Genomic DNA, 144,179 nt, shown 5'->3' on the forward strand with positions numbered 1-144,179 from the left:
ACGTTTTATTGTGAGCCTGTAAAATTGGCTTAATACCTCTGACCACGTTGTTGACAGCAGTGACCTGGGGGTCAGAAATGCTTCCAGGGGTGATCCCCATGCTGTCCCCATGTCATTTGAGCACTGTCACTATCGTTTTGGGCACTTTTTAGGCTTTCTACAGACTGCCGGGGGAGCCACCGCAAAAATGTGCGGGTCTCCCATAGACTAACATTGGGCTCGTTGCTCGGCTCGAGCACCCGAGTATCACAGTGAGCTCGGCCCGAGCTTCGAGCACCCGAGCATTTTAGTGCTCGCTCAACACTATTAAGGACTCTACTGTGTGTATCGCGTCATCATTCACAGTATACAACCTGGTAACAGTGGCGTATCTTGGTAATTTAACTTCCTCCTCCCCACAATTTAGGAGATGTACAGGTACCCTCCCATTGCGTACATCAACTACCCCTCTAGCAGTTAAGAGTGTAGGTCTGTGCTCTGAGCTAATGGGCTCCACTAGCGCCTGGTAGTTCTGTCCTCTTAGACCTATTGATGCCCTACACCAAATTAGCATCTCACTCATTGGGAGAATCATAATGGTATCAGGGCTGTCACCCGTACATTACCAATCTCACCACCTGTTAGCTTTACCTGTTGCTGGTACAGGAGGGCTCGTATCTCCCTCTGAAGCACCTTCCTCTGCCCTGGTTTGGCAGTGTCAGCCATCTGTTGGAGCAAAAACAACACTTCTCCCAAACAGTTACCAACAATATTCGTACCAAGTATCATATACAAGTCTGTATCGCCAGGGATAGATTCCACTACAATCAGTCCTTGGTCCTTTAGTTCCGCTCTCCCCACCTTCACTGTCACGTCCTTAACCCCGACTAGGTTAAGAGGAAGGCCGTTAGAGGCATACACAGAGAGGTTCGGGGCTGGCGGGCGGAGTTCATCTACGGACCAGTACCTTTTGTGGAGGACATCAGGTATGATGGTTACCTGTGAGCCGGTGTCCAGTAACGCAGGTGTTGCTCTGCCGTCCAGCACGATGGACAGGAAAGGCCTTCCTCCTACGAACCGGTGGTACCAGCTTGATGGGCCTGGTTGATTTACTCCTGGGTGTCGGCCCTCGGCCCCAGGGTTTGCTCATATAAAGTACAGTTCCGCGCTGTGTGGCCTGCCTTTTGGCAACGGTAGCAGATGAAGTCTCCTGGAGGGCGACGTTGGTCGTTGGTCCTCCCATGGGGTGGCGTTGTCCTCCTCCGAGGTGGCGTTGTCCTCCTATGGGGTGGTGTTGTCCTCCTTCTTCTCCTCATCCAGGGGACATCCTCAGGGCTGTCAGCGAGTAGAATCCTTCCTTCCGGCTCGGGCTCCTCCTGTAGCTGCAGGGTGCTCAGGACAGTGGCCAGGGTTTTACTTACCTGACGTACTTCAGAGGGCAGGCTGTCCAGCTCGCTAGGGGGCACTGTTTGCATCTTTGTTTCAGCCGTCAATGAAGGAGCGGTGGGTGCTGCGGGCACTAGGGTGGCCCCACCCTGATAGCGCTGGATAGCAGTCCCTGATGTTTCCAGGGGCTGTAGTCCCTTAATAGCCATGTCCTTGAGGGTGTCAAAGGTGGCATCTGGATGATCTAAAGCCCACCACCGTACAGTTCTGCTCTCCTCCTGGGACCTCAACCCCCGGATGAACTGTTCCATCAGCATTTTATTCTCATCCTGTATGCTGGCTGGACTAACCTGTTTTAGGGCCCTCAAGGCTTCCTGTAAGCATCAGGCGTAGTCCCGGATACTGTCCTCAGGTTTCTGGACACAGTGGTAGAACCTCATCCGGAGATCTGTCTCAGTGCGGTTTTCAAACACAGTTTGCAGTCTCTTAAAGATAATGGATACCGATTCCTGGTCTGCAGCTGGCCAGGTTTCAACTTCCCGCTCTGCGGCACCAGTCAATTGTCCCTGCACAACAGCGGCTCTCTGCTTACCAGTCATAGAATACATGTCCAGTACACCGCATATTTTTCTCTTGAACCCTGTCAGGGTGTCCAGTTTGCCATCCAGGGATATACGGCAGGGCCATCGGTATCAACGGAGTCACGACCTTCTTCACTTCTTATCAGGTAGGACGCAGCTCCGCGGGCGACGGTCTTCTTCCAGGACCTTGCGTCGCTCGCGTCTGACGTCAGAGCGTCCTCTGGACTCCTTCCAGGACCTGACGCTTCCTGGTTCGATGTCAGGGGCGGGGCGTGTCCTGGGCTTCGCGCGCTTTTCACAGTCACGCCTCTCGGGTTCCCGCGGTTACGCCCCTCTTCTTCCCGCGCGGCGACAGGAAAATGGCGGACAATGGCGGGAAGCAGCGGCAATTGGCGGGAAAACTTCACCACTGTGAGTATTACAGTCTTTTAAGGCGCACAGTACCCGGTGGCAACGGGCATGGAATCCTGTTCGTGACGCCAGAAGATGACGCGCCCCCTTGGGGCAATGGGTAACTTGGCAGCCGGGCCTCTGGATGCTGGTGGGGGATATCACGGTGGCTGACCCGGTCTGTGGCCCAGGGCGGTCACCCAAAAGGGGAATTATTTATAGGGGATTTGTAAAGTGTTCGTGACTCCACCTGTGGAATGCGGCTAAAGGGAGCCGCCGCTGCGGAGCAGTCCTCTGAGGCAAATGGTAGGGCAGCTTGTGATGGAACGGCTCCCCACAGGTGGAGCGAGCCTCAGGGCAGCGTGTGGTAATGGATGGTGGTACAGGGGAGAGACGGCCAGGGCGGTTCAGAAAGAAATGACGGACACTCACACGGGGGTTCGCTTCTTTACCTTTACTGGTAGGTTTACCCGCTCTGCTGTGCGCTCATAAATGGTCATGAAGGCTTCCACGTTGTCCTCCGGTCCCATCTTCCTCAACGCGGAGTGAACCTTGTCCCAGGGCTGGTGCCGTCGGCGTCTCCCGCGGGGCTGTAAGCTGCTGCATGATCAGCTCATTGGTTTGCTGTTGCTGCCGCTGCGTGTGGACCAATTGCCTTAACAGCTCCTCCATTTTGTCCACAGGTTTGGGCTGAATGGTGGCAGGCCGGATTGTAGTCATGCAGCTGCCGGTGAGGTATGCCTCAGTCACATTGCCCGCATTCTCCACCAAGCTGTAAGGCAGCGGTGTTCACACAGTGCAGTAACTGAGGCAGTGACGCAAGCAAGTCCAACATAAACAGCTTTTATTCAGCAACTCACGGGTAAACAGAAAGTCCTCCGGTTCGCAGCCGGGTTAACATAAGTCCATAACAACAGTTGCTGTGGGCAACGGCCGCGCCGGGCCGCTCAGAGCCTGATGGGTGCAGAGCCTTCCCAGGCGTAGGTTCAGCTACTCACAGGCCCACCAAGCTTTCCTGCTACGTTCCTAGCAGGTCCCAACACTGAACAACACTAATCCTTAGTGCAGGGTTTTTAAAGGACTTGGGGCAAGAGCCGCTGGAAAACCCGGGTTGGAGGGAGGAGGCCGCCCTACTGCCTCCTGTGACCTCTGCCAAGAAATGAAGGCCCTGCCGGGTTTTACTTAATCTGCCTAAGCCAGATAGCCTGACCAGGTCAATGCTCACCTTCATTCCTGCATTGCAGCCGCTGGTGTGTCTGTGACTGCAATGCACTATAATGGATTTAATAGGTCTCTCTACAAATTCTGGGGGATATATACCGTCCCACGTATACGATCCCAGTCACTGCCTCACACCCGGTATAACCGGGTACTGTGTGCAATAGACTTTGTTGAACTGTATAACCGCGTCATTTGACGTCAGCCGGGGGGGGGAGGAAGCAGGAGGCCCCGATCCGGAACCACCAGGTAAGCGATCCCTCCCGCCTGCAGAGCAGTAGACTGGTACGCCAGTAAAAACCCAGGACCTGGCTGAGGTTTACTGGGGGGGAGGAAGATGCCCAACCTAGAAGAGGGTCTAGCTGAGGGTCTAGCTGCGGGCGTGGCCGCAGCAACTGTAACGCCTTTATCCATGCCGTATATCCCAGGGGCGGTGTGGTTGCCTCAGTACTCAGGGGAGTCGCACACCCTGAGCGAATTTGAGGAGAGACTGCATAGTTTGTTCGAAGTGTACCCCCTGTCTGAGAAGCAAAAAGTCAGCATCCTTATAGGCCAGCTAATCGGTGCAGCCCAGAGGGAGGTGAAGTCCTGGCCGGGCAGGGACAAAAGCACTGTTAAGCAAATTCTGCCCAGGTTGAAGGATACCTTTGACACCCGCACAGCAGCGGAGATTAAAATGAAGTTCTACGCGTGCAAACAAAGGGTGCAGGACAGTGTACGGGACTATGCTCTAAACCTGCAGGAGGCGCTGCGGGCCATTAAACAGGTAGGCGCCGACAGTTTGTGAGACAAGGACAGATTGTTAACCGAACAGTTTATTGAGGGGCTCCTTTCTAACGCTCACCGGACACAGCTGCGCTTTATGGCTCTGCAAAACCCTGATCTAGACTTAGCGCAATTTAAAGACCGGGCCATCCAGGTGCTGCGAGAACCAACCCCAAGTGGCACTGCATCCCTCCGGCGCCCAGCTATCACATACCACCAGGAGGCGGTGTCCTTTTCCCCGGCACCTGTGGAGGCTGACACACAGACCCTAGATAATGACCCCTCTGCAGACCTATGCCTTCAGGTCCAGGAGCTGACCAAAGGTGTGGCTACACTAACCAAAACCGTGCAGGCCATGCAAGTGTCTCCAAAGGAAAGGATCCAGCTGGCTTCCAGTCCAGATAACGTCCCGTGGTGACGGCAGAGAAGAATTCCACTGACTAGAGGGAGAGACAGCGATCGCTACGACCATAACGGACAACCCATCTGCCGCCACTGTTAAAAGGCGGGGCACATCGCAAGATTCTGTGATTTAAGCGATGAACCCCTGGGGCAGAGGGTCAACCCCCAGGAGTAAGAAGACCAGGCCCACAAAGCTGGCGAGATAAGTACTTGGAAGGACGACCAGTCCTGCCTGTCGTGCTTGATGGCATACCGGTGAACGCGTTACTGGACACCGGTTCCAAGGTGACAACAATGCCATATATCCTTTTTAAACGGTACTGGGCTGATTCAGACATTACCCACAGTCCAGATGAACTCTGTAACATCTTTGCCAGCAATTGTCAGCCCTTGCCTCAGGTGGGGTATAAAGAAGTGACCATAAAGGTTGGCCAAGTAGAATTGACATCACAAGGGTTGATTATTGTAGATATTGATCGCCGAGAAAGTCATCCTATGATAACTATAGGCACCAATGTGATAGAGAATTGTCTTGGGAAAATTATTGTTTTGTTGCAACAGGTCGCAGGGACTGCCAGTTCCAGTCAGCAGCGAGTTCTGCAGAAGGAGATCAGAGCCCTGATGAGAAGACAACAGGTAGAGCTGTCTGGAGGAGAAGTCGACAGTGTCAGAGTGAGTGATCCATTCCCCATTGCAATGCCCCCTAGGAGTGAAATGTAAATATGGTGTCGGGCAGCAATAGGTCTCCGGGGTCAAGACTATCAGGCCCTGGTAGAACCTGTGTACTCTGATAGTAGGACCACCATCTTGGCGGCCAGGGGGTAGTCGATGTCTGCAAGGGGAGAGTACCGATACGCATCCTGAATTGTGGGGAGAGAGCGGTCCATTTACCCCAGTATGCCACCCTTGCTAAGCTGTTCACTGTCAGTAACAACACAATAAAGGCAGTGGAACCCCTGCCTCCGTCCGAACAGGCGGAGGACAATGGCTCCAAGGGGCAGATGAAGGATTGGTGTCAGAAGCTACAAGTAGGCACTGACTCCACCCCTTCGCACCAAAAGAATTGGGTGTACCGGGTGGTCCAAGAATATGAACGAGTCTTTAGCAAACACCCACTAGACTTTGGGCAGGTAAAAGGGGTCCAACATCATATCCCCACAGGAGATCATCCGCCCATTAAAGAGAGGTACCGGCCTGTACCCCCAGCACACTATCAATGTGCCAAGGGAATGTTACGGGAGATGAAGGAGGCTGGGGTTATCAGAGATAGTTGTAGCCCCTGGGCAGCTCCATTAGTCCTCGTTAGAAAGAAAGATGGTACAATGAGGATGTGTGTTGATTATAGGCAGATTAACCGCATTACACATAAGGACAACTACCCATTACCCAGAATTGAGGAATTATTAACTGCACTGAGATCCGCTATTTCTCCACTTTAGATCTCACCAGTGGGTATTGGCAGGTTCCCGTGGCAGAGGCAGACAGAGAGAAGACCGCGTTTACAACACCAATGGGCCTCTGCGAGTTTAACTGCATGCCATTCGGGCTCTGCAACGCCCCAGGAACCTTCCAGCGGTTAAAGGAGTGTTGCCTAGGACACAAAAACTTCTAAACCATTCTGCTGTACCTGGACGATGTAATCGTCTACTCAAAGACGTACGAAGACCACCTGGAGCACCTGGCCGAGGTGTTCGAGGCCTTATCCGGTTTTGGCCTGAAACTAAAGCCGTCCAAGTGCCACCTGTTGAAGCCCAAGGTGCAGTACCTAGGCCATGTGGTAAGCACCGAAGGTGTAGTACCAGACCCTGAAAAAGTCAACGTGATCAAGGACTGGCCAAGAACTTCCACTATCAAGGAAGTGCGTCAGTTCCTCGGGCTGGTAGGCTACTGCAGGAGATTCATCAAGGGTTTCACCAAGATAACGGCACCCATGCAGGACCTCTTAGTGGGCCAGTCCAAGAAGGCCAAGAACCTGAATCCTCTGTTCGAGTGGGGTAAAAAAGAAGAAGAATCCTTCATTCAGCTGAAGGTGGCTCTTACGGGAGAAAAAGTCCTGGCCTACCCCGACCATGGCCAACCCTTTACACGGTATACGAATGCCAGCAACATGGGATTGGGAGCGGTGCTGTCCCAGGTACAGCAAGGCAGAGAGAGATTGATTGTCTTCACTAGCAGGAAGCGCCGTCCCACGGAAAGGAACTCTGACAACTATAGTTCCTATAAATTGGAGTTTCTAGCCATAGTCTGGGCTGTAACGGAGCGCTTCAAACACTACCTGGCTTCAGTGAAGTTTACTATTTTCAAAGACAATAATCCGCTGACCCACCTTGAAACGGCGAAGCTAGGTGCGCTGGAGCAGCGATGGATGGCCCAGCTGTCCAACTACGAGTTTACCATCAAGTATCGGACGGGGCATAAAAACGCTAATGCTGATGCGCTGTCCAGGATGCCCGACTTGCCAGATGGGGGAGAAGACCTGGAAGAGTTGGAGGAGATAGAACTACCGGCTTTCCATCGTCACGGGTTGACCCAGTGCTCCCACTGTGTGAGGGACAAGCGCTCCGCCAACAGAGAGGCCACGGTTAACCCATTGCCCCACCATGGATGGGCAGAGACGCAGGATAGTGACCCGGCTGTCCGCCTAGCAAAGGAGTTGCTGACACAAGCTGACTCGCACCCTGATCCAGATGCTCCACAGGAAACCCAACAGTTGTGGAAGGAGAAGGGCAAGCTGTTCATCTACGAGGGAAAGCTGTGTCGGAGAAGCATCAACTCCCGGACACACAAACTGGCCTGGCAGGTGGTAGTCCCGAGGCAGGATGCGCCAATGGTCTTAGAGGCATACCACGATGGAGCAGGACACTTCGGGTGGAAGAAGTTGGAAGTCCTGCTATGTGAGCGATTCTACTGGGTTGGCATGAGGAAAGCAATCGAGAGATGGTGTCAAGAATGTGGTCCATGCAACCATGATACGGAAAGATCGTAATAGCCAGAGCGCTCCCCTGCAGCCCATAGTCACCAAACAACCACTTGAACTAGTAGCCTTGGACCACGTGAAGCTAGCCTCAAGCCGGTCAGGTTATGTCTACGCTCTCACCATAGTAGACCACTACTCCCGGTTCCTGGTAGTGCCAGTGAAGGATCAGATGGCTAAGATGGCAGCCAAAGCGTTTCAACAACACTTTTGTCACCCGCACCGTTACCCTGAACAAGTGCTTACCGACCAAGGCACAGCCTTTGAAGCAGAAGTGTTTCAGGGGTTGTGTAACTTGTACGGCTGCAAGAAAATAAGGACAACGCCGTATCATCCCCAGACCAACGGGGTATGCGAGAACATGAACCAGGTAGTACTAGACCTGTTGAAGATGCTGCCCCTTGAAGAGCGTAGCCTGTGGCCAGAGAAGTTACCGGATTTGGTAGACCTATATAACCGCATCCCGGTGAACTCCATCAACTGTACATCCGCCTACCTGATGAGGGCAAGACCTGGCAAGGTACCCATTGACTTAGACATGGGAGTCTTAACACCAGAGACGACATCACCAGATGCAGACTGGGATACGGAGCGGCAGCAACAATACCGCAAGGTGCAAGAATGTGTAGAGAGAAGTTTGTCCCAGGCGAGACAGAGGCAGGAAAGAACTTATAATCAGCACGCACCTGCAGTTCCCTTGTCACCTGGAGAAAAGGTACTCAAAAGGAAGAGACAAGTTCACAAATTAGACGATCAGTGTGAGGTTGAGCCATACACTGTCTTACCTTCAAATTTCGACAACACCAAGGTATGCCTCATCAGTAAAGATGGAGGAGAGACCTCGGCGGCAGTCTCAAAAGACCACCTGAAGATATGCCCTGATCAATTGAGACACCAAGAGGAAGACTAAAACAGCCCCCAGCACACAGAAAAGGTGGAAGAGACCGTCCAAACCATCCTTGGAGAATTTCCCCGGTCTTGGACGCAGGTGAACCAAGCAATCATGGTACCTGTCCTGACTTTCCCCAAGTAGCCTTACCAGAAGCCACAGAGACTCTACAACAGCTGGGAGACCAGACGGCCCCAGCAACAGATGCCACAACCTCAGTGAAACGAGTGATCTACCCCCTGCTAGCGGTGAATCTGTCAGTCCCATGGTGAGTTTAGGAGTTCGCAGAAGGCAATCTGGTATACCAGTACTACGTAGGTCCACAAGTAGCGTAGTGAATGGTGCACCCACCACACCAATGGTAGACACTAGAGACCCGGGTAGGTCATTAGCAATAACTGTACTGCGTAGATCAACCCGTAGTACCAGCGGTCAGCTCCCTGCCCGTTATAGGGACTAAAGTGTAATAAGATAATAGTGTATAGCAGGGGTCCTCAAACTTTTTAAACAGGGGGCCAGTTCACGGTCCCTCAGACCATTGGAGGGCCGGAATATAGTTTTTTAAAAAAACTATGAACAAATTCCTATGCACACTGCACATATCTTATTTTGAAGTAAAAAAAACAATACAGGAACAAATACAATATTTAAAATGAAGAACAAGTAAAGTTAAATCAACCGGTATTTCAATAGGTAGGTAACTGTACCCAATAGGCAGCATAGGTCCCCAATAGGCAGGTAAATGTCCCCAATAGGCAGCATAGGTCCCCAATAGGCAGGTAAATATCCCCAATAGGCAGGTAAATGTCCCCAATAGGCAGGTAAATATCCCCAATAGGCAGCATAGGTCCCCAATAGGCAGCATAGGTCCTCAATGGGCAGGTAAATGTTCCCAATAGGCAGGCTGTTTCCCCCTTATAATGCCATATGCAGGCTGTTCCCCCCCTTATAATGCCCCATGCAGGCTGTTCCCCCCCTTATAATGCCCCATGCTGGATGCCACCCCCCATATAATGCCCCATGCTGGATGCCACCCCCCATATAATGCCCCATGCAGGATGTCCCTTTCTCACACCATATAATGCCCCATGCAAGATATCACTCCCCTGTCTTTATAATGCCCCATGCAGGATGTCCCTTTCCTCCCCATATAATGCCCCATGCTGGATGCCACCCCCCATATAATGCCCCATGCAGGATGTCCCTTTCTCACACCATATAATGCCCCATGCAAGATATCACTCCCCTGTCTTTATAATGCCCCATGCAGGATGTCCCTTTCCTCCCCATATAATGCCCCATGCAGGATGTCCCTTCCCCCCATATAATGCCCCATGCAGGATGTCACCCCCCATATAATGCCCCATGCAGGATGTCACCCCCCCATATAATGCCCCATGCAGGATGTCACCCCCCATATAATGCCCCATGCAGGATATCACTCCCCCATATAATGCCCCATGCAGGATATCACTCCCCTGTCTTTATAATGCCTCATGCAGCATGTCAACCCCCCATATAATGCCCCATGCAGCATGTCACCCCCCCATATAATGCCCCATGCAGCATGTCACCCCCCCATATAATACCCCATGCAGCATGTCACCCTCCCCCCTATATAATGCCCCATGCAGCATGTCACCCCCCCATATTATGCCCCATGCAGGATGTCAGCCCCCCATATGATACCCCTTGCAGGATGTCACCCCCCCATATAATGACCTATGCCTCCATACATTTAAAAAAAAAAAATCCAATACTCACCTCACTTCTCACTTGCTGCCGCTGCTCTTGTCTGCACTCCAGCGTCACGGCGTCGTCGTCCCGCTCTGCGCTGCCTGTGACGGCACTCGGGAGGGCGCGGTGTAAAGACGTCACCGCGCCCTCTGACCTGAGACGTCACAGGAAGCGCAGAGCAGGAAGACAGCGGATCTGCGGAGGCACGGGGAGAGGTAAGTATCCGCCTGCCGGGGCCCTGAGCAAGTGGGGGGAAGGGCGGGCAATGGCACCGCTCTCCTCTCCTCCATCCATAGCCCGGCGGGCCGGATAAAAGTCCTCCGCGGGCCGCATGTGGCCCGCGGGCCGTAGTTTGAGGACCCCTGGTGTATAGTATATAATTGCAACCGTTAAGCATGAGAGCCTGCAGAGACTTCCTGTAAGAACTTTTAAGCAATCGTGAGTGTATATAGTTATTATATATATGTACAAATGAACCACAGGACTAGATGTGGTCAGAACAACATTGAGTAAAGTTAATTGTTAGCCTTGAAAATAAACCGCAGGCAAAAGACAATTCCCGGATAGCGTCTCAATTTTTGTTCTGTAATTTTTGCCTTTTTGAGACTTTGTAAATTATTGATATTATAAATCGTTATTGTTGTTAATTGTTTAACTCTAAAGGTGTCCTCAGTCCGGGAGTACTGAATTTAACTAGGGGGGAATTTGGCACACCAGGAGTCCGGTTGCCACATTGGCATTGCCTCCCTCACAGGGGGTGATGCCATGCCTGGAAGCAAGGAGGGGTCCCCTTATCAGGTAACACCAGCATCCAACAATTTTCCTGGCTCCAGACCAGAAGGGGGAGCAATAATCCGGTTTCAGGGGAGCTTCCCCTTTAAATTGGGGCCCGGAGGCGGGGGTTAGGAGAGTCAGTTGGAGACGAAAGAAAGTGAGTTGGGGACGGAGGAGAATGAGAAAGAGACGAGGGAGAACCTGGGAGGGGAGCTGTGACCAAGCTCGCCCCAGAGAAAAGTGCCTGAAACCGGACACCGGAGTCCGTGGTTGCTCGGGTACTGAAGTCCCGGCAGCTTAATCCGGATGGCAGGACACTGCAGGTCTCCTGGCCCCACCAAACACCCGGCAGCTCAGCAGCATACTAGAGCCCCGAGCCGCCACGAAGGAGCGACACCTGTAAAAGGCTCGAGCTGCCTGCCATATGGGCTAGGATTTAACGAGCACTCAGGAAATAGGGCCGCAGCATAGCTTTAGGAAGCAGGGCCAAAGAGGACAGTGCAGAAGGAAGGCCTACAACCCCACCTGGAGAGGTGGATCCCAAATTTCTTCTAGGCTGCCCGGATCTCCATTACCTTCTGTTACCAGTGCCCCGGTCTGCACCATCAAACATCAAGTAAAGGTAGAGGAAACCACCATTCCTGTGTCGTCTGGTCATTACCTGCCCCTCCAGTCCTGCACCCCAACATCCACAATCCCCTACATAAACTGTACCGGTAGCCCTTGGGCCCCGCTCTACCCGTGGGGAGCAAATCCATCCCAGCTGTGTCACCAACGGCCCCAGTGGTCTCTTTCACCAGCGGCGGCCATCTATAGCCGCATATCACTGGTGGCTTCACAAAACTTTTCCCCTAAATAAACTGTCCTTTTTATTGACCGCCCAGGGCCCCGGACCGGGTCACGCCCCTGTGCCTATTCCAAGGAACAGACCGACCCGGTAGCGAGTATCCCACCGTCCTAGGGGGCAAGTCACAAGGTCAGTTGACTCTTCATTTCTAGCATACTACGGAGGTTCAGTCCTGGGCTGATCGCTTTCACAACCCTGTCAACAATCTCATCTGGCTGGTAGTCTTCCTGTAAGCCTGCATCAATCTGGTTCAGCAAGTTCCTATAAGACAGTCTCTCTTTCTGTTCACACTCTCCAATCTGTCCCAGGATCTTGAATTATTTTCTTATGGTGATTTGTGGGGTTAGAGAGGACTGTCTTCCTGATTTATCTAACCTGAGCAGGATAAAGGTCCTGTCTGAGTCTGTCATCCGTTTTGAGGTTTTGATAGATTCCAGCAGGGCTGTTGTTAGGGCTTTGAGTTGTTCTTTCAATTCCTGTAGTTCTGTATGCGGACGGAGATTCCCACTTTTGGTAATTGGTGCCGCCCCTCCATCCTCCTACTTCAACCTGGTTATAAACTGTATTAGTTCCTGGAGGAACTAATGACGTCCCTATGACTAATGATGTCTTGAAGCTCATCAAGAGAATGCCAAGAGTGTGCAAAGCAGTCATCAAAGCAAAAGGTGGCTACTTTGAAAAACCTAGAATATAAGACATATTTTCTGTTGTTTCACACTTTTTTGTTAAGTATATAATTCCACATGTGGTAATTCATAGTTTTGATGTACAATTTTCATAGTCATGAAAATACAGAAAAATCTTTAAATGAGAAGGTGTGTCCAAACTTTTGGTCTGTACTGTATGTATGTGCTCTGTGTGTGCAGCATGTCTCTATGTATGTATGTGCTCTGTGTATGCATGTATCTATATGTACATAAGTGCTATATGTATGCAGCATTTCTCTGTATGTATGTTCTCTGTGCATGAATGTGTCTGTATGTAGGTATGTGCTCTGTGTATGCATGTAGCTGTGTGTATGTTTATGCTCTGTGTATACATGTGTGTAACATACAGTGTGTGTGTGTCACTTATGTGTGTATGTAGCATCCATATATATACTGGCAGCACAGACGTGAGTTCATAGATGTAAACATGTCGTCAATGGCCCAACAAATGAGCAAAATGCTGCTTACTCATCGGGTGACTGTATTGTTAATGGCGAAAAAAATATAATTGTTCTCAGCAGCACATCGCCCGCTGATAACATGATCCTATATGGGGACAAATTGATCGACCTGTGATCGTTCTGTGCCCATCATTCTTCCTCAGCCGATGTAAAGAGGCCGGTAAACAAGCGCCGAACTAATTGAATATTGTCGATTGCGCTTGTTTAACGGCCTGAGCTCAGCGCATGTAAATTAAACCTAATGGTAGTGCAATATGTTAGCATTTGGGGCCCCACTTTAAACTTTTTCCCAGGGCCCCACGTTTTCTAAAGACGGCCCTGTAGCTATCCCCTATATTTCTTTTAACCACTATATCTTCCATCTATACCATGTACGGTATTTATTCATGTATATAGTTTTTCTGTCTATCGTTCTTCAACTTTCTGTCTCATCTTTTTCCTAGGTCACCTTTAGCGTGGAGGAATAGGGCAGTACGTCTGAAATCCATCTAACTACATAGTGGAGGCAGCAGCAGTCCCGTCCCTTGTTCTACTGTTCCAATATGTAGTTATTATAGCCAAAATTTCAATTTTCTTTCACTTATTGCAATCGGAATCACTGCTGGTAAGTATAGCTTATAGGAGCGCAGGACAACCCACAACCCAGCCGGGGAGACTCTGCTGTATGTGGTGCTGAACCATGGAGTGCATCCGCATACACAGCCCTGCACAGTCTGCACAGTACAAAGACACTTTACAGGTTAGAAATATAGAAACTCAGCGATATCAAATAATGAGCAAAAGGGAAGTGGAGGGTTAATCTTTGAAATCTTTCCAGCTCAATATTTCCATCTATAGAAGGCAAAATAGGCAGCGCTCCAAATGGGCAAAAAAAAAGGCCGGTTACTTTATTGATCCATATCTAATGCAACATGTCCGCTCCCAAAATTACTAAAAGCCTTTCTCAAACATGTGCAAAGCTTCATAGGAGAAATACATGATCTATTATTAATTAACATTATCTAAACATTTATTATCTAACTATATTAAAAAAAACTGACCAGCACCTCTATCCATCCATCCATCCATCCATCCATCCATCCATCCATCCATCTATGCATCAATCCATCCATCCATCCCTTCATTCATCTATCTATCTATCTATCTATATATTTATTATCTATCTATCTATCTATCTATCTATCTATCTATTTATTATCTATCTATCTATCTATGTCTATATCTATCTATCTATCTATCTATCTATCTATCTATCTATCTATCTATCTATCTATTATTTTATTTAATATTAATCTATCTACCTGTCTGTCTATCCATCTATCTACCTGTCTGTCTATCCATCATCCATCCATCTATTTATCATCTATCAATCCATCTACAGTATTTCTCCCAGAAAATTATTACAATTACACTTGCTTTGTTATGCAAATGCTTATTTCCTTTGTGTGTGTAATGCACACGCCCGGGCTGAGCGGCGTGTGCGTGTGATTCCACTGGACCGTGCCGGAGAGTGAATGCCTGGAGGGGCATAACTAGGTATTCACCCGATCCGACCAGGGTCGCACGACGGCATACGACGCCAGTGCACCAAGGAGGAACCGAGCAGAGGGACCAGGTGCTACTCCAGGACAGACACTGGACACGGCTGTTGACCCACACAGGGGAATAAAGGAACAGACAGGTTAGGCTGGCACACAGACTGCTGGGTATAGGCAGGCACGACTGGTATGCAGGCAGGCGGGTATGCAGGCAGGGGGGTACAGGCAAGTACGGCTAGAGTGCAGACAGGGAGGCACTAGCAGGTTGGAACACAGGCGGGATAGGACCCAGTACACACTGGGACTCAGGAACAGAACCACAGATGTGGCGGACAAACACAGCAGAGTAAGGCCGCCCAGAGTGGTGAGCGAGAGCAGAGCAGGACGAGACCGCCTAGAGCGGTGAGCGAGAGTAGAGCAGGACGAGGCCACCTGGAGCGGTGAGCGAGAGTAGAGCAGGACGAGGCCGCCTGGAGCGGTGAGCAAGAGTAGAGCAGGACGAGGCCGCCTGGAGCGGTGAGCAAGAGTAGAGCAGGACGAGGCCGCCTGGAGCGGTGAGCAAGAGTAGAGCAGGACGAGGCCGCCTGGAGCGGTGAGCAAGAGTAGAGCAGGACGAGGCCGCCTGGAGCGGTGAGCAAGAGTAGAGCAGGACGAGGCCGCCTGGAGCGGTGAGCAAAGGGTCAGAGCGGAGCGAGACTGCCAGAGCAGCGAGCAAAGGGTCAGAGCGGAGCGAGACTGCCGGAGCAGTGAGCAAAGGGTCAGAGCGGAGCGAGACTGCCAGAGCAGTGAGCAAAGGGTCAGAGCGGAGTGAGACTGCCGGAGCAGTGAGAAAAGGGTCAGAGCGGAGCGAGACTGCTGGAGCAGTGAGCAAAGGGTCAGAGCGGAGCGAGACTGCCGGAGCAGTGAGCAAAGGGTCAGAGCGGAGCGAGACTGCCGGAGCAGTGAGCAAAGGGTCAGAGCGGAGTGAGACTGCCGGAGCAGTGAGCAAAGGGTCAGAGCGGAGCGAGACTGCTGGAGCAGTGAGCAAAGGGTCAGAGCGGAGCGAGACTGCCGGAGCAGTGAGCAAAGGGTCAGAGCGGAGCGAGACTGCCGGAGCAGTGAGCAAAGGGTCAGAGCGGAGCGAGACTGCCAGAGCAGTCAGCAAAGGGTCAGAGCGGAGCGAGACTGCCGGAGCAGTGAGCAAAGGGTCAGAGCGGAGTGAGACTGCCGGAGCAGTGAGCAAAGGGTCAGAGCAGAGCGAGACTGCCGGAGCAGTGAGCAAAGGGTCAGAGCGGAGCGAGACTGCCGGAGCAGTGAGCAAAGGGTCAGAGCAGAGCAAGACTGCCGGAGCAGTGAGCAAAGGCAGAGCAGGCTAGAACCGCCGGAGCGGTGAGCAAGGCAGAGCAGGCTAGAACCGCCGGAGCGGTGAGCAAGGCAGAGCAGGGGGGACAGGGCTCTGTACAAACAGAACAGGCAGGAAGGGAAAGGCAGAACCAGATACCCACAGGGTACTTGCAGTGAAGTAGCGAGTGGACCACAAGCTCACAAACGGAAGTACAGAGACAACGAGCAGGAGTTAGGTATGAGTTCAGACTCTGCAGAAAAAGGAAAGGTACGGACATAGAGAAACTCAGGAAACAGGCTAGAAGAGTATACAGACAAGAACAGACACAGTAGCAAGATACAGGAGCGGGTCTAGGTATGCAGCCCCTAGAAGGCGGGAGGAACAGGCTAGGAGCGTGTTCAGACAGGACTGGAAATACAGCCTACAAGAAAGGCAAGCAAGAAAACACAGAAAGGGACCTGGCACATTCAGAGTGAAAGAGCACACTGAATGAAACACAAAGCTCAGGCATGGGTTAATTGGAGCAGCTGGGTTAAATACCAGGTGACAGACAGCAATAGGCTGAGGACGCACAAGGGGTGTGCCTGCAGCAGGTACAAAAAGCAGGAAGTGATCGGGCGCCGCCCTTAAGCAGAAACAGAAACAGAAGCAAACAGACAGCATGGAGGGAAGCCAGAGAGACATTCTGGATTGGAGATCAAGTGCGCGCTCTTGCACAGTGGGAGCTTGACCACTATGCAAGGACGCCGCCAGGTATGTTACAGTACCCCCCCCCTTACGCCCCCTCTTCTTCAGGCCTGCCAGAATGTTCCGCAGGGAATTCGAGGGCCAATCCTTCACTTCAAGGAGATCACTACCACTGTCCACCGGAAAAACTGGTCTTCTCTGGGTAGCTAGGATGCTACCTCCTATCCAGCCATCCTCAGCAACAGACGAAACGGGTGGAGTACCAGGAACAGCACACAAGGAAGTCTCTCTCCACTTATTATCAGGTAGCACCCCAGAGGGTTCAGGAGACAACTGGAAGCCCTCCGCCGGGTTGGAGGGGTGCAGAGACTCGGGGGTAACCTCTGCTTCTGGGTACATCTTGTCAAGCTCACAGGATGAAATGGGCGAGGTATCAGGTACAAGGTGTAGAAAAGTCACTGTCTCTTTGTTATCAGGTGGTACCCTGGAGGATTCATGAAACAACTGGGGGTCCTCCGCCGGGTCGGAAGAGTGCAGAGACTCGGGGGTAACCTCTGCTTTGGAGTACACTAGGTCGGACTCACTGGAAGAAGCGGGTGAGGTATCAGGTACCGAGTATAGGAGAGTCTCTGTCCATTCGCTATCAGGTAGCACCCCAAAGGGTTCAGGAGACAACTGGAGGTCCTCCGCCTGGTCGGAGGGGTGTAGAGATTCGGGGTTAACTACCACTTTGAGGTACCCATTGTCAGGCTCACAGGACGGAGCGAACGAAGTATCGGGTACCGGTTGTAGGGAAGTCTCTCTCCATTTGTCATCAGGTGGTATCCCGGAGGATTCTAGGTGGGCAGAAGTCTCTTCGGGCAGGAGAACAGGTGCGCTACCCATGCATATTACCCGTAGGGGCTGCTCCGGGATACCGGGAAATGAAGCTTCAGCAGGGACTTCAAGGTTGGGATCAGGAGGTCTTTGGGAGGACAGACCCAGGCGTGACGGCTTGCCTCTACGCCTAGCACGTCTGGACTGCCTCTTGAGGTTGGGAGAAGTATTCCGAAGAGCGTAGTCATCCTGTGTGGATTCTGGATGGGCAGTAGTCTCTTCGGGCAGGAGGACTAGTGCGCTACCCACACACATTACCCATCGGGGCTGCTCCGGGATTTTGGGAAGTGAAGCTTCAGCAGGGGTCTCCGGGTTAGGGTCATTAGAAAGACCATTAGAAAGGCCACCAGGAAGGCCTGAAGGTCCAGGAGGATAGGATCCTGTGTTTCCCATAGGGGGTTGATCAATTCCAAGGCATCACCCGCTAGGTTAGACATAATGAATCCCACCTTAACTCGATCGGTGGGAAAACAAAGAGGGTAGAACTTGAAGTGTAGCAAGCATTGCTCCACAAATGCACGACTCTGTCTTGGATCCCCATAGTACCGTGGCGGATCCGGAGGAACGAGTGCAGAAAGATCCATCTGGACGGGTGCGTAATTCTCCTGGAACTCAGCTAAAGAAAAAAAAATATATATATATTATTTTTAATTTATTTTTAATGCACGTATTCGCTGGAAAATGTCTCAGAGAGCGAAGGCCGTGGGGCTTAATGGGAACCATGGCCTGAGCATGCTGTAATGCACATGCCCGGGCTGAGCGGCGCGTGCGTGTGATTCCACTGGACCGTGCCAGAGAGTGAATGCCTGGAGGGGCGTAACTAGTAGTGTTGAGCCACCCCCGTAGTGTTCGAGTTCGGTTCGGTTCGTCGAACACCCGTGTGTTCGCCGAACTGTTCGTCGAACTGTTCGTCGAACACCTTCGAACACCGTTAAAACCAATGGCAGGCAAACAAAAACACATAGAAACACATAGAAAACACCTTCAAAGGTGTCCAAAAGCTGACAAACTGCTCAGAAGACATAACTAACACATGGAAAAGTGACAAGTACATATAGTCATGCGAAAATAAAAGAGGTGGAGGAGTAAAAGGAGGGGGAGACACAGATATAGGCATGTCATGCCCTTCTAAAATCCAAAAAGTGAGAAGCCGACACGGCCAGTCCGCTCCTGCCCGTGCCACCTCCGTGTCGCCGGGTTTGTGCCAGAGCCGCGTTGAACCCTGACGGCCAGCCCCCCTCTCCCAATACTGGTGCCTGTCCGCTGGTGGGTCGAGCGAGCCCCCCTGTGGTGGAGGCAGCTCTAAGCTTTTTAATTTAAATTGTCTCTCTAATTTGAATGAATACACTTTAAATCCATTTACAAGGATCTATTGGAGGGCAAGTCTCATGCCAGCAGCCGCGGTAATTCCAGCTCCAGTAGCGTCCACTAAAGCTGCTGCAGTTAAAAAGCTTTTATAAGGATCGAGCTCGGCTGTCCACCGCAAGGCATCCTACTGCCAGTCCCAGCCCCTATGCCTTGGGGTGCCTCCTGATGCTCTTCACTAAGTATCCCATGGTCCCGAAGCATTTCCTTTGAAAAAATTAAGTGTCTAAACTACAGGTGGTGTAGCTTGCTTAACAGCCGGGATAATCCGCTGACTAGCAGACACTGCTACTAGGCACAAAGTATTTCCTGGGCTAGATGCAGTTAAAAATTTGTAATTAGATACTCTCGTTGGATGCTGAGAAAGCATTCCATAGAGTCTCCTGGCACGCCATATATGATTCTCTTAAAAAGCTTGGGGTAGGGGTCTAGGGGACCCTTTTATAGCCAAAATCACGGCCCTGTATCGCAATACGTCACCTAGGCTGAAGATAAATGGAACTGTAGCCCCCTGAGGGCTCGGTTGCTACAGAGGTATTGCACCTCACCCAGAGGTGTGATATCTCACTCTCAGGTAAGGATGGAGTGTGGATCAGGACCCGACACCTGCATGTATTACACCACATTGCCGTGGGGCAGGGCGACCAATATGCCCCTGAGATGGGCACGACAGTCCCTGTCCCTGGCTGGAGTGGGGGGAGGGAACACTGAGGAAGGGGAACCCTGTAGTGCAGGAGCAGGGAGGAAGCAGTTCCTGGGTGCATTGAGAAGGGAGTATAAAAGGTGGGCACCATCTTAGTTCAGTGCAGAGAAGTCTGAGCAGAAGTGGCAGGGAGCAGGGGCTCTGCATGAGCTCTGCTCCGGAGGCGGGCCTAGTAACAGAGGCCCAGGCCTGGAAGAGGGAGAAGGAAGGAAGAGGAGCGGAGAAGGCTCCAGGAACGAGGAATGAAGGGATCCCAGGGGTGCGGACGGGCGAGTCGCCACCGCACGCCCGAATCCACCTGCGTGGAGGGGTCAGGCCAAAGGGGGAGACCGGTCCCCGAACGAGTGGAGGCAGGAAACGACCCTCAGCTAGAAACCGGAGGCTCTGACATTTTATGTGGCGCAGCCCCTAGCTACACCTGCTAGGAAGGCATCACATAGGGTCAGGGAAACTGGCGCCAAGTTTACCAAGAGGAGGCCCGAGGCAGCCGGACAGAAGTGTTGGTAAGAAAGGCCAGACAAAGGACACACAAAGGGGGTCCTGTGAAGTGCTCCAAAGTTATCTGGGAGTTGTCTGAGCCCCTCACCTGGTGAGCACAGTACGACGTGGGCAGCCGTTACCTGCAGACGTGGTCTGGATAATAAGAACTGTGAGTAAAGGCCCTGGACTGCATCACTGACTCCGTGTCGTTACTGCTGCTGCCCTGCACCATCACCCCCATCCTCCGCATACACTGCCCTGAGGCTATACTCCTCCCGTGGGGAGTTATGCTACGCTCTGCTGCACCCACAACACCAGCCTCAGTGGTCTGCCCTGCAGCGGCGGTTCACTCTGACCGCAATCCACGGGTGGCGTAGTCGGACATTTAAACATCAAAACCACATAAATAGTTCCGCCACTGGTTTGACCGCCCTGAGCCACGGAACCGGGTCGCCGCCACGAAGACTACAACCACCAGCATCCACCAAAAAGGGTCCGGCTCCGGGTGTCCAAGGCCCAGGGGGTGCGTCAGAACATTTTCATCACCTTTCACAATCACCAATGGGACAAGGCAGGGATGTCCTCTGTCCCCTCTCTTATACATCCTAGTGACGGAGCACCTGCTCTCATCAATTCGCCATAACCCCAATATTAGGTGGATTGAGGTGGGAGGCACCGAGTACAAGTGCTATCTATTTGCTGATGATGTCCTAGTATATATCACTCAATCACATATATCCATCCCTGCTGTTATGGCTGAAATAGATCACTTTGTTACATGGTCAAATTTTAAAATCAATGCAGCGAAGTCTGAGGCCCTCGATGTCTCCCTCCCCAAATCCATATAGGATTCCATCCAGTCCAACTTTCCCTTTGCCTGGCCCTCACAGGGTATCAAATACTTAGGAATTCCTATTCATAGAGACCTCTCCCATCTATGTTATCTTAATTTTGGGCCCTTTATTGAACAATTCCATACAGACCACGGTTGGCAAGTTAGAACTGTAAGATTCACTACGTGAACCACTGGTGTTTTGTGGAAAAGCACATGTACACTGCGTTCCAAATTATTATGCAAAAAGTGTTTAGGAGTGATAAGGGAAGAATTTGTTTGTTTGTCAGTTAAACTCATTGATGGTGATGTGTGTCAGGGCTCTTTATATCACTGTAAGCAATTGCAGACACCTGTGCTAATTAGTTTGGCAGGTGTGTCCAATGAAAGGCAAGACTACTTAAGAAGGCTGTCTCACATTATTAAGCAGCCTACATTTTCTGCCAAAATGGGAAAGAAAAAGGATGTGTCGGCTGCTGAGAAGCAACAAATTGTGGAGTGTTTAGGTCAAGGCATGACTACAATCAACATTGTGCGATGATCAGGATGAAGTGTCTTGGCAATCAAGAAGTATGTAGCTGATTCACAGTACACACGTGTGCGTGCTGATAAGGGCAAATTGAGGACTCTTTCCTACAAGCAATTACGTCAGGTTAAAAGAGCAGCGGCAAGAAAGCCTTGTCATAGCAGCAGACAAGTTTTTGAAGCTGCTGGTGCCTCCAACGTCCCCCGAACAACAAGATGCAGGGTCCTTCAGAGGTTTTCAGCTGTGCATACGCCATCCTGTCGACCTCCTCTATCCACTTCACACAAGCAGAAACGGCTCCAGTGGGCCAAACATTACATGAAGACTGATTTCAAAACTGTTTTGTTCACGGATGAGTGCCGTGCAGCGCTCGATGGTCCAGATGGATGGAGTGGAGGATGGCTGGTTGATGGACACCCCACGCAAACACGGCTACAGCGCCAACAAGGAGGAGGTGGAGTAATGTTTTGGGCTGGAATCATGGGGAGAGAGATTGTCGGCCCCTTTAGGATCCCTGAAGGCGCTAAAGATGAACTCCATAATGTATGTGGATTTTCTCAAACAGCACTTCCTGCCATGGTTCAAGAAGAAGAACCGTGTATTTCACAGCAAGATCATTTTTCTGCATGATAATGCACCATCTCACGCTGCACATAAAACATCTGCATCTCTGGCTGATATGGGCATAAAAGGGGACAAACTTATGGTGTGACCCCCATGCTCCCCTGACCTCTACCCCATTCAGAACCTTTGGAGCATCATTAAAAGGAGTGTCTATGATGGCGGGAGGCAGTTCACATCTAAGCAACAGCTCTGGGAGGGTATTCTGTCCTCATGCAAAACAATTGAAGCAGAAACCATCCAAAACCTGACAAATTCAATGGACGAGAGAGTTCAGAAGCTCCTTTCGAACAAGGGGTCCTATGTGAAAATGTAACATCACCTACAATAAAGTTTTGAGTTGAAAACTGTTTGATTTCAGTTTCTAACAACCTGCTAATGCTTATAATTTCAAAAATGACCATTTTTTTGGTCTTTATTAAAATGAAAAGGTTGATCGAAAAGTTTGGGGGATCTAAGAGTGTGGCAACCCAGTAGTCATGATTACTTCGAATTCTGACAATATGAGGGTCATGCTGCAGGTAGTGCAGCAAGAAGGCACTTATGTGTCTTGCGCATCTCGGAGCCCCAAAATTATTTTCCGGGCTAGATGCAGCTAAAAATTATTTTTAATTTTAAATCTGGTGGAGCTTATTATAGATGGCCTAATAGGATCAGTGCTGCACACTGCTACAAAGCCCAAATTATTTTCCAGTCAAGATACAGATAAACATGATTAGTAATTTGAAAGCTTAAAACGGTTGGTAGGGTGATTTTAACCAATCATCAAGCTTTTACTCTCCCCAGGATGACACAGGGGTAGAAAAGTCGTTTCGGATCCATGATTTGTTCATCTTTATGAACGTGAGTCTGTCTACATTATCAGTGGAGAGCCGCGTGCGCTTATCTGTCAGCACACCACCAGCAGCGCTGAACACACGTTCAGACAGAACGCTGGCTGCGGGGCATGACAAGATCTCCAAGGCGTAAGTGGCTAGCTCCGGCCATTTATCCAGATTGGAAGCCCAAAAAGAGCAAGGGTCCAGTGACACAGTCGTGGCTTCAATGTTTACTTGGAGATACTCCTGTACCATCGTCTCTAGGCTTTGACTATGTGTCAGACTTCTTGTCTCCTGTGGCCTTGCAAAGGATGGGCTAAAAAAGTGGTGAAATGATTCCGCAAAATTGATGTTACCAGCAGATACTGTGGTTCTGTTACGGTTTGAGTGCTGAACACTTGACGGTCCCACGGTTGGCAAGTTGGAACTGTGAGATTCACTACGTGCACCACTGGTATTTTGTGGAAAAGCACATGTAAGATTCTGCAACAGTCTCTGCTGATACTCCTGCATGCGTGCATCCCTTTCTATGGCAGGAATAATTTCTGCAAATTTACTTTTGTACCGGGGATCTAACAGTGTGGCAACCCAGTAGTCAGGATTATTTCTAATTCTCACAATTCGAGGGTCATGTTGCAGGTAGTGCAGCAAGAAGGCACTCATGTGTGTTGCGCATCCAGGAGCACCAAGTCCCTGTTGTGTTGGTGGCGAGGTAACAATCATGCTTCCTTCCTCTGTCCTCTCCCCCCAACCTCGCACAACAGAAATGTGATCAAGGTCTCCCTCATCTGATGAGTCTTCCATCAGTTCGTCCTCCACTTCTTCCTGGGCTCCTGCACCTTCCTCACTAGTTTGGCTGCTACCATGCGCCCTGGTAAAACCATCTCCCCCACCCTCACATGCCTGCCGCCTTGGTGCTGCCGACCGTCTGGACCTTGCAGATGTTAGCCCTTCCGCATACAACTCCTCCTCCTCTACTTCCTCCACCTCCTCTTGTGCCACCACCTGACTCCGAATTCTGTTTAACATGTGCTCCAGCATGTAAATCACCGGAATAGTCATGCTGATAATGGCATCGTCAGCACTAAACATCTTCGTCGCCATTTCAAAACTGTGCAGAAGGGTGCATAGGTCCCTGATCTGAGACCACTCCTCCAGCGTGATTTGCCCCACCTCTGAATCTCGTTGGCCCATGCTATACGTCAGAACGTATTGCACCAGGGCTTGTCGGTGCTGCCACAGTCGCTGCAACATGTGCAGAGTTGAATTCCACCGGGTAGGCACATCGCATTTTAGCCGGTGAAGTGGCAGGCCCAACGACTTCTGTAGAGATGTAAGTCGCTGAGCTGCGGGATGCGAACGGCGGAAGTGAGCACACAGCGACTGTGCCCTCTGCAGAAGGCCATCTAGTCTGGGATAGTGGGCTAAAAATTGCTGGACAACCAGGTTCAACACGTGAGCCATACAAGGCACGTGTGTGACATTGCCCCGGCGAAGGGCCGCACCCAGGTTTGCAGCATTGTCGCACACGGCCTTCCCTGGTTTCAGGTCCAGTGGAGACAACCATTCATGAAATTGGTTCTCCAGAGCTGACCACAACTCCTCAGCTGTGTGACTCACATTTCCCAGACATTTCAAAGTAAAAACCGCCTGATGACGTTGAGCCCTACTGCCAGCATAGTAAGGAGGTGTGCAGGATCCCTTCTGCGCAGTTAGAAAGCTTGTGGCATGACCAGACAGGCTTTGGGTGCAGGTGGAAGACCGAGAGGAGGTTGAGGAGGCAGAAGCAGTGGAGGAACTTTGACATAAAGAGGATTGACGCACAACTCGTGGGGACGGCAAGACTTGGACAGCAGCCCCTTGTCCTGCTGTCACCATAGTTACCCAGTGCCCAGTCAGCGACATGTAACGCCCCTGTCCATGCCTACTCGTCCAAGTGTCTGTGGTGAAATGCACCCTGTCACACACAGAGTTTCTCAAAGAAGCGGTGATGTTGTGTGCGACATGCTGGTGGAGCGCAGGCACACCTTTCTTTGAGAAGTAGTGCCGACTGGGCATCTGGTACTGGGGCACTGCGACGGACATAAGGTCTCGAAAATCCTCTGTGTCCACCAGGCGGAAAGGCAGCATTTCTGTAGCCAAGAGCTTGCAGATGGTGAAATTCAACCTCTTAGCTTTCTCATGGCTAGGAGGAAATGGTCTTTTACTTGTCCACATCTGAGGGACCGAGGGCTGGCTATTGTGCTTAGACGGGGTTGATAAGGGTGTCCCCGGCAAACTGCCGGTCTGTGAGGAAGATGCAGGCGGACATGTTAGGTTGCCTTGATCCAAAGGTGGTGCTATCGATGTCGGACAGCGCTCAACACCAGCTGGTGTTACCACCTCCAAAGAAAATGATGACCTGCCAATCACGCTGGCTGTTGCGGGTAAAGAGGTGGCAGGTCTGCGCCCCAAAACAGGTGTGACTGCTGTCCCCCCAGTCACAGAGGATGAAGAGGCCGCGGATGCACAAGATATGGCAGACGGTGGTTGGCCCGGCCGGCTAGGCCGCATTGTAGCACACTGAGCTTCCCACTGCAACTTATGCTTCATGTCCATGTGCCGGTTCATGCATGAAGTACTCAAACTATGTATTTTTTGGCCTCTACTTAGCTTTTGCTGACAAATGTTACAGATAACACGAGTTGGGTCATCTTTATCGATCTGAAAAAATGCCCAGGCTATGCAAGGCTTAGCACCCATGCGACCTGAAGAGCCACCACGACTTGTGGTGAGAGGCAGAGTTGTGTTTGAGGATGCAGTTGTTGACGTGCTTCCAGTACTACGTCTCTGTCCAGGAAGGCGCAACCTGACCTCGTCGTCACTAGCATCTTCCTCCACCTCCTCTGCTGACCTCATCTCTTGGCTGACTGTGGGTTGACAGTAAGTGGGATCTCCGACCTCATCATCATCACCCTGTGCGTTATCACACCCGTCGTCCTCAGAGCCAACCTGTTCCTGCCCTGACAAAAAACTAAAGTTGTCGCTCCAATCAGGTATTTGAGTCTTATCATCGTCTTCCTCATTGTCTCCACCAACAGGAGTTACAGTTTGGGAATGAGGGTCTACATTATGGTCAGAACCTTCTGCGTCTGGTCCTGGATCCGACTCATAAAGATTCTGGGTATCAGTGCAGATCATTTTCTCGTCTGGATTCACAGAAGCGCTGGAGTCGACCTCTGATTCCCAGGCTATAGTATGAGTAAACAGCTCTGCAGACTCAACCATCTGTTCTACCTCATACTCAGACGGGCAGCTGGAGATTTGGGAGCTGTGAGGAAGCAAGTGCGATTGGGGTGACACCTTTGAGGACTGGAGTATTTGTGATGTTGAAGTTGATGTGGAGGAGAGCCCACTTAAAGGAGCACTTGATATCCGTTGAAGCACCTGCTGTTTTTGTGCCTCATCTGGAATTTGTAGCGATTGGCGTGGCCGTAAGAAAGGGATCTTATCACATTGTCCGCTAAAAGAAGTAGACATTTTAGTTTGGCTGGAAGATGGTCTTTCTTCTGCAGATGTTACTGTTGCTTTAACACCTACCCCACGGACACAACCTTTTTTCCCCTTCCCAACACGCCTATTCCCCTTTCCACCAGCAGCAGGCCTTTTTCCACTCATTTTGGTGGTTAACTAATTCACAACTCTGGAGTTGTTTGCACAAAAAAACAATGGATGGTAACCGAGCAGAGCTGAGTGGCCAAACTGTGGTATTAGGCCAAAACTATTGGCTGGGTTAGATGCAGAAAAAAATTATATTCAATTTGCAACCTGATGGAGGTCAGTATAGATGGACTAATAGAGAAAGTCCGACACACTGCTAGAAGGCCAAATATTTTTTCAGAGCTAGATGCAGAAAAAAAATATATTCAGTTTGCAACCTGATGGAGGTCAGTATAGATGGATTAATAGAACAAGACCCACACACAGCTAGAAGCCCAATATTTTTTCAGAGGTAGATGCAGAAAAAAATATATTCAGTTTGCAACCTGATGGAGGTCAGTATAGATGGACTAATACAACAAGTCCCACACACAGCTAGAAGCCCAATATTTTTTCAGAGCTAGATGCAGAAAAAAAATATATTCAGTTTGCAACCTGATGGAGGTCAGTATAGATGGACTAATAGAATGATGCTATGCCCAAAAGATTTTACTTCACTAGGTGCAGTAAAAAAATTGGTATTCTATACACAGGTGGTATATCTTGCAACACAGATAGGCTACTCCACTGACTAACACACTCTGCAATAGGCCAAAAAGGATTAGCTTTGCTAGATTCAGCCAAATGCTGTGAAAAAAACTTGCACAGCACTGGCACAGACCTGCCTGGCAAAAACTGATAGGAACTGATGTAACCTAGTCCTGAAAAGGACTGCAATTACAATTAGTCTTTACTCCCACAACCTATCTATTTAAGAGCACAGACCTGCCTGATAAAAGTCGTAGGAAATGCTGTAACCTAGTCCTTAAAAGGACTGCAATCACAACTATTCCCTACTCCCAAGCTATCTGTATATTTGTGCGAAAATTGGCTTGAAATTAACAAGGTATAGCGCACACAGCAACAGCGGTGCCGTCTAACACGCAGCTGCAGCAGTGAGAAAATGGTGGCGACGGGGAAAATGGCTTGGTCTTATAGGGCAAGGACATGTGACATACACTGCCAATGACACATGCCCTTGCTTGTGTGAAAAAAAGCACTTCGCTCCGTGTGTGCGCTGCTGATAGGCTGACAGATTGCACCTCCCCACTGTAAATGCGGGAAAGAGAAAAAAAAATGGAGATCTTCATTGTTCCTGCAGAGATCCATCCCCTGCCCCTCCCCCCCGCCCCGCTGTACACTCAAACTGCGTATTAACATTAATTTTCATCATTACTGAGAAAAAAATCCAGTTATGATTTTGGTGCACGAACAGTTATCGAACATAACCTCGAACAGCCGAATTTTTCTCAAATTGTTCGTGTTCGCCGAACGGCTCGAACACCGCCCAAAACAGCTCGAATTTGAGATTGGCGAACAGTTCGAGTAGAACAACGCTCATCTCTAGTAACTAGTAGAGATGAGCGTTGTTCTACTCGAACTGTTCGCCAATCTCAAATTCGAGCTGTTTTGGGCGGTGTTAGAGCCGTTCGGCGAACACGAACAATTTGAGAAAAATTCGGCTGTTCGAGGTTATGTTCGATAACTGTTCGTGCACCAAAATCATAACTGGATTTTTTTCTCAGTAATGATGAAAATTAATGTTAATACGCAGTTTGAGTGTACAGCGGGGTGGGGGGAGGGGCAGGGGATGGATCTCTGCAGGAACAATGAAGATCTCCATTTTTTTTTCTCTTTCCCGCATTTACAGTGGGGAGGTGCAATCTGTCAGCCTATCAGCAGCGCACACACGGAGCGAAGTGCTTTTTTTCACACAAGCAAGGGCATGTGTCATTGGCAGTGTATGTCACATGTCCTTGCCCTATAAGACCAAGCCATTTTCCCCGTCGCCACCATTTTCTCACTGCTGCAGCTGCGTGTTAGACGGCACCGCTGTTGCTGTGTGCGCTATACCTTGTTAATTTCAAGCCAATTTTCGCACAAATATACAGATAGCTTGGGAGTAGGGAATAGTTGTGATTGCAGTCCTTTTAAGGACTAGGTTACAGCATTTCCTACGACTTTTATCAGGCAGGTCTGTGCTCTTAAATAGATAGGTTGTGGGAGTAAAGACTAATTGTAATTGGAGTCCTTTTCAGGACTAGGTTACATCAGTTCCTATCAGTTTTTGCCAGGCAGGTCTGTGCCAGTGCTGTGCAAGTTTTTTTCACAGCATTTGGCTGAATCTAGCAAAGCTAATCCTTTTTGGCCTATTGCAGAGTGTGTTAGTCAGTGGAGTAGCCTATCTGTGTTGCAAGATATACCACCTGTGTATAGAATACCAATTTTTTTACTGCACCTAGTGAAGTAAAATCTTTTGGGCATAGCATCATTCTATTAGTCCATCTATACTGACATCCATCAGGTTGCAAACTGAATCTAATTTTTGTCTGCATCTACCTCTGAAAAAATATTTGGGCTTCTAGCTGTGTGTGGGACTTGTTGTATTAGTCCATCTATACTGACCTCCATCAGGTTGCAAACTGAATATATTTTTTTCTGCATCTAACCCAGCCAATAGTTTTGGCCTAATACCACAGTTTGGCCACTCAGCTCTGCTCGGTTACCATCCATTGTTTTTTTGTGCAAACAACTCCAGAGTTGTGAATTAGTTAACCACCAAAATGAGTGGAAAAAGGCCTGCTGCTGGTGGAAAGGGGAATAGGCGTGTTGGGAAGGGGAAAAAAGGTTGTGTCCGTGGGGTAGGTGTTAAAGCAACAGTAACATCTGCAGAAGAAAGACCATCTTCCAGCCAAACTAAAATGTCTACTTCTTTTAGCGGACAATGTGATAAGATCCCTTTCTTACGGCCACGCCAATCGCTACAAATTCCAGATGAGGCACAAAAACAGCAGGTGCTTCAACGGATATCAAGTGCTCCTTTAAGTGGGCTCTCCTCCACATCAACTTCAACATCACAAATACTCCAGTCCTCAAAGGTGTCACCCAAATCGCACTTGCTTCCTCACAGCTCCCAAATCTCCAGCTGCCCGTCTGAGTATGAGGTAGAACAGATGGTTGAGTCTGCAGAGCTGTTTACTCATACTATAGCCTGGGAATCAGAGGTCGACTCCAGCGCTTCTGTGAATCCAGACGAGGAAATGATCTGCACTGATGCCCAGAATCTTTATGAGTCGCATCCAGGACCAGACGCAGAAGGTTCTGACCATAATGTAGACCCTCATTCCCAAACTGTAACTCCTGTTGGTGGAGACAATGAGGAAGACGATGATAAGACTCAAATACCTGATTGGAGCGACAACTTTAGTTTTTTGTCAGGGCAGGAACAGGTTGGCTCTGAGGACGACGGGTGTGATAACACACAGGGTGATGATGATGAGGTTGGAGATCCCACTTACTGTCAACCCACAGTCAGCCAAGAGATGAGGTCAGCAGAGGAGGTGGAGGAAGATGCTAGTGACGACGAGGTCAGGTTGCGCCTTCCTGGACAGAGACATAGTACTGGAAGCACGTCAACAACTGCATCCTCAAACACAACTCTGCCTCTCACCACAAGTCGTGGTGGCTCTTCAGGTCGCATGGGTGCTAAGCCTTGCATAGCCTGGGCATTTTTTCAGATCGATAAAGATGACCCAACTCGTGTTATCTGTAACATTTGTCAGCAAAAGCTAAGTAGAGGCCAAAAAATACATAGTTTGAGTACTTCATGCATGAACCGGCACATGGACATGAAGCATAAGTTACAGTGGGAAGCTCAGTGTGCTACAATGCGGCCTAGCCGGCCGGGCCAACCACCGTCTGCCATATCTTGTGCATCCGCGGCCTCTTCATCCTCTGTGACTGGGGGGACAGCAGTCACACCTGTTTTGGGGCGCAGACCTGCCACCTCTTTACCCGCAACAGCCAGCGTGATTGGCAGGTCATCATTTTCTTTGGAGGTGGTAACACCAGCTGGTGTTGAGCGCTGTCCGACATCGATAGCACCACCTTTGGATCAAGGCAACCTAACATGTCCGCCTGCATCTTCCTCACAGACCGGCAGTTTGCCGGGGACACCCTTATCAACCCCGTCTAAGCACAATAGCCAGCCCTCGGTCCCTCAGATGTGGACAAGTAAAAGACCATTTCCTCCTAGCCATGAGAAAGCTAAGAGGTTGAATTTCACCATCTGCAAGCTCTTGGCTACAGAAATGCTGCCTTTCCGCCTGGTGGACACAGAGGATTTTCGAGACCTTATGTCCGTCGCAGTGCCCCAGTACCAGATGCCCAGTCGGCACTACTTCTCAAAGAAAGGTGTGCCTGCGCTCCACCAGCATGTCGCACACAACATCACCGCTTCTTTGAGAAACTCTGTGTGTGACAGGGTGCATTTCACCACAGACACTTGGACGAGTAGGCATGGACAGGGGCGTTACATGTCGCTGACTGGGCACTGGGTAACTATGGTGACAGCAGGACAAGGGGCTGCTGTCCAAGTCTTGCCGTCCCCACGAGTTGTGCGTCAATCCTCTTTATGTCAAAGTTCCTCCACTGCTTCTGCCTCCTCAACCTCCTCTCGGTCTTCCACCTGCACCCAAAGCCTGTCTGGTCATGCCACAAGCTTTCTAACTGCGCAGAAGGGATCCTGCACACCTCCTTACTATGCTGGCAGTAGGGCTCAACGTCATCAGGCGGTTTTTACTTTGAAATGTCTGGGAAATGTGAGTCACACAGCTGAGGAGTTGTGGTCAGCTCTGGAGAACCAATTTCATGAATGGTTGTCTCCACTGGACCTGAAACCAGGGAAGGCCGTGTGCGACAATGCTGCAAACCTGGGTGCGGCCCTTCGCCGGGGCAATGTCACACACGTGCCTTGTATGGCTCACGTGTTGAACCTGGTTGTCCAGCAATTTTTAGCCCACTATCCCAGACTAGATGGCCTTCTGCAGAGGGCACGGTCGCTGTGTGCTCACTTCCGCCGTTCGCATCCCGCAGCTCAGCGACTTACATCTCTACAGAAGTCGTTGGGCCTGCCACTTCACCGGCTAAAATGCGATGTGCCTACCCGGTGGAATTCAACTCTGCACATGTTGCAGCGACTGTGGCAGCACCGACAAGCCCTGGTGCAATACGTTCTGACGTATAGCCTGGGCCAACGAGATTCAGAGGTGGGGCAAATCACGCTGGAGGAGTGGTCTCAGATCAGGGACCTATGCACCCTTCTGCACAGTTTTGAAATGGCGACGAAGATGTTTAGTGCTGACGATGCCATTATCAGCATGACTATTCCGGTGATTTACATGCTGGAGCACATGTTAAACAGAATTCGGAGTCAGGTGGTGGCACAAGAGGAGGTGGAGGAAGTAGAGGAGGAGGAGTTGTATGCGGAAGGGCTAACATCTGCAAGGTCCAGACGGTCGGCAGCACCAAGGCGGCAGGCATGTGAGGGTGGGGGAGATGGTTTTACCAGGGCGCATGGTAGCAGCCAAACTAGTGAGGAAGGTGCAGGAGCCCAGGAAGAAGTGGAGGACGAACTGATGGAAGACTCATCAGATGAGGGAGACCTTGATCACATTTCTGTTGTGCGAGGTTGGGGGGAGAGGACAGAGGAAGGAAGCATGATTGTTACCTCGCCACCAACACAACAGGGACTTGGTGCTCCTGGATGCGCAACACACATGAGTGCCTTCTTGCTGCACTACCTGCAACATGACCCTCGAATTGTGAGAATTAGAAATAATCCTGACTACTGGGTTGCCACACTGTTAGATCCCCGGTACAAAAGTAAATTTGCAGAAATTATTCCTGCCATAGAAAGGGATGCACGCATGCAGGAGTATCAGCAGAGACTGTTGCAGAATCTTACATGTGCTTTTCCACAAAATACCAGTGGTGCACGTAGTGAATCTCACAGTTCCAACTTGCCAACCGTGGGACCGTCAAGTGTTCAGCACTCAAACCGTAACAGAACCACAGTATCTGCTGGTAACATCAATTTTGCGGAATCATTTCACCACTTTTTTAGCCCATCCTTTGCAAGGCCACAGGAGACAAGAAGTCTGACACATAGTCAAAGCCTAGAGACGATGGTACATGAGTATCTCCAAGTAAACATTGAAGCCACGACTGTGTCACTGGACCCTTGCTCTTTTTGGGCTTCCAATCTGGATAAATGGCCGGAGCTAGCCACTTACGCCTTGGAGATCTTGTCATGCCCCGCAGCCAGCGTTCTGTCTGAACGTGTGTTCAGCGCTGCTGGTGGTGTGCTGACAGATAAGCGCACGCGGCTCTCCACTGATAATGTAGACAGACTCACGTTCATAAAGATGAACAAATCATGGATCCGAAACGACTTTTCTACCCCTGTGTCATCCTGGGGAGAGTAAAAGCTTGATGATTGGTTAAAATCACCCTACCAACCGTTTTAAGCTTTCAAATTACTAATCATGTTTATCTGTATCTTGACTGGAAAATAATTTGGGCTTTGTAGCAGTGTGCAGCACTGATCCTATTAGGCCATCTATAATAAGCTCCACCAGATTTAAAATTAAAAATAATTTTTAGCTGCATCTAGCCCGGAAAATAATTTTGGGGCTCCGAGATGCGCAAGACACATAAGTGCCTTCTTGCTGCACTACCTGCAGCATGACCCTCATATTGTCAGAATTCGAAGTAATCATGACTACTGGGTTGCCACACTCTTAGATCCCCCAAACTTTTCGATCAACCTTTTCATTTTAATAAAGACCAAAAAAATGGTCATTTTTGAAATTATAAGCATTAGCAGGTTGTTAGAAACTGAAATCAAACAGTTTTCAACTCAAAACTTTATTGTAGGTGATGTTACATTTTCACATAGGACCCCTTGTTCGAAAGGAGCTTCTGAACTCTCTCGTCCATTGAATTTGTCAGGTTTTGGATGGTTTCTGCTTCAATTGTTTTGCATGAGGACAGAATACCCTCCCAGAGCTGTTGCTTAGATGTGAACTGCCTCCCGCCATCATAGACACTCCTTTTAATGATGCTCCAAAGGTTCTGAATGGGGTAGAGGTCAGGGGAGCATGGGGGTCACACCATAAGTTTGTCCCCTTTTATGCCCATATCAGCCAGAGATGCAGATGTTTTATGTGCAGCATGAGATGGTGCATTATCATGCAGAAAAATGATCTTGCTGTGAAATACACGGTTCTTCTTCTTGAACCATGGCAGGAAGTGCTGTTTGAGAAAATCCACATACATTATGGAGTTCATCTTTAGCGCCTTCAGGGATCCTAAAGGGGCCGACAATCTCTCTCCCCATGATTCCAGCCCAAAACATTACTCCACCTCCTCCTTGTTGGCGCTGTAGCCGTGTTTGCGTGGGGTGTCCATCAACCAGCCATCCTCCACTCCATCCATCTGGATCATCGAGCGCTGCACGGCACTCATCCGTGAACAAAACAGTTTTGAAATCAGTCTTCATGTAATGTTTGGCCCACTGGAGCCGTTTCTGCTTGTGTGAAGTGGATAGAGGAGGTCGACAGGATGGCGTATGCACAGCTGCAAACCTCTGAAGGACCCTGCATCTTGTTGTTCGGGGGACGTTGGAGGCACCAGCAGCTTCAAAAACTTGTCTGCTGCTATGACAAGGCTTTCTTGCCGCTGCTCTTTTAACCTGACGTAATTGCCTGTAGGAAAGAGTCCTCAATTTGCCCTTATCAGCACGCACACGTGTGTACTGTGAATCAGCTACATACTTCTTGATTGCCAAGACACTTCATCCTGATCATCGCACAATGTTGATTGTAGTCATGCCTTGACCTAAACACTCCACAATTTGTTGCTTCTCAGCAGCCGACACATCCTTTTTCTTTCCCATTTTGGCAGAAAATGTAGGCTGCTTAATAATGTGAGAGAGCTTTCTTAAGTAGTCTTGCCTTTCATTGGACACACCTGCCAAACTAATTAGCACAGGTGTCTGCAATTGCTTACAGTGATATAAAGAGCCCTGACACACATCACCATCAATGAGTTTAACTGACAAACAAACAAATTCTTCCCTTATCACTCCTAAACACTTTTTGCATAATAATTTGGAACGCGGTGTACATGTGCTTTTCCACAAAACACCAGTGGTTCACGTAGTGAATCTTACAGTTCTAACTTGCCAACCGTGGTCTGTATGGAATTGTTCAATAAAGGGCCCAAAATTAAGATAACATAGATGGGAGAGGTCTCTATGAATAGGAATTCCTAAGTATTTGATACCCTGTGAGGGCCAGGCAAAGGGAAAGTTGGACTGGATGGAATCCTATATGGATTTGGGGAGGGAGACATCGAGGGCCTCAGACTTCGCTGCATTGATTTTAAAATTTTACCATGTAACAAAGTGATCTATTTCAGCCATAACAGCAGGGATGGATATATGTGATTGAGTGATATATACTAGGACATCATCAGCAAATAGAGAGCACTTGTACTCGGTGCCTCCCACCTCAATCCACCTAATATTGGGGTTATGGCGAATTGATGAGAGCAGGTGCTCCGTCACTAGGATGTATAAGAGAGGGGACAGAGGACATCCCTGCCTTGTCCCATTGGTGATTGTGAAAGGTGATGAAAATGTTCTGACGCACCCCCTGGGCCTTGGGACACCCGGAGCCGGACCCTTTTTGGTGGATGCTGGTGGTTGTAGTCTTCGTGGCGGCGACCCGGTTCCGTGGCTCAGGGCGGTCAAACCAGTGGCGGAACTATTTATGTGGTTTTGATGTTTAAATGTCCGACTACGCCACCCGTGGATTGCGGTCAGAGTGAACCGCCGCTACAGGGCAGACCGCTGAGGCTGGTGTTGTGGGTGCAGCAGAGCGTAGCATAACTCCCCACGGGAGGAGTATAGCCTCAGGGCAGTGTATGCGGAGGATTGGGGTGATGGTGCAGGGCAGCAGCAGTAACGACACGGAGTCAGTGATGCAGTCCAGGGCCTTTACTCACAGTTCTTATTATCCAGACCACGTCTGCAGGTAACGGCTGCCCACGTCGTACTGTGCTCACCAGGTGAGGGGCTCAGACAACTCCCAGATAACTTTGGAGCACTTCACAGGACCCCCTTTGTGTGTCCTTTGTCTGGCCTTTCTTACCAACTCTTCTGTCCGGCTGCCTCGGGCCTCCTCTTGGTAAACTTGGCGCCAGTTTCCCTGACCCTATGTGGTGCCTTCCTAGCGGGTGTAGCGAGGGGCTGCGCCACATAAAATGTCAGAGCCTCCGGTTTCTAGCTGAGGGTCGTTTCCTGCCTCCACTAGTTCGGGGACCGGTCTCCCCCTTTGGCCTGACCCCTCCACGCAGGTGGATTCGGGCGTGCGGTGGCGACTCGCCCGTCCGCACCCCTGGGATCCCTTCATTCCTCGTTCCTGGAGCCTTCTCCGCTCCTCTTCCTTCCTTCTCCCTCTTCCAGGCCTGGGCCTCTGTTACTAGGCCCGCCTCCGGAGCAGAGCTCATGCAGAGCCCCTGCTCCCTGCCACTTCTGCTCAGACTTCTCTGCACTGAACTAAGATGGTGCCCACCTTTTATACTCCCTTCTCAATGCACCCAGGAACTGCTTCCTCCCTGCTCCTGCACTACAGGGTTCCCCTTCCTCAGTGTTCCCTCCCCCCACTCCAGCCAGGGACAGGGACTGTCGTGCCCATCTCAGGGGCATATTGGTCGCCCTGCCCCACGGCAATGTGGTGTAATGCATGCAGGTGTCGGGTCCTGATCCACACTCCATCCTTACCTGAGAGTGAGATATCACACCTCTGGGTGAGGTGCAATACGTCTGTAGCAACCGAGCCCTCAGGGTGCTACAGTTCCATTTATCTTCAGCCTAGGTGACGTATTGCGATACAGGGCCGTGATTTTGGCTATAAAAGGGTCCCCTAGACCCCTACCCCAAGCTTTTTAAGAGAATCATATATGGCGTGCCAGGAGACTCTATGGAATGCTTTCTCAGCATCCAGCGAGAGTATCTAATTACAAATTTTTAACTGCATCTAGCCCAGGAAATACTTTGTGCCTAGTAGCAGTGTCTGCTAGTCAGCGGATTATCCCGGCTGTTAAGCAAGCTACACCACCTGTAGTTTAAACACTTAATTTTTTCAAAGGAAATGCTTCGGGACCATGGGATACTTAGTGAAGAGCATCAGGAGGCACCCCAAGGCATAGGGGCTGGGACTGGCAGTAGGATGCCTTGCGGTGGACAGCCGAGCTCGATCCTTATAAAAGCTTTTTAACTGCAGCAGCTTTAGTGGACGCTACTGGAGCTGGAATTACCGCGGCTGCTGGCATGAGACTTGCCCTCCAATAGATCCTTGTAAATGGATTTAAAGTGTATTCATTCAAATTAGAGAGACAATTTAAATTAAAAAGCTTAGAGCTGCCTCCACCACAGGGGGGCTCGCTCGACCCACCAGCGGACAGGCACCAGTATTGGGAGAGGGGGGCTGGCCGTCAGGGTTCACCGCGGCTCTGGCACAAACCCGGCGACACGGAGGTGGCACGGGCAGGAGCGGACTGGCCGTGTCGGCTTCTCACTTTTTGGATTTTAGAAGGGCATGACATGCCTATATCTGTGTCTCCCCCTCCTTTTACTCCTCCACCTCTTTTATTTTCGCATGACTATATGTACTTGTCACTTTTCCATGTGTTAGTTATGTCTTCTGAGCAGTTTGTCAGCTTTTGGACACCTTTGAAGGTGTTTTCTATGTGTTTCTATGTGTTTTTGTTTGCCTGCCATTGGTTTTAACGGTGTTCGAAGGTGTTCGACGAACAGTTCGACGAACAGTTCGGCGAACACAACCGAACTCGAACACTATGGGGGTGGCTCAACACTAGTAACTAGGTATTCACCCGATCCGACCAGGGTCGCACGACGGCATACGACACCAGTGCACCAAGGAGGAACCGAGCAGAGGGACCAGGTGCTACTCCAGGACAGACCCCGGACACGGCTGTTGACCCACACAGGGGAATACAGGAACAGACAGGTTAGGCTGGCACACAGACTGGTGGGTATAGGCAGGCACGACTGGTATGCAGGCAGGCGGGTATGCAGGCAGGGGGGTACAGGCAAGCACGGCTAGAGTGCTGACAAGAAGGCACTACCAGGTAGGAACACAGGCGGGATAGGACCCAGTACACACTGGGACTCAGGAACAGAACCACAGATGTGGCGGACAAACACAGCAGAGTAAGGCCGCCCAGAGTGGTGAGCGAGAGCAGGGCAAGACGAGACCGCCTAGAGCGGTGAGCGAGAGTAGAGCAGGACGAGGCCGCCTGGAGCGGTGAGCAAGAGTAGAGCAGGACGAGGCCGCCTGGAGCAGTGAGCAAGAGTAGAGCAGGACGAGGCCGCCTGAAGCGGTGAGCAAGAGTAGAGCAGGACGAGGCCGCCTGAAGCGGTGCGCAAGAGTAGAGCAGGACGAGGCCGCCTGGAGCGGTGAGCAAGAGTAGAGCAGGACGAGGCCGCCTGGAGCGGTGAGCAAGAGTAGAGCAGGACGAGGCCGTCTGGAGCGATGAGCAAGAGTAGAGCAGGACGAGGCCGCCTGCAGCGGTGAGCAAGAGTAGAGCAGGACGAGGCCGCCTGGAGCGGTGAGCAAGAGTAGAGCAGGACGAGGCCGCCTGGAGCGGTGAGCAAGAGTAGAGCAGGACGAGGCCGCCTGGAGCGGTGAGCAAGAGTAGAGCAGGACGAGGCCGCCTGGAGCGGTGAGCAAGAGTAGAGCAGGACGAGGCCGCCTGCAGCGGTGAGCAAGAGTAGAGCAGGACGAGGCCGCCTGGAGTGGTGAGCAAGAGTAGAGCAGGACGAGGTCGCCTGGAGCGGTGAGCAAGAGTAGAGAAGGACGAGGTCGCCTGGAGCGGCGAGCAAGAGTAGAGCAGTACGAGGTCGCCTGGAGCGGTGAGCAAGAGTAGAGAAGGACGAGGCCGCCTGGAGCGGCGAGCAAGAGTAGAGCAGGACGAGGCCGCCTGGAGCGACGAGCAAAGGGTCAGAGCGTAGCGAGACTGCCGGAGCAGCGAGCAAAGGGTCAGAGCGGAGCGAGACTGCCGGAGCAGTGAGCAAAGGGTCAGAGCGGAGCGAAACTGCCAGAGCAGTGAGCAAAGGTTCAGAGCGGAGCGAGACTGCCGGAGCAGTGAGCAAAGGGTCAGAGCGGAGCGAGACTGCCGGAGCAGTGAGCAAAGGGTCAGAGCGGAGCGAGACTGCCGGAGCTATGAGCAAAGGGTCAGAGCGGAGCGAGACTGCCGGAGCAGTGAGCAAAGGGTCAGAGCGGAGCGAGACTGCCGGAGCAGTGAGCAAAGGGTCAGAGCGGTGCGAGACTGCCGGAGCAGTGAGCAAAGGGTCAGAGCAGAGCGAGACTGCCGGAGCAGTGAGCAAAGGGTCAGAGCGGAGCGATACTGCCGGAGCAGTGAGCAAAGGCAGAGCAGGCTAGAACCGCCAGAGCGGTGAGCAAGGCAGAGCAGGCTAGGACCGCCGGAGCGGTGAGCAAGGCAGAGCAGGGGGGACAGGGCTCTGTACACACGGAACAGGCAGGAAGGGAAAGGCAGAACCAGATACCCACAGGGTACTTGCAGTGAAGTAGCGAGTGGACCACAAACTCACAAACGGAAGTACAGAGACAACGAGCAGGAGTTAGGTACGAGTTCAGACTCTGCAGAAAAAGGAAAGGTACGGACATAGAGAAACTCAGGAAACAGGCTAGAAGAGTATACAGACAAGAACAGACACAGTAGCAAGATACAGGAGCGGGTCTAGGTATGCAGCCCCTAGAAGGCGGGAGGAACAGGCTAGGAGCGTGTTCAGACAGGACAGACAAGATACGGGAGCGGGTCTAGGTATGCGGACCCTAGAAGGCGGAACGAACAGGCAAGGAGCGTGTTCAGACAGGACTGGAAATACAGCCTACAAGAAAGGCAAGCAAGCAAACACAGAAAGGGACCTGGCACATTCAGAGTGAAAGAGCACACTGAATGAAACACAATGCTCAGGCATGGGTTAATTGGAGCAGCTGGTTTAAATACCAGGTGACACACAGCAATAGGCTGAGGACGCAGAAGGGGTGTGCCTACAGCAGGTACAAAAAGCAGGAAGTGATTGGGCACCGCCCTTAAGCAGAAACAGAAACAGAAGCAAACAGACAGCATGGAGGGAAGCCAGAGAGACATTCTGGATTGGAGATCAAGTGCGCGCTCTTGCACAGTGGGAGATGGACCACTATGCAAGGACGTCACCAGGTATGTTACAGTGTGTATTGGAACAACACAAAAAAAAAACAAAACAAATTAGACATAATTTCACACAAAACCCCAAAAATGGGCCGGCCAAAATTGTTGAAACCTTTCTAAAGTTGTGGGTAAACAACTTTGTTTCAAGCATGTGATGCTCTTTCAAACTCACCTGTAGCAAGTAACAGGCATGGGCAATATGAAAATCACACCTGAAACCAGATAAAAAGGGGTGAAGTTGACTCGATCTTTTCATTGTGTGTCTGTGTGTGCCACACTAAGCATGGAGAACAGAAAAAGGAGAAGAACTGTCTGAGGACTTGAGAACCAAAATTTTTGAAAAATATCAATAAACCCAAGGTTGCAAGTCCATCTCCAGAGATCTTTATGTTCCTTTGTCTATGGTGCGCAACATAATCAAGAAGTTTACAACCCATGTCACTGTGGCTAATCTCCCTGGACATGGACGGCAGAGAAAAATTGATGAGAGGTTGCAACTCAGGATAGTCCGTGTGACGACACAGCTTCTAATCTTAATTAGCCAGATGTCTAGATTTGTTAAGCCAAGAGAAATACACTATTGTGTTTGTGTTGACTTTTGAATGCATGCGTTTCTTTGGCTGGTCAAGAAGAGCAGTGACTCGGTAGAACAATAGTGTCTGTTAATATGCTTATTACATATTGTACTAAGCCAGCTAGTTGTTGATTTACAGAGCACAGGATACCAACTATGTAAATTGATTAAATGCTCAAACAATGAGACCCGAGCCCTGCACCTTTCCCCCTGACCTGTGAATGATGACCTTAGCCACATATGTAAATATAAAAAGGGGTTTCTATCCTGCTGCAAAAAGAATCAGAGAATCATAGAGACTAGTGTTGAGCGAGCATGCTCGACACTGCTCGGTACTCACCCGAGCATCTCACAATTCGGGATGTTCGGCGAGCACCGAGCATTTCCGGGTTACTCGGGCTGGAGCTCGGGTCTCCGCCCTGCATGTTTGGCGCTCTTTACAGAGCCAATGAACATGCAGGGATTGCCAGCCAGTCACTGTAATGCCGCAGCCATGTGGGTTGTGGGCATTACAGTGATTGGCTGGCCGCACAGCGTCACCTCGAGTATTTAAAACCGGGTGCCGCCATCTTGGACACAGTCGCTCCGGATCAGACAGTGTAGGGAGAGTGCTGCTGAGTTAGGGAGAGATATATAGTGCAAAATAGGTAGTGTAGGGTCTCGAAAGCCTGCCAAATCAAACAAACAGTCCTTCTCAGGACTAATATCCATCCCAGATATCAGGCAGGCAGGCAGGCAGGCTGTATAGGAGACGCAGTGGTTATACCAACGAACACTGCATTACAGTCCTGTGTGCTGCTTCTCAAATTGCTAGACTTATCCCCCGGTCTCAGGGGCCAGGAAAAATTCCTTTTTTTTTTTCATCTAAATACTCTTTTTTTTTTCCCCCTCAGTTAGACTGTACAAAAATGCGTCTTATTAACCTTTTGGTATTCCCCCCCCCCCCAAAAAAAAAAAAAATTGAGTGTGTCTGTGAGTGTTCAGACATCAATATATCTGTTTAAAAAGAGTTTAAAAGAGTCTGGTTTCGGCCAGATAACTAGAACTGTGGTTTTGCAGTTCCACGGTTCAAATCTCTGTATTATCCACTTTTTTGCCTTTTTTCCATAAAAAAAACAGTTTGAGTGTCTCGCTGACTGATCAGACACAAACATATCTGTTTAAAAGATTCTGGTGTAGGCCAGAGAAATAGAACTGTGGTTTTCCTCTTCCACGGTTCTAATCTCCTTTCTATTACCCTTTTGCCATTGATAGTGCGAGTGTAAGCTATTTTACTTAATTTACAATGGGCAAGGTGCGTGGCAAGGGACGTGGAACTGGACGTTCTGGTGATGGTGCGTGCAGAGGACGGGGCCGTGGCCAAGGTGAAAATGTGCCACAACCAACAGCCACATCTTCTTGCTCCCAGTTCTTGACCGAATTACTAGGGAAGCACAAAACACCACTATTGCCAACTGATCAGTGTGAACAGGTTATTAATTGGTTAGCAGATAATACTTCCAGTCACCTGGGAACCACCACCTCCGGTCTGTCTTCCACACGGTCAAGTCTTAGTAGCCGTGAGTCTCGACCGCATACTCCTCCTCACCCTGATGCTCCTTCCTCCCACCATGCCGAGTGTCGTCAGACAGCAACTGATCCCACAGTTGGACACTCTGAAGAGCTGTTCACTGTCCATTTCCAGATTTGGGCCCCTCGCCTGCTCCGCTTGAAGTGATGGAAGAGGAGATCCCATGTAGCTATGCACAAATATTTGAACAGCCACGGCCACAGGAAGGCGACGCTGGCAATTTGTCACAAGAGGTGGACGATGACGAGACTTAATTGCCACGAAGTGAGGAGGAGGATCGTGGTGCGCAAGAGGAAGAGGAGGAGGTGGTGGATGATCTAGTAACTGACCCAACGTGGCAGGAGGACACGCAGAGCGAGGCCAGCAGCACACAGGGGGAGGGAGACAGAGTACCCCAACAGGCAGGAAGAAGCAGTGTGGTGGCCGCAGACAGATGGCGGGCAATCGTTCCCCGTAACACCACCACGAGGGACGTTGCCAGTACAACAGGTAGGTCTTCCAGAGTCTGGAATTTTTTTGAAAACTCTGCTGATAACCCCAAGAAGGCCATTTGTACCACCTTCCAGGCCAGCATCAGCAGGGGTGACAAAACTACCAGCCTGACCACCACCAGCATGATCAGGCACATGTCAGCAAAGCACCTGAGGCGCGGGGTACTCTCACAAGGAGTGGAAAGTTTCAAAAGATGGTGAGGGAGTACCTTGCCGACCGTACCAGCATCCTCCGTGATTCCTCTGTGCTTTTAATTATTGGGTATCCAAGCTGGACACTTGGAATGAACTCGCTCTGTACGCCTTGGAGGCGCGGGGTACTCTCACAAGGAGTGGAAAGTTTCAAAAGATGGTGAGGGAGTACCTTGCCGACCGTACCAGCGTCCTCCGTGATTCCTCTGTGCCTTTTAATTATTGGGTATCCAAGCTGGACACTTGGAATGAACTCGCTCTGTACGCCTTAGAGGTCCTGGTCTGCCTTGCCGCTAGCGTGTTATCGGAGCGTGTATTTAGTGCCGCTGGGGGAATTATAACTGATAAGCGCACAAGCCTGTCAACTGACAATGCTGACAAGCTGACCCTTATCAAAATGAACAAGGGCTGCATTATGCCAGACTTCTCATCACCACCAAATGACAGCAGAGTAACATAAAGTCAAATCCTTTGTGTTATTTCAGGAGGTGTATTCCCATGCAACGCTTCACACCCACACATGGGTATACTCTTCCTCATTTCGGCTGTTTTTTGCTCTTCTCCTTATCCTCAGCCTCCACCACCACTATACCACCAGGGTGACCGTGGTCCGTGTTGCCAGCATTGCAAGTTCCTCCGTCCTAATTTTTGGCAGCTTTTGCTTGGAAGGCATAGGCAAAGACTATGGGAGACCCACTCCCCAATAATGGGAATAATGTTTTTAATATGCTGTACTGCATGGCTCTTGTAAGGGGCATTAAAATCATCTTGTTAAGCTACAGTGACCTCCACGTCTCTTCCAAGGGTCATTGATATTGTCTTTTTATTCCACTGTAACCTCCACCACTCTTCCAAGGGGCATTGATATTGTCTTTTTATTCCACTGGGACCTCCACCAATCTTCCAAGGGGCATTGATATTGTCTTTTTATTCCACTGCGACCACCACGTCTCTTCCAAGGGGCATTAAAACCATCTTGTTAAGCTACTGTGACCTCCATGTCTCTTCCAAGGGGCATTAAAACCGTCTTGTTAAACCACTCTGAACTCCACGTCTCTTCCAAGGGGCATTAAAATCGTCTTGTTAAGCTACTGTGACCTCCACGTCTCTTCCAAGGGTCATTGATATTGTCTTTTTATTTCACTGTAACCTCCACCACTCTTCCAAGGGTCATTGATATTGTCTTTTTATTCCACTGGGACCTCCACCACTCTTCCAAGGAGCATTGATATTGTCTTTTTATTCCACTGCGACCTCCACCACTCTTCCAAGGGGCATTGATATTGTCTTTTTATTCCACTGCGACATCCACCACTTTTCCAAGGGGCACTGATATTGTCTTTTTATTCCACTGGGACCTCCACGTCTCTTCCAAGGGGCATTAAAACCGTCTTGTTAAACCACTCTGAACTCCACGTCTCTTCCAAGGGGCATTAAAACCGTCTTGTTAAGCTACTGTGACCTCCACGTCTCTTTCAAGGGGCATTAAAACCGTCTTGTTAAACCACTCTGAACTCCACAGCTCTTCCAAGGGGCATTGAAATGTTGTTTTTAATTACCTCTAACCTCCACGACTCTTCCAACGGGCATTGCATTTCCTCCTAATTTTAGTCAGCTTTTGCTTTTCAATGCATAGGCGAACACTAAGGGAGACCTACTCCCCAATAATGGGTAGAAGGTTTTTAGTACGCTGTAATCCACGTCTGTTTCAAGGGGCATTGCAGTTCCTCATAATTTTTGGAACGCCTTCCATTCACTGCTTAGGCCAACAGTGTACAGGAGACCCAGTTGCTATAAATGGAAAAAACGGTTTAGTTAAGGCCCTCCGACCTCCATGCTAACTTCCAAGGGGCATTGGAGTGCCTCGAAATTTCTGGTAGGCATTGCACTCACTCTATGCCCTATAACTGTGTAGCCGAACTGCTCCTTTTGGTACAGAAACATATCCTACAAGACATGTGTGGTTGACTGGCCTGATATTGATGTGAATGGTCCCTATTCCTCCTGCTCTTTCTCCTTTGCCACCACCTCATCCATCATTCATCACCTGAAGCTTTGTTTTAACGGGAGTCATAGAACTGGGATAGTAGCAGGAAAACATCCAGCAATCCTCGGAGGAGGTAGGATATGCACCAAAACGCTGACCTCCTCAGGCCTAGCCGCTAGTACATACATGCGCTTGAATTCCAAGGAACAGAAAACTAAGGAGATGGATGGCCTCATGATCATGAATAATTTACTCGTTGTGTAGGAGACCGACCACTGCTGCTGTCTACCTTCTGAACTTTGTGTTGAAGCCTGATTGACCCAGGACCCGCAATCCTCTATGTCTGGAGGATGTGTTGCATCCCAGTGTCCAACTGTGTCCCGGCTTTCACAATATTAACCCAGTGTGAAGGCGTCAGTGAGATGGACCATCCCTGGCCACATTCACTTGTCCACGTGTTTGTGGTTAGGCTGTCCTTCCCACTAAATGCACTGGGGAGGGCACAGGTAATGTTTTGGTATACACGCTTGTGTATAAGGCGCACCGGGACAAATAGGGGTGGCAGGGGACCGTTTATGGACACCCGACCGCCCCCAGGCGGCTGGGGACCGTGTGTGGGCACCCGGCCACGGGGCGGCTGGGGACCGAGTATAGACGCCCGGCCGCCCCCTGGTGGCTGGGGACCAAGCGTGGACTCCCGGCTGCCGGGCGGCTGGGGACTGAGTATGGATACCAGGCAGCCGACGCAGCCATGACGTGGTGGCCAGATTCCGCCTCCACATGCCAAAAAGGCCCAATTTCAAGTGCAATCAAGCAAGTGTGTCACCCTGGCCTGGATGCCACAAAATGTATTAAAGCTGTGTCTGAGAGCAAGGGGGAGGTTCTCTGGTCAGGGGAACATTAGCATGCAATGCCTCCTGTCTCAGGCCAGTAGGGGGAGATGGCTGCCCCTATAAAAGCTGGTGCTGGGGGCAGGGTTAGGGAGAACTTGAAGGCCTGTCTCAGGACTGAGACTTGTCCCAGAGCAGAGCAGGGACAGAAAGTTGTATTGCACCTAAGAGGAAGTGTGGCAGGAGGAGAGCCACAAGCCAGAGACAAGAGGCGAAGAGAGCCTGTCTTGGCAGATAAAAGACTTACTTTACCAGACTTTGGTGTCTGAGGCTGGGAGGATTCTACATCCCCCAGCAGAGAACCAGTCCGCAAGGGACTGTATATTCCTTGGCCTAAGAAGCCTGGAGGCCCTGCCACAACCGAAGGGACCAGTAAAGCCGTACAAGGCTGGGAGCAGAAAGGAACCCACGTCGCAGGCCATACAGGCGAGAATACACGGAAAGCTCGGAAACGTGGGCTGTTACCCTATAACGAGGAGATAGCCAGAAGGAGCGCAGAAAGCACGGTAGACCTACACCCTCACCCTGACCAGGGCCAATTTCCCCGTTGCTCTCAAACATCCAGGTCCCCTCCTAGTTGGGACTGTTTGTGGGTCAATTTACCTGTTCTAGTAAAGACCCTGGACTGCAACCTGTTGTCTGCGTGCTCCTTGCTCCTCCAGCACTATCAGCACTGGGACTCTCACTACCATCACTCCCACCATCCATTATACTGCCCTGGGGCCGCACTCTTCCCGTGGGGAGTCACGCTACCCCAGCTGCACACATCATCAGCCCCAGCGGTCTGCATGCAGCGGCGGTTCCTAATAACCGCAATCCACGGGTGGCGTAGTCGGACATTATCAACCAGTACATAGCAGACTACCATTGGCCTGACCACCATGAGCCGCGGGACCGGGCCGCCACTACTACCCCCATCGTTTCCCTATTGCCCGGATTCGCGTGCCCCACGGCCCAGGGGGCGAGTCAGCTTTGGCGTAGTCGGCAGGATTTCGTGCCCGCAACCACGGGGTACTGCGTGCCTGAAAAAGACTTTTGTAACTTACCTGTGGCGAAGTTTCCCGCCGTCTTCTGCCGTCTTCCCGCCATCCGCAGCTGCTTCCCGCCATCGGACGCCATCTTCAGGACGCCGAGCAGGAAGAAGAGGGGCGTGGACGCCGAAAGCGCGCGAGACCCGAAGCTCTGCCCCACGCACCGACGCTGCGCAAGGTCCTGGAAGGGAGAGAGAGCGACGCTGACATCATCAGGACGCGACGCGAGGTCCTCGTCCAGAGCAGCAGCAGCGGAGCCGCGGCCTACAGAAGAGGATCGTCGGAAGGTAGGCCACACTTAACTAGGGGGGAGGAGGATGCCGGACACAGAGGCGCCCACTACCACCAACGCGGCTGCAGCAGCGGTGATGCCCTTTTCCTTGCCCTACATCCCTGGAGCGCCCTGGCTGCCCAAGTACTCAGGGGAGCCCCATGCCCTAACTGACTTTAAGGAAAGGCTATACAGTTTGTTCCAGGTTTACCCCCTGACAGAGGAACAGAAGGTCAGCATATTAACAGGGCAGTTAACTGGCGCAGCCCAGATGGAGGTAAAATCATGGCCCACTGAGAAGAAAAGGACTGTGAAGGGCATTTTGGCCCGGCTGCGGGGTACCTTTGACACACGTACCTCCGCTGAAATTAAAATGAGGTTCTATGGATGTAAGCAGCGGGCACAGGACAGCATCAGAGACTATGCCCTAAATCTGCAGGAAGCCATGAGGGCTATTCAACAAACTGACCCTGGCAGTGTGCAGGAAACGGATAAACTGCTAACAGAACAATTCATAGAAGGTCTGCTGTCCAGCGCCCACAGGGCCCAGCTGCGCCTCATGTTCTTTCAGAACCCCTACCTGACCTTTGCCCAATTTAAGGACAGGGCCATAAGGGTGCTCCGTGAATCCGCAACCAGTGGCGCTATAAACCCCCGGCGCCCTGCTATCACCTACCACCAGGAGGCGGCGCCCTCCTCTATGGACCCCGTGGGGGCTGATGCACAGGCCCTGAACCAAGCCCCGCCGAAAGACCTGCACCACTAAGTCCAGGAGCTGACTAGGAGCGTCGCGGCGTTGACCTGGACCGTCCAGGCGTTGCGAGTGGACCTGTCAAGACCCATCGAGTTGGCTTCAAGTCCGGAGGATGTCCCGGGGCGTCGAAAGAGGAGGATCCCGTCGTTCCGAGGGAGGCCCACAGACCGCTACGCAGAGGATGGACAGCCCATTTGCCGTCGATGCAACCAGCCCGGACACATTTCCAGGTACTGTAATTTAAACGGGTCCAACCTGGGGCAGAGGGCCAACCCCCAGGCATAAGATCACCAGGCCTTTATAATTGGCGTGATAAGTACGTTGGGGGGCGTCCGGTTTTACCCGTGGTGCTGGACGGTATCCCCATGAGCGCCTTGCTGGATACTGGGTCGCAAGTAACCACTATCCCTTATGTACTTTTTAAGCAGTATTGGACTGATGCTGATATCACATGGTATCCAGACAGTAACTTGAGCATCATCGCCAGTAATGGCTTACCCGTGCCGCAGATGGGGTTCAAGGAGATGACCATTAAAATTGGTAAAGTTGAACTGCCGGCACAGGGAGTGATTATCGTGGACATTGACCGTCGTGAAAGTCACCCTAAAATAACTGTGGGTACTAACAGGATTGAAAATTGTCTTTCAGAGGTAATTGTAATTCTACAACAGGTGGCAGTGAATGCTAGTTCCAGCCAACAGAGAGTCCTCAACAAGGAGATAAAAGCCCTGATGAGACGGCAGCAGGTAGAACTGTCTGGTGGTGAGATCGGTAGCGTAAGACTGAGTGACCCATTTCCCATTTCCATGCCTCCCAAAAGTGAAATGATGATCTGGTGTCGGACTGCAATCGGGTTGAGAGGTAGAGACTACCAAGCCATGGTAGAACCTGTGTACTCAGACAGCAGGCCCACCATTTTGACAGCCCGGGGGGTGGTTGATGTCCGTCATGGGAGGGTGCCCATCCGCATCCTCAACATTGGGGAGAGGGAGGTACACTTACCCATGTACGCTACACTCGCCAAGCTGTTTGTGGTCGAACACAAAGCTATCAGGGCCGTGGAACCCTTGCCTCCATCTCCACAGGCGGAGGGTAATGGCTCCCAGAAACAAAAGGAGGACTGGTGCCAGAAACTCCACGTGGGTGCTGACTCCACTCCCCTGCACCCAAAACAAGGAGTCTACCGGGTGGTACAGGAGTACGAGAGAGTCTTTAGTAAGCACCCGCTAGACTTCGGCAGAGTAAAGGGGATAGAACACCACATCCCCACAGGGAGCCACCCACCAATAAAAGGAGGACACAGGCCTGTACCCCCTGCACATTATCAGAACGCCAAGGGCATGCTAAGAGAAATGAAAGAAGCTGGGGTCATTAGAGACAGCTGTAGCCCCTGGGCAGCCCCCTTGGTTCTGGTAAAAAAGAAAGACGGCACCATGAGAATGTGCGTGGACTATAGACAAATCAACCGTATCACCCACAAAGACGCATACCCGCTGCCTAGAATAGAGGAGTCTTTAGCCGCACTAAAATCAGCTAACTTCTTTTCTACTTTGGACTTTACTAGCGGGTACTGGCAGGTTCCTGTGGCAGAGGCTGACAAGGAGAAGACCGCCTTCACCACCCCGATGGGACTGAGCGAATTCAGCTGCATGCCTTTCGGGCTCTGCAACGCACCAGGGACCTTCCAGCGGCTGATGGAATACTGTCTAGGGCACCGAAACTTCGAGATGGTCCTCCTTTACCTGGACGACGTGATTGTCTATTCGAAGACCTACGAGGACCATCTAAAGCACCTGGCCGAGGTGTTCGAAGCCCTGGCAGGCTACGGCCTGAAGGTGAAACCATCGAAGTGTCACCTGCTGAAACCGAAGGTCCAGTACCTAGGGCACGTGGTAAGTGCGGAAGGAGTGGCCCCCGACCCTGACAAGGTCACGGCAATCAAGAGCTGGCCAAGCCCCTCGAACATCAAAGAGGTGAGACAGTTCCTCGGGTTGGTAGGCTACTACCGAAGGTTCATCCCCGGGTTCACTAAGATGGCAGCTCCTATGCAGGACCTCCTGATTGGACAGTCAAAGTCCCGAAGTCAAAAGCCACCCTTCAAGTGGGATAAACCGGAAGAGGAGTCCTTCCGCCAGTTGAAGATGGCCCTCACGGGGGATGAGATCCTGGCCTACCCTGACTATGGCCAGCCTTTTATTCTCCACACAGATGCCAGTAATGTGGGACTGGGAGCCGTACTGTCCCAAAACCAACAGGGCAGAGAAAGGGTGATCGCGTACGTCAGCCGGAAGCTGAGGCCCACCGAGAGGAACCCGGAGAATTACAGCTCCTTCAAGCTAGAATTCTTGGCGGTGGTGTGGGCCGTGACGGAACGCTTCAAGCATTACCTGGCCTCCGCAAAGTTCACCGTGTACTCGGACAACAGCCCGTTGACACACCTGGACAATGCAAGACTGGGTGCCCTAGAACAGCGGTGGATGGCCCTTCTCTCCAACTATGACTTCGTGATCAAGTACCGGGCCGGCAAAACCAATGCCAACGCTGACGCCCTATCGAGGATGCCTCACTTACCTGAAGGTGACGAAGACCCAGAAGAGCTGGAGGAGGTAGAACTCCCCGCGTTTCACCGGTATGGAGCCGCTCAATACTCCCACCGCGTGAAGGAGGAGGATCTAACAACCGTGATGATCAATCCCCTACCTCACCACAGCTGGGCCGAGACCCAAGATAGTGACCCTGCCATCCGCCTGGTGAAAGATCTGCTGACCCAGGAAGACGCCCGCATGGATCCGGATGCCCCAGAGGAAGCCAAGCAGCTATGGAAAGAGAAGAGCAAGCTGTTCCTCTACGAAGGCAAGTTGTGCAGAAGGATTGTCAACCACCGGACGCACGAGCTGACCTGGCAAGTCGTGGTCCCAAGGCGGGATGCAGCTATGGTCCTGGGGGCTTACCATGACAGAGCGGGGCACTTCGGTTGGAAGAAAGTGGAGTTCCTGCTAAGAGGAAGGTTCTTTTGGGTCGGCATGAGAGGAGCTGTAGAAAAGTGGTGCAGAGACTGTGGCCCTTGTCACCTGAGGAGGAAGGACCGCACCAGCCAGAAGACACCCTTGAGGCCCATCGTCACCGCGCAGCCTCTTGAGCTGGTAGCTCTGGACCACATCAAATTGGCTCCAAGCCGGTCTGGATACATCTATGCCCTGACAATCGTGGACCACTATTCCCGTTTTCTAGTGGTGGTCCCGGTAAAGGACTTGACAGCCCAGACAGCGGCCAGAGCCTTCCAGCAATATTTCTGCCGTCCACACGGGTATCCGGAACAGGTCCTGACAGACCAGGGTCCAGCGTTCGAGGCTGAAATCTTCCAAGAGTTCTGCAACCTCTATGGCTGTAAGAAGATTCGGACAACGCCTTACCATCCACAAACCAACGGGATGTGTGAGAAGATGAACAATATAGTCATTGATCTCCTGAAGACGTTGCCCCTGGAGGAACGCAGCCTGTGGCCAGAAAAACTGCCGGACCTGATAGACCTATACAACAATATCCCGGTGAATGCTACAAACTGCACCCCGGCTTACCTGATGCGAGCCAGACCAGGTAAGCTGCCCGTAGACCTGGAGATGGGAGTCCTAATACCTGAGGACACCTCCCCGGATGCGGACTGGGATACGGAAAGGCAACTGCAGTACAAGAAGGTACAGGAGAGTGTGGAGAAGAGCCTGGCCCAGGTGAGAGAGAGGCAAGAAAAACTCTTCAATCAACACGCCCCTGCTGGTCCCCTAGAACCTGGTGAGCAAGTCCTAAAGCGAAAAAGAAGGCTACATAAGTTGGACAACCAGTGGGAAAGGGAACCCTACACCGTACTGCAGTCTGACCACGACAACCCAAAGGTGTGCGTAATCACCAAGGACGGAGGAGAAACCACTAGTGTCGTCTCCAGAGACCACCTCAAAAGGTGCCCCGAGCAACTCCGTAGTGCAGAAGAGGATCAGAGTGACCTTGAACCCGCAGAGGACAAGGAAGAAATGATCAGCACCGTTCTCGGAGAGTTCCCTCAGTCCTGGACTCGCATAAATGATGCCATAGTGGTACCCGTCCTGCATTTCCTGCAACCGGCACAGCAACAACCAACACCAGAGCTGGAAGGTGAAGAGGAGCAAGAGGATCAAGAGGCAGAAGAGCCTGTACCAGCAGCCCAGGAGAGTCAACCCTCTGCTGACAGTGAGCCTGCCATGCCTGCGGTAAGCCAAAGGACCCGCAGACAGCTACCTGCCCTACCTGTACACCCAGCTGGTAGCTGTACCCCCTAACGCTAGTGGGGAAAGCCAGGTTGGTCCACCACCAGACAGTGGGCTACGTAGGTCATCCAGGAGCACAAAGGGGCAGATACATGCTCGCTGGAGAATATAGAGTGTACTAAAATTGTAAATAACCCTGTTGCCAAATGTTGAATTGTTTGCCAAGTTACATGCATGTTTGGTAATTCTGTGTTTCAGTTTCTTGCAGTTACCGTAAGGACTTACAGGTTATGGACTTTTTTATAACCAGGAACTTGTATGGACTGCGTTCGGAGCCTAACCAAGGAATGAACTAAGACTGTAAAGGACTTGGGGTAGGACAGACCCCCACCTGGTTAAGGCTCCCGTTGTTCTGGTGATATGGACACCCGGTCACAGACCACACTGTGACCTTAAGAACTCAATCTGTGCGTCACTTGTATACTAATGTTTTATGGTATGCATATTGTCTTTGTTTCTTGTTTAGTCCCGGAGTACTAAATTTTACTAGGGGGGAATGTGTCACCCTGGCCTGGATGCCACAAAATGTATTAAAGCTGTGTCTGAGAGCAAGGGGGAGGTTCTCTGGTCAGGGGAACATTAGCATGCAATGCCTCCTGTCTCAGGCCAGTAGGGGGAGCTGGCTGCCCCTATAAAAGCTGGTGCTGGGGGCAGGGTTAGGGAGAGCTTGAAGGCCTGTCTCAGGACTGAGACTTGTCCCAGAGCAGAGCAGGGACAGAAAGTTGTATTGCACCTAAGAGGAAGTGTGGCAGGAGGAGAGCCACAAGCCAGAGACAAGTGGCGAAGAGAGCCTGTCTTGGCAGATAAAAGACTTACTTTACCAGACTTTGGTGTCTGAGGCTGGGAGGATTCTACATCCCCCAGCAGAGAACCAGTCCGCAAGGGACTGTATATTCCTTGGCCTAAGAAGCCTGGAGGCCCTGCCACAACCGAAGGGACCAGTAAAGCCGTACAAGGCTGGGAGCAGAAAGGAACCCACGTCGCAGGCCATACAGGCGAGAATACACGGAAAGCTCGGAAACGTGGGCTGTTACCCTATAACGAGGAGATAGCCAGAAGGAGCGCATAAAGCACGGTAGGCCTACACCCTCACCCTGACCAGGGCCAATTTCCCCGTTGCTCTCAGACATCCAGGTCCCCTCCTAGTTGGGACTGTTTGTGGGTCAATTTACCTGTTCTAGTAAAGACCCTGGACTGCAACCTGTTGTCTGCGTGCTCCTTGCTCCTCCAGCACTATCAGCACTGGGACTCTCACCATCACTCCCACCATCCATTATACTGCCCTGGGGCCGCACTCTTCCCGTGGGGAGTCACACTACCCCAGCTGCACACATCATCAGCCCCAGCGGTCTGCATGCAGCGGCGGTTCCTAATAACCGCAATCCACGGGTGGCGTAGTCGGACATTATCAACCAGTACATAGCAGACTACCATTGGCCTGACCACCCTGAGCCGCGGGACCGGGCCGCCACTACTACCCCCATCGTTTCCCTATTGCCCGGATTCGCGTGCCCCACGGCCCAGGGGGTGAGTCACAAGCAGTATGGTATTGCAGCCTGGGGTGGGTGGGGTGGCAGGCTGCATACTTGCGTTTGCATTGCAAGGAATGGGGGAGGTACAATTGAACACTGTCCTGGGACAAGGACTTGCACGGGGATAGTTGCAAGTCTGCATCTTCTGATGCAGCAAGGATCACTTCTGATGGGCACACTTTTAGGCAGTGACCTGGGTGTCAGAGATGCCTCCAGGGGTCTTCCCCATGCTGTTCCCATGTCTTTTCAGCACTGTATGCATGTGTCACACAGCACATTGCCAGATAAGGTTGTAAAATGTTAAAATGACATTTCCCGGTGAATGCATTTGTCACGGTTGAAAGCAATTCAAAAGTGCAAAAACGCATAAAAAATGCTACTTGTGAACATAGACCAAGGTGTGGAGGAGTATTTTTGTTTTTGGTTATTTATTTTACCTTATACACAAGTCTTTACCCTGGAAAGGATGTTCCTTAACATATTTCACAGGAAAACAGTTTCAGTTTCGTTTTTGAACGTTTTATTGTGAGCCCGTAAAAGTGGCTTAATACCTCTGACCATGTTGTTGACAGCAGTGACCTGGGGGTTAGAAATGCTTCCTGGGGCGATCTCCATGCTGTCCCCACGTCATTTTAGCACTGTCACTATCGTTTTGGGCACTTTTTAGGCTTTCTACAGACTGCCGGGGGTGCCGCCGCAAAAATGCTCGGGTCTCCCATAGACTAACATTGGGCTCGTTGCTCAGGTCAAGCACCCGAGTATCACGGTGAGCTCGGCACGAGCTTCGAGCACCCGAGCATTTTAGTGCTCGATCAACACTAATAGAGACTCTTCAGGACAGTAGTTTGGTAGCATGGCTCTATCCAGAGAAACACAGATTTGAATTCTACAGGATCCCAGCCTAAGGGTACACGGTCCTGGCAGGAAGGATACAGATCTGCTCCATTGACCATCAGAGAACCCATGGATGCATTTGGGGAAACCAGGTAAGGACAATGAGGTCACCTGGCCCCATGGATATGTTGTTTGGGGTTGCCAGGTTGGGACCATCTGTTCACCTGGAACCTATGGAGACATTCAAAGAAAGCCAGGTTGGGACAATGAGATCACCTGGAACCCATGGAGTTGTTCAGAGAGGCCAGGGAGGGACCCTCGGGTCTCCTGGCCTTGTACCTCGATAGACTGTCAGCTTCCTAAGCTTACCGCTACCTCCTCTCTGGGGGGCCTGCCAAAAGCGGGGGGCCACTGGTTTAGGTAGTTAGCCCTGGAAGTCCCAAAGTTGCAGTTGTTCTATCCCCGGTGGGCCATGAAGGGTGAGACTGTGCAATTTTGCCCCAGCTTGGGTACTTGCTGGGACTGTTCGATATGTTTATTGTCTGTTTGGTGGTTCAATAAAATATTTCCACACTGTTTTACCCTCACTCTGTGTTGTCTGAGTAGTATTACACCCATGGAAGACCCCGGGTCTTCACAGTCCGGATGGTGGATAAGCAGCCCCAATCAAGTTCCAAAGAAATTCAAGCTGTCCTGCAGGCTAAGGGTGCATCAGTGTCAGCGCAAACTATCCGTTCACATTTGGATGAAATGAAACCATATAGCAGGTGACTCAGAAGGACCCCACTGCTGACACAGAGACATAAAGAAGCTAGACTGCAGTTTGCCAAAATGTACTTGTCATAGAATATATTATGATTCCTAAAGCCACAGTGAGGGGGGCATTCACCCTCCTCCCTCCTCCTATGTCACACAGAATTGCAGCAGAAAAGAGAGCTTACAATCTACCGACCTCTTTTGAAATAGGACCACACTGTTAACATATGGTGTAGTGAGGAATCATAAATTAAAATGCAGGAAGTCCTTTTGAAGAGCAGGTGACTGAAAGAGGATGTCTTTTGTATAAAAACTGATATTTATAGAATGGACAGGAAATTAGACAAAAGGTCTTTTCAGAGGGTCGGACTACAATAGGGACATGTGTTTACACATAGACAAATAAGTGGAAGAAGCCTTTGGTCCCCAGAAAATACATTGGCCCTTCAGGGGAAATGTTATAAATTTACACTAGACACAGAGGCACTGGTGAAAAGTTAGGAATAGTGATGAGCGAGCACTAAAATGCTCGGATGCTCGAAGCTCGGGTCGAGCACATTGGAATACTCGGGTGCTCAACCCGAGCAACGAGCGCAATGTAAGTCTATGGGAAACTCGAGCATTTTTCTGGCGGTCCCCCCCGGCGGTCTGAAGGTCAAAAATTGCCCAAATCGATGGGAAAAGTGCTCAATTAAACATCAGGCAGGCAGAATATATAGGCAGACAGGCTGGCAGGGTATATAGGAGGGTGCATGAAGAACATAACAGGGCACTTGGAACACACTAGTGCCCTCCGATTTTCATGCACCCGTGTCTTTAAAAAAGCCGGCCGGCAATTCATCAGCGGCATTCACCGGTACCCGACAATTTAGAACAGAAAGAATAGAGCATCACACATAGATTACATAGATAGAAACATGTCAGTCTCATATATAACAAGTACAGTGACAGTGTTGGTTACTGTACTTGTCATTAAGTGTTGAAGGATTTATTAAGAAAAAATAATAGTGTTTTCATGCACATGTCTCTTTAAAAAAGCCGGCCGGCAATTCAGCATCTGTACCCGACAATTTAGAACAGAAAGAATAGAGCATCACACATAGATTAGATAGATAGAAACATGTCAGTCACATATATAGAAGAAGTACAGTGATAGTGTTGATTACTGTACTTGTCATTTAGTGTTAAAATAAAGGATTTATTAAAAAAATAATTGGCGTGGGGCTCCCCGTAATTTTAGTCTCTAGCGGAGGTTAAGCAGATGGCTGGGGCAGATGTTTGAAGCCTGGGAAGGGGGTAATACCCACGGAGCTTCCTAGGCTACTAATATCAGCCCCCAGCTGAATACCTAGCCTTTACTAGCTATTAAAATGGGGGACCCAAAAAAAAATGACGTGGGGTCCCCCCTATTTTAATAGCTAGCAAAGGCTAGGCAGACAGCTGGGGGCTGATATTAATAGCCCAGGAAGGGTGCCATGAATATTGGCCCCCTCCCAGGCTAGAAACACCAGCCGTCAGCAGCCCCAGAAATGGCGCATCCATAGGATGAGCCAATTCTGGCACTTAGCCTCTTCCCACTGCCCTGTAGCGGCAGCAGTGGGGTAATAGGGTTGGGGTTGATGTCAGCTTATAATGCCAGCTGACATCAAGCCCAAGTTAGTAATGGAGAGGCGTCTATACGACACCTCCATTACTAACCCCATAGTGAAAGTTAAAAAAAAACACAACACCCAAAATAAAGTCCTTTAATTGAAATAAACACACAATTCTTTAATGTTCTAAATTAAACCATACTTACCATCACGCCCATTCCAGCTGAAGCCAACGATCTCCTGCAATAAAAATAAAATAATAAACCAACCTCATCCTTACCTTTCCTTGGTTCCTAGGACAGCTTCAGCTCTGCTACATTGACATGACAGGCTGGATCACAGCAGAACGCTGCCATCCACCTTGCCATGCCGCAGACACTGAGAAGCTTCTCAGTGAAGCTTCTCAGTGTTTCGCTGTGACGGCATTCAGATGAGCCGAGTTCATGTCCAATGAACTCAGCTCACCTCATGCACGTCACTGACAGCGTGGGAGAAATCTCCTGCGCATGCGGTGAGCGCAGGAGAATTCTCCCACGCTGGGATGGCTTTGAGATGACAGGCTGGATCGCAGATGAGCGCTGCCATCCAGCTTGTCATCCTTCAGAGACACTGCAGAGAACAAGCATGCCTGCGCTCTGCAGCATCTATGAAGGATGGCATAGTGACCGTATCAAAGGTATGTACATATATTCCATGCTTTGGAATCAGAGGTGTATATACCATACGCTCACTGTTAGTTTCCCGATAACTGGTCTATTAGTGGAAACAGCCTGCGGCCTCCTTCGTTAATTGTCTGTCATTCATGTAATTATCCAAACGATAGGGTGCAGCATAGAGTTGTTTGTGACAAAAAGATCACAGCGGGTGGATCTATGTGACCTCCAAGGCTGGGTGATTCCTTGACAGTACGTAAACCAAAATCCTTCTCGCAAAGCAATTTGTGGACAGATGAGATCGAGATAGAGCTTTTTGGTAAAGCACAACATTCTACCGTTTAACGAAAACAAAATGAGGCCTACAAAGAAAAGAACAAAGTATCTACAGTCAAATATGGTGGAGGTTCAAAGATGTTATGGGGTTGTTTTGCTATCTCTGGCACTGGATGCCTTGACTGTGTGCAAGGCATCATGAAATCTGAAGATTACCAAAGGATTTTGGGTGTCAATGTAGTGCCCAGTGTCAGAAAGCTGGGTTTGCACACAAGATCATGGGTCTTCCAGCAGGACAATGACTCTAAACATACTTCAAGAAACCCCCAGAAATGGATGGAAACAAAGCGCTGGAGAGTTCTGAAGTGGCAGCAATGAGTCCGGATCTAAATCCCATTGATCATCTGGGGAGAGATCTTACAATTACTGTTGGGAGAAGAAGCCTTCACATATGAGAGACCTGAGCAGTTTGTAAGAAGAGTCCAAGATTCCAGTTGAAAGGAGTAAGAAGCTAATGGTTATAGGAAACAATTTTGTCTGGCCCATTTTTGGGGTTTAGTGTGAAATTATGTCCAATTTGCCCTTTTTCCTGTTTTTTGTGTTGTTCCAATACACACAAAGGAAATAAACCTGTGTATAACAGAACATGTAGAATTGTGATAATGTTCTGGGAGAAATACTTCATTTTCTGGAACAATTTCCAGGGTGCCAACACTTTTGGCAATGACTCTATCTATCTATCTATCTATCTATCTATCTATCTATCTATCTATCTATCTATCTATCTATCTATCTATCTATCTATCTATTTTTTGTGCCGCTACAATTTTACATAAGGGCACACTATGGACAGAATTCGGCAGCACAGTTAACCTGAGTCTTCGCTTCTGATCTTATTATGACCTATGTAGGTTTCCTCTTTTTGATACTCTCAGCAATCTTTTTGTCTATTACTGTTGGTGGCCCATTTCCTCCATGGTTTTGTCGGATTCATTAACAGTTCAGCAGCCGGTAGAGAACCATCCGGTTTGCAGATAAGATTAACAATGGCGCGCTTCCAGAGACGTGGATCTCAGCCAGTCTCTGATGTGAATACCAAGTGCCAGCCAAGCGTCCTGGAAGTTGGCAGAGTTCTTTAAGTCTGGGGTCACCGCTATCAACAATGATAATCCCGAAATGATGGGAGACCTTTTATCGCCATCTCCTTATATCACGGACCCTCTAATACATCAGAGTTATTGGACGGGAGGAATCTAATAATATTGACATTCAATATGAGAGAAGTTCATCCTCAGATTTACAGTAATTAGCCTTTATACATTCATCTGCTAAAGAAGGGGAGCTGCTCAGGGATCGTCCTCGTGGCACAGAGTCCATTACCGGTTTATTGTTCTAGACATCCGCGCTCCTCGCACCATAGAAATGGCAGCCGCGCTCTGTTTTCATAACTTAATGTTCCAACATATTTTCGCTGGCTCGCAGAGGGCCTTTGGCTCCCGATTTCATTATCTTTCCTGCTCATGTAAATTACCTTGTTTACCCTTAATTATATTTACACCGGTTCCTGGGCCTTTTATAGGGATCGCATTACAACAAAGAATAAGTTTACTCAGATAAAAATGATGCCTAGAAAGTGGATAATCCTTCTCAGAGTTGTGTGGCACCACTAATCGCAGCATGCCCTGGCTCAGAATAGCTTCAGAAATACAACGCCATATACATCTACAAGAATACTATACTATAATATTGCCCCTATGTACCAGAATATAACTACTATAATACTGCCCCTATGTATAAGAATATAACTACTATAATACTGCCCCTATGTACAAGAATGTAACTACTATAATACTTCTCCTATGTACAAGAATAAAAAAACTATAATACTGCTCCCTATGTACAAGAATATAACTACTATAATACTGCCCCCTATGTACAAGAATATAACTACTATAACACTCCTCCTATGTACAAGAATATAACTACTATAATACTTCTCCTATGTACAAGAATAAAAAAACTATAATACTGCTCCCTATGTACAAGAATATAACTACTATAATACTGCTCCTATGTACAAGAATATAATACTATAATACTGCTCCCTATGTACAAGAACATAACTACTATAATACTGCCCCCTATATACAAGAATATAACTACTATAATACTGCCCCCTATGTACAAGAATATAACTACTATAATACTGCTCCTATGTACAAGAATATAACTACTATAATACTGTCACCTATGTAAAAGAATATAACTACTATAATACTGCTCCTATGTACAAGAATATAACTACTATAATACTGCCACCTATGTACAAGAATATAACTACTATAATACTGCCCCCTATATACAAGAATATAACTACTATAATACTGCCACTTATGTACAAGAATATAACTACTTTAATACTGCCCCCTACGTACAAGAATATAACTACTATAATACTGCCCCTATGTACAAAAATATAACTACTATAATACTGCTCCTATGTAATAGAATATAACTACTATAATACTGCCCCTATGTACAAGAATATAACTACTATAATACTGCCCCTATGTACAAGAATATAACTACTATAATACTGCTCCTATGTACAAAAATATAACTACTATAATAATGCCCCTATATACAAGAATATAACTACTATATTACTGCCCCTATGTACACGAATATAACTACTATAATACTGCCTCATGTACAAGAATATAACTACTATAATACTGCCCCTATGTACAAGAATATAACTACTATAATACTGCCCCTTTGTACAAGAACATAAATACTATAATACTGCCCCTATAGACAAGAATATAACTACTATAATACTGTTCCCTATGTACATGAATATAACTACTATAATACTGCTCCTATGTACAAGAATATAAATACTATAATACTGCCCCTGTGTACAAGAATATAACTACTATAATACTGCTCCTATGTACAAGAATATAAATACTATAATACTGCTCCTATGTACAAGAATATAACGACTATAATACTGATCCAATGTACAAGAATATAGCTACTATAATACTGCTCCCTATGTACAAGAATATAACTAATATAATACTGCCCCCTATGTACAAGAATATAACTACAATAATACTGCTCCTATGTACAAGAATATAACTACTATAATACTGCTCCAGTGTACAAGAATATAGCTACTATAATACTGCTCCCTATGTACAAGAATATAACTACTATAATACTGCTCCTATGTACAAAAATATAACTACTATAATAATGCCTCTATATACAAGAATATAACTACTATAATACTGCCCCTATGTACAAGAATATAACTACTATAATACTGCCCCATGTACAAGAATATAACTACTATAATACTGCCCCTATGTACAAGAATATAACTACTATAATACTGCCCCTATGTACAAGAACATAACTACTATAATACTTCCCTTATAAACAAGAATATAACTACAATAATACTGCTCCCTAAGTACAAGAATATAACTACTATAATACTGCTCCTATGTACAAGAATATAACTACTTTAATACTGCCCCTGTGTACAAGAATATAACTACTATAATACTGCTCCTATGTACAAGAATATAACTACTATATACTGCCCCTATGTACAAGAATATAACTACTATAATACTGCTCCTATGTACAAGAATATAAATACTATAATACTGTCCATGTGTACAAGAATATAACTACTATAATACTGCTCCAATGTACAAGAATATAGCTATTATAATACTGCCCCCTATGTACAAGAATATAACTACAATAATATTACTCCTATGTACAAGAATATAACTACTATAATACTGCTCCTATGCACAAGAATATAACTACTATAATACTGCTCCTATGCACAAGAATATAACTACTATAATACTGCTCCAATGTACAAGAATATAGCTACTATAATACTGCCCCCTATGTACAAGAATATAACTACAATAATATTACTCCTATGTACAAGAATATAACTACTATAATACTGCCCCTATGTACAAGAATATAACTACTATAATACTGCTCCTATGTACACGAATATAAATACTATAATACTGCCCATGTGTACAAGAATATAACTACTATAATACTGCTCCAATGTACAAGAATATAGCTACTATAATACTGCCCCCTATGTACAAGAATATAACTACAATAATATTACTCCTATGTACAAGAATATAGCTACTATAATACTGACCCATATGTACAAGAATATAACTAGAACAATATTACTCCTATGTACAAGAATATATCCACTATAATACTGATTCTACGTACAAGAATATAAATACTATAATACTGCTCCTATGTACAAGAATAGAACTACTATTATACTGCTCCATTGTACAAGAATATAGCTACTATAATACTGCTCCCTATGTACAAAAATATAACTACTATAATACTGCCCCCTATGTACAAGAATATAACTACTATAATACTGCTCCTATGTACAAGAATATAACTACTATAATACTGCCCCTATGTACAAGAATATAACAACTATAATACTGCTCCTATGTACAAGAATATAACTACTATAATACGGCTGCAATGTACAAGAATATAACTACTATAATACTGCTCCTATGTACAAGAATATAACTACTATAATACTGCTTCTATGTACAAGAATATAACTACTATAATTCTGCTCCCTATGTGCAAGAATATAACTACTATAATACTGCTTTTATGTACAAAAATATAACTACTATAATAATGCCCCTATATACAAGAATATAACTACTATAATACTGCCCCCTATGTACAAGAATATAACTACTATAATACTGCTCCCTATGTACAAGAATATAACTACTATAATACTTTCCCTATAGACAAGAATATAACTACTATAATACTGTTCCCTATGTACAAGAATATAATTGCTATAATACTGCTCCTATGTACAAGAATATAACTACTATAATACTGCCCCTGTGTACAAGAATATAACTACTATAATACTGCTCCTATGTACAAGAATATAACTACTATATACTGCCCCTATGTGCAAGAAAATAACTACTATAATACTGCTCCTATGTACAAGAATATAAATACTATAATACTGCTCCCTATGTACAAGAATATAACTAATATAATACTGCCCCCTATGTACAAGAATATAACTACAATAATACTGCTCCTATGTACAAGAATATAACTACTATAATACTGCTCCCTATGTACAAGAATATAACTACTATAATACTTTCCCTATAGACAAGAATATAACTACTATAATACTGTTCCCTATGTACAAGAATATAATTGCTATAATACTGCTCCTATGTACAAGAATATAACTACTATAATACTGCCCCTGTCTACAAGAATATAACTACTATAATACTGCTCCTATGTACAAGAATATAACTACTATAATACAGCTCCAATGTACAAGAATATAGCTACTATAATACTGCTCTTATGTACAAGAATATAACTACTATAATACTACCCCTATGTACAACAATATAACTACTATAATACTGCCCCCTATGTACAATAATAAAGCTACTTTAATACTGCCCCCTATGTACAATAATATAACTACTCTAATACTGCCCCATGTAATAGAACATAACTGCTATAATACTTCTCCAATGTACAAGAATATAACTACTATAATACTGCTCCTATGTACAAGAATATAAATACTATAATACAGCTCCTATGTACAAGAATATAACTGCTATAATACAGCTCCTATGTAGAAGAATATAACTACTATAATACTGCCCCCTATGTGCAAGAATATAACTACTATAATACTGCCCCCTATATATAAGAATATAACTACTATAATACTGCCCCCTATGCACAAGAATATAACTACTATAATACTGCCCACAATGTACAACAATATAACTACAATAATATTACTCCTATGTACAAGAATATAGGTACTATAATACTGCTCCTATGTACAAGAATAACTACTATAATACTACCCCCTATGTACAAGAATATAACAACCATAATACTGCTCCTATGTAAAAGAATATAACTACTTTTATACTGCCCCCTATATCCAAGAATATAACTATAATAATACTGCCACCTATGTACAAGAATATAACTACTATAATACTGCCCCCTATATACAAGAATATAACTACTATAATACTGCCACCTATGTAGAAGAATATAACTACTATAATACTGCCCCCTATATACAAGAATATAACTACTATAATACTGCCACTTATGTACAAGAATATAACTACTATATTACTGCCCCCTATGTACAAGAATATAACTACTTTAATACTGCCCCCTATGTACAATAATATAGCTACTTTAATATTGCCCCCTATGTACAATAATATAACTACTCTAATACTGCCCCACGTAATAGAACATAACTGCTATAATACTTCTCTAATGTACAAGAATATAACTACTATAATACTGCTCCAATGTACAACAATATAACTACTATAATACTGCCCCTATGTACAAGAATATAACTACAATAATACTGTTCCCTATGTACAAGAATATAACTACTATAATACTGCCCCTGTGTACAAGAATATAACTACTATAATACTGCTCCTATGTACAAGAATATAAATACTATAATACTGCCCCTGTGTACAAGAATATAACTACTATAATACTGCTCCTATGTACAAGAATATAAATACTATAATACTGCCCCCGTGTACAAGAATATAACTACTATAATACTGCTCCTATGTACAAGAATATAAATACTATAATACTGCTCCTATGTACAAGAATATAACTACTATAATACTGCCCCTATGTACAAGAATATAACTACAATAATATTACTCCTATGTACAAGAATATAGCTAATATAATACTGCTCCTATGTACAAGAATATAACTACTATAATACTGCTCCTATGTACAAGAATATAACTACTATAATACTGCTCCAATGTACAACAATATAACTACTATAATACTGCTCCAATGTACAAGAATATAACTACTATAATACTGCTACTATGTAGAACAATATAACTACTATAATACTGCCCCCTATGTACAACAATATAACTACAATAATATTACTACTATGTACAAGAATATAGCTAATATAATACTGCTCTTATGTACAAGAATATAACTACTATAATACTGCCCCCTATGTACAAGAATATAACTAGTATAATACTACCCCTATGTACTGTATAAGAATTTAACTACTATAATACTCCCCCTATGTACAAGAATATAACTACTATAATACTGCCCCTGTGTACAAGAGTATAACTACTATAATACTGCTCCTATGTGCAAGAATATAACTATTATAATACTGTCCCTATGTACAAGAATATAAATACTATAATACTGCTCCTATGTACAAGAATATAACTACTATAATACTGCCCCTATGTAAAAGAATAAAGCTACTATAATACTGCTCCTATGTACAAGAGTATAACTACTATTATACTGCTCCTATGTACAAGAATATAACTACTATAATACTGCTTCTATGTACAAGAATATAAGTACTATAATACTGCCCCTATGTACAAGAATATAACTACTATAATACTGCCCCCTATGTACAAGAATATAACTACTATAATACTGCTCCTATGTGCAAGGATATAACTACTATAATACTGTCCCTATGTACAAGAATATAACTACTATAATACTGCCCCTATGTACAAGAATATAACTACTATAATACTACCCCTATGTACAAGAATATAACTACTATAATGCTGCTATGTACAAGAATATAACTACTATTATACTGCCCCCTTTGTACAAGAATATAACTACTATAATACTGCCCCTATGATCAAGAATATAACTACTATAATACTGTCCCCTATGTACAAGAATATAACTACTATAATACTGCCCCCTATGTACAAGAATATAACTACTATAATACTGCCACCTATGTACAAGAATATAACTACTATAATACTGCCCATATGTACAAGAATATAACTACTATAATACTGTCCCTATTATCAAGAATATAACTACTATAATACTGCTCCTATGTACAAGAATATAACTACTATAGTACTGCTCCTATGTACAAGAATATAACTAGTATAATACTACCCCTATGTACTGTATAAGAATTTAACTACTATAATACTCCCCCTATGTACAAGAATATAACTACTATAATACTGCCCCTGTGTACAAGAGTATAACTACTATAATACTGCTCCTATGTGCAAGAATATAACTATTATAATACTGTCCCTATGTACAAGAATATAAATACTATAATACTGCTCCTATGTACAAGAATATAACTACTATAATACTGCCCCTATGTAAAAGAATATAACTACTATAATGCTGCTATGTACAAGAATATAACTACTATTATACTGCCCCCTATGTACAAGAATATAACTACTATAATACTGCCCCCTATGTACAAGAATATATCTACTATAATACTGCCACCTATGTACAAGAATATAACTACTATAATACTGCCACCTATGTACAAGAATATAACTACTATAATACTGCCCCTTATGTACAAGAATATAACTACTATAATACTGCCCCCTATATACAAGAATATAACTACTATAATACAGTCTTTTGCATCGTAAACACAACATTAGACACCTATTCTCTTACCACAATATGATCTACTTTGTGTATTCAATGGAGGTGTCTTTCTTTAGCAGACGAGTCCTTTACATTTATCCTTTAGGTAAATATTCTCATTTTCCGTCTGGTTTCACAATTACAATCTTCGCTTTGCTGACAGATCCTCGTTTGCATGTATGATGAAGAGAATTCCTCGTTGTGAGCTTGATTTTTACACTTTGTAGACTTGTTCTACCTTGGAACAAACGAGCTGAGATCTTAGCGCTGGTATCTCCTCGGCATCTGTGGGGAGAAGTTGCAGCCGGCGTTATGAGAAAGGAGAATACATCTTTTGTTCTATGAAAACAAAGGTGATGGAGTTTTATGTTCTTTCTTTTCTTTCTATCATGTTGTCACCAAACAAATGAAACAGAATTTGGAAACACACGGAGAGTCCGGGAGCTCGGAGCCAAAAAGAAAAAAAAACTTATTGTCCTCATAGAATAGAAAAGAATATTTTAATTTTGAAAGGGAAGATTCACTGGATTCACCTATGAATTGTTCAGATGCAGGGCTAGGGTATGGGCAAACGGAATTTTTTTGAGGAGACTTTTGAAAAACTCCTGAAAAATCATTCAAAGAACACTTGAAAGACTCTTCTTTTTCATTTCTATTGCAAAGCGACTTATTCACTCGTTCAGTATTTTGAGCGTTTTTCTTCCACTTCAGGTGCATGTCACTTTGTAATGGAAACACTCCAAACTAGGCACCGACCAATCAAAAGTCTGCAAAAAATTATTCTGGAGAAAAAATTTCTGCAAAAAAAAAGTTTGAAAAACTCTTTAAAACTGCTGCGGGAAATAAAATACTATTCCTACTGAAAAGCAACTTCACCCAGTGGTTTACCGCCAATGGCGGCAGACCATGCGGCTGCTATAAAGCTCCATCATCGTTCATTCAACTGTATCAGCATCCTTGATACTCAAAGCCCTTATAATGATTGAATAGCTACATGGGGGCCATTATACTGTATGGAGGGCTATGTGGGGGCCATTATACTGTATAGAGGGCTATGTGGGGGCCATTATACAGTACAGAAGGCTTTGTGGGGGCCATTATACTGTATAGAGGGCTGTGTGGGGGCCATTATACTGTATAGAGGGCTGTGTGGGGGCCATTATACTGTATAGAGGGCTATGTGGGGGCCATTATACTGTATAGAGGGCTATGTGGGGGCCATTATACTGTATAGAGGGCTATGTGGGGGCCATTATACTGTATAGAGGGCTATGTGGGGGCCATTATACTGTATAGAAGGCTCTGTAGGGGGCCATTATACTGTATAGAGGGCTATGTGGGGGCCATTATACTGTATAGAGGGCTGTGTGGGAGCCATTATACTGTATAGAGGGCTGTGTGGGGCCATTATACTGTGTAGAGAGCTTTGTAGGGGGCCATTATACTGTATAGAGGGCTATATGGGGGCCATTATATTGTATAGAGGGCTGTATAGGGGAACATTATACTGTATGGAGGACTATGTGGGGCAATTATACAGTATGGAGGACTATGTGGGGCAATTATACTGTTTGGAGAGCTATGTGGGGGCCATTATACTGTATAGAGGGCTGTGTGGGGGCCATTATACTGTATAGAAGGCTGTGTGGGGGCCATTATACTGTATAGAGGGCTATGTGGGGGCCATTATACTGTATAGAAGGCTGTGTGGGGGCCATTATACTGTATAGAGGGCTATGTGGGGGCCATTATACTGTATAGAAGGCTGTGTGGGGGCCATTATACTGTATAGAGGGCTGTGTGGGGGCCATTATACTGTATAGAAGGCTGTGTGAGGGCCATTATACTGTATAGAGGGCTATGTGGGGGCCATTATACTGTATAGAAGGCTGTGTGGGGGCCATTATACTGTATAGAGGGCTATGTGGGGGCCATTATACTGTATAGAAGGCTGTGTGGGGGCCATTATACTGTATAGAGGGCTGTGTGGGGGCCATTATACTGTATAGAAGGCTGTGTGGGGGCCATTATACTGTATAGAGGGCTGTGTGGGGGCCATTATACTGTATAGAAGGCTGTGTGGGGGCCATTATACTGTATAGAGGGCTATGTGGGGGCCATTATACTGTATAGAGGGCTGTGTGGGAGCCATTATACTGTATAGAGGGCTGTGTGGGGCCATTATACTGTGTAGAGGGCTTTGTAGGGGGCCATTATACTGTATAGAGGGCTATATGGGGGCCATTATATTGTATAGAGGGCTGTATAGGGGAACATTATACTGTATGGAGGACTATGTGGGGCAATTATACAGTATGGAGGACTATGTGGGGCAATTATACTGTTTGGAGAGCTATGTGGGGGCCATTATACTGTATAGAGGGCTGTGTGGGGCCATTATACTGTATAGAAGGCTGTGTGAGGGCCATTATACTGTTTGGAGGACTCTGTGGGGGCAGTTATACTGTATAGAGGGCTGTGTAGGGGCCATTATACTGTATGGGGGACTATGTAGGGCCACTATTCTGTATAGAGGGCTATGTGGGGGCCATTATTCTGTATGGAGGACTATGTGGGGCCATTATACTGTATGGAGGGCTATGTGGGGGCCATTATTCTGTCTGGAGGGCTATGTGGGGGCCATTATTCTGTATGGAGGACTATGTGGGGCCATTATACTGTATGGAGGGCTATGTGGGGGCCATTATTCTGTATGGAGGACTATGTGGGTCCCATTATTCTGTATGGAGGACTGTGTAGGGGTCATTATACTGTATGGAGGACTATGTGGGCCATTATACTGTATAGAGGGCTGTGTGGACGCCATTATACTGTTTGGAGGGCTATGTGAGGGCCATTATACTATACGAGAGCAGTTATACAGTGTGAAAGTGTGTGTGAGGTCCATCATACTGTTTGGAGAGTTATTTGGGTGACATTATACATGGTGAAAGTTTGTGTTGGGCCATCAGACTGTATGGAGAGCTGTGTGGGGCCATTATACAGTTTGGAGGGTTGTTTTGTGGCCATCATACTTTGTGGAGCGGTGTGGGGACCATTATACACTGTGCAGGTTTGCATTTGGGTCATCATACTGTGTGGAGAGGTGTGGGGGCCATTATACTGCACGGAGAGCTGTGTGGGGCTCACAGTTGGGGGATAATACTGTGTTGGGGTCACTATACTTTGCCAGGGGTGTTGAGAGGGGGTACACTAGGGCCATCATACCGTGCAAGTGTAGGAATTCACTGTGGAGGAATTCACTCTGGGGGTATCATACTGTCTGTGTTTGGGGTGGGCACTATTGTTTTCATCACACTTTATGGGAGCAATGGAAGATAATCTAGGGCTTTAATAGGAGGAAAATTACTTTGTAAGGGTACAAAGTTGTGAGATCTGCTTTTCTGTGACTCCGACAAATATTATTATTATTTTTATTTTAGGGCGGCAATTACAACTTGTGTTATAGGGCCCCATGGTTTCTATGTATGCCCCTGCTATCACCTTTCTAGTCGATAGTAGTTGGGGTATTCCCACAGCTGGAGCCCCCACCTATCCAGAAAACTGGGCTCTACAATGGCCCATTAGCATTAAGTTCCCCAATGGACACACCTGCAAACCATTGCTTCATTCATTGTCTATAGGACTGGGGAAGATGGTTGAGTACACATTCATCTATCTCCACCAGTCCCATAAACCATGAATGGAGCACTGGTGTTCATGTACGACTATCTATCCTTTCAAACAGAGCACTGCTGAGACCTTTTCTTGGGATGGGTGATGGTCCCAGTGGTTAGACTCCCAGTACTCAGTTTTGGGAAATCTCATTTAAGGATCCAGAGTGGTGATTCAGATTCTCCTACCCCTTCGTTGGCCACCAAGATAGCATGGCTCATCTCTGTAGTAGAGATGAGCGGTGTTCGACTAGAACTGTTCGCCAATCTCAAATTCGAGCTGTTTTGGGCGGTGTTCGAGCCGTTCGGCGAACATGAACAATTTGAGAAAAATTCGGCTGTTCGAGGTTATGTTCGATAACTGTTCGTGCACCAAAAGCGTGTCCTGCATGTCTGGCGCTATTTAGAGCACCAATCATGCAGGGATTGTCTGCCACTCACTGTAATGCCACAGCCATGGTGGTTGTGGCATTACAGTGATTGCCCAAATCGATGGGAACAGTGCCAACAGTGAAACATGAAAAGCCGGCAATGCAGCAGCGGCGTACACCGGTACCCGACAATTTAGAACCGAAAGAATAGAGCTTCACACATAGATTAGATATATAGAAACATGTCAGTCACATATATAAGAAGTACAGTGACAGTGTTGCTTACTGTACTTGTCATTTAGTGTAAAGGATTTATAAAAAAAAATAATAGTGTTTTCATGCACTGTCTCTTTAAAAAAGCCGGCCGGCAATTCAGCATCTGTACCCGACAATTTAGAATAGAAGGAATAGAGCATCACACATAGATTAGATAAATAGAAACATGTCAGTCACATATATATGAAGTACAGTGACAGTGTTGCTTACTGTACTTGTCATTTAGTGTAAAGGATTTATAAAAAAAAATAATAGTGTTTTCATGCACCGTCTCTTTAAAAAAGCCGGCCGGCAATTCAGCATCTGTACCCGACAATTTAGAATAGAAGGAATAGAGAATCACACATAGATTAGATAGATAGAAACATGTCAGTCACATATATAATAAGTACAGTGACAGTGTTGGTTACTGTACTTGTCATTTAGTGTTAAAATAAAGGATTTATTTAAAATAAAATTGGCGTGGGGGTCCCCATAATTTTAGGCTCTAGCGGAGGTTAAGCAGACGGCTGGGGCAGATGTTTGAAGCCTGGGAAGGGGGTAATACCCACGGAGCTTCCCAGGCTACCAATATCAGCCCCCAGCTGAATACCTAGCCTTTACTAGCTATTAAAATGGGGGACCCCCCCAAAAAAATGACGTTGGTCCCCCTTATTTTAATAGCTAGCAAAGGCTAGGCAGACAGCTGGGGGCTGATATTAATAGCCCAGGAAGGGTACCATGAATATTGGCCCCCTCCCAGGCTAGAAACACCAGCCGTCAGCCGCCCCAGAAATGGCGCATCCATAGGATGCGCCAATTCTGGCACTTAGCCTCGCTCTTCCCACTGCCCTGTAGCGGTGGCAGTGGGGTAATAGGGCTGGGGTTGATGTCAGCTTATAATGCCAGCTGACATCAAGCCCAGGTTAGTAATGGAGAGGCGTCTATAAGACACCCCCATTACTAACCCCATAGTCAAAGTTAAAAGAAAACACAAACACCCAGAATAAAGTCCTTTAATTGAAATAAACACACAATTCTTTATTGTTCTAAATTAAACCATACTTACCACCACACCCATTCCAGCTGAAGCCAACGATCTCCTGCAATAAAAGTAAAATAATAAAGCAACCTCATCCTTACCTTTCCATGGTTCCCACGACAGCTTCAGCTCTGCTACATTGAGATGACAGGCTGGACCGCAGCAGAACGCTGCCATCCAGCCTGTCATCCCGCAGACACTGAGAAGCGCAGGCATGCTTGCGCTCCTCAGTGTCTCGCTGTGACGGCATAAAGATGAGCCGACAATGAACTCAGCTCACCTCATGCACGTCACTGACAGCGTGGGAGAATTCTCCTGCACTCAGCGCTTCAGCGTGAGAATTTTCCCACGCTGTCAGTGACGTGCATGAGGTGAGCAGAGTTCATTGGACATGAATGAGCTCACCTCATGCACGTCACTGACAGCGTGGGAAAATTCTCACGCTGAAGCGCTGAGTGCAGGAGAATTTTCCCACGCTGTCAGTGACGTGCATGAGGTGAGCTCATTCATGTCCATTGAACTCAGCTGACCTCATGTACGTCACTGACAGCGTGGGAGAATTCTCACGCTGAAGCGCTGAGTGCAGGAGAATTCTTCCACGCTGTCAGTGACGTACATGAGGTGAGCTGAGTTCATTGGACATGACCTCGGCTCATCTTTATGCCGTCACAGCGAGACACTGAGGAGCGAAGCAAGCCTGCGCTTCTCAGTGTCTGCGGGATGACAGGCTGGATGGCAGCGTTCTGCTGCGGTCCAGCCTGTCATCTCGATGTAGCAGAGCTGAAGCTGTCTGGGAACCATGGAAAGGTAAGGATGAGGTTGCTTTATTATTTTTCTTTTATTGCAGGAGATCGTTGGCTTCAGCTGGAATGGGCGTGACGGTAAGTATGGTTTAATTTAGAACAATAAAGAATTGTGTGTTTATTTCAATTAAAGGACTTTATTCTGGGTGTTTGTGTTTTTTTTAAATACTTTACTAGAAATTCATAGTGGTCATGTCTAATATTGGCGTGACCCCATGAATTTCGGGCTTAGGGCCAGCTGATAATGCCAAGCTGGCCTTAACCCCTTTATTACCCAGTGAGCCACCGCACCAGGGCCCTGGATGAGTTGGGTACAGCGCCAGAAGATGGCGCTTCTATGAACGCGCCATTTTCCGGGGTGGCTGCGGACTGCAATTTGCAGCGGGTGGGGCCCAGAAAGCTTGGGTCTCCCTGCGCTGCAGATTCCAGCCCCCAGCTGCCTAGTTGTACCTGGCTGGACACAAAAATAGGGCGAAGCCCCACATATTTTTTTTTTTAATTATTTCATGAAATTCATGGAATAATTAAGAAAAAAAGGGCTTCCCTATATTGTTGTGTCCGGCCAGGTACAAATAGGCAGCTGGTGGTTGGGGGCAGCCCGTTCCTGCCTGCTGTACCTGGCTGGACACAAATATAGTGCGAAGCCCCACGTCAATTTTTTTTAAAATTATTTCATGAAACTAGATGGTGGCCCGATTCTAACGCATCGGGTATTCTAGAATATGTATGCGGCAGACCCGGCGCAATCAGCAGAGCGGTGTTTAAATTTGGCGCCAAAATCGCTGACTGGTCGCGACCAATCAGCAAAGCGGTGTTGAAATTTGGCGACTATATCACTGATTGGTCACGGCCGGCGGTCGCTACTAATCAGCAGAGCGGGGTTTAAATTTTGCGCCAATAATGCTGAGGTTGTGGTCGCGACCAATCAGCAAAGCGGTGTTTAAATTTGGCGCCAATAATGGTGATTGGTCACGACCTCGACCATTCAGCAGAGCGGTGTTTAAATTTGGCGGCAACAATGTTGATTAGTCGCGGCCGGCGGTCACGACCAATCAGCAGAGCGGGGTTTAAATTTGGCGCCAATAATGCTGATTGGTCGCAATCGCCGGCCGCGACCAATCAGCAGAGCGGTGTTTAAATTTGGCGTCAAAATCGCTGATTGGTCGCGGAAGGCAACTGTGACCAATCAGCAGAGCGGGGTTTAAATGTGGCGCCAATACTGCTGATTGGTCGCGGCCGGCAACCGTGACCAATCAGCCGAGCAGGGTTTAAATTTGGCGCCAATACTACTGATTGGTCGCGGACGGCGACCGCGATCAATCAGCAGAGCGGTGTTTAAATTTGGCGCCAATAATGCTGATTAGTCGCGGCCGGCATCCGCGACCAATTAGCAGAGCGGGATTTAAATTTGGCGCCAATCTCGCTGATTGGTCGCGGCTGGAGTCCGCGACCAATCAGCAGAGTGTTGTTTAAATTTGGCGCCAATCTCACTGATTGGACGCGTCTGGCGTCCGCGACCAATCAGCAGAGCGTTGTTTAAATTTGGCGCCAAGCTCGCTGATTGGTCGCGGCCGCTATTTAAATGTGGCGCCCAAATCGGTGATTGGTCGTGGGCAGCGTCCGCGACCAATCAGCAGAGCGGTGTTTAACTTTAGCGCCAAGATCACTGATTGGTCGCGTGCGGAGAGCGCGACCAATCAGCTAATCGTATTGGTGAGGACCGGGGAGCGCCGCTGCCTGGTCGGATACTTCCGTTGCGAGAAGCTGTCTTGACCGCGACCAATCACTGATCTTGCCGCCAAAGTTAAACACTACTGTGCTGATTGGTCGCGGACGCTGCCCGCGACCAATCACAGATTTGTGCGCCAAATTTAAATATCGTCCGCGACCAATCACCGATCTTGGATCCACATTTAAACAACGCTGTGCTGATTGGTCGCGGCCGATATTTAAATGTGGCGCCCAAATCGGTGATTGGTCGCGGTCTTGGCGCGCGACCAATCACTGATCTTGCCGCCAAAGTTAAACACTACCGTGCTGATTGGTCGCGGACGCTGCCCGCGACCAATCACCGATTTGTGCGCCAAATTTAAATATCAGCCTCATGCACGTCACTGACAGCGTGGGAAAATTCTCACGCTGAAGCGCTGAGTGCAGGAGAATTCTCCCACGCTGTCAGTGACGTGCATGAGGTGAGCCGAGCTCATTGGACTTGACCTCGGCTCATCTTTATGCCGTCACAGCCAGACACTGAGGAGCGGAAGCATGCCTGCGCTTCTCAGTGTCTGCGGGATGACAGGCTGGATGGCAGCGTTCTGCTGCGGTCCAGCTTGTCATCTCGATGTAGCAGTGCTGGAGCAGTCGTGGGAACCATGGAAAGGTAAGGATGAGGTTGCTTTATTATTTTACATTTATTGCAGGAGATCGTTGGCTTCAGCTGGAATGGGCGTGATGGTAAGTAGAGTTTAATTTAGAACAATAAAGAATTGTGCGTTTATTTCAATTAAAGGACTTTATTCTGGGTGTTTGTGTTTTTTTTTTTAACTTTGACTATGGGGTTAGTAATGGGGGTGTCTTATAGACGCCTCTCCATTACTAACCTGGGCTTGATGTCAGCTGGCATTATAAGCTGACATCAACCCCAGCCCTATTACCCCACTGCCACCGCTACAGGGCAGTGGGAAGAGCGAGGCTAAGTGCCAGAATTGGCGCATCCTATGGATGCGCCATTTCTGGGGCGGCTGATGGCTGGTGTTTCTAGCCTGGGAGGGGGCCAATATTCATGACTCCCTTCCTGGGCTATTAATATCAGCCCCCAGCTGTCTGCCTAGCCTTTGCTAGCTATTAAAATAGGGGGGACCCCACGTCATTTTTTTGGGGGGGTCCCCCATTTTAATAGCTAGTAAAGGCTAGGTATTCAGCTGGGGGCTGATATTAGTAGTCTGGGAAGCTCCGTGGGTATTACCCCTTCCCAGGCTTCAAACATCTGCCCCAGCCGTCTGCTTAACCTCCGCTAGAGACTAAAATTACGGGGAACTCCATGCCAATTTTTTTTTTAATAAATCCTCTATTTTAACCCTAAATGACAAGTACAGTAATCAACACTGTCACTGTACTTCATATATATGTGACTGACATGTTTCTATCTATCTAATCTATGTGTGATGCTCTATTCCTTCTATTCTAAATTGTCGGGTACCGCTGCTGAATTGCCGGCCGGCTTTTTTAAAGAGACGGTGCATGAAAACACTATTATTTTTTTAAATAAATCCTTTACACTAAATGACAAGTACAGTAACCAACACTATCACTGTACTTATTATATATGTGACTGACATGTTTATATCTATCTATGTGTGATGCTCTATTCTTTCTGTTATAAATTGTCGGGTACCGCTGCTGAATTGCCGGCCGGCTTTTTTAAAGAGATGGTGCATGAAAACACTATTATTTTTTTAAATAAATCCTTTACACTAAATGACAAGTACAGTAAGCAACACTGTCACTGTGCTTCTTATATGTGTGACTGACATGTTTCTATCTATCTAATCTATGTGTGAGGCTCTATTCCTTCTTGTCTAAATTGTCGGGTACCGGTGTATGCCGCTGCTGAATTGCCGGCCGGCTTTTTTAAAGAGAGTGTCTTCTGAGCAGTTTGTCAGCTTTTGGACACCTTTGAAGGTGTTTTCTATGTGTTTCTATGTGTTTTTGTTTGCCTGCCATTGGTTTTAACGGTGTTCGACGGTGTTCTAAGGTGTTCGACGAACAGTTCGACGAACAGTTCCTCAAACATCCCGGTGTTCGACGAACCGAACCGAACCCGAACACTACGGAGGTGGCTCAACACTACTCTGTAGGATGATTTTGAAGTTATTTATCTAATATAGTGGAAAATGTCTACAGATAGAGACTGAGGCACTAACTTCTGAACTGATAATAAGACTGGAAAATGAATGTTACCAAAATTGCCAACCACGACGGACGTCCTAACCAGGGTTGACGGCATCTTTGTGGACGATGATGTTCTCATCGTCACGGCGGATGTTGAAACGTTCTATACTTGCATTCGCCATGACGATGGATTAGAGGCGGTCCGCCTCTTCCTGGGTGCCTCCGACCTGGACGGCCATTTATGCGGGTTTATTCTGGAGCTGCTGCGCTTTGCCCTCACCCACATTTTTTTTACTTTTAAAGATCTTTTTTATCTACAGATACGCGGCACAGCCATGGGTGCTGCCTGTGCCCCTTCATATGCCAATCTCTTCCTGGGATCATGGGAGAGATCAATTTTTGGTGATGGGGGGCATGGGCCGCAGACCATGTGCTGTGCTGGTACCGATACATCGACGACATTTTTTTGATGTGGAGGGGCACGGTGCAGCAGCTAGGAGTGTTCATGGACAGACTTAACTGTAATGATAAAAATATCCATTTGACTTACAAATACGATACCACCAGGATCGACTTTCTGGACGTCGGTCTGGAGGTGGACTCCGCGTCGCCCGTTCAGACTGACGTCTTCAGAAAGACAACTGCAGTCAACTCATTGATTCATGCTTCGTCTGCCCATGACCCTGCCACCATTAGAGCCGTCCCGGTCGGACAGTTTCTCCGGGTCAGGCGGATCTGCTCCTCTATGCAATGGTTTGAGACACAGGCTAGGGACCTTCGGACTCGCTTTGTACAGCGGGGTTATACCCGGCGGGCTATTAAAAGAGGTTACACCAGGGCAAAAAGAACCTCGAGATCACAACTTCTGTACCCTCGTGGGCGAGAGGACACGGGTGACAACAAGATTAGGTTCATCTCTACATACAATAGAGAGTGGAATACAATGAGATCAATTCTAACGAAACATTGGTCCATTCTCAGTATGGAACCCTCACTGTATCCACTACTAGGAGACAAACCGTTTATGACACCAAGGAGATCACATAATCTCAGTGATCTTCTTGTTAGGAGCCAATATGTTCCAGCCAACAATACTTTTTTGGCTTCTTTCGCACCCACAGTGGGATGTTTCCCTTGCGGTCACTGCCTGGCATGCGCCAATGTCCTTCGCTGTAAGACTTTTGACTCTGCTGGGGGTGAGCGCCAATTTAAAATCAAACATTGGATTTCATGTGGTAGTACTAATGTTATCTATTACGCCACATGTGGCTGCCAACTTATTTATGTGGGGCTCAACTCCAGAGCGCTCAGAGTCAGAGTCCGGGAACATGTCAGAGACATTCGCGCTGCCAGGCAAGTGACCGAAACATCAGAACTTAAGACAATCCCCCCGCCATTTCAGGGATTTTCATAATTGCGATCCACGCTCACTGATGGTTAGGGGAATTGATTTGATCCATCTAGGGATACGTGGTGGAAATGTCAAAAGAGTCCTTGCACAGCGTGAGACACGCTGGATTGTGACTCTTGACACAATGGCTCCAAAGGGACTCAATGAGTCCCTGAGTTTCTCTCCTTTTCTTTAGACCTGAATTTTGACAGTAAACATATTGTTTTTTTATGTACTGTACTATGTGTTTTTATTCGGTGTTGCCCCTCCCCCCTTTTTATTGCAATGGGTGTTTTGGTAATTTGTTATGTGTTGTCCTTACTAAAAATTCTTCTTATTTTATCATACTTGTTCTTTATTGTTCGTATCTTTTTTCATTGTTTTTGTCCAGGTTCTATTCGTATTTGATATTCTTTTGGCTATTATCTTCTAAATTACTGCACCGTTCTGAAGAATCCCTCTGTCTGGGGCATCTGCAAAAAGCTTTGGAAGAATTCTGATATACTGTCATCTATGAATATGATATTTTGCGGTTATTTTCTCTATATATGTATTATTATTATATTTTTTTTGTAGATGTTATTTTTACTTATACCTGCAGTACCTAGTATCAGGCAAAAGGTATTTTTCCCCGAATTTTAAAAATGAGAGATGTTTTAAAAAAGAAAACCCCCCACCCCCTATCCGTTTGTAAGAAGACATAGAACTGCAGTGCTGGCCCCCACCCTAAGAATTTTTATTAGCATCGTAAACCCTCAGTGTAGCGCAGCTTCTAGCTCAAACTAGATTATTCCCTCCAAAATTCCCATTGTTTAAAAGTTTGTACAGTTAATGTAGAATTTAAAAACGCACATGACGGTCACTAACCCAGGGACCAGATTTTTGGAATGCTCACATTTTCCTGGTTACAATGATATATTTTTCATTACTGGGATACCCCCAGAAATCGAGGAATTGGTTTCTTAGCTTCTGAGCATCATAGAGAGGTCCTGTTTAATATCCATCTGCATGAAAATTAGTGACGGCCAGCATGATGTCTCCATCTTGGATTTGGGACCCCCCCACACCAAGATATGATATCTGAAGGTTTCTATGTTCTATGCAGCTGGGTGGTTTCACAAAACCGAGCCCCCGTGTGAGGTAGACAAAATGGGTGGTTCCTAATAATTTGGGGCTGTTACTAAAAAGCAAATCGGCCATTTTCAGGTCATTCTTCTCAGGGACAATAGTAAAATCTCGGCACACCAATGGTTAGAATTTTACTGATTTTATTTAGAGCAGTCCACATTAACGTTTCGGTCCGGTTGTTGGACCTTCATCAGTGTACTGCAGGTGAGAAAGATTAACAAAAAAGGTTGTCGCTTTTACAAATGACAATTAAAATGCAAGTGTAACAATATAGGTTAAAATGTGCCTAGATAAGTTATTACATTAACAGACTCTGTAGAAGGATGATTGATCAACAATATCAAAGCTGCATAATATATAATTGATACACACTTACTGAGTGTGGAGAGGAGGAAGGGGAAAAAAAAGGAAGGAATGAGAGACGCTGTGTTCCTAGTAGGGAACCTGTGGGTATAAAGAACATTGGTGGTTTCAATGAGACAGCCTAATCAGCTGAAGTCGCTGTGCTGGTCAAAATACCTGGTAGATCCTGGTATACCTGAGCGCTGATAAGAGTAGGTGTGAAGGCATGCGATATCCACCGCTAATGACCGGCATGGTGCTGTGAGGAAGCACGCTGCATGTATCTGGAGGGTGGGTGGGTTTAGGAGCAAGCGGTAGCCAATCGGAAGCCAAGAGTTTGATTGACGTTTGACCATTTCCGGTGGCATCACCGGAAGTGACGTTAGCGACTTCGGGGAACGCCCGTGATTGGTTGAAGTGCGCGCATGCGCTTGTGCGTGCGTGTCACCCGACAGGATAGTGCGTTCCACAAAGTAGAAAGAAGAATAAGCCGGCTGTTCTGTGTGTTCCACCTTAGGGGAGACGTGGATTACGTGATGGGTGCAGAGGGAAGAGGCAGGAGGAGGACGGATGTTGGAATGCAAGGGAATCTGGAATGGAAAAAGATATCAGTTAGTATTTAATCGAAGTAAACATATCTGTAGGATGGAAAAGGTTGTCTTAAAAAAGGGACTTCGAGGTAGGACAGTGATGATATCCTATGAGACATCAAAAAGTAAATAATATCATGCAGACACCATAAAATGATCACAGTTTAGACAGAGTATCACATGAAAGCAAGAAGGTCATAATCTCTGTTGAGCCCTCTAAGGGCTAAGGATTGTAGTTCATGTATCCAGTAAGCCTCTCTTTGTTTCAGTTTTTGAATGCGGTTGCCACCGCGCCGAGGCTGCTGGATATGCTCGATTACCTGAAACCTTAATTGTGTGACACTATGTCCTGCTGTGACGAAATGGTGGGGGATAGGTAGCAGTAAGTTTTTGCATCTGATCATAGACTTATGTTTAGATATCCTATCCTTGATGGGTTGAGTTGTTTCCCCAACGTATATTGAACCACAGGGGCATTTTATAAGGTATACAACAAAGCTGGTGTCACATGTGAAAAAACCTTTAATTGGGTATTTTTTACCGGTTTGGGGGTGATGGATGTTATTCCCTTTAAGAATGTTGTTGCACTGATGGCACTGAAGACAGGGGAATGTGCCCTTCTTAGGAGTTTCAGGAAAGAGGATACCCACAGCCATTATTAGACGAACAACTGAGCGAACATAGTCGTCCACGGACAGACAACTCCAACCGTATTCCCTTTGTACACACGTTCCACCCCTCAGCCTATATACTACATAGGACTATACGTAAACATTGGAACATATTGAGCACAGGATACCCAACCATTACGGAATTTCAACATCCATTTCTACCATGTTTCAAAAGGGCGCCGAATTTAAAAGACTCTCTGGTACGAGCAGACATAGGATCCACCACACTAGGCCCACGACAAAAATTCCTCCAAACTCCTAAGAAGGGCACATTCCCCTGTCTTCAGTGCCATCAGTGCAACAACATTCTTAAAGGGAATAACATCCATCACCCCCAAACCGGTAAAAAATACCCAATTAAAGGTTTTTTCACATGTGACACCAGCTTTGTTGTATACCTTATAAAATGCCCCTGTGGTTCAATATACGTTGGGGAAACAACTCAACCCATCAAGGATAGGATATCTAAACATAAGTCTACGATCAGATGCAAAAACTTACTGCTACCTATCCCCCACCATTTCGTCACAGCAGGACATAGTGTCACACAATTAAGGTTTCAGGTAATCGAGCATATCCAGCGGCCTCGGCGCGGTGGCAACCGCATTCAAAAACTGAAACAAAGAGAGGCTTACTGGATACATGAACTACAATCCTTAGCCCCTAGAGGGCTCAACAGAGATTATGACCTTCTTGCTTTCATGTGATACTCTGTCTAAACTGTGATCATTTTATGGTGTCTGCATGATATTATTTACTTTTTGATGTCTCATAGGATATCATCACTGTCCTACCTCGAAGTCCCTCTTTTAAGACAACCTTTTCCATCCTACAGATATGTTTACTTCAATTAAATACTAACTGATATCTTTTTCCATTCCAGATTCCCTTGCATTCCAACATCCGTCCTCCTCCTGCCTCTTCCCTCTGCACCCATCACGTAATCCACGTCTCCCCTAAGGTGGAACACACAGAACAGCCGGCTTATTCTTCTTTCTACTTTGTGGAACGCACTATCCTGTCGGGTGACACGCACGCACAAGCGCATGCGCGCACTTCAACCAATCACGGGCGTTCCCCGAAGTCGCTAACGTCACTTCCGGTGATGCCACCGGAAATGGTCAAACGTCAATCAAACTCTTGGCTTCCGATTGGCTACCGCTTGCTCCTAAACCCGCCCACCCTCCAGATACATGCAGCGCGCTTCCTCACAGCACCATGCCGGTCATTAGCGGTGGATATCCCATGCCTTCACACCTACTCTTATCAGCGCTCAGGTATACCAGGATCTACCAGGTATTTTGACCAGCACAGCGACTTCAGCTGATTAGGCTGTCTCATTGAAACCACCAATGTTCTTTATACCCACAGGTTCCCTACTAGGAACACAGCGTCTCTCATTCCTTCCTTTTTTTTCCCCTTCCTCCTCTCCACACTCAGTAAGTGTGTATCAATTATATATTATGCAGCTTTGATATTGTTGATCAATCATCCTTCTACAGAGTCTGTTAATGTAATAACTTATCTAGGCACATTTTGACCTATATTGTTACACTTGCATTTTAATTGTCATTTGTAAAAGCGACAACCTTTTTTGTTAATCTTTCTCACCTGCAGTACACTGATGAAGGTCCAACAACCGGACCGAAACGTTAATGTGGACTGCTCTAAATAAAATCAGTAAAATTCTAACCATTGGTGTGCCGAGATTTTACTATTGATATTACGGTCTTGGATCCTACTCGTGCACCCCGGTCCAGTTGTGCTGCGTTCTTCTCTGCATTATCTGCATTCTTCTCAGGGACGTCAGACGCACGCACACCACGCTGCACGGAAGAATCACGTCTACTCTCCGGGGAGCCGCGACCCCCACAGAATCTGAGACCATCACCTTGTGAAGCAGGTTTTGCTATTACTTATCCCTTTTATTTTAATAACTGTTTATGCATACATGTTAATTGTCTCCTTTATAATATCTTGTATATATTTTGTAAACACTACCCCCCTTTTGGGAGTAAATCATTATTTACCAGTTTCGTCCTTCTTGTCCTATGTCGAGCAAACACGTTCCTCACCCACTAATTCACGTTACCTACCAGGTACCCGATCCACCTGTTAAGCGATCGGTGGTGGCAGTATACCAGTATTTATGTGATATTGTGGTTTGAGGGTGGCTGGTCGGAGGTATATATACGTTCCTGGAAGGAACTGGTGGTATATATATACGTCCTGTCACACCACGTGCCGCAATAGTCGACATAAACTAGAGCAGCTGCACCCGTGCTTATCCTCGGTCAATACCGTGTTTGACCAGCAGGATAAGGGGGCGCCAGAGAGCTGCAAGATCTGACCCAAAAGTGGGTGTCGTTTTCCTGACACCTAGACAGGCCTGTAAGACTTATACACCTATGTATCATTGGTGGCTCTGTGGTGCGCACGCTCCTCCTGGACCTGCGCCCACCTGCCTCGGTCCGGCGTCTTCCATGCCCGCGCAGGCACTGTGACGGCTCTCTCAGGGGCTGCACGTGCCTCCCGTGGGCTGACTGCCGGGAGCGCGTGGCTTCCTGAGGGGGCGTGCGCCGACTCCAGCAGCACCATTGGCCAGCTTCCGATCACATGGTTTCCCATGTGATCAGTTGCTATGATACATTAAGGTCCTGGAAGGACAACACCTGTACTTCCCTTGAGAAAGCAAGGCACAGGCAACGCGAAACGTACGTTGGGAAGACGCCAATCCACCCTAGCTACCGGTCTGAGGGTCTTTGGGATACTTTAATTAGGGTAAGCGGACCTGGGCTCTTTGATCCATTACTTTGGCTCCTACAAATTTGTTGATGGTGGCTCCGGGAGTTTGTAGTTTAGTGGCACACTGTGTGCTTATATTTTTGTTACTTGCCCTATACACACTACCTGGATTCACTAGTCATCACTAGTCTCATATATTCCGTTTTTCCCGGCCCATACCTATTATATAACTACAGATAACCTCTGCCGGGTTCTTTTTTCCAAGGGGGGTTCCTTCTGCTACTGTTTCTTTTGCACACTGCTTTTATCCATATTGTCTTTTTTATAATATGTATACATGTGTATTTAATAAAGATTTTGTTATATTTTTGCACAAGAAACTCCTAGTTCCTCTGGTTTTTCTCAAAATTGCCAACCAGTATCGGTAAAGGAATCAGACTTCACTTTCGTCCAAGAACTTGAAGGCATTGACCTGCATCTCAACCTCCATGGCTGTTATCACATGGTTGAAACATAAACTCTTGTAGCTAAAAGGTCCCTATTAAATTCTAGATATAATACTAGAGAAGGGAATCGAATTTGCTCCAACTTTTAGAAACACAACCAATTGGTGAGTCTCTTAAATTGCCTGCTGCCTTTTTTTGACATTGCAGAACATTGTATCAGCCAGAGAAGGCTCCCATGACCTCATGCATGGCCAGTCAACTTTCCAAAATGCCTTGTAGTTTTCACATCGCATGATATAGTGGAGACAATCAAAAGGGACTATCTAAGCCTGTATAAAAGTAGAGGCAGGGAATACAGCAGCCATTGTGTGCCAAATCTGGATCGCAAGAGAACATCACAGCTCACAGCTTAGCAATAGACATAGCAAGAGAAAGCTATAAAGCACTGAAGAAACTATACTGACAGTGTGTCACAGCACAGGAGTGAAGATTAGCACGTGAGCAAAAGAGAATAGTGCTATACATTTTTTCAGGGCAGTTAGAGGCTTTGCAGCACCTTTGATTTGTGGCGAATAGATACGATTTTCAGTATCTTTGGTCTGATTAGAGAATTCATGGACTCCGCAGGGGTGGGGCTTAAAATCTTCTTTGATATGGGAATAGCTGGAGGACCTATGCATGTGTCATGCTAGGTATGGGAAGGACCCAGCGTTCAACTAAAGAAAAACAAGGGAAATAGACATGGGGAAACACTTAGATTTGAGAAGACACCAGAGAGATCATGACTACAATCCACAAAGGAACTCCAAAGAGAATCTGGCCGACTGCTAGAACTCCAGACCCGAACAGAAGAATTTACTCTATCACCGGCGACTCTCTGAAGACACTGAGGGTATTTAAAGATCAAGCAAGGGTGTGTTATTTAGCAGCAGAAGGTGAAGATCACCACTGGGTCATAGAGAGGGAGGGATGATGAAAGGATCAAGAAGGTGTCTGCAAGGCCAAGTACAGCGATCTTCTACAGCCGGATCCAGAATGACTGTCTGTCAAAACTGACACACCCGTGACATCATGGGTGTGGACCAGGTCATGCTGTCCGTGGGGGTGGGTTCCAGCGAAACCAAGGAATTGGTCATTTAAAAGGTGCAGCTATCGGAGGAAGAGATATATATATATATATATATATGCTGTAATCAGGATACAATGACACTTTGTAACAAGAAGAGCCTAAAATCACCAGACGCCCGTTCTATATTTATGCGGCTTGACGTTTTCATGGTTTAATATTTATTCGGTTTGGCGCTGTCATCCATTTTACCACCCACTCTTGTAAATGAGCTGCGATCACCAGTAAGTCTCTGCCTTTACCCAGGTAAACGTGTTGATCTAGTGCTCAGTAAACGTATTTAGCTTCTATAGCGGCTCGCGTGGCGCCTGCTACTTTATTGGTCTCCCTGTTACGTTCAGGAGATGGCGATTGTATATTTATTTTGCGAGTCGCTATCTTTTATTTGATGGCTGCGGTAATATGCGTCTCCTGTCTGCTCTTAAAACAGATAAATAAAACCGATTTGTACGCGGAATCAGAGGCTTTTTTTTTTATGCCCTTATTTCAAGATTTGCAATTATTTCCTGCATAAATTTACCGAATACGATTTTTTATTATTCATTGAGCCGCACGAGACTCATTTTAAATCCATTTGTGACATTTACGGAGTTGGAAGAGGTTGGGTTTTGTTTGTGTTTTGTGCATCATGATAATTACATTTAAAGGGCCCTCCACCCACGACGTAGAAGTCATAATGTAGCTATCAGTCTGAATGAAATATCAGAATCCCCCCACAGCTGTAGATGTGCACCAGACGTAGTGCAAGAGGAGCAAATTACAACCTGAAAAATATCAGGCTTTTCCCTTCTCTCCGATGGTTTATGCAAATACACATTTTCTGCTTTGTGTGTGTTTGAGCCAATCAGATGTCTTCTTATCTTCTTATCTTACCTCCTCCCTCACAGCAGACATCTTACACACCTAGGGAGAGACTCTGCAGTCCCTTATTCCTTCCCTGCCCCATTTACAGCACCCAGTCTTACAGATACACTGAGGGAGAGATACTGCACCAGCATTTCCCTTCTCATCTTCTCTTTTACAGCATACAGTCTTACAGATAAACTGAGGGAGAGATACTGCACCAGCATTTCCCTTCTCATCTTCTCTTTTACAGCATACAGTCTTACAGATACACTGAGGGAGAGATACTGCATCAGCATTTCCCTTCTCATCTTCTCTTTTACAGCATACAGTCTTACAGATACACTGAGGGAGAGATACTGCATCAGCATTTCCCTTCTCATCTTCTCTTTTACAGCATACAGTCTTACAGATACACTGAGGGAGAGATACTGCACCAGCATTTCCCTTCTCATCTTCTCTTTTACAGCATACAGTCATACAGATACACTGAGGGAGAGATACTGCACCAGCATTTCCCTTCTCATCTTCTCTTTTACAGCATACAGTCTTACAGATACACTGAGGGAGAGATACTGCACCAGCATTTCCCTTCTCATCTTCTCTTTTACAGCATACAGTCTTACAGATACACTGAGGGAGAGATACTGCACCAGCATTTCCCTTCTCATCTTCTCTTTTACAGCATACAGTCTTACAGATACACTGAGGGAGAGAAACTGCACCAGCATTTCCCTTCTCATCTTCTCTTTTACAGCATACAGTCTTACAGATACACTGAGGGAGAGATACTGCACCTGCATTTCCCTTCTCATCTTCTCTTTTACAGCATACAGTCTTACAGATACACTGAGGGAGAGATACTGCACCAGCATTTCCCTTCTCATCTTCTCTTTTACAGCATACAGTCTTACAGTTACACTGAGGGAGAGATACTGCACCAGCATTTCCCTTCTCATCTTCTCTTTTACAGCATACAGTCTTACAGATACACTGAGGGAGAGATACTGCATCAGCATTTCCCTTCTCATCTTCTCTTTTACAGCATACAGTCTTACAGATACACTGAGGGAGAGATACTGCATCAGCATTTCCCTTCTCATCTTCTCTTTTACAGCATACAGTCTTACAGATACACTGAGGGAGAGATACTGCACCAGCATTTCCCTTCTCATCTTCTCTTTTACAGCATACAGTCTTACAGATACACTGAGGGAGAGATACTGCATCAGCATTTCCCTTCTCATCTTCTCTTTTACAGCATACAGTCTTACAGATACACTGAGGGAGAGATACTGCACCAGCATTTCCCTTCTCATCTTCTCTTTTACAGCATACAGTCTTACAGATACACTGAGGGAGAGAAACTGCACCAGCATTTCCCTTCTCATCTTCTCTTTTACAGCATACAGTCTTACAGATACACTGAGGGAGAGATACTGCACCTGCATTTCCCTTCTCATCTTCTCTTTTACAGCATACAGTCTTACAGATACACTGAGGGAGAGATACTGCACCAGCATTTCCCTTCTCATCTTCTCTTTTACAGCATACAGTCTTACAGTTACACTGAGGGAGAGATACTGCACCAGCATTTCCCTTCTCATCTTCTCTTTTACAGCATACAGTCTTACAGATACACTGAGGGAGAGATACTGCATCAGCATTTCCCTTCTCATCTTCTCTTTTACAGCATACAGTCTTACAGATACACTGAGGGAGAGATACTGCATCAGCATTTCCCTTCTCATCTTCTCTTTTACAGCATACAGTCTTACAGATACACTGAGGGAGAGATACTGCACCAGCATTTCCCTTCTCATCTTCTCTTTTACAGCATACAGTCTTACAGATACACTGAGGGAGAGATACTGCATCAGCATTTCCCTTCTCATCTTCTCTTTTACAGCATACAGTCTTACAGATACACTGAGGGAGAGATACTGCACCAGCATTTCCCTTCTCATCTTCTCTTTTACAGCATACAGTCATACAGATACACTGAGGGAGAGATACTGCACCAGCATTTCCCTTCTCATCTTCTCTTTTACAGCATACAGTCTTACAGATACACTGAGGGAGAGATACTGCACCAGCATTTCCCTTCTCATCTTCTCTTTTACAGCATACAGTCTTACAGATACACTGAGGGAGAGATACTGCACCAGCATTTCCCTTCTCATCTTCTCTTTTACAGCATACAGTCTTACAGATACACTGAGGGAGAGAAACTGCACCAGCATTTCCCTTCTCATCTTCTCTTTTACAGCATACAGTCTTACAGATACACTGAGGGAGAGATACTGCACCTGCATTTCCCTTCTCATCTTCTCTTTTACAGCATACAGTCTTACAGATACACTGAGGGAGAGATACTGCACCAGCATTTCCCTTCTCATCTTCTCTTTTACAGCATACAGTCTTACAGTTACACTGAGGGAGAGATACTGCACCAGCATTTCCCTTCTCATCTTCTCTTTTACAGCATACAGTCTTACAGATACACTGAGGGAGAGATACTGCACCTGCATTTCCCTTCTCATCTTCTCTTTTACAGCATACAGTCTTACAGATACACTGAGGGAGAGATACTGCACCTGCATTTCCCTTCTCATCTTCTCTTTTACAGCATACAGTCTAACACACACACTTTAGGAGAGATGACGCGCCCCCTGGGCCGTGGGGTACTCGGTAGCCGGGCCGGTCGATGCTGGGGGATGTCACAGTGGCGGTGACCCGGTCCGTGACCCAGGGCGGTCAATAAAAGGGGAATAAAGAAAAGGGAATAAAGTTTTTGTATAATGTTCGTGACGCCACCTGTGGTATGCGGCTATATGGGGCCGCCGCTGCGGTGCAGATCCTCTGGAGCTGATGGTGACGCAGCAGAGTTGGTTCAGCTCTCCACAGGCAGAGCTAAGCTCCAGGGCGCTGCAGTGATGGTTAATGAGGTAGATGTTGATGGTGCTGTGTAGTGCAGAGGATGGCGCAGATAATAATTCTAGGACACAGTGGGATGCAGTCTTCAGATTTACTCACAGTTGTTGAACTCCAGGTTCCCAGTACCAGGGTAACCTCCCACGCCGTCCTGTGTCCTGTGTTCACTAAGGGAGGGGTTCAGCAATCTCCCAGGTATCTCAGGAATACTTAACGGGACCCCATTCTTTGTGCCTTCCTCGGTCGTCTTCCTACGCTGGCTCTCACCCTCCTGCCCTGTGCCTCGCAACCAGTGTCCCAAGCCAGTAACCTTGGATCTTGGCAGGCGACCTGCAGTCCCCTGAATCCTATTCCACTACCTTTTTAGCGATGTAACTGCGGTAGTGAGCAGCTGCACCCTGAAAGTACAGTAGCCGCGGGTTCTTAGCTGAGCGTTGTAGTTCTCCATTAATTATGAGCCAGTCCCCTTTGCGGCCTGATCCCTCCACGTTCCTGCAGATTCGGGCGCACGGGTGGCTTCCACACTCGCCGTGCCCCTGCGATCACCTCACTCCTGGAGCCTTCCTCTGCTCCCTTCCTCTTCCAGCCAGTCCTCCTGGGCCTCTCAATCTAGGCCCTCTTCCCTGAGCAGAGCTCCTACAGAGCTCCTGCTCCCACTACTTCTCCTCAGACTGTCTGATCTCCTATAAGATGGTTCCCTCTTTTATATACTCCTTCTCAAGTGCTCCCCTGTGCTGCTTCCTCCACCCACACACACTACATGGTTCCCCCTCTCTCGGTTCCCCCCACTTCCAACCAGGAACAGGGCTCTGCATAAGCCAGTGCATCTTGCCCTTCCAGCTGGCCTGGAGTAGTGTGGTGTTGGATGCAGGTGGGTGGGTCCCGGGTAGTACTCCTTCCTTACCTGAGAGTGGGATACCACACCTCTGGGTGAGATGCAGTACCTCTGTGGCGACTGAACCCGCAGGGGTGCCACAGAGACTCTGCAGCTGATTCCCCTCTTTACTTCCCTTTTCACAGCATACATATTATAAACACACTGTGGGAGAGACACTGCAGCTGCTTCCCCTTCTTTCTCTTAGCATGCAGTATAACAGACACACTGTAGGAGAGGCACTGCAGCTGCTTCCCCAACTGTCTCTCTTAGCATGCAGTCTCACAGACACACTGTAGGAGAGGCACTGCAGCTGCTTCCCCTCTTCTCTCTTTTAGCATGCAGTCTCACAGACACACTGTAGGAGAGGCACTGCAGCTGCTTCCCCTCCTCTCTCTTAGCATGCAATCTTACAGACACACTGTAGGAGAGGCACTGCAGCTGCTTCCCCTCTTCTCTCTTTTAGCATGCAGTCTCACAGACACACTGTAGGAGAGGCACTGCAGCTGCTTCCCCTCCTCTCTCTTTTAGCATGCAGTCTCACAGACACACTGTAGGAGAGGCACTGCAGCTGCTTCCCCTCCTCTCTCTCTTAGCATGCAATCTTACAGACACACTGTAGCAGAGACCCTGCAGCTGCTTCCCCTCCTCTCTCTCTTAGCATGCAGTCTCACAGACACACTGTAGGAGAGGCACTGCAGCTGCTTCCCCTCCTCTCTCTCTTAGCATGCAGTATCACAGACACACTTTAGGAGAGGCACTGCAGCTGCTTCCCCTCCTCTCTCTCTTAGCATGCAGTCTCACAGACACACTGTATGAGAGGCACTGCAGCTGCTTCCCCTCCTCTCTCTCTTAGCATGCAGTCTCACAGACACACTGTAGGAGAGGCACTGCAGCTGCTTCCCCTCCTCTCTCTCTTAGCATGCAATCTTACAGACACACTGTAGGAGAGGCACTGCAGCTGCTTCCCCTCCTCTCTCTCTTAGCATGCAGTCTCACAGACACACTGTAGGAGAGGCACTGCAGCTGCTTCCCCTCCTCTCTCTCTCTTAGCATGCAGTCTCACAGACACACTGCAGGAGAGGCACTGCAGCTGCTTCCCCTCCTCTCTCTCTTAGCATGCAGTCTCACAGACACACTGTAGGAGAGGCACTGCAGCTGCTTCCCCTCCTCTCTCTCTTAGCATGCAGTCTCACAGACACACTTTAGGAGAGGCACTGCAGCTGCTTCCCCTCCTCTCTCTTAGCATGCAGTCTCACAGACACACTGTAGGAGAGGCACTGCAGCTGCTTCCCCTCCTCTCTCTCTTAGCATGCAGTCTCACAGACACACTTTAGGAGAGGCACTGCAGCTGCTTCCCCTCCTCTCTCTCTTAGCATGCAGTCTCACAGACACACTGTAGGAGAGGCACTGCAGCTGCTTCCCCTCCTCTCTCTCTTAGCATGCAGTCTCACAGACACACTTTAGGAGAGGCACTGCAGCTGCTTCCCCTCCTCTCTCTCTTAGCATGCAGTCTCACAGACACACTGTAGGAGAGGCACTGCAGCTGCTTCCCCTCCTCTCTCTCTTAGCATGCAGTCTCACAGACACACTGTAGGAGAGGCACTGCAGCTGCTTCCCCTCCTCTCTCTCTCTTAGCATGCAGTCTCACAGACACACTGCAGGAGAGGCACTGCAGCTGCTTCCCCTCCTCTCTCTCTCTTAGCATGCAGTCTCACAGACACACTGCAGGAGAGGCACTGCAGCTGCTTCCCCTCCTCTCTCTCTTAGCATGCAGTCTCACAGACACACTGTAGGAGAGGCACTGCAGCTGCTTCCCCTCCTCTCTCTCTTAGCATGCAGTCTCACAGACACACTTTAGGAGAGGCACTGCAGCTGCTTCCCCTCCTCTCTCTCTTAGCATGCAGTCTCACAGACACACTGTAGGAGAGGCACTGCAGCTGCTTCCCCTCCTCTCTCTCTTAGCATGCAGTCTCACAGACACACTTTAGGAGAGGCACTGCAGCTGCTTCCCCTCCTCTCTCTCTTAGCATGCAGTCTCACAGACACACTTTAGGAGAGGCACTGCAGCTGCTTCCCCTCCTCTCTCTCTTAGCATGCAGTCTCACAGACACACTGTAGGAGAGGCACTGCAGCTGCTTCCCCTCCTCTCTCTCTTAGCATGCAGTCTCACAGACACACTTTAGGAGAGGCACTGCAGCTGCTTCCCCTCCTCTCTCTCTTAGCATGCAGTCTCACAGACACACTGTAGGAGAGGCACTGCAGCTGCTTCCCCTCCTCTCTCTCTTAGCATGCAGTCTCACAGACACACTGTAGGAGAGGCACTGCAGCTGCTTCCCCTCCTCTCTTTCTCTTAGCATGCAGTCTCACAGACACACTGCAGGAGAGGCACTGCAGCTGCTTCCCCTCCTCTCTCTCTTAGCATGCAGTCTCACAGACACACTGTAGGAGAGGCACTGCAGCTGCTTCCCCTCCTCTCTCTCTTAGCATGCAGTCTCACAGACACACTGTAGGAGAGGCACTGCAGCTGCTTCCCCTCCTCTCTCTCTTAGCATGCAGTCTCACAGACACACTTTAGGAGAGGCACTGCAGCTGCTTCCCCTCCTCTCTCTCTCTTAGCATGCAGTCTCACAGACACACTGCAGGAGAGGCACTGCAGCTGCTTCCCCTCCTCTCTCTCTTAGCATGCAGTCTCACAGACACACTGTAGGAGAGGCACTGCAGCTGCTTCCCCTCCTCTCTCTCTTAGCATGCAGTCTCACAGACACACTTTAGGAGAGGCACTGCAGCTGCTTCCCCTCCTCTCTCTTAGCATGCAGTCTCACAGACACACTGTAGGAGAGGCACTGCAGCTGCTTCCCCTCCTCTCTCTCTTAGCATGCAGTCTCACAGACACACTTTAGGAGAGGCACTGCAGCTGCTTCCCCTCCTCTCTCTCTTAGCATGCAGTCTCACAGACACACTGTAGGAGAGGCACTGCAGCTGCTTCCCCTCCTCTCTCTCTTAGCATGCAGTCTCACAGACACACTTTAGGAGAGGCACTGCAGCTGCTTCCCCTCCTCTCTCTCTTAGCATGCAGTCTCACAGACACACTGTAGGAGAGGCACTGCAGCTGCTTCCCCTCCTCTCTCTCTTAGCATGCAGTCTCACAGACACACTGTAGGAGAGGCACTGCAGCTGCTTCCCCTCCTCTCTCTCTCTTAGCATGCAGTCTCACAGACACACTGCAGGAGAGGCACTGCAGCTGCTTCCCCTCCTCTCTCTCTCTTAGCATGCAGTCTCACAGACACACTGCAGGAGAGGCACTGCAGCTGCTTCCCCTCCTCTCTCTCTTAGCATGCAGTCTCACAGACACACTGTAGGAGAGGCACTGCAGCTGCTTCCCCTCCTCTCTCTCTTAGCATGCAGTCTCACAGACACACTTTAGGAGAGGCACTGCAGCTGCTTCCCCTCCTCTCTCTCTTAGCATGCAGTCTCACAGACACACTGTAGGAGAGGCACTGCAGCTGCTTCCCCTCCTCTCTCTCTTAGCATGCAGTCTCACAGACACACTTTAGGAGAGGCACTGCAGCTGCTTCCCCTCCTCTCTCTCTTAGCATGCAGTCTCACAGACACACTGTAGGAGAGGCACTGCAGCTGCTTCCCCTCCTCTCTCTCTTAGCATGCAGTCTCACAGACACACTTTAGGAGAGGCACTGCAGCTGCTTCCCCTCCTCTCTCTCTTAGCATGCAGTCTCACAGACACACTGTAGGAGAGGCACTGCAGCTGCTTCCCCTCCTCTCTCTCTTAGCATGCAGTCTCACAGACACACTTTAGGAGAGGCACTGCAGCTGCTTCCCCTCCTCTCTCTCTTAGCATGCAGTCTCACAGACACACTGTAGGAGAGGCACTGCAGCTGCTTCCCCTCCTCTCTCTCTTAGCATGCAGTCTCACAGACACACTGTAGGAGAGGCACTGCAGCTGCTTCCCCTCCTCTCTTTCTCTTAGCATGCAGTCTCACAGACACACTGCAGGAGAGGCACTGCAGCTGCTTCCCCTCCTCTCTCTCTTAGCATGCAGTCTCACAGACACACTGTAGGAGAGGCACTGCAGCTGCTTCCCCTCCTCTCTCTCTTAGCATGCAGTCTCACAGACACACTGTAGGAGAGGCACTGCAGCTGCTTCCCCTCCTCTCTCTCTTAGCATGCAGTCTCACAGACACACTTTAGGAGAGGCACTGCAGCTGCTTCCCCTCCTCTCTCTCTCTTAGCATGCAGTCTCACAGACACACTGCAGGAGAGGCACTGCAGCTGCTTCCCCTCCTCTCTCTCTTAGCATGCAGTCTCACAGACACACTGTAGGAGAGGCACTGCAGCTGCTTCCCCTCCTCTCTCTCTTAGCATGCAGTCTCACAGACACACTTTAGGAGAGGCACTGCAGCTGCTTCCCCTCCTCTCTCTTAGCATGCAGTCTCACAGACACACTGTAGGAGAGGCACTGCAGCTGCTTCCCCTCCTCTCTCTCTTAGCATGCAGTCTCACAGACACACTTTAGGAGAGGCACTGCAGCTGCTTCCCCTCCTCTCTCTCTTAGCATGCAGTCTCACAGACACACTGTAGGAGAGGCACTGCAGCTGCTTCCCCTCCTCTCTCTCTTAGCATGCAGTCTCACAGACACACTTTAGGAGAGGCACTGCAGCTGCTTCCCCTCCTCTCTCTCTTAGCATGCAGTCTCACAGACACACTGTAGGAGAGGCACTGCAGCTGCTTCCCCTCCTCTCTCTCTTAGCATGCAGTCTCACAGACACACTGTAGGAGAGGCACTGCAGCTGCTTCCCCTCCTCTCTCTCTCTTAGCATGCAGTCTCACAGACACACTGCAGGAGAGGCACTGCAGCTGCTTCCCCTCCTCTCTCTCTCTTAGCATGCAGTCTCACAGACACACTGTAGGAGAGGCACTGCAGCTGCTTCCCCTCCTCTCTCTCTTAGCATGCAGTCTCACAGACACACTTTAGGAGAGGCACTGCAGCTGCTTCCCCTCCTCTCTCTCTTAGCATGCAGTCTCACAGACACACTGTAGGAGAGGCACTGCAGCTGCTTCCCCTCCTCTCTCTCTTAGCATGCAGTCTCACAGACACACTTTAGGAGAGGCACTGCAGCTGCTTCCCCTCCTCTCTCTCTTAGCATGCAGTCTCACAGACACACTGTAGGAGAGGCACTGCAGCTGCTTCCCCTCCTCTCTCTCTTAGCATGCAGTCTCACAGACACACTGTAGGAGAGGCACTGCAGCTGCTTCCCCTCCTCTCTCTCTCTTAGCATGCAGTCTCACAGACACACTGCAGGAGAGGCACTGCAGCTGCTTCCCCTCCTCTCTCTCTTAGCATGCAGTCTCACAGACACACTGTAGGAGAGGCACTGCAGCTGCTTCCCCTCCTCTCTCTCTTAGCATGCAATCTTACAGACACACTGTAGGAGAGACCCTGCAGCTGCTTCCCCTCCTCCCTGTCCTGCTGACAGTTAACGTCTTACCAACCCACTGCAGTAAATTCTGCAATCTTATTTGTTAAATGTTTTAATCACTGCAGTTGAAGGGGATGTATTGTGTTAATTAGCTCTAATTATTTGCTCTGGGACTTCTCAAGAAACTTTGATCAAAGTGATCCATCAAGCGATCAACCAATTCCAGAAAGGTGAAAACCTGGCATCTGATTGGTCACGATTGGCTCCGCCTCCACTTCTATTTATGTTTATATTCATAAATAAAGCTCTGAGGGCTCAGCGGGGGCGGAGCAGCCAATCAGGATCCTTCCTTCATGATTCAATCTGCACAGTCATAATTGGACCTGGAATCTGATTGGCTGTTGCAGGCACCTCTTTTTTTCTGCTCTGCTTTTTATACATATATATTTTTAATCTGTTCTGAAACCTTTTTCAGTTCCTTTGACATTTCAATAAATCTCTAAACAGGTGTCTACTATTTTTGATTTATTGAATTTTGCACTGGAATGTAACTGCAATTATGCAGAAATAACATTATACCGGCGGCAATTAGGAGTTTAACACCTATGGTGTGAGATCGACGCTCAGCGCTACAAATGTGTGCTAACTCTATTTAAAAGTTTGATTAATGACTACAATTGGCAAATAATTACTTAATCATTACTCACTTTGCTTAACATTACCTAAGGCTTTTATTTTTTTCCAACTTTCCCATAGTGAATGAATACACGGGGTCTAGCCTTGGGATCTGACGGAAATTAGCAGAGCGTTTGGCGAAAACATAAACATTACTGCAAATGTCTGGTTTACGTAGAGATTCTGAATAGAGAAGGGAAGTGATTGACAGGGAGCTGGAAATCATTCATAAGATCCAGGCATCTAGACTTTGACATAGAGAAAATTAGTTTTTGGCAAGCGTAAGAGCTCCTATGGAGCCGAGCTTATAAGGCAGCTGGTAAGACTTGTGCATTGTGTTCAGTGAATGTCCGCCATCAAACGCTCACTCTAATTGTTTGTCCATTGATACATTTTATACTATATATTTTTAAGGAAGTTTTTTTAAGCATCAAATTTATGTGGTGCAAATTAAATAAAAGACTTTTATTTTGTCTCCAAGAAAACAGTGGGCTTAAAGAAATACATTATATTCACTATGCCCGTCATCAGTCCTGGTGCAACAGTTCCCTGCCCAATCCTGGTCTTGCTCACCCCCTCACCTGTCCTGATGCTACAGCCCCCTGCCCAGTCCTGTTCTTGCTCACCCACTCACCTGTCCTGATGCTACAGCCCCCTGCCCAGTCCTGTTCTTGCTCATCCCCTCACCTGTCCTGATGCTACAGCCCCCTGCCCAGTCCTATTCTTGCTCACCTCCTCACCTGTCCTGATGCTACAGCCCCCTGCCCAGTCCTGTTCTTGCTCATCCCCTCACCTGTCCTGATGCTACAGCCCCCTGCCATGTCCTGTTCTTGCTCACACCCTCACCTGTCCTGATGCTACAGCCCCCTGCCCAGTCCTGTTCTTGCTCACCCCCTCACCTGTCCTGGTGCTACAGCCCCCTGCCCAGTCCTGTTCTTGCTCACCCCCTCACCTGTCCTGATGCTACAGCCCCCTGCCCAGTCCTGTTCTTGTTCACCCCCTCACCTGTCCTGGTGCTACAACCCACTGCCCAGTCCTGTTCTTGCTCACCCCCTCACCTGTCCTGGTGCTACAGCTCCCTGCCCAGTTCTGTTCTTGCTCACCCCCTCACCTGTTCTGATGCTACATCCCCCTGCCCAGTCCTGTTCTTGCTCACGCCCTCACCTGTCCTGGTGCTACAGCTCCCTGCCCAGTCCTGTTCTTGCTCACCCCCTCACCTGCCCTGGTGCTACAGCTCCCTGCCCAGTCCTGTTCTTGCTCACCCCCTCACCTGTCCTGATGCTACTGCTCCCTGCCCAGTCCTGAGATGGCTCGCTCCATCCCTCTGGCTCTAGTGTTTTCTTCCGTTTTTATATTTCTTCTTTGGCGCTTCATGCACTAAGCCTCAAGAACATGTCATGAGATTGCTTGAAGCATCAGAGGGAGAAAGTAAGACACCACATGACTGGGAAAGGAGCTGTGGCACCAAGATATGTGAGGGGGTGAGCCTGCACAGGGTTGGGCAAGGAGCTGTGGCACCAGGACAGGTGAGGAGGTAATCATTGTTACACACACGCCGTCTAAGTTCAGATAGAGGCAAGAGGGGTTTCATGAATTCTTTGGAATCCTGGGGAAACCATTACTCAGGGCGACCATAGGCTGAAGCTTCTCTCAGGCACACAATAGATTCAGTTGCTGACCTGACCCAGTAGCACAGTACAGCACAGTTTTAATGCATACACAACCACAGGCTTTTTCTTCACAAGGACTCAATAGTACACAGCATTTATCCTGCATGGAGATGGAGGGGGGGAAGGGTGTGATGAGGGACATGATCTCTATGACAGGCTTCCTTCCAGTCCTTATCTTCCTGGCCACTAATACTCCACACTGTTAGCTCAGGGAGTCTAACTGACCTTTGTTTAGCTTCCTTCCTGACCTGAATTCTGTTCCCTTGCCTTCTGTGAGCTACAGATCATAAGCTACCTTCCTCTTTGGCTCCAGCCAGACAGTAAACAACTTCCCCACAATCCCCCTGGGGCTCTTCTAAAACACTCCCTGCCTCCTGTGACTGTTAACCCCTCTAGTTGCTAGATGCTTCTGGAGCACAACGCTTCCTGTCTCCTGTGCTTGTGTTACTTCTAATAGTTGCTGAATGCTTTTAAAGCAACAGCACTACTTCTGCATGTCACACTCTGCAACAGCACTACTTCTGTATGTCACACTCTTCCCTCCTTTTTGAATGTCGTCCTCGACATTCGTCTTAATTGGTCAATCTGACCAATTCTGAGAGTAGTGAAAGTTGGATAACTTTATATACAAATTGGCATTGTAAAATTGGTATGACGTTCATAAACATTGATAACAACCTATTCTTATGACCTTTTTCTTGTAGGATGCCTGTAAGAAATAAACAATTAACACAATTAAAACAATCAGCATCTCTTCAGCTGGAGCTTTTCATATGTCTTCAACCAGATCTCTCTCTCTATGCTTTAACAGTTCTTTGTTTCTACAGAGTCTTTTAAGAAAAATCAAAGCATGAAAACAAGTCTTTCCAGTCGGCAACATCTTCTATATTGCCTCTTGGTGGTGAATACCATTAAAGTGGGTCCACCTGGTCCACAGCAGAGATACCTGTTTCCAGTCGACAGTCCTTGGCACTTGACTCAGTTCAACAAGTGTCTCATATGTCAGCATCATGGGCCTCCTCACTTCTCGAGGCGACATCCTCCTGGTGGGTTGTTCCTCAAAGACCACGGGTTCTTCGGTAACAGAAGTTTCTTCCGCCGCACTCATTTCCCGTGCTTCCTCAGATGCTCTTGGAGCTGCCTCTGTAAGTTCTTGTACTTCTCCTGAGTCGTTGGTTTCTGCACGGTCTGGTAATTCCGCTCCTCCTGAGTGCCGATCGGTCTCTTCAGGGGCTGGTGTTCGATCATCAGATCTGAATTAGACTTCATCTCTACTGCTTGGTATGAACTCTAGAGCCTTAGGACTTAGTTCACTCTCCTGAGAATGGTATGACGCGGTACTCGGTGCCGGGCCGGTCGGTGCAGGGGATGTCACAGTGGCAGTGACCCGGTCCGTGACCCAGGGCAGTCAATAAAAGGGGATTATAGTTTTTATGGTTTAATGTTCATGACGCCACCTGTGGTATGCGGCTATATGGAGCCGCCGCTGCTGTGCAGATCCTCTGGAACTGATGGTGACGCAGCAGAGTTGGGACAGCTCTCCACAGGTAGAGCTAAGCTCCAGGGCGGTGCAGTGATGTTATAGATGAGGTAGATGTTGATGGTGCTGCGTAGTGCAGGGCTGGTGATGGTTCAGATAATAATTCTAGGACACAGTGGGGTGCAGTCTTCAAGGTTTACTCACAGTTGTTGAACTCCAGGTTACCAGCACCAGGGTAACCTCCCACGTTGTCCTGCGTTCACCAAGGAAGGGGTTCAGCAATCTCTCAAGTAACTCAGGAGTACTTAAACGGGACCCTGTTCTATGTGCCTTCCTCAGTCGTCTTCCTGCGCTGGCTTTCACCCTCCTGCCCTGCGCCTCACAATCAGTGTCCCAAGCCGGCAACCTCGGATCTTGTCGGGCGACCTTCAGTCCCCTGGACCCTCTGTGGCCACCTTTTCAGTGATGTAATTGTGGTGGTTGGCAGCTGCACCTTGCAAGTACAGCAGCCTCCGGTTATCTAGCTGAGCCTTGTAGTTCTCCACTAGTTTAGGGGCCGGTCCCCTCTGCAGTCTGATCCCTCTACGTTCCTGCAGATTCGGGCGCACGGGTGGCATCCGCACTCCCCGTGCCCCTAGGATCCCTTCTGTTCTTCTTGGAGCCTTCCCTGCTCCCTTCCTCATCCTGCTATTCCTCCTGGGCCTCTCTCTCTAGGCCCGCTCCTCTGAGCAGAGCTCCTACAGAGCTCCTGCTCCCACTCCTCCTCCTCAGGCTGTCTTCTCTGACTGGACACACTCTATCAAGATGGCTCCCCTTTTTATACACCTTCTGAAGTTCTCCCCTAAACTACTTCCTCCACCCACACCCACTACATGGTTCCACCCTCCAGCCAGGGACAGGGACTGCGCTCTCCCTTAGGAGCAATCTCGCCCTTCCCTCTGAAGTGGAGTGTAATGGATGCAAGTGTGTGGGTCCCGGGCAGTGCTCCCTCCTTACCTGAGAGTGGGATACTACACCTCTGGATGAGATGCAGTACCTCTGTGGCGACTGAACCCGCAGGGGCGCCACAGGTACATCCCTCTCCTTGCTGGTCCGAGAAATACAATGGTGTGTTCTTCTACATCGGAACTTTCAAGGTCACTATCCACCTCCGGATCTTCAGTCTGTGGTGGTCCCTTAGTCGATCTCGGACGATGTCGGTCTACTTCTGGGAAGTCTTGCTGTGGTGGGAGATAATAACAGGGTAGTAGTTTTCTTGTCTCCCATTTCCAATCAGATTTCATACACTGGGCTGTCATCAGCTTTCCTCCTTACGACCCCATACACCTTGTCTTCTCAGTACGAACAAAGTTTTCCTGGACCGCCTTTCTCACGTATGTTCTTGACTAGCACCCGGCTTCCCGGTGCCAATTCTGCTCCATAACATTTTAGATTTTTTGGATGCTATGTTATATGCCTCTACCGCCCATTCCTTCTATTTCCAAACGTATTCCAGATACGTTCTGTAAGTCTCTGACACCAAAGTATCGAATATGATGTTGATTGGCAGTCTTGGCGATCATCCACCATACAATAGGAAAAAGGTTGAGTAACCCGTTGCATCGCTCTTTGTACAGTTATAGGCATGTACCACTTTTGACAGAGAACTCTTCCAGTCTTTCTTCTCATCAGCTGTTAAAGTGCGCAACATCAACAATAATGTCCGGTTAAAACATTCCAATTGTCCATTACCCTCTGGGTGATATGGCAGTGTGTGGGATCTCTGAATTCTACAGTACTTTCCTAGCTTGGCAAAGAGCTGGTTCTCAAATTCTCTTCCTTGGTCATGGTGTAACCTCGTAGGGAACCCAAACCTCAAAGCAAAATCATTGAAGATCTTCTCTGCCGCTGTTCGGCCCGATTTATTGGTGGTGGCATATGCTTGGGCAAATCGAGTGAAATGGTCTATCACCACCAAGATGTATTTGTAACTACTCTTGCAGGTCTCGAGATATAGAAAGTCCATCTCAAATGGATACGTAGTTTGGATGTTGCCCATAGGTGCCCGGGTTGATGTGTTGGGACGTTTATCTTTCAGACACTCACACTCCCTGAACCCATACCTCTCAATATCTCTCTGCATGTATGGCCAGAAGAAACTTCACAGATCAAATGTGTTGTCCTTTTCACTGCCAGGTATTCCATGTTTTCATGGAGTTCTTTGAAGACCAACCTACGGAATACTTTGGGTAGTACCAACTGCCAGTTTTGTCCTCCTTTACGATACAGGATACCGTCTTCACTGTGGTAGAGCTTCGTCCATTCTTTAAGTAAAACAGATACTGCTGGTGACTCATTGTCTCTCTCCCGTTTACTTAGAAACCGATTTTGGTCCACATAAAGAAGTATTCTACCAATTATCTGATCTTCCCGTTGTGCTCTACGGATTTTCCCTTTTGGTAGTTGTTGAATAGACCGGGGGTGATCTTGTTCTCTCGCTTTTATGATGGTTTCCACTGTCAACTGACACCACATTGGTGTGTCTTCCTCCTGATAAGCTTGTACTTCTTGGGTAGTGCTCTAAATTGCTTCCAGACTGTCTTCCTCTGAACATTCTTGCATGAACTCCTCAGGCTCTAGTGGAATTCTTGACAATCCATCAGCATCCACATTGCATTTTCCTGGCCTGTACTTGATGCTGAAATTGAAGTCAGCTAGTTCAGTGACCCATCTCTGACCCATTGCATTCAGTTTGGCTGTAGTAAGGACATAGGTCAAAGGGTTGTTGTCAGTGTATACCTCAAACTCTTTGCTGTAGTAGAGATAATCTCTAAATCGTTCTCAGATAACCCATTTCAATGCCAGGAACTCCAATTTTCCAGAATATAGATGGTAATTCTTCTCGGCTTATGTCAACGTTCTACAACGGTAAACAATGACTCTCATTTTTCCATCTTGATGCTGATACAGGGCAGCTCCCAGTCTAACTTGAGAAGCGTCATAATGAAGAACAAATGGTAAATTAAAATCAGGATATCCCAAGATGGGTGGTTTTAACAGGTAGTCTACTAATTCTTCCAATACCTCCTGGTGGTCTGCTGTCCAGAGAATGGGCTGTTGGGACAAAACGGCGTTATTTCTTTTAAGCCCAGTCCTACCTGCGTTCTTCTTTTTCTCCGTGGGTGTTGTTGTCTCTGTCATTCCCCCCAAGAGGAGGTATAGTGGGGCAGCAATCCTGGAGAAATTCCGAACGTAAGTTTGATAGTAGGAGAGGAATCCTAATATCTGCCCCAACTCGCCGACGGTAGAGGGCCGCTTGTCTTTTAAGGCCAGTACCAGAGTGATTTCTGCTGAGTCCATGGTATATCCTTCTCCAGACACAATTTTCATTAGAAATCGGATTTGTCTTTTGAACACTTCACATTTCTTTGGGGTCAACTTAACTCCGTGTTGTTGATACTGTTGTAATATGGTCCTCACGTGTTCAACGTGCTCCTGGAAGGTGTGTACCACATTGTCATCCAAGTATGGCTGGCAGATATCATCCCACAATCCTCCTAAACATGTCTCCTTGCTCCTCTGGAATTCTGCTGGAGCTGAACTGAGCCCAAACGGTATGCGGATCCACTCATATAATCCCCACGATGTGATGAATGCTGTCAAGGGTCTACTGGACTCTTCAACAAACCCTTGGTGGTATGCCTTACCCTGATCGAGGACTGAGAACCAAGTGCTTCCTGCTAGGCTATCCAGCCTATCTTGGATCTTCGGTATTGGATGTCGATCAAGTACTTACTTTCGGTTTAGTTCCCGGTAATTACAACAGAGTATCAACGTACCGTCCTTCTTCCTAACACAGACAATAGAAGAGGAATAAGATGACTTCGACTTTTGGGCCCAACCTCTGTTGATGAGATCTTGTAAATATTCTTTCACTTCACGATGTAATGGTTTTGCACAGACATGTAATTTCTGGTTACTGGGGTTGTGTCTTTCAAATTGATTTTCAAATGCAACGACGGGATACCGACTATATCAGAGTCATCTTTGGAGAACTCATGACACTCTTCTCTCAGCATCTGTTTTGCTACTGCTCGATCTTCAGCACACAAGTGTTCCAGGGGTACTGGGGGATCCCAGAGCCCTGAGGTGGGTTGCGCAATTTCCTCCCCTGGGCAACTTCTGTTCCTTGGTGGGGAGACTGAATTCACTGTAGACCCCTGGGCTGGTCTCACACTGGCTGGAAATACCGTTTTAACGGTTTCGATGTGACCTAACACAGTCTTTGGATCCAGTCTAATTTCGTGTTTCGCAGTATTCATCACCGGTACTATCACTCGAGCAAACCCACCAGTAGGAGTCGTAAGCACAGCCTCACCTTGAACTAGGCCTTCCAGAAGTTCTGAGGAGTCTTTTGGCATGAACAGTCTTTTCTGGACTTTTCTTCCCGGTTCTACCCGGACTCCACACCTCAGCCCCACCATTTGGTTTGCAGGGATGATGGATGGGCGCAAGCTTACCTTGACTTCTTTTAGGTCCATTGTATTCTGTGCTTTCTTTACTCTATGAATCATGTTTTCCGCCACGGCGTTCGGTATGGCAATTGATGTGGCAATTGCATCCACAACCAGCGCCCCTGCCTTGTGTTTCGTGATGACCTCAATTATTACATTATAACCCAGGATAGGATCCTCTGCCAGGTTCTGATCACTGGTCACGAGAAAAGGTACCAAGAGCTCAATGGTGTTGCTGTTCTTCGTGGCCCTCAGTTCGAAAGTCACTTCCACCCAGCCTATGAAAGGGATTTCGGTCTAGTTGACGGCTTTGGAGTTCCACTGGTCCCAAGAGTTCTTTTAATGACCGAAGGCAAGTGTGTGGCAGGTAGCGCCTTCTCCAGTCTTCATTTAACCCCTTACTGGCCTGGAGCGTATTACTACGCCCCAGGCCATCACCCCCGGTTCAGTGAGGGCTCCGGCTGTGAGCCCGCACTGAACCGGGCACAATCGCGATCCACCCGCGGGTATTAACCAGTTAAATGCAGCTGTCGATCTCTGACAGCGGCATTTAACAGCGCCGCTCCAGAAGCGCATCACTTACCCCGCCCATTGGTGACCCCGTCACGTGATCGCGGGTCACTGATAGGTGGGCATGGCAACCCTGGGTCTGCAGCAGACCCCAGTGGTTGTCATGTAAAGATCGCTATGAGAGCCACCTAGTGGTCGGCGCTCATAGCACAGGAGCATTTCTGCTACATAAAGGTGATCTGTTCATCACCTCTATGTAGCAGAGGCAATCAGACAACTGCTGCTTCTCGCCTCCTATAGAAACTATTGAAGCATGCAAAAAGTGTAAAAAAAAATGTTTTTAAAAATATAAAAAAAATGTAAAAAATATAAAAGTTTAAATCACCCCCCCTTTTGCCCCATTCAAAATAAAATAATAAAAAATAAACCCCACATACACATATTGGGTATCTCCACATTCAGAATCGCCCGATCTATCAATATAAAAAAAGAATTAATCCGATTGGTAAACGGCGTAACGAGAAAAAATTCCAAACGCCAGAATTACATTTTTTTGGTCAACGCAACATTGCAATAAAATGCAATAACGGGCGATCAAAACATCGTATCTACCCCAATATAGTATCAATAAAAATGTCAGCCCAGCACGCAAAAAATAAGCCCTAACCTGGCCCCAGATCCCAAAAATTGGAGACACTACGAGTCTTGGAATATGGCGCCATTTATTTATTTTTTTTTTGGCAATCTTTGGATTTTTTTTTCACCACTTAAATAAAAAATAACCTATACATGTTTCATGTCTACGAACTCGTAATGACCTGGAGAATAATAATGTCAAGTCAGTTTTAGCATCCAGTGAGCATGGAAGGAAAAAAAAAAAAAAACAACTGTGGAATTGCATTTTTTTTTGCAATTTAACCGCACTTGGAATTTTTTTCCTGTTTTCCAGTACACGATATGGTAAAACTAGTAAAGGCGTTTAAAAGTACAACTCGTCCCGCAAAAAATAAGCCCTCACACGGCCATATAGCCCAAAAAATAAAAACACTATGGCTCTGGGAACAAGGGGAGCAAAAAAAGAAGATGCAAAAACGGAAAATCCCAAGGTCGTAAAGAGTTTAAAAGTGTCGCTTGGGCTCCTGTGTCCCACAGTGCTTTTACCACTAGTCCATCTAGCTGGCACTGTATAATGCACCTTTCTCCGCTTACGCTGATGAGGCTATCTTTACTGACTGAGGAATCCTCCTCCCAGGAATACATCGTTTAACCTTCGCACTGGGCATTAAGTAACTGATGCCCCTGTTTCCCTTGCAGCTGTTGTAGACGGGAACACACTTGGAGATAGTACTGATGCAGCCGTTTTACCTCATGCGCCGTTCTGGAGTTTGGTGAGATTTGGATTTGCTTCTGGGGCCTCCTCCGTGTCGCGGTTACCAGTTGTCCCGCACTGGCAACCTCCTCTCTTTTAACCCAAATGACCGTGACCATTGGCATTCCTTGGCATAATGTCCTTCCTCACCACATCTTAGACAGTGGACACATACTGTACTCTGACTTGATGAACGGCACGCTTCACAAGCCGGGTATCTTTTGTTTTGGAACCCACTCCTGGGTCTGAGGGATACCGGTTCTGGCCTGCAACAAATCAACTTTTTCACCTCATTTAATTCGGTTTGCAGTTCTCCTATTACTTCCTCCCAGTCAGCGCTGGCGGTCCTCTCTTTTGTTGGTGCTTTAAGGTTCCCTCTCGGAGTTGGCACTGGAGGGTCTCCATGATGATCTTCGGACTGGCCACCGGGGGTCTACAACTTCAGCTGACTCATTTTGGTGATTTTAGGAGCATAGTCTTTCTTTAACTTCTGTTCGCTCTCTGACTCCAAACTAGCGGCCTCATTAATTTTTTCAATTAGGACTTCATCCATAATGCCAGGATCTTCTAGGTACTGTTTCAGCTGCAACTTGATATCTTTGCTGATTAATCCAGTTCCCAATGATCTCAAGAACTTCTCTGGACTAGTCCAACATTAAACTTCTCCACTTCTACATCTCTGGATGCAAACAACAGTCTTTCCTTCAGTTCAATTACTCTGAACAAGAAACTTTGGGGTGATTCATTATTTTTCTGTGAGAGGTTAATGACTTGGTGGAACAATTCTGAAGTACTCTCTTCTTTATAGTGCCCTTTTAAAATCATCTACAGCTGTTGCAAAGTCAATTGACTTTTCATTTCTAGCATACTACGAAGGTTCAGTCCTAGGCTGATCACTTTCACCACCCCCTTAATGATCTCATCTGGCTGGTAGCCTTTCTGTAAGCCTGCATTGATCTGGTGCAACAAGTTCATATAAGACATTCTCTCTTTCTGTTCACACTCTCCAATTGGTCCCTGGATCTTGAATTCTTTCCTTTTGGTGATTTGTGGTGTTAGAGACGACTGTCTCCTTGATTTATCTAACCCGAGCAGGTTAAAGGCTCTTTCTGAGTCTATCACCCGTTCAGAGGTTTTGGTCGATTCCTGCAGGGCTGTTGTTAGGGCTTTGAATTGTTCTTTCAATTCCTGTAGTTCAGTCTTCGGACGGAGATTCCCGCTTTTGGTAATTGGTGCCGCCCCTCCATCCTCCAACTTCAACCTGGTGAGAAACTGTGTTAGTTCCTGGAGGAACGTCCCCATGATGTCTTCAGCTTCTTTCTCCCCCAGCTCATACATTTTTGCATTAATGGCAGCTAACAGTTGCCTGCGATTGTGTGCTTTGGAAATCTGTTCTACTGACATCTTTATATGTTCTGCTACTGTTCTCAATTCTTCACAGGTTAACTGAAGAAGCAACTTACTAATTCTGTCCATTTGTATTTCCACATTTATTGCTGCTAATGAGTTTTTCTTTAGGGCTGGTCCCCTTTAACTGGTGTAGCAGAGTTGAGATGAGGTGCTGTGCTGCAGTGTTTTTCCAGACACTTTTCTTCTTCTCCCTCTACACGCTAATTCCTACTCAGGATTCCCCGTATGGGCCGCCAATGTTACATGCACGCCACCTAAGTTCAGATAAGGGCGAGACAGGTTTCATGAATTCTTTGGAATCCTGGGGGAACCGTTACTCAGGGCGACCATAGGCTTCAGCTTCTCTCAGGCACACGATATTTGCTAACCAGACATATCTGACAAGAGTCTTCATAAACGGTAGAACAGTAACATTTAATGAGACATGGCCAGTGCAATGCAAATGTCTCTTTGAGCAACAGGCTCCAGTAATAACAGTACAATCTCCTTTGCAGCACAGCAGTACACAGTCTATTATCCGTAGCACAGTATCACACAGTTTTAATGCTTACACAACCATTGGCTTTTACTTCACAAGAACTCAATAGTACACAGCATTCTTTATCCTGCATGGAGATGGAGGTGGGGGATGTGATGAGGGAGATGATTTCTATGACAGGCTTCCTTCCTGTCCTTATCTTCCTAGCCAATAATACTCCACACTGTTAGCTCAGGGAGTATAACTGACCTTTGTTTAGCTTCCCTCCTGACCTGAATTCTGTTCCCTTGCATTCTGTGAGATACAGATCATAAGCCACCTCTCTCTTCGGCTCTGGCCAGATAGTAAACAACTTCCCCACAATCCCCCTGGGGCTCTGCTAGACACTCCCTGTCTTTTGTGACTGCGTTAACCCCTCTAGTTGCTGGATGCTTCTGGAGCACAACGCTTCCTGTCTCGTGCTCGTGTTACTTCTAATAGTTGCTGAATGCTTTTAAAGCAACAGTACTACTTCTGCAAGTCACACTCTGCAACAGCACTACTTCTGCATGTCACACCTCCACAGGACTGGTCAAGGAACTGTGGCACCAGGGCAGGGGAGGGGGCAAGCATGCATAAGATTGGTCAAGGAGTTGTGCACCAGGATATGTGAGGGGAAAAACCTCCACAGGACTGGATAAGGAGCTGTAGCACCAGGACAAGTGAGGGGGCAAGCCTCCACACGACTGGTCAAGATGCTGTGGCACCACGACATGTAAGGGGGTAAGCCTGCACAAGACTTTGTTGGTAGCTTTGGCACTAAAAATAATTTGTGTGTGTTGAGTCTAATTTGGGTTCCTGGCAACTCCTTTGAGTTTTTATAAAATTTGAAAGAAAATTCAATTTTGCCTCGAATCAATTCTCTCCTCTGTAGTCAGAGCTTCATCTTAGTGATGAAGAAAGACAAAAATCCTGCCCTGCTTCTCACTAATGCATAAACCATTTCCCGCCAGATTACCATTAATTAGATTGTAAGCTGTTGGATAGATGGATCTTCTTTGGTTCCTCTTGTCCAGCGTTCCTCCGAGCGCTTGTTTAACTCTAACTTATTCCATGCATTTTGCTCTTGTTAAGCTCCCAGTACCCAGTGGAGCGACTTAAGGAGAAGTATACATATATACATACAAATTGAGAAGACGTAAGATATAGCTGTCATCTACCAGCTGAGTTGGGAGATCTCCAGCCTTTTCACCTCTTTTGCTTTGCAAATTATGAGGGAATAAATTTGGTAATATGAAACCTTTGCATTGGTGCACTGGGGGGTTAATACGCCATTTACATGCCACGTCCATGGGCTCTTAAACCTAAACAGCTTGAATAAGAATATAATATCCCTATAAAATCTTGGAGTATTAGACTCACGATTATGGGGAATTCCACTTTCCTTTGATTGTGGATGTCTTTGGCCTCTAGTGCTCTAGATTGACCTGTCAACGCCTAAAGGTGGTCGTTTATGTTCAACAACCCATAGTCTCCTAAGCAAGATTGCCCAACAAAATTGTCTGCCTCTTTTTGTTGTTTTTTGACAACACATATGTGAATTCAGCCTACCGTGACTTTTTATGTATTTTTCATCCCTTTACATGCTTTTTGTCTCTCCTTGCCTCTTGAGGGGTTAGGTTCTTCTTGGTGCGACACTATTGCTGTAATAAACTTTTGCACTCCCTATGCTCCCATAGCAGTCTCATATACAGAAAAACACTGAAACTGCATCTGCATCCCCCTCACACCCCCTTCTCCCTCTACTACATAGTGTAGCAATGAGAGGTTGGACAGGGTTAATCCTAGCACTGCAGGTCTAGATTAAATGTATCTGCCTAGTTTTGACTAAGAACCCAGGCCTGAGTTCACTAGGTGTCAGTTTGCTATATGTTGAGCAGAGTCGAGTGTGCTGCTGGTGAGTGACCAGCTAAAATGTGAGCTGTAGCTGGGAGAGAGACGTACTGGAGTTTCTCTCTGAATGGAGACTGCATGGGTCAGCTAGGAAAGCTGAGCAGTCTGTGTGTTGGAGTTGCAGAGAACCGTGTGGCAGCTGCAGCCTGTTTAGTGTGAACTGTGCCTGAAGTTGAATACTTCTATTTGGCGCTGGAAGCTGCTGGAGCTCGGCTATCTTTGTGCCCAGAAGAGGCTGTTTTTGGGTTTTGAATCCCTTGGAGTTTTACGAAAGCAATTAATTTGTACCTGTTTGGACCAAACTTTATTTCCTGTGTGAACTCTACCTAATGCCTACCTGAGACTGAGAGAGTGAATCCCTGCAATAGATTACATTTTTTGGTCAGCTATAAACTGTCACAGGTGTGTCAAGTGTACTAGACAGTTGCTCTGGATCTGGTTGTAGAAGGTCACTGCGCTTGGCATTACAGACTCCTTCTTTATCCTTCCTTGTTTAGGACCCACTTGCGACCTCCCTCCTGCTGCTGATTGACACACCCTTGCCTGGGAGTTAAAAACACTTAGTTTGCTCCAGGGAATCACCGGTGATACTTCTATGTACCTTTGTGGAGGCTTGGAGCACTAGCAGTCAGCTAGCTTCTTCTCTGGTGCCCTTGGAGAACAGTTGGTGTTACTCCTCTGGTGTCTGCTCAAGCTAAGTCTATCCCCTTTGTTTGTCTACCTTGTTGTCTTTAGGTTATAGTGGGGCCTGACCAGTGCTCACTCCTCCCCCTCCCTATCTAGGGCCAAGCTCTAGGAACATCCAGGGCTTAGGGTCCTGCTCAGTGATAAGTGTGGAACCTATATAGGAATGGTAAGGTAGGCAGGGTGATATTAGATCTGCCTAGGCGTCTCCACTCCCCCTTTCCCTAGTGTTTGGGCTTCCTCCCCCTCTTCCCTGCACTTAGTCTTTCCCACACCGTGACATAAACATCCCCATTTGGAAAGTCAACTATATGGATAATTACTGAGACCACAACATGTACAGAGCCAACATCAAGGCTCCTGGTATTCGTGCCCCTATGGTCAACTCGTTGGTTACTTTGATAAAGCATAACTAGATTGAAGAAATAATAGGGATCCAATAAAATAATCAATAGAGTTGGTGTGAATTTATTTGCATGTCCCTTTCCGTCAGCCATGACAGTGATCTGTGACTGTTAGAATGGGAGAAGAAGTACAACCTCTTAACTTCGTCTGTGGCTCTTCTTTTGATGACCCAATTTGGGGCGATGGCACCATTTCCACATATGATGTGGTGTTGCGTCAGAACAGCAAAACAAAAGAAGAGCCGGTACTCCCTCTCCCATTCCAGACCTCTGTCATGGCCGACGTAATGAGACTTTATCAAAACCAAAGGAACACAAAGAGTGAATAAAATAACGTCTGAACCGATCATCCCGATCCCAGCATTATCAGGGCATAAATCCTTGTCCAGGTCTTTTTCCCGGCAGGAGGAGATCACCTAAATATTTATTAACCAGCTGCTCTTTCTCTTCCTCGCTCCAGTCCTCCGGCTGCGCAAGACAATCACGATGTAAAATTACAGTCATCAAAAGTTTCCAGCGTTTCTCTGTTGAATGTTTTGGCTCATGGACTTTCCATAATTTGGCTTATTTTGAAGGTAATAATGAAGTTTTCCACCATGAGATGAGTTTATTTAGAGGTTTGTAACTTTTATGAACACACTTCCATTATTTGTAATTTTTTTTAGGTCCAAATCCCTAAATTTATTTTTTATTTAAATGAAGGTTTAAAATCCATTGGTCTTCTCTCAAAGCAATTCGAGTTATTGCAGAGAAACCGGTTGATGTGAGTTTTATCCTCGGGCAATGGAAACGCACAAGTCAACCAGATGATGACAAGAATAAAGTCTGGAAATAAAACCGAGGATAAATTTGGTTGCAGAGCAATTATGTAAAAATCAGTACTCATTCTTGTTTGCTAAAATCTTGGTTCCAATGGAGGAGGCAAATAGGAAGCCATGTCTAACGAGGTAAACATTCTCTATTCCTGTCAAGCAAGGATAAGGGGGACATATGTAAGAGGGTCAGTTTTGGGTAAGTGGACTTTTGGCACTATATGTTACTCTACTTGAGTACAGCTCAGTCAGGCTTGGCACAGTTCAAGAAAATGAAAGGTAAACATTAATTGGGGGCACAGATACTTGGTGGTTACAGTCTATGGGCACAGATTCTTGGTGGTTACAGTCTATAGACACAGAAGCTTGGCAGTTAGAGTCTATGGGCACAGATGCTTGTCAGTTACAGTCTATGAGCACAAATGTTTGGCGGTTACAGTCTATAGACACTGATAGTTGGCGGCTACAGTCTACACTGTGTGCAGAATTATCAGGCAAGTTGTATTTTAGAGGATTATTTTTATTATTGATCAACAACTATGTTCTCAATCAACCCAAAAGACTCATAAATATCCAAGCTTAATATTTTTGGAAGTTGGAGTGGGTTTTTTTTTAGATTTGGCTATCTTAGGAGGATATCTGTTTGTGCAGGTAACTATCACTGTGCAGAATTATTAGGCAACTTAATAAAAAACAAATATAATCCAATCTCACTTGTTTATTTTCACCAGGTAAACCAATATCAGTGCACAAAATTTAGAAATCAACATTTCTGACATGCAAAAACAAAAATAAAAAAAATGAGTGATGAATATAGCCACCTTTCTTTATGATGACACTCAACAGCCTCCATCCATAGATTCTGTCAGTTGCTTGATCTGTTTTCGATCAACATTGCGTGCAGCAGCCACCACAGCCTCCCAGACACTGTTCCCAGAGGTGTACTGTTTTCCCTCCCTGTACATCTCACCACAGCCTCCCAGACACTGCTCCCAGAGGTGTACTGTTTTCCCTCCCTGTAGATCTCACATTTTATGATGGACCACAGTTTCTCTATGGGGTTCAGATCAGGTGAACAAGGGGTTCATGTCATTATTTTTTCTTCTTTTAGACCTTTACTGGCCAGCCACGCTGTGGAGTAGTTGGATGCATGTGATGGAGCATTGTCCTGCATGAAAATCATGTTTTTCTTGAACGATACCGACTTTTTCCTGTACCACTGCTTGAAGAAGTTGTCTTCCAGAAACTAGCAGTAGGTCTGGGAATTGAGCTTCACTCCATCCTCAACCCGAAAAGGTCCCACAAGTTCATCTTTGATGATACTAGCCCATACAGTACCCCACCTCCACCTTGCTGGCGTCTGAGTCGGAGTGGAGCTCTCTGCCCTTTACTGATCCAGCCTCTGGCCCATCCATCTGGCCCATCAAGAGTCACTCTCATTTCATCAGTCCATAAAACCTTTGAAAAATCAGTCTTAAGATATTTCTTGTCCCATTCTTGACGTTTTATCTTATGTTTCTTGTTCAAAGGTGGTCGTTTTTCAGCCTTCCTTACCTTGGCCATGTCCCTGAGTATCGCACACTGGTGGCGAATGTCATCTTGGCATCTTCACGCTTGATTTTCCTCAATTCATGGGCAGTTATTTTGCGCCTTTTTTGGCCAACACGCTTCTTGCGACCCTGTTGTCTATTTGCCATGAAACGCTTGATTGTTCGGTGATCACGCTTCAAAAGTTTGGAAATTTCAAGACTGCTGCATCCCTCTGCAAGACATCTCACAATTTTGGACTTTTCAGAGCCCGTCAAATCTCTCTTCTGACCCATTTTGCCAAAGGAAATGAAGTTGCCTAATAATTAAGCACACCTTATATAGGGTGTTGATGTCATTAGTTAACACCCCTCCTCATTACTGAGATGCACATCACCAGATTTACTTAATTGGTAGTTGGCTCTCAAGCCTAAGCAGCTTGGAGTAGGACAACATGTATAAAAAGTATCATGTGATCAAAATACTCATTTGCCTAATAATTCTGCACTCGGTGTATGGCACAGATGCTTGGTGGTTACAGTCTATAGACACAGAAGCTTGGCAGTTAGAGTCTATGGGCACAGATGCTTGGCGGTTACAGTCTATAGACACAGATTCTTGGCGGTTACAGTGTATAGACACAGATGCTTGGCGGTTACAGTCTATGGGCACAGATGTTTGGTGGTTACAGTCTATGGGCACAGATTCTTGGTGGTTACAGTCTATGGGCACAGATGCTTGGCGGTTATAGTCTATGGGCACAGATGTTTGGTGGTTACAGTTTATGGGCACAGATTCTTGGTGGTTACAGTCTATGGGCACAGATACTTGGTGGTTACAGTCTATGGGCACAGATGCTTGGCGGTTACAGTCTATGGGCAGAGATGTTTGGCGGTTACAATAAATGGGCACAGATTCTTGGCAGCTACAGTCTATGAGCACAAATGTTTGGCGGTTGCAGTCTATAGACACTGATGGCTGGTGGCTACACTCTATGGCACAGATGCTTGGTGGTTACAGTCTAAGGGCACAGATGTTTGGCAGCTACAATCAATGGGCACAGATTCTTGGTGGTTACAGTCTATGGGCACAGATTCTTGGTGGTTACAGCCTATAGACACAGATGCTTGGCAGTTAGAGTCTATGGGCACAGATGCTTGGTATTTTCAGTCTATGAGCACAGATGCTTGGTGGTTATAGTCTATGAGCACAGATGCTTGGTGGTTACAGTCTTTGGCACAGATGCTTGGTGGTTACAGTCTATGAGCACAGATTCTTGGTGGTTACAGTCTATGGGCACAGATGCTTGGTGGTTATAGTCTATGGGCACAGATGTTTGGTGGTTACAGTCTATGGGCACAGATTCTTGGTGGTTACAGTCTATGGGCACAGATGCTTGGCGGTTATAGTCTATGGGCACAGATGTTTGGTGGTTACAGTCTATGAGCACAGATTCTTGGTGGTTGCAGTCTATGGGCACAGATACTTGGTGGTTACAGTCTATGGGCACAGATGCTTGGTGGTTACAGTCTATGGGCACAGATGTTTGGCAGTTACAATCAATGGGCACAGATTCTTGACGGTTACAGTCTATGAGCACAGATGTTTGGCGGTTACAGTCTATAGACACTGATGGTTGGCGGCTACAGTCTATGGCACAGATGCTTGGTAGTTACAGTCTATAGACACAGATGCTTGGCGTCTACAGTTAATGGGCACAGATGCTTGGTGGTTACAGTCTATAGACACAGACGCTTGGCGGTTACAGTCTATTGTCCACAGATGCTTGGCGGTTACAGTCAATGGACACAGATGCTTGGTGGCTACAGTCTATAGACACAGACGTTTGGTGGTTACAGTCTATTGTTTACAGATGCTTGGCAGTTACAGTCAATGGGCACAGATGCTTGCCGGTGACAGTCTATTGGCTTATAGTAACTGGTAACTTAATGGTGCTCAACTGCAAATGCTGGGCTTCTGCAGGCTCAGGTAAAAACACAATCTCTAGTAACACTGTCATGGGTGATGTAATTTTCTCCCAAAGTGGTCCACAACCACTCATTGTGGACACAAAGGCTGTACACGATCCGGTATGATCCCACCAGACTGGGTACTTAGTGGTAATGGTCTGGAACCACATATCTTGGATAAGAAGATGCCGACCAACCCTGGACTTTCATGTTCACATGTGGTACACTATTCTCTCCAGTCTGCCAAAAAAATTCCTTAAAAACTCAAGCTTATCCCTGGATCAGAGCTGCTGTGTCTTCACACAGGATTGGAAATGCATTGGTATCACAATTCACGATAACGATACTGTCCAGTTTCTCCTCAGCAGCAGTTCAACATCATATTCACTATAATGTAGGGGGCACCATAGATGCATCCCTGACATATACAGGACACTGATCTGAGGGTTGACATATACCTGGAGTAAGCTCTGGTGGTGACCACCAGCCATTTCTAGAACTATATTCTGTAGGTAGAAGCTTTTGAGAAGATACAATCACCACCATCAGCAGCAGTTGACAAAGTGGCTCCAGTCGAGATTAACCAACCTAGTCTTAAGATGACTTACCATGCTAAACCTAAACCTTTGAAGAGGTTGGAGAGAGAAGGAGTCATTATGAAATAAGTCATAGTTTCCTCTGAAATCCCAAGTGTCTGCAGTGCTGTGTCTTCGATGATCCCCATTGGGACCAGAAGTGCTGATGTCCCAGATATCAATCCCCTGACCACTTAGGTCACTGACTGCAAGATCAGGTGACTGGTGAAAGGGATATTATCACACCAGAAGTGAAGGCGTTCTCACAACCTGACCCTCGAGGTCACTGATTGATAGGCTGGGATGTCATCTCTTGCACTTCCGATAAAGACTATAGGAGGGCCAACGTCTTTGAAGTTATATATTGTAGCTTTACATCGAAAATCTCAAATTCACTCAAGTCGCCATAAAGATGAGACGAGATCCTCTTTGTTTGGCGGTTGTAAAGTGTTATTATATAGCCACTATGAGCCAAACTCTTCTTTTTTTTCCCCGTTAGTCAGGTGTGCCGCATTAATGCATTATGTTCCAACAAAGCCGAAAATTCATTACCGGCCTCTTATTCCCGCTGTTTTGATTTCATCCATCTTCATTGGTTAATGGAACATTCGAAGCCAAAGAGAAAAAAAAAAAGAAAAGAAATCGAAGACGAGAACGAGAAAGAAGTATGTAGACAATGAGCGGTAATGCACCTGTGAATCTGGATGGAAAGATTAAAGGAATAAAAATGGGAATTGCCCAACCTCCGTTCATTAAGATTCATTATTTGTCTTCTCGGCAACGTGTGATAAAGCGAGGAAATTAGAGCTGAATTCCTTCAGCTGCCGCTAAGGTTATCGTAAAAAAAAAAAAGGAATTTCATCACTGTTTGTTATTATGGAAGCGGTGATGATAGTTATCGACGGCTCCGTATTGCCGCAACATATATTTTTTTTCTCATTTTCATCTCTGTATGCAGCTGCAACGTTTTAATGTTCTTTGTGGCAAATGGAGTCGGCCCCACTGATCAGTTACCATACGGGAGAATCGTTTTTCACGCAATGGATATTAGGTCTTATAAAATTGAATCACAACTCTAAATAAATTCCCATGGAGCTTCATATACGTTCCTAGCGAGGAGCTGCCGGTGGTCTATTATTGTCAGAGATGTTACCGAGCGTGCACCTGTTTTTTTTTTTTTTTGTGAAATCCACCGACTACGACCATCAAAACGAGCGCCTGCCGGTAATTAGAATCGGCGCCTTTCTTTATAATTGGCTTTTAAAATCACAGTTGCAAAATAACTTTATGACCGTCACTTAACATATTCAATCCTGTTTACTTCATTGTGGTTTCGTGATCTTTTTGGGTTTGGCTTGGGACCAAGGTGGAAAAATAAATGCAAGAACGGATGGTGGGATCCATGAATTTAGCAGTTGGCAAAATTGGCTCTAATTGGACCAAATTTGTAAGATATGGAATTTACATTTGATGCAAATAATAAGTTATTCCCAATATTTAAAGTTATCAGCTCTCCATAGAATGGGGGATTCTTTGCTGATCATTGGGGTCAAATGGATAAGATTGACACTGATGCCAAGAACGGACCTTGGATGCCATGAATCGGGGATAACTTTCTATGCTTGGAGAGATACAAAACAAGAGGCGCTTCCTGTGCAACACCATGGGCAACAGGTGAGGGTGAGTTGGAGTGTCGGTCGTTCACCTGATCAGGTTGTGCGCGGCACAACTACGTAAAGACTGATGTTTAATCCGATCGTGGCTGCTGCTCCGGCCTCTGTACTCACACCAAATGGAGAGATGACATAACAAGTTGCGGTGGATCCCGGGCACTGCCGCTGACAAAGGTTAATCCAGGCGGTAAGTGTAAAAAACTTCCAGTTTATTGCAACACATTTCAGAGTAGAGCCTACTCCTTCCTCATTCATCAAAAGAAGGTTCTTCTCCGAAATGTGTTGCAATAAACTGAAAGTTTTTTATGCTTACTGCCTGGATTAACCTTTGTCAGCGGCAGCGCTCTCCTCTTTCCTTAACTTTCTATACTAGATTAGCCCAGCATGGGGTTCACACAGAAGATTAAATATAAGGTTATTCGGACGTGATTTTTCTTGGATGCAAAAAACGGAACAATTTTCATCAGTGCTTGGATCAGAGCAAAAAGTACAAAAAAGTGTCAATTCAGCTCACCATTGTTGTGCTAAAGATAAGTATCCCAAGAGACTTTTAGCATAGACAGTCTGTGGTCTGGCTGTGGTGCACGGAGTATGCACTGGTCAGGCTGTGGTGCACGGAGCATGGTCTAGTGTGGCTGTGGTGCATGGAGCATGCACTGGTCTGGCTGTGGTGCATGGAGCATGCTCTTGTGTGACTGTGATGCACGGCGTATGCACTGGTCTGGCTGTGGTGCACGGAGCATGCACTGGTCTGGCTGTGGTGCACGGAGCATGCACTGGTCTGGCTGTGGTGCACGGAGCATGCTCTTGTGTGACTGTGAAGCACGGAGCATGCACTGGTCTGGCTGTGGTGCACGGAGCATACACTGGTCTGGCTGTGGTGCACGGAGCACGCTGTTGTGTGACTGTGATGCACGGAGTATGCACTGGTCTGGCTGTGGTGCACGGAGCATGCACTGGTCTGGCTGTGGCGCACGGAGCATGCACTGGTCTGGCTGTGGTGCACGGAGCATGCTCTTGTGTGACTGTGAAGCACGGAGCATGCACTGGTCTGGCTGTGGTGCACGGAGCACACACTGGTCTGGCTGTGGTGCACGGAGCACGCTCTTGTGTGACTGTGATGCACGGAGTATGCACTGGTCTGGCTGTGGTGCACGGAGCATGCACTGGTCTGGCTGTGGCGCACGGAGCATGCACTGGTCTGGCTGTGGCGCACGGAGCATGCACTGGTCTGGCTGTGGCGCACGGAGCATGCACTGGTCTGGCTGTGGTGCACGGAGCATGCACTGGTCTGGCTGTGGTGCACAGAGCATGCACTGGTCTGGCTGTGGTGCACGGAGCATGCACTGGTCTGGCTGTGGTGCACGGAGCATGCTCTTGTGTGACTGTGATGCACGAAGCATGCACTGGTCTGGCTGTGGTGCACAGAGCATGCACTGGTCTGGCTGTGGTGCACGGAGCATGCACTGGTCTGGCTGTGGTGCACGGAGCATGCACTGGTCTGGCTGTGGTGCACGGAGCATGCTCTTGTGTGACTGTGATGCACGGAGTATGCACTGGTCTGGCTGTGGTGCATGGAAGAAAAAGATCTCCAGCCTGCCCAGTCCTCCTTTCCATGATCTCGGTGCTCGGAATTAGTCCATCCCCAGCTGGGAGAAAAATCCTCAGTGAAAGTAAAAAATAGTTTTCCAGCACACGATGTAGAAAAATTAGAAAAAGCCTTTATTTAATCCATCGTTAAAAAATACAATTCCAACAGAGATAAAAGCATGTGTAGGCTTACGCGTTTCGGATCATATTTGACTCTTAGTCATAGCATAAAGTACTGAATAAATGTTGTACTTTTCAAGGAAAACAGTCAAGGAAAGCTGCCAGGGGTAACACCCACCAAAATCAGCTGTGATATCAGCCTCACTAATTCAAGGCTAGCAGTGATCTAAACACTAGTTTAACCCTTTAGTACATCCATCATCTACAAACATATTACAATGTGAACTGTCACTTAGTAATGCACTAATTATTTGATCACTTTTTACCCAAGTTTTTTATATATGTGAATTCATTGAATAAACAATTGATGCACTATTTAAATATATATGTAACAATAAGAGCTTCTAAAGATATCATTACCTATTTTCTAAAGATTATTGTTCTAACATATGATTTCAAGGGCATACTTTTCCCAAAAAAAAAAAAAAATTCTCCATTTTAAAACCATATGAAAATGGCTGGAAATTATTACATTTTTTATATCTATATTAAAAAAGTTGGGATAAATTGAGGCATTTAATAAATGTAAATAATTTTATTTTTTTTTCAAAAAAGGAAAGGGAAAAGAAAAAAAAAAAAAAAAAAAAAAGGGAATAAAGGAAGGAAAAATTTTTTTAGTTTTGTGATCAATCTAGGGGACTCTATAATCAATGGTATACAAAACAAAACATGCTAATTACGTTTTGTAATAATTTCCAGCCATTTTCATATGGTTTTAAAATGGAGAATTATTTTTTTGGGGGGGGGGAAAGTATGCCCTTGAAATCAAATGTTAGAACAATAATTTTTAGAAAATAGGTAATGATATCTTTAGAAGCTCTTATTGTTACATATATATTTAAATAGTGCATCAATTGTTTATTCAATGAATTCACATATATAAAAAACTTGGGTAAAAAGTGATCAAATAATTAGTGCATTACTAAGTGACAGTTCACTTTGTAATATGTTTGTAGAGGATGGATGTACTATAGGGTTAAACTAGTGTTTAGATCACTGCTAGCCTTGAATTAGTGAGGCTGATATCACAGCTGATTTTGGTGGGTGTTACCCCTGGCAGCTTTCCTTGACTGTTTTCCTTGAAAAGTGCAACATTTATTCAGTACTTTATGTTATGACTAAGGGTCAAATATGATCCGAAACGCATAAGCCTACACATGCTTTTATCTCTGTTGGAATTGTATTTTTTAACGATAGATTAAATAAAGGCTTTTTCTAATTTTTCTACATCGTGTGCTGGAAAACAATTTTTTACTTTCGCTGTGGTGCATGGAGTATGCTCTGGTGTGGCTGTGGTGCATGGAGTATGCTCTGGTGTGGCTGTGGTGCACGGAGTATGCACTGGTCTGGCTGTGGTGCACGGAGTATGCACTGGTCTGGCTGTGGTGCACGGAGTATGCACTGGTCTGGCTGTGGTGCACGGAGCATGCTCTAGTGTGGCTGTGGTGCACGGAGCATGCACTGGTCTGGCTGTGGTGCATGGAGTATGCACTGGTCTGACTGTGGTGCACGTAGTATGCTCCAAAGTGGCTGTGGTGCACGGAGCATGAACTGGTCTGGCTGTGGTGCACGGAGTATGCTCCAAAGTGGCTGTGGTGCACAGATCATGCACTGGTCTGGCTGTGGTGCACGGAGTATGCACTGGTCTGGCTGTGATGCATGGAGTATGCACTGGTCTGGCTGTGATGCATGGAGTATGCACTGGTCTGGCTGTGATGCATGGAGTATGCACTGGTCTGGCTGTGATGCACGGAGTATGCACTGGTCTGACTGTGGTGCACGTAGTATGCTCCAATGTGGCTGTGGTGCACGGAGTATGCACTGGTCTGGCTGTGATGCATGGAGTATGCACTGGTCTGGCTGTGATGCACGGAGTATGCACTGGTCTGACTGTGGTGTACGTAGTATGCTCCAATGTGGCTGTGGTGCACGGAGTATGCACTGGTCTGGCTGTGGTGCATGGAGTATGCTCTGATGGGGATGTGGTGCACGGAATATGCATTGCTCTGGCTGTGGTGCACAGAGTATGCACTGCTCTGGCTGTGGTGCGCGGAGCATGCACTGGTCTGGCTTTGGTGCATGGAGTATGCTCTGGTGTGGCTGTGGTGCATGGAGTATGCACTGGTGTGGCTGTGGTGCACGGAGTATGCACTGGTGTGACTGTGGTGCACGGAGTATGCACTGGTCTGACTGTGATGCACGAAATATGCATTGGTCTGGCTGTGGAGCACGGAGCATGCACTGGTCTGGCTGTGGTGCATGGAGTATGCGCTGGTGTGGCTGTGGTGCACGAACTCTGCACTGGTCTGGCTGTGGTGCACAGAGCATGCACTGGTCTGGCTGTGGTGCATGGAGTATGCTTTGATGTGGCTGTTCTGACGGAGTATGCCCTGGTCTGGCTGTGGTGCACGGAGTATGCTCCGATGTGGATGTGGTGCATAGAGTATGCATTGCTCTGACTGTGGTGCACAGAGTATGCACTGGTCTGGCTGTGGTGCACGAAGCATGCACTGGTCTGGCTGTGGTGCACAGAGTATGCACTGCTCTGGCTGTAGTGCATGAAGTAGGCACTGGTCTGGCTGTGATGCACAGAGTATGCACTGCTCTGGCTGTAGTGCATAGAGTATGCACTGCTCTGGCAGTGGTGCACGGAGCATGCACTGGTCTGGCTGTGGTGCACGGAGCATGCACTGGTCTGGCTGTGGTGCATGGAGTATGCTCTGATGTGGCTGTGGTGCATGGAGTATGCACTGGTCTGGCTGTGGTGCATGGAGTATACTCTGATGTGGATGTGGTGCACGGAGTATGCATTGCTCTGGCTGTGGTGCATGGAGAATGCACTGGTCTGGCTGTGGTGCACGGACTATGCTCCAAAGTGGCTGTGGTGCATGGAGTATGCACTGGTCTGGCTGTGGTGCATGAAGCATGCTCTGGTGTGGCTGTGGTGCATGGAGTATGCACTGGTCTGGCTGTGATGCACGGAGTATGCACTGGTCTGGCTGTGGTGCACGGAGTATGCTCCAATGTGGCTGTGGTGCATGGAGCATGCACTTGTCTGGCTGTGGTGAATGGAGTATGCACTGGTCTGGCTGTTGTGCATGGAATATGCACTGCTCTGGCTGTGGTGTACGGAGCATGCACTGGTCTGGCTGTGGTGCATGGAGTATGCTCTGGTGTGGCTGTGGTGCACGGAGTATGCACTGGTCTGGCTGTGATGAACGGAGTATGCACTGGTCTGTCTGTGATGCACGGAGCATGCACTGGTCTGGCTGCGGTGCATGGAGTATGCTTTGATGTGGCTGTGGTGACGGAGTATGCACTGGTCTGGCTGTGGTGCATGGAGTATGCTCCGATGTGGATGTGGTGCCTAGAGTATGCATTGCTCTGACTGTGGTGCACAGAGTATGCACTGGTCTGGCTGTGGTGCACGGAGCATGCACTTGTCTGGCTGTGGTGCACAGAGTATGCACTGCTCTGGCTGTAGTGCATGAAGTAGGCACTGGTTTGGCTGAGATGCACAGAGTATGCATTGCTCTGGCAGTGGTGCACGGAGCATGCACTGGTCTGGCTGTGGTGTATGAAGTATGTTCTGATGTGGCTGTGGTGCATGGAGTATGCACAGGTCTGGCTGTGGTGCACAGAGTATACTCCGATGTGGATGTGGTGCACAGAGTATGCATTGCTCTGGCTGTGGTGCACGGAGAATGCACTGGTCTGGCTGTGGTGCACGGACTAAGCTCCCAAGTGGCTGTGGTGCACGGAGCATGCACTGGTCTGGCTGTGGTGCATGGAGTATGCACTGGTCTTGCTGTGATGCACAGAGTATGCACTGGTCTGGCTTTGGTGCATGGAGTATGCTCTGGTGTGGCTGTGGTGCATGGAGTATGCACTGGTGTGGCTGTGGAGCACGGAGTATGCACTGGTGTGGCTGTGGTGCACGGAGTATGCACTGGTCTGACTGTGATGCACGAAATATGCATTGGTCTGGCTGTGGAGCACGGAGCATGCACTGGTCTGGCTGTGGTGCATGGAGTATGCGCTGGTGTGGCTGTGGTGCACGAACTATGCACTGGTCTGGCTGTGGTGCACAGAGCATGCACTGGTCTGGCTGTGGTGCATGGAGTATGCTTTGATGTGGCTGTTCTGACGGAGTATGCCCTGGTCTGGCTGTGGTGCACGGAGTATGCTCCGATGTGGATGTGGTGCATAGAGTATGCATTGCTCTGACTGTGGTGCACAGAGTATGCACTGGTCTGGCTGTGGTGCACGAAGCATGCACTGGTCTGGCTGTGGTGCACAGAGTATGCACTGCTCTGGCTGTAGTGCATGAAGTAGGCACTGGTCTGGCTGTGATGCACAGAGTATGCACTGCTCTGGCTGTAGTGCATAGAGTATGCACTGCTCTGGCAGTGGTGCACGGAGCATGCACTGGTCTGGCTGTGGTGCATGGAGTATGCTCTGATGTGGCTGTGGTGCATGGAGTATGCACTGGTCTGGCTGTGGTGCATGGAGTATACTCTGATGTGGATGTGGTGCACGGAGTATGCATTGCTCTGGCTGTGGTGCACGGAGAATGCACTGGTCTGGCTGTGGTGCACGGACTATGCTCCAAAGTGGCTGTGGTGCATGGAGTATGCACTGGTCTGGCTGTGGTGCATGGAGCATGCTCTGGTGTGGCTGTGGTGCATGGAGTATGCACTGGTCTGGCTGTGATGCACGGAGTATGCACTGGTCTGGCTGTGGTGCACGGAATATGCTCCTATGTGGATGTCGTGCATAGAGTATGCATTGCTCTGACTGTGGTGCATGGAGTATGCACTGGTCTGGCTGTGGTGCACAGAGTATGCACTGCTCTGGCTGTAGTGTATGGAGTATGCACTGGTCTGGCTGTGGTGCACGGAGCATGCACTGGTCTGGCTGTGGTGCACGGAGCATGCACTGTTCTGGCTGTGGTGCATGGAGTATGCTCTGATGTGGCTGTGGTGCATGGAGTATGCACTGGTATAGCTGTGGTGCATGGAGTATACTCCGATATGGATGTGGTGCACGGAGTATGCATTGCTCTGGCTGTGCTGCACGGAGCATGCACTGGTCTGGTTGTGGTGCACGGAGTATGCTCCGATGTGGCTGAGGTGCATGGAGCATGCACTGCTCTGGCAGTGGTGCATGGAGTATGCACTGGTCTGACTGTGATGCACGGAGTATGTACTGGTCTGGCTGTGGTGCACGGAGTATGCACTGGTGTGGCTGTGGTGCATGGAGTATGCACTGCTCTGGCTGTGTAGCATGAAGTATGCACTGGTCTGGCTGTGGTGCACGGAGTATGCCCTGCTCTGGCTGTGGTGCACGGAGTATGCACTGGTCTGGCTGTGGTGCATGGAGTATGCTCTGTTGTGGCTGTGGTGCATGGAGTATACACTGGTCTGGCTGTGTAGCATGAAGTATGCACTGGTCTGACTGTGATGCACGGAGTATGCACTGGTCTAGATGTGGTGCATGGAGCATGCACTGCTCTGGCTGTGGTGCACGGAGCATGCACTTTTCTGGCTGTGGTGCACAGAGTATGCTCTGATGTGGTGTGGCTGTGGTGCACGGAGTATGCACTGGTCTGGCTGTGATGCACGGAGTATGCACTGTCTGGCTGTGGTGCATGGAGTATGCTCTGATGTAGCTGTAGTGCATGGAGTATGCACTGGTCTGACTGTGATGCATGAAGTATGCACTGGTCTGGCTGTAGTGCATGGAGTATGCTCCAGTGTGGCTGTGGTGCATGGAGTATGCACTGGTCTGTCTGTGGTGCATGTAGTATGCTCTGGTGTGGCTGTGGTGCATGGAGTATGCATTGCTCTGACTGTGGTGCATGTAGTATGCACTGGTCTGGCTGTGGTGCACGGAGCATGCACTGGTCTGGCTGTGGTGCACGGATCATGCACTGGTCTGGCTGTGGTGCATGGAGTATGCTCTGATTTGGATGTGGTGCATGGAATATGCATTGCTCTGCCTGTGGTGCATGGAGCATGCACTGGTCTGGCTGTGGTGCATGGAGTATGCTCCAATGTAGATGTGGTGCACGGAGCATGCACTGGTCTGGCTGTGGTGCATGGAGTATGCGCTGGTGTGGCTGTGGTGCACGAACTATGCACTGGTCTGGCTGTGGTGCACAGAGCATGCACTGGTCTGGCTGTGGTGCATGGAGTATGCTTTGATGTGGCTGTTCTGACGGAGTATGCCCTGGTCTGGCTGTGGTGCACGGAGTATGCTCCGATGTGGATGTGGTGCATAGAGTATGCATTGCTCTGACTGTGGTGCACAGAGTATGCACTGGTCTGGCTGTGGTGCACGAAGCATGCACTGGTCTGGCTGTGGTGCACAGAGTATGCACTGCTCTGGCTGTAGTGCATGAAGTAGGCACTGGTCTGGCTGTGATGCACAGAGTATGCACTGCTCTGGCTGTAGTGCATAGAGTATGCACTGCTCTGGCAGTGGTGCACGGAGCATGCACTGGTCTGGCTGTGGTGCACGGAGCATGCACTGGTCTGGCTGTGGTGCATGGAGTATGCTCTGATGTGGCTGTGGTGCATGGAGTATGCACTGGTCTGGCTGTGGTGCATGGAGTATACTCTGATGTGGATGTGGTGCACGGAGTATGCATTGCTCTGGCTGTGGTGCACGGAGAATGCACTGGTCTGGCTGTGGTGCACGGACTATGCTCCAAAGTGGCTGTGGTGCATGGAGTATGCACTGGTCTGGCTGTGGTGCATGGAGCATGCTCTGGTGTGGCTGTGGTGCATGGAGTATGCACTGGTCTGGCTGTGATGCACGGAGTATGCACTGGTCTGGCTGTGGTGCACGGAATATGCTCCTATGTGGATGTCGTGCATAGAGTATGCATTGCTCTGACTGTGGTGCATGGAGTATGCACTGGTCTGGCTGTGGTGCACAGAGTATGCACTGCTCTGGCTGTAGTGTATGGAGTATGCACTGGTCTGGCTGTGGTGCACGGAGCATGCACTGGTCTGGCTGTGGTGCACGGAGCATGCACTGTTCTGGCTGTGGTGCATGGAGTATGCTCTGATGTGGCTGTGGTGCATGGAGTATGCACTGGTATAGCTGTGGTGCATGGAGTATACTCCGATATGGATGTGGTGCACGGAGTATGCATTGCTCTGGCTGTGGTGCACGGAGCATGCACTGGTCTGGTTGTGGTGCACGGAGTATGCTCCGATGTGGCTGAGGTGCATGGAGCATGCACTGCTCTGGCAGTGGTGCATGGAGTATGCACTGGTCTGACTGTGATGCACGGAGTATGTACTGGTCTGGCTGTGGTGCACGGAGTATGCACTGGTGTGGCTGTGGTGCATGGAGTATGCACTGCTCTGGCTGTGTAGCATGAAGTATGCACTGGTCTGGCTGTGGTGCACGGAGTATGCCCTGCTCTGGCTGTGGTGCACGGAGTATGCACTGGTCTGGCTGTGGTGCATGGAGTATGCTCTGTTGTGGCTGTGGTGCATGGAGTATACACTGGTCTGGCTGTGTAGCATGAAGTATGCACTGGTCTGACTGTGATGCATGGAGTATGCACTGGTCTAGATGTGGTGCATGGAGCATGCACTGCTCTGGCTGTGGTGCACGGAGCATGCACTGGTCTGGCTGTGGTGCACAGAGTATGCTCTGATGTGGTGTGGCTGTGGTGCACGGAGTATGCACTGGTCTGGCTGTGATGCACGGAGTATGCACTGTCTGGCTGTGGTGCATGGAGTATGCTCTGATGTAGCTGTAGTGCATGGAGTATGCACTGGTCTGACTGTGATGCATGAAGTATGCACTGGTCTGGCTGTAGTGCATGGAGTATGCTCCAGTGTGGCTGTGGTGCATGGAGTATGCACTGGTCTGTCTGTGGTGCATGTAGTATGCTCTGGTGTGGCTGTGGTGCATGGAGTATGCATTGCTCTGACTGTGGTGCATGTAGTATGCACTGGTCTGGCTGTGGTGCACGGAGCATGCACTGGTCTGGCTGTGGTGCACGGATCATGCACTGGTCTGGCTGTGGTGCATGGAGTATGCTCTGATTTGGATGTGGTGCATGGAATATGCATTGCTCTGCCTGTGGTGCATGGAGCATGCACTGGTCTGGCTGTGGTGCATGGAGTATGCTCCAATGTAGATGTGGTGCACGGAGAATGCACTGGTCTGGCTGTGGTGCATGGAGTATGCTCCAATGTAGATGTGGTGCATGGAGTATGCATTGGTCTGGCTGTGGTGCATGGAGCATGCACTGGTCTGGCTGTGGTGCATGGAGTATGCACTGGTGTGGCTGTTGTGCTCGGAGTATGCATTGCTCTGACTGTGGTGCATGGAGTATGCTCTGGTGTGGCTGTGGTGCATGGAGTATGCACTGCTCTGGCTTTGGTGCATGGAGCATGCACTGGTCTTGCTGTGGTGCACGGAGTAAGCTCTGGTCTGGCTGTGGTGCACGGAGTATGCATTGGTCTGGCTGTGGTGCACGGAGTATGCAGTGGTCTGGCTGTGATGCACGGAGTATGCTCTGATGTGGCTGTGGTGCACGGAGTATGCTCTGCTCTGGCTGTGGTGCACGGAGTGTGCATTGGTCTGGCTGTGGTGCCCGGAGTATGCACTGGTCTAGCTGTGGTGCATGGAGTATGCACTGGTATAGTTGTGGTGCACGGAGTATGCACTGGTCTGGCTGTGGTGCACGGAGTATGCACTGGTCTGGCTCTGGTGCATGCAGTATGCACTGGTCTGGCTGTGGTGCATGAAATATGCACTGGTCTGGCTGTGGTGCACGGAGTATGCACTGGTGTGGCTGTGGTGCTCGGAGTATGCACTGGATTGGCTGTGGTGCATGGAGTATGCACTAGTCTTACTGTGGTGCATGGAGTATGCACTGGTCTGGCTGTCGTGCATGGAGTATGCACTGGTCTGGCTGTGGTGCATGGAGTATGCACTGGTCTGGTTGTGGTGCACGGAGTATGAACTGGTCTGGCTGTGGTGCACGGAGTATGCACTGGATTGGCTGTGGTGCATGGAATATGCACTGGTCTTGCTGTGGTGCATGGAGTATGCACTGGTCTGGCTGTGGTGCACGGAGTATGCACTGGTCTGGCTGTGGTGCACGGAGTATGCACTGGTGTGGCTGTGGTGCACAGAGTATGCACTGGTCTTGCTGTGGTGCATGTAGTATGCACTGGTCTGGCTGTGGTGCATGGAGTATGCACTGGTCTTTCTGTGGTGCATGGAGTATGCACTGGTCTGGCTGTGGTGCACGGAGTATGCACTGGTCTGGCTCTGGTGCATGCAGTATGCACTGGTCTGGCTGTGGTGCATGAAATATGCACTGGTCTGGCTGTGGTGCACGGAGTATGCACTGGTGTGTCTGGTGCTCGGAGTATGCACTGGATTGGCTGTGGTGCATGGAGTATGCACTAGTCTTACTGTGGTGCATGGAGTATGCACTGGTGTGGCTGTGGTGCATGGAGTATGCACTGGTCTGACTGTGGTGCATGGAGTATGCACTGGTCTGGTTGTGGTGCACGGAGTATGCACTGGTCTGGCTGTGGTGCACGGAGTATACACTGGTGTGGCTGTGGTGCAAGGAGTATGCACTGGATTGGCTGTGGTGCATGGAGTATGCACTGGTCTTGCTGTGGTGCATGGAATATGCACTGGTCTTGCTGTGGTGCATGGAGTATGCACTGGTCTGCCTGTGGTGCATGGAGTATGCACTGGTCTGGCTGTGGTGCATGGAGTATGCACTGGTCTTGCTGTGGTGCATGGAGTATGCACTGGTCTGGCTGTGGTGCATGGAGTATGCACTGGTCTTTCTGTGGTGCATGGAGTATGCACGGAGTGTTCTCCAGCACCAAAGCAAAGTAGTTAAAACTTAGCCTCTAAGTATATAGGATAAAAATAATTGGTAGAATGTGCACGTATTAAAAAAAAACATATTTCTTACGCGTTTCAGGTAGCTACGATTAAGGGTTTTTCTTTCTGAAATGCGTAAGCATTACCAAATATGATTGATCATTGGTTGAAACAAAAAGTTGCACTAGAAAGTGCTCAATCTGATTGGTTAAGATTAAAGTTGCATTAGAAGGAGACAAATCTAATTGGTTGAGGCACAAAGTTAAACTAGAAAGAGGTGAATCTCATTGGTCAAGTCAAAAAGCTGTGACAGAAAGAGACAAATCTGATTGGCGTTTGATCGAGACAAAAAATTGAATTAGAAGGAGGCAATCTGATTGGTTGAAAGTCAGTTGCAGTAGAAAGAGTTGAATCTGATTGGTCAAGACAAAAGTTGCACCAGAAAGAGACAAAACTGGTTGAGACAAAAAGAAAAATTCAAAAGACACAAATTGGATTTGTGGAAACAAACAAAAAGAGTTTTGTGAGAAACAGATGACTTTGGTGGATTGCGATGAGTAACGCGACATCACTTGCTACTTTTCATCAACACGGTCCATCTGAGAATGGACGACGTTGCACTTTTCCTTCGCGGTGACAAGACGCGGCTTAATTTTTTACAATTAATAACTTTTCAATTTTTTTCCATACGTTTTCGGTGGTGAGTAATGGAGACGCCGCCATGAGCCTAATGATATATAAAATACATTACCGGTGTCATTGTCCATCTGCATGTGACAGCTCGTAATTACCTGTAATGAATTGGATCTGCGCGTCTCCATTTTTCTCCTTCTTTTCACCATCCGTTGACCCTGGGTGCGCCATTCTTAGTGAGTAGAGGCTTTTATGAGGTTTTTTTTTCATTTGCTAAGTCATGAATAACACCTCGTTGTATAATTTATTACAACCTATCTCAAAGGGCATTATAAGTAATTAACTTTTTTTTTTATGTCTCGGTGTTATCCTCTAGTGCTTCTTCATCATATCTACTGACAGCAAATTTACCTGTCCATCTAGCGGATTTCACGCCGTTTTCGTCTTTTATTCTCACCGTGGATATTTGTGCCTGTGAACGAAGGAAAGCTAGAGACAAGCCGGAGCCTGTTCTGAGCAATGTCATTAAGTAGCGGCTGGACTTCAAACGCTCGCAGGGGACCCCATTGACTTTCAGCTTTTATTTAAAGGAACAATCGCGAGTCTTTCTGGAATCCCATTGTGACAATGTTGTATATTTGTGTCAATGCAACAATAAATCAGATCTAGTTATGTGTCAGCAGCTCAATGGTCGAGACTCGAGGAACTCCAAAGGAAAATGGAATCGTTTTTGGTTTTGTATGAGATCAAAAACTACCGTAAGACTCCAGCAGACCGGCAATTAAGGGTTGGGAGGTCCTAGGGCTTGGCATCCTGTAAAGGAATACTACCAGTCTACATGCATTCAGTCTAGTAACAGCAGACTCTCCACCAGCGTTAAAGCAATGGTTTGAGTTTAAGATCCCCAAAGAGACTGACTTTTTCTCTCTCTAAATCACCTGGATCATCTGTGTGCTACATCCCCAAATCCAAAAAAGTTGGGTCGTCTGTAAAATGTAAAGAAAACCAGAATGCAATGTTTCCTTATCTCTTATTACCAGATTTTATTCACAGCAGAACAAAGAACAGATCAGAAGGTGAAAATTAGAAATTGATGGCCGCGACACATCTTGCAACAGTTGTGACTTGGCCACATCAACCTTTGTGCTTGGACCGTGTCCACCATTGTGCCTGGGCCATGTTCACCGTTGTACCCAGGCTGTTTCCACCATTGTGCTCAGGCCGAGTCCTCCAATTTGCCAAGACCATGTCCACCATTGTGCCCAGGTGGTGTCCAACATGGCGCATGGGCCATTTCTACCATTGTGCCTGTGTCATTTCCACCATTGTGCTCGGGCTGTGTCCACCATTTTGCCCAGACCGTGTCCGCCATTGTGCCCAAGCTGTGTGCACCATTGTGCCTGGACCGTGTCCATCATTGTGTAGCGTCCCCTCTTCTTCTTACATCAGTCTGTAAACTTTTGGGAAGTGAGGAATTGCTGGAGTTTTCGGAGTGGAACGTTGTCCCATTTTTGCCTGATGTTGGATTCGCGCTTCTACTCGATTCGGGGTCTTTACTGGTGGTTTAGCATTGTCTTGTTGAAATACACAAGACCTTCTTGAAATAGACGTTGTAACGGGTCTGGGAGGCGGAACCTCTGAGCTACTATACAAGGGGGCGGTCCTTGTAAGGGAGCGGGTGGCGACCAGGCAGGCAGTCACAGCAGGTGACCGGGACAGTCTCTAGAAGAACGGGCAGATGGTCACGGCAAGTGACCGGGGCAGTCTCTGGGTGAACGGGCAGATGGTCACGGCAAGTGACCGGGGCAGTCTCTGGGTGAACGGGCAGATGGTCACGGCAAGTGACCGGGGCAGTCTCTGGGTGAACGGGCAGATGGTCACGGCAAGTGACCGGGGCAGTCTCTGGGTGAACGGGCAGATGGTCACGGCAAGTGACCGGGGCAGTCTCTGGGTGAACGGGCAGATGGTCACGGCAAGTGACCGGGGCAGTCTCTGGGTGAACGGGCAGATGGTCACGGCAAGTGACCGGGGCAGTCTCTGGGTAAAGGGTTGGTACGACCTGTGGCGGCTGATGGTAGACGTGAGCTCCCAGGTGAGCAGGCGAGAGTCTCTGGATAAACGGGTGGTCACAGCATGTGACGGCGGAGCTCCCAGGAAGACCAACAGACAGGCGGCAGATGAGCGCTCCCTGGTGAGCGGGCAGAAGTCTCTGGACAGGCGGGTGGTCACAGCACGTGACGGCAGAGCCTCCAGGTAGGCTAGCAGACTGGCAACAGATGAGCGCTCCCAGGTGAGCGGGCAGGAGTCACTGGACAGGCAGGTGGTCACAGCACGTGACGGCAGAGCCTCCAGGTAGGCTAGCAGGCAGGTAGCAGATGTGCGCTCCCAGGTGAGCGGGCAAGCTGGTCCATAGACAGACTGACAAGAGTTGGAAGGCAGACCGTCGGACCTCAGGCAAGCAGGCAGGTAGTTGATGTGCGCTCCCAGGTGAGCGGGCAAGCTGGTCCTTAGACAGACTGACAGGAGTAGTAAGGCAGACCGTCGGACCTCAGGCTAGCAGGCAGGTAGTTGAATATCAGGCTGGCAGGAATCTGGCAGGAATCTGGCAAGTATCTGGCAAGTATCTGGCAGGTAACTGGCAACGGGACCTGAGGGCTGAAGCAGAGTAGTGAACAGTGCAACAACATTGCTCGGGCACCTCCATTTTGGAGGAGGTGCCTTATATATGGTAAAGTCCTCCGGCCATTGGCCGGGGACTCCTTAGGACGGCGCGCGCGGCCCCTTTAAGAGGGAGGAAGCGCGCGCGCGCCCTAAGCACAGTGGCCGGGAAGGAGCGCGCGCTGCCAGCAGAGCGGGAGGAGGACGCCAGGCTCGGAGCAGAGAGGTGAGGGGAACAGCGTCCCTGCCTAGCAGAGGGCAGGGACGCCGACGCTACAGTACCCCCCCCCTTAGGCCCCCCCTTTTTTAGGCCAGACAGAAATTTAGCTAGGATGAGAGGGGCATGGATGTTCTCCCGGGGCTCCCACGTTCTCTCCTCAGGGCCAAACCTCTTCCAATCTACTAGAAAAAAGGTCTTTCCTCTTACCCTTTTGGTGGCAAGAATGTTCTCTACCTCAAACTCGTCCTCAGCAGAAACCGGAGCAGGAGGCGTACCTGTAGACTTGGAAAAAGAGTTAAGTACCACAGGTTTGAGGAGAGATACATGGAAGGAGTTAGGGATCCGTAAGTTGGCCGGGAGTTTCAATTTATAGGCCACCGGGTTGATCTGACTGATGACCTCCAGAGGACCGATGAACCGAGGCCCTAACTTATAGGAAGGAATCTTGAGCCGGACATACTTGGACGAGAGCCAGACCTTATCCCCTGAACGGAATTGAGGAGGATCCAGACGTTTTTTGTCGGCATGTCTTTCCATACGCTCGGATGACAGAAGGAGTGCGGACCGGGTACTTTCCCATGTGGAGGAAAATTTGTTAACAAGAGATTCCGCAGCCGGATTGTCCACCGAGGTGGAGACGGGAAACGGGATCCGAGGATGCTGACCGAAGACTACAAAAAACGGGGATTTGGAGGAAGATTCGCTCTCGTGATTGTTGTACGAGAATTCGGCCCATGGCAGGAGATCCACCCAGTCAGAATGGTGGGCATTAACGAAGTGCCGGAGGTAACTGGTCAGGATCTGATTGATCCGCTCCACTTGACCATTAGACTGTGGGTGGTAAGCGGAGGAGAAGTCCAGGGTGACGTCTAGCAATTTACAAGTGGCTCTCCGGAAACGAGAAGTGAACTGTACCCCACGATCCGACACGATGTGACGGGGCAGGCCATGAAGACGGAAGATGTGGCGGATAAAGTCTTTAGCCAGCTCGGGTGCAGACGGGAGGCCTGGCAGGGGAATGAAGTGAGCCATCTTGGAAAAGCGGTCAGCGACCACCCAAATGACCGTACAACCGGCAGAGACGGGAAGATCAGTTATGAAGTCCATCGCTATATGCTGCCAGGGGGCAGCAGGTACTGGCAGAGGAAGAAGGCGACCGGCTGGCAGGTGTCTCGGAACTTTGTTGCGGGCACAGGACACACAGGCAGAAACAAAGTCTATTACATCCTTGCGCAGGTTAGGCCACCAGTAGTGCCGGGAAATAAGCTGGAGGGTCTTTTTCCGACCGGCGTGGCCAGCTAGTTTAGACGAATGACCCCAGTGTAGGATCTTCTCCCGATCAGGTACCGATACGAACGTCTTACCGGGAGGGAGACGATTTAGACTCACGGGAGCCACCTTCATTACTCTGGCGGGATCGATGATATGTTTAGGTTCTTCCTCGAGATCAGATACCAGAAAGGATCGGGACAAGGCATCTGCTTTGATGTTCTTGTCAGCCGGGCGAAAATGTAGAACAAAATCAAAGCGAGCAAAAAACAAGGACCACCGGGCTTGGCGTGGATTAAGTCTCTGGGCATGCTGGAGATAAGCCAAGTTCTTGTGGTCAGTGTAAATTATTACCGGATGAAGAGCCCCCTCGAGTAGGTAACGCCACTCCTCCAATGCCAGCTTGATGGCCAATAACTCTCGGTCTCCTATGGAATAATTGCGCTCTGAGGAGGAGAAGAGTTTAGAGAAGAAGCCGCAAGTTACCATCCTCCCGAAAGAAGATTTTTGAGTAAGTACAGCTCCGGCTCCAGAGGAGGAGGCGTCAACCTCCAGAAAGAACTGCTTGTTGCCGTCCGGACGATGCAGCACCGGGGCGGAAGAGAAGGCCTGTTTTAAGGAAAGAAAGGCCTCCTCTGCTTCGGGCGGCCACTCTTTGGGATTAGTACCCTTACGGGTGAGCGCGGAAATTGGGGCAGTCCGGGAAGAGAAGTGCGGTATGAAGAGGCGGTAGTAGTTGGCGAAGCCCAGGAACCGCTGAATGGCCTTCAACCCCTCCGGTCGGGGCCATTTCTTGATGGCAGACAGTTTCTCTGGATCCATTCGTAGGCCGGTCTGAGAAATAATGTAGCCCAAAAACGGAAGCGAGGTCTGCTCAAAGAGGCACTTCTCATATTTAGCGAAGAGGTGGTTCTGCCTGAGCCTGAGCAGGACCTGACGAACGTCCCTCCGGTGAGTCTGGAGATCCGGAGAGAAGACCAAGATGTCGTCCAGGTACACCACAACGCAGGAGTAGAGAAGGTCCCGGAAGATGTCATTGACCAACTCTTGAAAGACGGCAGGAGCGTTACAGAGATCAAAGGGCATTACTAGATATTCATAGTGGCCGTCCCGGGTGTTGAATGCAGTCTTCCATTCATCCCCTTGACGGATACGGACCAGGTTGTACGCCCCACAGAGGTCCAGTTTGGTGAAGACTCTAGCCCCCCTCAGGCGATCAAATAATTCTGGAATGAGCGGAAGGGGGTACTTATTCTTCACCGTGATCTGGTTAAGTCCTCTATAGTCTATACAGGGACGGAGAGAGCCGTCCTTCTTTTTTACGAAGAAGAAGCCTGCTCCCGCCGGGGAGGTAGATTTCCGGATGAATCCCCTGGCCAAATTCTCCTCAATATATTCGGACATCGACCGGGTCTCAGCAGCGGACAATGGGTAAATACGCCCACGGGGAGGAGTAGTACCGGGTAACAGGTCGATAGGACAGTCGTATGGTCTATGAGGGGGTAATGTCTCTGCCTCCTTTTTATTAAAGACATCAGCAAATGACCAATAGGGAATCGGAAGTCCAGGTAGATTAGTTGGGGTAGGAGAAGGACGGACGGGATGAACAGGAACCAAACAAGTCTTATGACAGTCCTGTCCCCAGCGAAGGACTTCTCCGGTCTGCCAGTCAAGCACGGGTGCATGTCTCTGGAGCCAAGGTAGACCTAGCAAGAGGGCGTGAGAGAGTCCAGGCAGAACATGAAAGGAGATACTCTCAGAATGCAGCATTCCCACCTGCAGAGTTACGGATTCGGTGATGAGTTGGATGGGGCGTGGTAAGAGGCCCCCATCCACAGCAGCGACAGATATTGGTACAGCCAGAGGTTTGGTGGGAATGCGGTATTTTTCTACCAGGGACTGTGAGATAAGATTCCCGGCCGCTCCAGAGTCAAGTTGGGCTAGTTCGAAATAACGATTCTCCCCGCAGATAATAGAGACTGAGAGTAGCAGAGATGGAGAGGATTTATTCTTGTCTAGGTTGACCTCTCTGAGCGAACCTAGACACAGGCGTTTCCCGACCTCTCCGGGCAGGTACAGATCCGGTGCTCCTTACTGCCACAGTAGAAGCAGCTCCCTTCGGCACGGCGTAAGTCCTGACGGGTTTTGACCATCTTGGTCTGGTCGACCTGCATAGGCTCAGGAGAGTGTACCTGGGGAGAGACGGATTTCTGAAAAGTAGGAGCTAGACGTGGAAACCTCCTCTCACGGGTGACCTCTTTGGCACGCTCCTGGAACCGTAGGTCAATCCGGGTGGCAAGAGTTATTAGGTCATCGAGAGTGGTAGGAATGTCCCGACCGGCAAGTTCATCTTTAATACGGCCGGACAGACCCTCCCAGAAGACGGATACCAGAGCGTCGTTATCCCAGGCCAGCTCCGAGGCAAGGGTACGGAACCGTATGGCATATTGGCCCACGGTGAGACTTCCCTGACGGAGACGTAGCAGAGATGATGCGGATGAGGTCTTCCGTCCGGGTTCGTCGAAGACTTTCCGGAAAGCCATGAGAAAGGCAGGCAAGTCGGACACCAGGGGGTCTCCTCTCTCCCATAGAGGATTTAGCCAGGCCAGGGCCTCCCCGGTGAGATGGGACATGATGAAGGCAATTTTGGCCCGGTCGGAGTTAAACTGGTGGGACAGGAGTTCAAAGTGCAGGGTGCACTGATTTATGAAGCCCCGAGCCTGGGTGGAGTCGCCTCCGAAGCGAGGAGGTGCAGAAAGCCGGGGTCCGGGGTAGGATACCATGGTATTGGTGGTGGTTGCTGGTGGAGCAGTCAGAGTGTCCAGACGAGAATTGACATTCCGCAGGTGACCCAGGATGGACTCCTGTTGGGACCTCTGACGGGACAGTTCATGACAGAGGTCCGAGAGCGAGGGAGCTTGGGTGCCACCGGGTTCCATGGCCCGAGCAAACTGTAACGGGTCTGGGAGGCGGAACCTCTGAGCTACTATACAAGGGGGCGGTCCTTGTAAGGGAGCGGGTGGCGACCAGGCAGGAGGTCACGGCAAGTGACCGGGGCAGTCTCTGGGTGAACGGGCAGATGGTCACGGCAAGTGACCGGGGCAGTCTCTGGGTGAACGGGCAGATGGTCACGGCAAGTGACCGGGGCAGTCTCTGGGTGAACGGGCAGATGGTCACGGCAAGTGACCGGGGCAGTCTCTGGGTGAACGGGCAGATGGTCACGGCAAGTGACCGGGGCAGTCTCTGGGTGAACGGACAGATGGTCACGGCAAGTGACCGGGGCAGTCTCTGGGTGAACGGGCAGATGGTCACGGCAAGTGACCGGGGCAGTCTCTGGGTAAAGGGTTGGTAAGACCTGTGGCGGCTGATGGTAGACGTGAGCTCCCAGGTGAGCAGGCGAGAGTCTCTGGATAAACGGGTGGTCACAGCATGTGACGGCGGAGCTCCCAGGAAGACCAACAGACAGGCGGCAGATGAGCGCTCCCAGGTGAGCGGGCAGAAGTCTCTGGACAGGCGGGTGGTCACAGCACGTGACGGCAGAGCCTCCAGGTAGGCTAGCAGACTGGCAACAGATGAGCGCTCCCAGGTGAGCGGGCAGGAGTCACTGGACAGGCAGGTGGTCACAGCACGTGACGGCAGAGCCTCCAGGTAGGCTAGCAGGCAGGTAGCAGATGTGCGCTCCCAGGTGAGCGGGCAAGCTGGTCCATAGACAGACTGACAAGAGTTGGAAGGCAGACCGTCGGACCTCAGGCAAGCAGGCAGGTAGTTGATGTGCGCTCCCAGGTGAGCGGGCAAGCTGGTCCTTAGACAGACTGACAGGAGTAGTAAGGCAGACCGTCGGACCTCAGGCTAGCAGGCAGGTAGTTGAATATCAGGCTGGCAGGAATCTGGCAGGAATCTGGCAAGTATCTGGCAAGTATCTGGCAGGTAACTGGCAACGGGACCTGAGGGCTGAAGCAGAGTAGTGAACAGTGCAACAACATTGCTCGGGCACCTCCATTTTGGAGGAGGTGCCTTATATATGGTAAAGTCCTCCGGCCATTGGCCGGGGACTCCTTAGGACGGCGCGCGCGGCCCCTTTAAGAGGGAGGAAGCGCGCGCGCCCTAAGCACAGTGGCCGGGAAGGAGCGAGCGCTGCCAGCAGAGCGGGAGGAGGACGCCAGGCTCGGAGCAGAGAGGTGAGGGGAACAGCGTCCCTGCCTAGCAGAGGGCAGGGACGCCGACGCTACAGACGTCTAGATGGAGCAGATGTTTTTCTAGCACCTCTGTTTAACGCTCAGGATTTATAGTGCCTCTCATGCGTGCACTGCCCCTACCATAGGCACTAATGCCCCCCCACATCAGAGTTGTGAACTGTGTGCTGTTACCAAGCTGGATGCTCCCTTTACTTGATACCAAGCTGGATGGTCCCTCTCCTCGATAACAAGCTGGATGGTCTCTCTCCTCGATAACAAACTGGATGGTCCCTCTTCTTGATAACAAGCTGGATGGTCCCTCTCCTCGATAACAAGCTGGATGGTCTCTCTCCTCGATAACAAGATAGATGGTCCCTCTCCTCGATAACAAACTGGAAGGTCCTTTTCATTGATAACAAATTGGATGGTCCCCCTCCTTGATAACAAGCTGGATGCTCCCTTTCCTCAATAAGAAGCTGGATGGTCCCTCTCCTCGATAGCAAGCTGAATGGACCCTCTCCTTCATAACAAGCTGGATGATCCCTCTCCTCGATAGCAAGCTGGATGGTTCCTCTCCTTGATTGCAAGCTGGATGATCCCTCTCCTCGATGGCAAGCTGGATTGTCCCTCTCCTTGATAACAAGCTCGATGGTTCCTCTCCTTGATTACAAGCTGGATGATCCCTCTCCTCGATGGCAAGCTGGATTGTCCCTCTCCTTGATAACAAGCAGGATAGTCCCTATACTTGATAGCAAGCTGGATGGTTCCTATTCTTGATAACAAGCTAGATGGTCCCTCTCCTCGAAAACAAGCTGGGTGGTCCAGCTCCTCAATAACAAGCTGAATACTTCCTCTCTTTGATAACAAGCTGCATGGTCCCTGTCATGAATTCCAACCCACAGGCGAGACGACACCGGGGAGATCACGCAATATCTTGCATTTGCTGTCACACTGTCCGTATTTCATCTGTAGTCGTGAGCACGCGATTCAGACTACTCTCTCCGTAGGTATCGGTAAGCGACCAGTGAGCGTATGGCATCACACCTCGGGGATTTCAAAGCCTGGAATCCGTGTTTAACGCCCTCCGTACGGTCACTGTCAGCTTCGCGATAGCCCAATTATTATTACTATTCTCTGCCACCACCGGCCGAGTTTGAAATATAATACAGGTCTGGCTGGACGCCTGCGTTTTGGTAGCGTATATGGCTTCGGGGAAGGGAACGATTACAGAACAAAAGAAACAGAACTATTAAATTTTATGTTTAATCCAAAAGGGAGGCAGTGTTTAGGAAACATATATACAAGGATGTTACAAAGGAGACATTAAAATACATAGGCAGTTACATAAAATAAACAGGGTGAAAAGAAGATAACTTACACTATACGATCGCGGAGGCGATTCAATAAAGGTGGAGGAGGGGCTCCCCAGTTGGATTATGCTCTTATTGACCAGGACCCATTGCTTATAATTCTTATTCCCCCCTGGCAATGAGTGCTCCTGCTTCTCCACGGGTTCTCTAATACCTAAGGGGAGACCTGGCCACACGCCCCTGGTAGTGACATCATGTGGGCCGGTCTCCAGCCTGTACATTTTTATTAAAAACGCTAACTTCTGCAATAACTCATCGCTCATTGATCGCAGAAGCTTGCAAACTATGACATTTTTTCCCTTATGATTTTATCTTTATTTAGAGACCACACATCACATAGCTGTAGTCTGCTATTCTGGTGTTTTTGCACTACAGCTCTCTGATTTTGCTTACAGCCCTGGAAAACTACATATACATTCCTGGGCTGATTTGGTCACTACACATATGGGTCCCGTTACTGTCGGACATATGGAACTCACAATTTTTCATAGTTCATATCGGAGTCAGCAAGATGCAAATTTCCCTTTGAGGCTCGGGAAGCAGCCTCACGGTTACACGCAATTTAGTGCAAGCCAGCATTTTAATTACCTCCTGCGTCTTTGAGAGACAAGGTGCTTGCTTCCTAATGAAGTTATAACACTCCTTGGCTGGTATTGTTTTCATAAGCTATTTCTCAGGCGTGTGCTAATTGGGAGTTTTGTGCTGAGCAGAAGGGGAATGAGGGAGGGGGGTGAACATCTATGTCAGGCAGATACGGAGGAACATTTTCCTGATATTAATATTTTCCTGACAGTCCCTCTCTTTGATAACAAGCTGGATGATCCCTCTTCTCGATAACAAGCTGAATGGTCCCTCTCCTTTATAATAAGCTGGATGGTCCCTGTGCACATAGATTTCTTCAAGATCTTTTGATGATATTATGTGCTGTCAATGGTAGGATATTCAAAGTCTTAGAAATTTTTCATTAAGTAGTTTTTTTATATAATTTTTCCACAATTTTTAGATGCATTTGTCCACAGATTGGTGAACCTCTGTCACGGGTGTGTCAGATGTAACAGACAGAATCCCTATGGTTGGTTGCAGAAGATCTCTTCGTTTGGCATTACAGACACCTTCTTAGCTGTTTCACTCTAGGTCCCAGCGGCTACCTCCTTTCTGCTTATTGACACCCTGGCCTGGGTGTTTAAATAGTTTCTATTGGCAGCAGGGAGGGGCCGGTGATACTCACATGTTTCCTTGTGAATGCTTGGAGCTCTCAGACTGCTATCTTCCTCTGTGGTGCTAAGAGGGCGCTTAGAGTTATCTCTTTGAAGTCGGCTAAAGCTAAGCTACTTTCTCCCGTGTGTGTCTCCCTTGTTGTCTTTAGTCGTTAGTGGGGATTGACTAGTGTTCATCCCCCTTCCCTATCCAGGGCCAAGTGCTAGGGAAATACAGACTCTAGGTTCCTGTGTGGCGATTGGTGAAGAACCAATATAGGGCGATAGGGGAGACAGGGTGATATCAGATCAGTTTAGGAGGTCTCCACTCCCCCCTTTCCCTAGAGTCTGGGCTCCCTTTCCCCCTTCCCCTTGTGTTGCACTTAGTCTTTCACACACCTTGCATGACAACCTCTGACCATCTTAGCTGCTGAGAGACTCTGCCTCTCTAACACGCTCTTTATATACACAGTCATGTGACTTAGATGAAAATTGACCCTCTGGCTGTAGTTCATTAGTGCCCCTTACTTTTTCCCCCGTCACAACTTTTTTGGGGTGTGTCGCTGGCATCAATTTCTAAATGAGCTAATTATTAATTAGGGACATTGTGCGGATCTAAATCATTATCTACATCAATATAGAGGGTTCTAATTGGTGTCAATACGTTGCTACATGGGTATAGGTGCTAACATTAATACCTAAACCAAATCGGAACACAGCCAGGAAGAGTTGTCATAGGCTCCTAGAATTTGTCTTTGTAACTTGTAACACATTTTCCAGGGGTCTTTTACAGATAACACTCTTATATGATCTTCTTTCATATAATCCTGAGATTCTTTTTAATTTTTTTTTTTTTTATCCGCAATCACAGAAATGTAAGAAAAAGAACAAAGAGTCGTGGAAATGTCAGGAGGACTTGTGTGAATGACAGGGGTGACATTCATGAAATATGACCTGCTCCTGACATACAGGAAGATAGATAACTCCGGATGTTACTTTGACTTGTTTCTTGGTTATCCTCCACCAATCTTTAGAACAAAGAGGCCATGATGACTGATGAGAGGGCTGTGGTGGCCCCTTACTGACGCTGATTAGTGGGGGTCCCAGGGGGCAGAACGTCACTGATTGAACAATAATGGCTTATTCTATGTATAAGGCGTTAATATTTCATCCCCACTCCTCCCAAAAAAACTTAGGAGAACTATACATATATAGCAACAGTATATGCAAGACAATTGCTTAAAGAGCAACTCCAGAGCATTCATCCGTTATCAGAATAATATTGTCTACGGAGTCACTTTATGGCTTTTACTATGTGTAAGAAAGCTGGGTGACCCATCTCGTAATAACAACTATATTAAAGGGTTGCTCCGGCTCCTCTCACTTTAGCATCAGTAGATGAGTAGTGCAGACGTGGATCCTGCCTGGCAGGCGCCTGCTGCTGACACATTATCATACATAAAGCATGGAAAAACATACAAAATAAAATATTGTACAAGCTAAATAATTTCTGCCCTATAGGAGCAATAAAATGTTTAGTCTCCTGAAAGAAGAGAAACTGCATGTTAATATTTACTTTTCATTTTTTTATACTTTTATTATATTGTTTATATATTATTTATTTTTGTTAGGGTACTTTTATTCTATTTTTATATTCACATTTAGTTTTAATGTTATGACTTTATTTACAATATTATTATTTCTTATGTTTTTTAATTTATATTTTAATATATTCTTTATTTTCTAGGGTATTTTTCTGAAGTTTTTATTATAACATTTTTATAAATATTTATATTTAGTTTCAATATTATGACTTTATATATATATACAGTACAGACCAAAAGTTTGGACACACCTCATTTAAAGATTTTTCTGTATTTTCATGACTATGAAAATTGTACATTCACACTGAAGGCATCAAAACTATGAATTAACACATGTGGAATTATATACTTAACAAAAAAGTGTGAAACAACTGAAAATATGTCTTATATTCTAGGTTCTTCAAAGTAGCCACCTTTTGCTTTGATGACTGCTTTGCACACTCTTGGCATTCTCTTGATGAGCTTCAAGAGGTAGTCACCGGAAATGGTCTTCCAACAATCCTGAAGGAGTTCCCAGAGATGCTTAGCACTTGTTGGCCCTTTTGCCTTCACTCTGCGGTCCAGCTCACCCCAAACCATCTCGATTGGATCAGGTCTGGTGACTGTGGAGGCCAGGTCATCTGGCGTAGCACCCCATCACTCTCCTTCTTGGTCAAACAGCCCTTACACAGCCTGGAGGTGTGTTTGGGGTCATTGTCCTGTTGAAAAATAAATGATGGTCCAACTAAACGCAAACCGGATGGAATAGCATGCCGCTGCAAGAAGCTTATAACATCGTCCATCTCAATGGCTCGCAGGAATGTTACACATGTAATATCCTAGAGCATTTTCAGTGGCAGCTATGCCCGCTTGGCTTCAGATACAGACTTCAGCAAGGTAACAACATCAATGTCCATATAACGCACCGCTTTTGCCTTTGCCGAGTCTTAGCTGCTTCTATCATCTCTGTTCTGCCAAAGCTGTGGTCTAAGGCTCCCCAGATGTGGTCTCCAGGCCACGTGCCTTCCAGGGCTAATGGTGTCCCAAACAACAGGGATCAGGCCTCTTCCTCTCTCAAGGCTAATGGTGTCGCAAACACAGGGACCAGGCCTTTTGCCTCTCCACTGTTTCAAAACCACCAGGATTTATATATCCTTCTGTGTGCGCACAGGACCTGTGATGATGTCACAGTCATGTGATCAGTCACCTGAAGGGGAGGTACGTGGTCAGCCAGAACACACCCCCTGGACATTTTAGTAATGCAGCAAGCCGCTGCATTACATATCCCCCACCTCTGTTCAAACTTGTGGGGTTGAACACATAATATACACAATCACATTATAACCCACAGTTCACACAGAGACCATTTGCGCTGCTCAGCCCCTGGAACATTAGTCATCAACATTAGCCCATTCTTTAGGGACCTACCATCCGTCATTGTCTCCAACTTCGTCAAGTCACATTTCCTAGTCGTAACCTTGTCAGACCTCCCCTGCTCCCAGCGGTCAATACAGCAGTGCGACTCACTTGCGCTTGTATCAAAGGTCCGGTCCGACTTTATATTGTCTCGTACTCTATTGGGACGCTTGTATGGGCCTCTCAGACCTGAGTTACTGGAGGTCTCACTACCTCTAAACCCACGCCCACTACCCTCAGGACATCCTGAAAGGTCTCTAACTTCTGCTGTAGCTGTTCTATTATTTAGGGGGCTCTTTCTTTGTCTGGTCTCACAATTTATAGACGGCTGCCATCTTCTGCTGCTCAGGCGACGCTGTCTTTCCATTCGCAGTCTTGCGAGATTCAACTATTCTACCTCTCGCAGGTAGGTCACTTGGTACTCCATCCGCATTCGTATATATGCAAGATTTTCTTCCGTTTCTACAGCGGAGAATGACACCATGCCGTCTTCATCCGGTATCCAGCCCTGATGATCACGTGGACTGCTTATTTTCATCACACCAGACTTCTTTACCATCATCTGCATGGCTCGGCCATTTCTCCCAATGAGCTTTCTTACCAGAGCATGAGGCACCCGGATGAATCCTTCCCGCAGACTTTGAGCTTTTCTCATAAGCTCCAGTTGACTAATGGCTTGTTCCGTCTTCAACCAGACAAACCGCTTCGCGCAAACACATCACCAGTGCATGTCACTAGGATAGCCACACTCTTCACTGTGACTTCGGTTGTGGACAGGACCACCAGCTGTTTAGCTTCTGAGGTCGAGTACACCTTACAGGCTCCCACAGCCTTCTTAAACTCTTCATGCACAGACTCACTGGTGCATTCTTCTCTCAAATCTTCTGGTACATCTATGAGGCACTTGTATCGAGAAGTTTCTGTCTCACCAGTGGTCTCCAAAAGATCATCTGGCTCAGGATTCAGGGACAACTGACTCTCAGCTTCTTCACCTTGTATGCTTCCCCTGACCTTCTCATGGTATAAAGGATTAAGCGCACCTTGTTTGCCCTTTTCCTTCTCCAAGGCGGCCTCGCTCACTGATTGGTACTTTGCCAGGCGACCTTTGAGCTCGAAAACTTTTTCCTTTAGCTCAGCTCCTCGCCTCTCAGCAACCCATCTCTGAAGCTTTTCCTGCTTCAACTGCTCCTTTATTAGTAGAGTTCTCTCAGACCTCTCTGTCTCCAATGTACCCACACGGCTCTCGACAGCCAGTCTCTCAAGCTGCTCTTGCTTCAAATGGGCTTGTAGGGTCTCCTTGAGCTCCTTGATCTCGGCTCTTACACCCACCGAATCATCCAAGCTCGCATTATTCGAGGTGGTATTTACTTCATACCTCCCTTCTCCAGTGGCAAACTCCTGACCCTGGTCTGTGGCTTCTCTGATAGACTCCTCCAACTTTTTCAGTTCAGCCTCCATCCTGCCAATCCTATCCTTAAGGCACGTCTCTGCCCTCTGGAGATCATCACAGTACGACTGCAGCTCCTTCACCTGAGCTTCCAGTCCTAGGATCTTTCTGCGAAGATCATCATTCTCATCACGGGTGTCCTGTAGAGTAGTCTCAATCCCTTGGCGCATGTACTCTGCATCCGCCTTATCATCCTCTAGTTTTTTCTTAACCTTGATGAGAGCCTCATAATCTCTCTTGGTTTGTTGCAGTTCCCTATTGAAGTTTTCATGCATCTTTTCTGCCTCACGGTTGTGACAAGACAC

Source organism: Phyllobates terribilis, unplaced genomic scaffold (genome assembly GCF_046119375.1).
Source record: "Phyllobates terribilis strain yellow unplaced genomic scaffold, ASM4611937v1 Scaffold_14__1_contigs__length_39327217, whole genome shotgun sequence".
In the NCBI taxonomy this organism is placed as follows: Eukaryota; Metazoa; Chordata; class Amphibia; order Anura; family Dendrobatidae; genus Phyllobates; species Phyllobates terribilis.